The sequence below is a fragment of the Onychomys torridus genome, chromosome 1 (genome assembly GCF_903995425.1).
Source record: "Onychomys torridus chromosome 1, mOncTor1.1, whole genome shotgun sequence".
Lineage (NCBI taxonomy): Eukaryota > Metazoa > Chordata > Mammalia > Rodentia > Cricetidae > Onychomys > Onychomys torridus.
Genome location: NC_050443.1, coordinates 719,362 through 855,338, shown reverse-complemented (window position 1 = coordinate 855,338; position 135,977 = coordinate 719,362). Strand labels below are relative to the sequence as shown.

General features: G+C 48.0%; 11 protein-coding genes and 1 long non-coding RNA gene across 21 annotated transcripts; 6 read left to right on the top strand and 6 right to left on the bottom strand.

Annotated features, from left to right (window-relative positions):
• The first annotated feature begins 25,168 nt into the window (after positions 1-25,168).
• LOC118589795 (leukocyte immunoglobulin-like receptor subfamily B member 3) lies at positions 25,169-34,027 on the top strand. Of its 2 annotated transcripts, none has more exons than XM_036197392.1 (14): positions 25,169-25,273; positions 25,437-25,472; positions 25,649-25,933; positions 26,070-26,375; positions 27,347-27,631; positions 27,758-28,063; positions 28,293-28,592; positions 28,837-29,139; positions 29,515-29,565; positions 31,449-31,565; positions 31,869-31,944; positions 32,023-32,060; positions 32,288-32,340; positions 33,296-34,027. In XM_036197392.1, the coding sequence occupies exons 1-14, from the start codon at positions 25,240-25,242 to the stop codon at positions 33,473-33,475; spliced, it is 2,370 nt and encodes a 789-aa protein (XP_036053285.1). In that variant the 5' UTR covers positions 25,169-25,239; the 3' UTR covers positions 33,476-34,027. The 2 variants fall into 2 exon arrangements, with proteins under 2 accessions (XP_036053285.1, XP_036053275.1); XM_036197382.1 differs by having other exon boundaries at positions 32,023-32,093.
• Positions 31,137-34,000, bottom strand: LOC118589894. Its single transcript, XR_004945693.1, has 3 exons — positions 33,861-34,000; positions 31,463-31,602; positions 31,137-31,301 (listed from the first exon to the last, which is right to left on the bottom strand). It is a non-coding gene; the product is annotated as an uncharacterized LOC118589894 (long non-coding RNA).
• A 4,864-nt stretch (positions 34,028-38,891) lies between the features above and the next one.
• On the bottom strand, positions 38,892-41,938 carry Rps9 (ribosomal protein S9). Of its 2 annotated transcripts, XR_004945692.1 has the most exons (6): positions 41,870-41,938; positions 41,477-41,598; positions 41,190-41,312; positions 39,813-39,999; positions 39,552-39,718; positions 39,080-39,140 (listed from the first exon to the last, which is right to left on the bottom strand). XR_004945692.1 is itself a non-coding variant. In XM_036197541.1 (5 exons), the coding sequence occupies exons 2-5, from the start codon at positions 41,571-41,573 to the stop codon at positions 38,963-38,965; spliced, it is 585 nt and encodes a 194-aa protein (XP_036053434.1). In that variant the 5' UTR covers positions 41,574-41,598; positions 41,870-41,938; the 3' UTR covers positions 38,892-38,962. The 2 variants fall into 2 exon arrangements, 1 of the variants encoding a protein (XP_036053434.1); XM_036197541.1 differs by lacking the exon at positions 39,552-39,718 and having other exon boundaries at positions 38,892-39,140.
• A 3,194-nt stretch (positions 41,939-45,132) lies between these two features.
• On the bottom strand, positions 45,133-51,608 carry Tsen34 (tRNA splicing endonuclease subunit 34). The gene is made up of 5 exons (XM_036197465.1): positions 51,300-51,608; positions 50,893-51,145; positions 50,508-50,765; positions 46,479-46,507; positions 45,133-45,471 (listed from the first exon to the last, which is right to left on the bottom strand). Exons 1-5 carry the CDS (start codon positions 51,540-51,542, stop codon positions 45,313-45,315), a joined length of 942 nt encoding a protein of 313 aa, XP_036053358.1. The 5' UTR covers positions 51,543-51,608; the 3' UTR covers positions 45,133-45,312.
• A 2,262-nt stretch (positions 51,609-53,870) lies between these two features.
• On the top strand, positions 53,871-61,618 carry Mboat7 (membrane bound O-acyltransferase domain containing 7). The gene is made up of 6 exons (XM_036196383.1): positions 53,871-54,189; positions 54,842-54,920; positions 55,025-55,154; positions 55,627-55,875; positions 56,496-56,548; positions 60,379-61,618. Exons 2-6 carry the CDS (start codon positions 54,845-54,847, stop codon positions 60,960-60,962), a joined length of 1,092 nt encoding a protein of 363 aa, XP_036052276.1. The 5' UTR covers positions 53,871-54,189; positions 54,842-54,844; the 3' UTR covers positions 60,963-61,618.
• Positions 61,619-61,744: 126 nt separating this feature from the next.
• On the top strand, positions 61,745-73,359 carry Tmc4 (transmembrane channel like 4). Its single transcript, XM_036197572.1, has 15 exons — positions 61,745-61,944; positions 63,002-63,212; positions 64,212-64,357; positions 64,528-64,760; positions 64,876-64,997; positions 68,224-68,371; positions 68,891-69,058; positions 69,276-69,439; positions 70,034-70,160; positions 70,404-70,501; positions 71,766-71,949; positions 72,246-72,376; positions 72,468-72,623; positions 73,105-73,183; positions 73,283-73,359. Exons 1-15 carry the CDS (start codon positions 61,875-61,877, stop codon positions 73,349-73,351), a joined length of 2,106 nt encoding a protein of 701 aa, XP_036053465.1. The 5' UTR covers positions 61,745-61,874; the 3' UTR covers positions 73,352-73,359.
• A 101-nt stretch (positions 73,360-73,460) lies between these two features.
• On the top strand, positions 73,461-82,206 carry Leng1 (leukocyte receptor cluster member 1). The gene is made up of 4 exons (XM_036197497.1): positions 73,461-73,973; positions 75,303-75,482; positions 76,109-76,359; positions 77,177-82,206. Exons 1-4 carry the CDS (start codon positions 73,842-73,844, stop codon positions 77,394-77,396), a joined length of 783 nt encoding a protein of 260 aa, XP_036053390.1. The 5' UTR covers positions 73,461-73,841; the 3' UTR covers positions 77,397-82,206.
• Positions 77,424-93,108, bottom strand: Cnot3 (CCR4-NOT transcription complex subunit 3). Of its 4 annotated transcripts, none has more exons than XM_036197430.1 (18): positions 92,782-93,108; positions 87,501-87,575; positions 87,334-87,401; positions 87,045-87,119; positions 86,815-86,904; positions 86,465-86,593; positions 86,272-86,367; positions 85,027-85,246; positions 84,802-84,935; positions 84,210-84,266; positions 82,435-82,816; positions 82,220-82,343; positions 81,324-81,522; positions 80,402-80,501; positions 80,105-80,303; positions 79,760-79,892; positions 79,024-79,149; positions 77,424-77,803 (listed from the first exon to the last, which is right to left on the bottom strand). In XM_036197430.1, the coding sequence occupies exons 2-18, from the start codon at positions 87,523-87,525 to the stop codon at positions 77,705-77,707; spliced, it is 2,256 nt and encodes a 751-aa protein (XP_036053323.1). In that variant the 5' UTR covers positions 87,526-87,575; positions 92,782-93,108; the 3' UTR covers positions 77,424-77,704. The 4 variants fall into 4 exon arrangements, with proteins under 4 accessions (XP_036053323.1, XP_036053306.1, XP_036053296.1 ...); XM_036197413.1 differs by having other exon boundaries at positions 85,027-85,249; positions 87,501-87,578; positions 92,782-93,102; XM_036197403.1 differs by having other exon boundaries at positions 85,027-85,249; positions 92,782-93,102.
• A 4,306-nt stretch (positions 93,109-97,414) lies between these two features.
• Positions 97,415-108,914, bottom strand: Prpf31 (pre-mRNA processing factor 31). Of its 2 annotated transcripts, none has more exons than XM_036197444.1 (14): positions 108,834-108,914; positions 108,163-108,347; positions 108,011-108,071; positions 106,115-106,198; positions 105,530-105,627; positions 104,678-104,784; positions 104,262-104,431; positions 102,722-102,879; positions 102,285-102,374; positions 99,979-100,106; positions 99,804-99,876; positions 99,164-99,292; positions 98,983-99,081; positions 97,415-97,792 (listed from the first exon to the last, which is right to left on the bottom strand). In XM_036197444.1, exons 2-14 carry the CDS (start codon positions 108,337-108,339, stop codon positions 97,667-97,669), a joined length of 1,500 nt encoding a protein of 499 aa, XP_036053337.1. In that variant the 5' UTR covers positions 108,340-108,347; positions 108,834-108,914; the 3' UTR covers positions 97,415-97,666. The 2 variants fall into 2 exon arrangements, with proteins under 2 accessions (XP_036053337.1, XP_036053347.1); XM_036197454.1 differs by lacking the exon at positions 108,834-108,914 and adding an exon at positions 108,744-108,811.
• Positions 108,915-108,964: 50 nt separating this feature from the next.
• Tfpt (TCF3 fusion partner) lies at positions 108,965-124,559 on the top strand. Of its 3 annotated transcripts, none has more exons than XM_036197518.1 (6): positions 108,965-109,352; positions 109,852-110,110; positions 113,288-113,358; positions 123,704-123,773; positions 123,854-124,060; positions 124,397-124,559. In XM_036197518.1, the coding sequence occupies exons 1-6, from the start codon at positions 109,330-109,332 to the stop codon at positions 124,514-124,516; spliced, it is 750 nt and encodes a 249-aa protein (XP_036053411.1). In that variant the 5' UTR covers positions 108,965-109,329; the 3' UTR covers positions 124,517-124,559. The 3 variants fall into 3 exon arrangements, with proteins under 3 accessions (XP_036053411.1, XP_036053403.1, XP_036053419.1); XM_036197510.1 differs by having other exon boundaries at positions 123,854-124,090; XM_036197526.1 differs by lacking the exon at positions 123,854-124,060.
• A 180-nt stretch (positions 124,560-124,739) lies between these two features.
• On the bottom strand, positions 124,740-127,180 carry Ndufa3 (NADH:ubiquinone oxidoreductase subunit A3). Its single transcript, XM_036197559.1, has 4 exons — positions 127,098-127,180; positions 126,793-126,867; positions 125,208-125,285; positions 124,740-124,899 (listed from the first exon to the last, which is right to left on the bottom strand). The coding sequence occupies exons 1-4, from the start codon at positions 127,105-127,107 to the stop codon at positions 124,808-124,810; spliced, it is 255 nt and encodes an 84-aa protein (XP_036053452.1). The 5' UTR covers positions 127,108-127,180; the 3' UTR covers positions 124,740-124,807.
• A 416-nt stretch (positions 127,181-127,596) lies between these two features.
• On the top strand, positions 127,597-133,492 carry Oscar (osteoclast associated Ig-like receptor). Of its 2 annotated transcripts, XM_036197475.1 has the most exons (6): positions 127,597-127,963; positions 128,327-128,455; positions 128,974-129,006; positions 131,983-132,282; positions 132,526-132,807; positions 132,980-133,492. In XM_036197475.1, exons 2-6 carry the CDS (start codon positions 128,419-128,421, stop codon positions 133,129-133,131), a joined length of 804 nt encoding a protein of 267 aa, XP_036053368.1. In that variant the 5' UTR covers positions 127,597-127,963; positions 128,327-128,418; the 3' UTR covers positions 133,132-133,492. The 2 variants fall into 2 exon arrangements, with proteins under 2 accessions (XP_036053368.1, XP_036053377.1); XM_036197484.1 differs by lacking the exon at positions 127,597-127,963 and having other exon boundaries at positions 128,085-128,455; positions 132,139-132,282.
• Positions 133,493-135,977: the final 2,485 nt, after the last annotated feature.

Here is a 135,977-nt window from a genome sequence, read left to right as displayed (position 1 = left end):
TACTATAGCTGTATAATAGTTCTTGTTTAAGGTAATATCTCTACATCAACTCTGCCCACATTGAGTGTTGTGTTTAACCATTCTGAGTTTTTTGTGCTTTATATAAATGTCATAATCAGTTTGTCAGTATTTATGCAGTACTACCCTTATATATTCATTGCAATCTGCATACAAGTCATAAAGAACAGGCTTCCTTTTTTTCATTTTTCTTTATTAAGAAAATTTCTACTCACTCTACATACCATGCCCTCCTTCCATCCCCCAGCCCTCTCTCCCAAGCCACCCCACATCTCCACATCCCCCAAATTACGGTCTCCCATGGGGAGTCAACAGAGCCTGGCACATTGAACCTAGGCAAGTCCAAGCCCCTCCCCACTGCACCAAGGCTACACAAGGCATCACACTGCAGTCACAAGGTTCCCAAAATCCTGGCCTTGTACCAGGAATGGATCCTGATCCCCCTGCCTGGGTGCACCCAAGCAGTTTGAGAAAAATAACCATCTTCCATATCCAGAGGGCCTAGTCCAGTCCCATGGGGGCTCCACAGCCACTAGTCTACTGTTCATGGGCTTCCACTAGTGTGGCTGGTCATCTCTGCACATCTTCCCATCATGATCTCCACGTCTCCAGCCTGTAGAATCCCTCCTCTCTCACAATTGGATTCCCAGAGCTAAGGCTGGTGCCTGGCCATGGATCTCTGCATCTGCCTCTATCAGTCACTGGACAAAGGCTTTGTGATAATGGTTAAGGTATTCACTAGACTGGTCGCCAGAGTAGACCAGTTCAGGCACCCTCTAGACCACTGCCAGCACTCTAAGGAGGATCATCATTGTGGATTCCTGAGAGCCTCCCCAGAACCCTGCCTCTTCCTATTCCCATGATGTCCTCATCCGTCATGGTATCTCTCTTCCTGCCCTCCCACTCTGACCCTGTTCCAGTTTGACCCTCCCATTTCCCTAAGTTTTCATCCCCCACTCCTCACCCTCTGCCACCCCCCACACCCAGTCCACTCACGTAGATCTCATATACTTCTCCTTCACATGGTCATCTGTGTGTCCCTCCTAGGGTCTTTCCCTGTTAGCTAGCCTCTCTGGAGCTGTGGGTTGGAGTCTAGCCATCCCTTCCCTCAAATCTAGTATCCACTTATAAGTGAGTACATACTATGTTTGTCCTGAGTCTGGGTTACCTCACTCAGGATGATATTTTCTAGTTTCATCCATTTGCCTGCTAATTTTATGATAACATTGTTTTTTACTGCTGAGCAGTACTCCATTGTGTATATGAGCCATATTTATTTTCTTTATCCATTCTTCAGCTGAGGTGCATCTAGGTTGTTTCCAAGTTCTTGCTATTATTAATAATGCTGATATGAACATAGTTGAGCATGTGTCCTTGTGGTAAGATTGAGCCTTCCTTGGGTATATGCCCAAAAGTGGTATAGCTGGGTTCTGAGGAAGACTTATTCTCAATTTTCTGAGAAACCACCTTACTGATTTCCAGAGTGGCTGTACAAGTTTGCATTCCTACCAACAGTGGAGGAGTGTTTGCCTTGCTCCACATCTTCTCCAACATAAGCTGTCTTCAATGTTTTTTATCTTAGACCTTCTGATAGGTGTAAGATGGTATCTCAGAGTTGTTTTGATTTGCCTTTCCCTGATGACTAAGGATGTTGAGCAATTTCTTAAATGTCTTTCAGCCATTTGAGATTCTTCTGTTGAGAATTCTCTGTTAAGCTCTGTAGCCCGCTCTGTAGCCCATTTTTTTAATTGGATTGTTCAGTACTGTGAAGTCTAGCTTTTTGAGTTCTTTATATATATATTTTGGAGATCAGCCCTCTGTCAGATGTGGGGTTGGTGAAGATCTTTTCCCATTCTGTAGGCTGTCATTTTGTCTTATTGACTGTGTCTTTTGCTCTACAAACGCTTCTCAGTTTCAGAAGGTCCCATTTATTAATTGTTGCTCTTAGTGTCTGTGCTACTGGTGTTATATTTAGGAAGTAGTCTACCATACCAATGAGTTCAAGACTACTTCCTACTTTCTCTTCTATCAAGTTCAGTGTAACTGGATTTATGTTCAGGTCTTTGATGCACTTGGACTTGAGTTTTGTACATGATGACAGATATGGATCTGTTTGCAATCTTCTGCATGTTGACATCCAGTTATGCCAGCACCATTTGTTGAAGCTGCTTTCTTTTTTCCATGGTACTGTTTTGGCTTCTTTGTCAAAAATTATATGTTCATAGGTATGTGGATTAATGTCAGGGTCTTCAATTTGATTCCACTGGTCCACATGTTGGTTTTTATGCCAGTACCAAGCTGTTTTTATTACTATAGCTCTCATGATGCCTCCAGAGGTTGCTTTACTATACAGGATTCTTTTAGCTATCCTAGGTTGTAGCCGAAGTTTTCCTGTGTCCTGGCCTGCCAGCAGTCAAGACAAATCTCTCCCACTAGTGACCCCAAGTAAACACACAGAGACTTATATTACTTATAAACTGTATGGCCATGGCAGGCATCTTGATATCTGTTCTTATGTCAAATTAACCCATTTCTATTAATTTATACCTTGCCATGTGGCTTGTGGCTTACAGGTATCTTACATTATGTTTCTCCTCATGGCAGCTGGCATCATCTCTCTCACTCAGCCTTCTTCTACCCAGCATTCTCCTCTCTCCTTGTCCCACCTACACTATCCTTCCTGCCTGGCTACTGGCCAATTAGCATTTTATTTATCAATCAATCATAGCAACATATATTCACAGCATACAGGACATCCCACAGCACTTCCCCTTTTTTATTTTTTCAAAAAGGAAGATTTTAACTTTAACATAGTAAAATTACATATAACAAAACAATTATGAAGCAAGAATTACAGTTACAATATCTAATCTATTTATAATATCTAGTCTATATGTATTTGGCAGAATTAAAGAAGATATTCTATTGATTCTATATTTATGAGTCTAAGGTTTAATATCTAACTCATCTTTTATCATAACTAAGGAAATTATAACTATCTAGTCTTCAACTACATCAAAGACCTCAGAAGGATATAATATTACCTGAAAAACAGGAGAAGGACGCAAGCAACTTTCAGGAGTCTTGCAAGAGTAGACAGAGACAGCTAGCAGCCTGGACAGTCATCCAAAGTTCTTCTGTAAAGTTTGGGCATCTGTCTTCAGCCCACAGGCCTAAAGTCTCTCAGTCACTTCTCTCTATGTCCTTAGAATGTCTGGCGGTTTCCTCTGTGAAGCAGGAACCTGAAGGACCATTTTGTCAAGCAAAGTTTAGTGGCCGTGATCCTCCTGCCTCTGCCTCCTTCAACAAATCCTACCGGCGTGCGCCTCATTTCCCTATGGGTCCTGTATGTCTAGTTGATCAAGCAGTCTAGGCAAGAACAGTTTCTTGCCCAAATGGCTATTTTTGCCAAGAAGATAAACTCCATTTAGAGTGTCTTCGATGCCCATCCTCCTCTCTAAAGTAAATCAGTGCTGCCAGAAGGAGATATATCTCACTGTCCATAAAGTCTAATTTTTTTAATATTTTAAATGCCATATTCTGTAGGTCTTTGAAGTGTTTGAAGATTACCTACCTAACTTAATCCTATATATGTATACCTAGAAAACTTAACATGACTATAAGTTTGACTATCATAAAAGACTAATTATTAATCTGTATTTCTTAATTATCCATTACAATCTAAATGAGTTACATAAGCATAATACCTTAAACAAGAGTAGAAATATATCTATATATTAGAAAAAAATCAACTCTAAATTTGTGTCATTAAACTAAAATCTATACCAATGTAAAACATTTTAAACAAGTTGTTCTTTAAAAGTAGGTTCAATAATCTACCCCTCTATCCTATCATATCTAAACTATCCCCCCCTTTTTTTAGAAAGAGTTGTATTTATAATCAACCTACTTTTAAATAAAAATGCTGGTTTTGCTCTGTCCCTCACAAGAGGGCTCTTTTGATATGGGACAGAAAAAAAATATCTCAACCTTTTGTTTTAGCAATATGCTTGGGTTTAGAGAAGGAGTGAGCCAATTTTATCTCCAAAGCCAGCTTGTTATATTTGGGAATTTGGACATAGCTTCTCATACTACTTCCTATTGGATGAGGGTGCTGTATTTTATGGGGGCACAAAGAAAATTTTAGGCTGATAGGGTAGTCCATGAGGGTGTATTGTGTGAGCCACTTGCCTTGAAACTGTTCTGGATGTTGAATCACCTGGGCCATAGTGTCATCGGAGACCTTTCAGGAGATCTTGGCTGATCAAACCTGATGTATCTTAATCTGGAACAAATCCATAGCTTCTTGCTTTCTGTGAAAACAAAAGCAGGCCTCCTTTACGAAGCAACATATCTTTAGACCCAAATTTTGAAGTCAAGGTATCTTTAAAATGTACATATTGGTTTAACTCAACAGCTTTTACAATCAAATCTTTCTGCAGTTAAAACGCCCAAAGACAACACAATCTAGATTCTCTGTGTAATATCCATCTCTGTGTAATATCCACATGGCTTATTTTGTATACTATCTTGACTGTCTCCTTAAAGACTTTATTTTTAAAAACTATCTATTTCTTTATATAACAGGATATTTTTTTTCTCTCAAGCCTACATATGTTTTTACATACATTGTAAACTGTTTAGAGGTTTATCCCATCTGAATCTGTCTTATTGTGAATCTATTGCTTTAAACTGCAGCATTCTATTGGCACCTATGGCTGCTGGCTCCACCCTCCTCAGCTTTTCAACATGGTGGTGATACATTTACCAGCAGCTCTGAGAACCATGCTCCCACAGACTCTGAGAGGCAGTGGGTCTATGATTACATCCAGCAGCGTGTAGCTCAGAAACCTCTTTTTTTTTTCTTTAACTAGCAAAAACTATATCCAACACATAGCATAGTGTGTAGCTTGGAGACATCTCTGTGTAACATAGCATAGGTCAAGCCAACAAACCACGAACCCGCCATAGAGTAGTTCAAACCTGCAGGCTGCCACTAACTTGAGAGAGACAACTAGGAAGCTGTTTTTAGCTCCATTTAGAATCCTTTTTTTAGGTTTTAGGTAGAGACTCTTGTCAACCTGTTGGGTGCAATTTGTAGCTGAAGTTTTCCTGTGTCCTGGCCTGCCAACAGTTGGGACAAATCTCTTCCACTCTAGGTTTTTTGTTTTTCCACATAAAGTTAAATATTGTTCTTTCCAAGTCTGTGAAGAATTGTGTTGGGATTTTGATGGGGATTGAATTGAATCTGTAGATTGCTTTTGGTAAGATTGCCATTTTTACTATGTTAATCTTACCTATCCATGAGCATGGGATATCCTTCCATATCTTCTTCAATTTCTTTCTTCAGAAACTTTAAGTTCTTATCATACAGGTCTTTCATTTGCTTAGTTAGCATTTCCCCAAGGTATTTTATATTATTTGTGGCTATTGTAAAGGGTGATGTTTCTCTGATTTCTTTCTCAGCTCATTTATCATTTGTATATTGGAGGGCTACTGATTTTCTTTAGTTAATCTTGTATCCTACCTCTTTACTGAAGGGGTCTATCAGCTGTAGGAGTTCCCTGGTAGAATTTTTGGGGTCACTTATGTGTACTATCATATCATCCACAAATAGTAAAAGTTTGACTTCTTCCTTTCCAATTTGTATCCCCTTGTTCTCCTTTTGTTGTCTTGTTGCTCTAGCTGGGATTTCAAGTACTATTTTAAATAAACATGGGGAGAGTGGACAGCCTTGTCTTGTTCCTGATTTTAGTGGAATCGCTTTGAGTTTCTCTCCATTTAATTTGATGTTGACTGTTGGCTTGTTGTAAATTGCCTTTAATATGTTTAGGTATGTTCCTTGTATTCTTGATCTCTCTAGAATCTTTATCATGAAGGGGTGTTGGATTTTGTCAAAGGATTTTTCTGGATCTAATAAGATGATCATGTGTTTTTTTTTTCTTTCAGTTTGTTTATATGGTGTATTACATTGAAAGATTTTCATATGTTGAACTATCCTTGCATCCCTGGTATGAAGCCTATTTGGTCATGGTGAATAATTTTTTGATGTGTTCCTGGAATCAGTTAGCCAGTATTTTATTGTGTATTTTGCATCAATATTCATTAGGGAGATTTTGATCTGTAATTCTCTTTCTTTGTGGCATCTTTGTGTGTCAGGGTTTGGGTATCAGGGTAACTATAGCCTCCTCATAAAAGGAGTTTTGTAATGTTACTTCTGTTTCTATTGTGTGGTACAATTTAAAGAGTATTGGAATTAGCTCTTCTTTGAAAATCTGGTATAATTCTGCACTGAAACCGTCTGGTCCTGGGATTTTTTTGGTTGGGATACTTTTAATGACTGATTCTATTTCCTTAGGGGTTATTGGACTATTGAAATAGTTTATCTGGTCTTGATTTAATTTAGATATGTGGTACCTATCCAGAAAATCATCCATTTCTTTCAGATTTTTCCAATTTTGTGGAGTAGAGGTTTTTGAAGTATGACCTGATGATTCTCTGGATTTCCTCTTTGTCTGTTGTTATGTCTCACTTTTCATTTCTGATTTTGTTAATTTGGATGTTCTCTCCCTGCTTTTTGGTTAATTTGGATAAGGGCTTGTCTATCTAGTTGATTTTCTCAAAGAACCAACTCTTTGTTTCATTTATTCTTTGTATTGTTCTCTTTATTTTGTTGATTTCAGGCATCAATTTGATTATTTCCTTGCATCTGCTTCTCTTAGGTGAGTTTGCTTCTTTTTGTTCTAGATTTTTCAGGTGTGCTCTTAAATCACTAGTGTGAGATTTCCCAACTCCTTTATGTGGGCATTTAGTGCTATGAATTTTCCTCTTAGCACTGCTTTCATAATGTCCCATAAGTTTGGGTATGTAGTACATTTATTTTCATTGAATTCTAGGAAATGTTTAATTTCTTTATTTCTTCCTTGACCCACTGGTGATTCAGTTGGGCATTACTCAGTTTCCATGAGATTGTAGGCTTTCTGTAATTTTTGTTGTTGTTAAAATCTAACTTAAGCCATAGTACTCCTATAAGATACAGGAGGCCATTCCAATTGTTTTGTATCTGTTGAGATTTGCTTTGTGACTGAGCATGTGGTTGATTTTAGAGAAGGTTCCATGGGGTGCTGAGAGGAAGGTATTTTTTTATGTTGAGTGGAATATTCTGTAGCTATTTATTAAGTCCATTTGAGTCATAACATCTGTTAGTCCCCTTATTTCTCTGTTAAGTTTCTGTCTGACAGACCTGTCCATTGGTGAGAGAGGGGTGTTGGAGTCTCCCAATACTAGTGTATGGGGTTTGATGTGTGATTTAAGCTTCAGTAATTTTTTTTACAAATGTAGGCACCCTTGTATTTGGGGCATAAATATTCAGAATTGAGACTTCATCTTGCTGGATTTTCCCTCTGATAAATATGTAATGTCCTTCTCGATCTCTTTCAATTGATTTTAGTTTGAAGTCTATTTTATTAAATATTAGGATAGCTACACCAGCTTGCTTCTTAAATCCATTTGATTGGAAAGTCATTTCCCAGCCTTTTATTCTGAGGTATTGTCTGTCTTTGAAGTTGAGGTGTGTTTCTTGTATGCAGCAGAAAGATGGGTCTTGTTTTCATATCCATTCTATTAGCCTGTGTCTTTTTATAGGTGAATTGAGGCCATTGATATTAATGGATATTAATGACCAGTGATTGTTAATTCCTGTTATTTTTTGTTGGTAGTGTTGTATGTTTCCTTCTTTGGTATTTGTTGGTGTGGGACCATTGATTGCCTGTGTTTTCATGGGTGTATCTAACTTCCTTAGGTTGGACTTTTTCTTCAAGTGCTTTCTGTAGGGCTGGATTTGTGGAGAGATATTGTTTAAATCTGGTTTTATCATGGAATATTTTGTTTCCTCCATCTATGTTAATTGAGAGTTTTGCTGGGTATAATAGTCTGGGTTGGCATCCATGGTCTCTTAGTGTCTGCATAACGTTTGTCCAGGACCTTCTGGCTTTTAGGGACTCCATTGAGAAGTCAGGTGTTATTCTTATAGGTCTGTCTTTAATTGTTACTTGGCCTTTTTCCTTTGTGGCTCTTAATATTTTATCTTGATTCTGCATGTTTACTGGTTTGATTATTATGTGGTGAGGGAACTTTTTTTAAATCCAGTCTATTTGGTGTTCTGCAACCTTCTTGTATCTTTATAGGCATTTCCTTCTTTAGGTTGGGAAATTTTTCTTCTATGGTTTTGTTGAATATATTTTCTGTGCCTTTGAGTTGTTATTCTTTCCCTTCTTCTATCCTTATCATTCTTAGGTTTGGTCTTTTCATGTTGTCCCAAATTTCCTGGACATTTTGGGTCATGACTGTGTTGACTTTAGTGTTTTCTTTGACTGATGATTCTATTTCCTCTATTGTATCTTCAACACCAGAGATCCACTCTTCCATCTTTTGTATTCTGTTGGTTATGCTTGCATATGTAGTTCCTATTCATTTACTCAGATTTTCCACTTCCAGCATTCCCTCAGTTTGTGACTTCTTTATTGTCTTGATTTCAATTTTGAAATCTTGAACTGTTTCCCTCACTTGTTTAATTGCTTTCTCTTGGCTTTCAAGGGATTTACTGATTTCTTCCTATTTTTTTGTTTGACTTCTCCTCAAATTCTTTAAGGGAACTTTTCGTTTCCTCTTTAAGGATCTCTATCATCTTCTTAAGGTCATTTTTAAGGTCAATTTCTTCTGTGTTGGGATGTTCAGATCTTGCTGATATAGAGTTCTGATGGAGCCATATTGGTTTTTATGTTGTTGACTGTATTTTTGTACTGGCATCTACCCATCTCTTTCTCCACTTGGTGCAAGCAGTGTCTGTGTCTGAGGGAGCCTCTCTTGGTCTGATTGATGCTTTTGGCCCAGTTGGAACTCTTGGTCTAATTGGTGCTGATGGACTGTTTGTCTCAGGGAGCAGCTCTTAGTCCAATTGGAGCTCATGGGCTGGGTCAGGGAGTAGCTCTTAGTTCAATCTGGTGCTGGCAGGCTCTGTCTCAGGGAGCACTTGCAGTCTTGCAGGGTAGGTGCAGTTTGGGTGAGGTGGGGCTTGTGGGTTACAGGGTCTGATGGGAGATGGTGGTAGTTTGACCTGTCTGCAGTAGGCCTTCTATTGGCTTGAGACTAGGACTATAATGGGTGGTGATGTGCCTTGGGCCCCACCTAGACAAAGATTCACCTCTCAGTCCAATCGGGCACTGGTAGGCTCTGTCCCAGGGAACAGTTGCAGTCTCCGGAGGGTGGGTGGGATTTGGGGGAGGTGGGGCTTATGTGTTGCAGGGTCTGTTGGGGGATGGGTGATAGTCTGACCTATCTGCAAGAGGTCTGCCTGCTGACTGGCCTGTAACTGGGACTGCAATGGGTGGTGGTGTGGGGTTGTTTCCCTGGTCCCAAATCCTAGGGGCTGGAGTGTTTGATTATGAGGATAAAGACTTAACTCTTAGTCCAATCGGGTGCTGGTGGGCTCTCCTAAGCTGTCTTTATTACTATGGCTCTATAGTAGAGCTTGATGTCAGGGATGGCAGTGCCTCAGGAGGTTATGTTAGTGTATAGGATTGTTTTGGCTACCCTGGGTTTTTGTTTTTCCATTTTGAGATCTGTGAAGAATTGTGTTGGGATTTTGATGGGGATTGCATTGAATCTGTAGATTGCTTTTGGTAGGATTGTTATTTTTACCATGTTGATCCTGCCTCTCCAAAAGCGTGGGAGATTTTTCCATTTTTTCATATCTTCTTCAATTTCTATCTTCAAAGACTTAATGTTCTTATCATACAAGTCTTTCACTTATTTGGTTAGAGTTACACCAAAATATTTTGTGTTATTTGTGGCTAGTGTAAAGCATGTTTTCCTGATTTCTTTCTCATCCCATGTATTATTTATATATAGAAGGGCTAGTGATTTTTTTTTTAGTTAATCTTATATCTTGCCACATTACTGAAGGTTTTTACAAGCTGTAGAAGTTACCTGGCAAAATTTTGGGGGTCACTTATATATACTATGATATATTTTACAAATAATGAAAGTTTGACTTCTTCCTTTCCAATTTGTATCCCTTTGATCTCCTTTTGTTGTTTTATTGTTCTAGCTAGATCTTCAAGTACCATATTGAATATATATGGGAAAAGTGGACAGCCTTGTCTTGTTCTTCATTTGAGTTTCTCTCCATTTTGTTTGATGTTGGCTATTGGCTTGCTGTAGATTGCCTTTACCATGTTCTTGTATCCCTGATCTCTCCAAGACCTTTATTATAAAGGGGTTTTGTATTTTGACAAAGTCTTTTTCAGCATCTAATGAGATGTTCATGTGGCTTTTTTTGGTTTGTTTTTGTTTTTGTTTTGTCTTTCAGTGTGTTTATATGGTAGATTGCATTGACAGACTTTTGTATGTTGAACTGTCCCTGCATTTCTTTGTTATGTCTTTGCGTGGTTTGGGTATATGGGTGACTAACCTCATAAAAAGACTTTGGCAATGGTCCTTCTGTCTCTATTGTGTGGAACACTTTGAGGAGCATTGGTATTAGTTCTTCTTTGAAAGTCTGGTAGTATTCTATACTGAAACCGTCTGATGCTGTGTTTTCTTTTTTTTTTTTTTTTTTTTTTTTTTTTGATTGGGAGACTTTTAATGACAGCTTCTAGTTATAGGTCTACTTAAATTGTTTATATGGTCTTGAATTAATTTTGGTAGGTGGTACCTATCCAGAAAATTGTCCATTTCTTTTAGATTTTCCAATTTTGTGCAGCACAGGTTTTTGAAGTATGACCTGATGATTCTCTGGATTTTCTCGTCTGTTGCTTCAGAAACACTGATGACAGCTTATGTTTGAGAAGATGTGGAGTAAGAGGAACACTCCTCCAGTGTTGGTAGAGTGAAAACTTGTATAGCAACTTTGGAAATCAGTATGGCAACTTTTCAGAAAATTGTGAATCAATCTACCTCAAGTTTGAGTATGTTGTACATTCATTTTCATTTAATTCTAGGAAGTTTTTAATTTCTTTATTTCTTTCTTGACCCAGTGGTGATGCAGTTGAGCATTATTCAGTTTCTATGAGTTGGTAGGCTTTCTGTAATTTGTTTTGTTATTGAATTCTAACTTTAAGCCATGGTGCTCTGATAAGATACAGGAGTGTATTCCTTTTTTTTTTTTTTTTTAATCTATTGAGATTTTCTTTGTGACCAAGTATGTGGTCAATTTTAGAGAAGGTTCCATGAGGCACTGAGAAGGTATATTCTTTTGTTTTGGGGTGGAATGTTCTATAGATGTCTGTTAAGCTCATTTGAGACATATCATATGTTAGTTCCCTAATTCCCCTGTTAATGTTCTGTCTGGAAGACCTGTCCCTCAGTGAGAGTGGGGCATTGAAGTCTCCCACTATTAGTGTGTGGAGTTTAACGTGGGATTTAAGCTCTAGTAATGTTTATTTTACATATGGGTGTGCCTTTGTATTTGGGGCAGAAATGTTCAGAATTGAGAATTCATCTTGATGGATTTTTCCTGTGATGAATATGAAATGTCCTTCTCCATCTCTTTTGATTTATTTTAGTTTGTAGTCTATTTTGTTAGATACTAAGATAGCTACACCAGCATGCTTCTCAAGTCCATGTTATTGGAAAGTCTTTACCTAACCCCTTACTCTGAGGTACTTGATGTGTGTTTCTTTTATGTAACAGAAGGGTGGATCCTGTTTTCATGTCTATTCTGTTAGCCTGTGTCTTTTTAATAGGCAAATTGAGTTCATTGATATTAAGGGATATTAATGATCAGTCATTCTTAATTCTACTTATTTTTTGTGATGGTAGTGTATGTTTCTCTTTTTTTGGGATTTGCTGGTGTGAGATAATCTATTGCCTATTTTTTTTCGTGGGTGCATCTAACTGCCTTGGGTTGGAGTTTTCCTTTTAGTTCTTTCTGTAGGGCTGGAATTGTAGATAGGTATTGTTTAAATCTAGTTTTGTCATGGAATATTTTATTTGCTCCATCTATGGTGATAAAATTTTTGCTGGGTATGGTAGTCTGGGCTGGGATCCATGGTCATTTAGTGTCTACATAACATCTGTCCAGGACCTTCTGGCTTTCAGAGTCTCCATTGAGAAGTCAAGTATTATTCTGATGGGTCTACCTTTATATGTTACTTGGCCTTTTTCCTTTGCAATTCTTAATATTCTTTCTTTATTCTGTATGTTCAGTGGTTTGATTATTATGTGGCAAGGGGACTTTTGAGAGGATTCCAGTCTATGTAGTGTTCTGTATGCTTCTTGTATCTTCATGGACATTTCCTTCTTTAGGTTGCAAAGTTTTCTTCTATGTATTTTCTGTGCCTTTGAGCTGGTATTCTCCTTCCTCTATTACTATTATTCTTAGGTTTGGTCTTTTCATGATATCTCAAATTTTCTGGATGTTTTATGTTATGACTTTGTTGGCTTTAATATTTTCTTTGACCAACAAGTCCATTTCCTCTATCGTATCTTCAACACCAGAAAGTCTCTCTTCCATCTCTTACATTCTGTTGAATATACTTATATCTGTAGTTCCTGTTTGTTTACCCAGATTTTCCATTTCCAGAACACCCTGGGTTTTTGTTTTCTTTATTACCTCTATTTGAGTTTTCAAAGCTCAAACTGTTTCTTTCATCTGTTTGATTGCTTTATCTTGGTTTTCTTGGCTTTCTTTAAGGGATTTATTGATTTCTTTCAATTTTTGTTTGTCTATTCCATGATTTCTTTAAAAGAATTTTGCATTTCTTCTTTAAAGTCCTCTATCATCTTCATAAAGTTATTTTTAAGGTCATTTTCTTCTGCCTCTCATACATTGGGTTGTTCAGGTCTTGCTCTTGTAGAACTGCTAGGTTCTGATGGCACCATATCGTTCTTTATATTGTTGAATATATTCTTGCACAGGCATCTACCCGTGTCTTCCTCCAATTAGTGTAGGGGGTGCTTCGGCCTCCAGGGGCTGCTCTTCATCCAATTGGTGCAGGCAGTGTCAGTCCCTCTGGGGGTCAGTTTTTGTGTAACTGGTGCGGGCAGTGTCTATGTCTCAGGGAATCCCTCTTGGTCCAATAAGTGCAGGTGACATCTGTGTCTCAGGGGCCCACAGAGGTCACCAGTGAGGGGTGAGACTTGTAGATTTCAGGGTCTGATGTGGGGGTGGATTCGCCTGTCCACAGGAGCCTTGTTGGCTGGCCAGATAGTGGGGCTGCAATGGGTAGGGATGGGGGTGCACAAGGTGTGCCTCAGGGCCTAGAGCCTAGAGACCTGGCTCTCCAGCTGGGAGAACAGTCACTCATCTCTTGGTCCAGTCAGTACTAGCAGTATCTGTGTCTCAAGGAGCCTATGAGTTTGTCGGGTATAGGTGGGTTTGGGGGGCAGAGTGGGACTTGTAGATTACAGGGTCTGATGAGGGGAGGGTAGTGGAAAGGCCCGACCATAGGAGCCTTGCCTGCTGACTGGCTACTGGGCTGAGATGGGTGGAGGTCACAAGTATACTTTGTTGTCACATAACTTCACATCTAACAAACCAAGGTTTTGTTTTATGGGATTTATAAGTCCCTGAGAAGTGTGTGAGCAGCAGTTGAGTTACATTTCAGAGGGCAGATTCCATTTTAGGGCAGATGAGTCTTCACATCTTCCAAGTCATGGTCCTATAGCCAGGGCTACTGACTGTCATCCAAGGACACTAGGATACAAGCACCCACCAATCTCAGGCCCAACACTTTGCAGGTGACCAAGAACCTGAGGCAAGAGAGGTTACAGATTTATACTACTGTTTTTCTAGAGGAATATAGCAATAAAATGACGCCAAACAACATTCTGCTATATCTCACATATCATCATGTAAGAACCAGAGGAGACAAACAAGACTAGAGAAATACTGCTATCCAGATACAACAGACTAGTGATGATATGGACTCCCAGAGACTGTGGCAGCATGCACAGGGCCTGTGCAGGTCAGAGCCAGATGGTCCCAGTGCTGAGAGAAGATGTGGACACCAGCCCACATCATTAGCCCAGGAGCCATCTGCAATTGATAACCACCTGCAAAAGAATAACTGTTTTTCTCCAACAGAGTCTCACTTGACATACAAACCACACTTAGGTGTGGGCTCCATGACCAGCAGTAGATTGCCAACAGAAAAGAAATGCACTCGGTGGCTTATTGTTTTTTTAGAGTTTTTTTTTTTTTTGGTCAGAAATTTTGACTAGACATTTTATTTATCTGTCATGTCTTCTGCTCATATATTATGAATTCCTGTTTTCTTGGGGTTGATATTTCTATGTGTACAACTGTGGGAGTCTCTCTGTGTCTGTATGTATTTCTTATGCTTTGGCACTTATTTCTGTTTATTTTATCCTATTATGGTTTGCCTGTCTTTATTTTCTCTCACCTTGCTTTATTGTATTTACTTTTTATATGACTTTGTTTTCTAATGAGAGAGACAAAAACAAGATAGATTTAAGTGGTTGGTGGGGTATGGAGGAACTGTTGGGAGTTGGAGAAGATGATATCATATCAATTAGAATATACTGTATAAGAAATCTATTTTCAATTTAAAAATATAAAAACAGGATTTAGGGTTGGAGATTTAGCTCAGTGGTAGAGCACTTGTCTAGCAAGCACAAGGCCCTGGGTTCAGTCCTCAGCTCTGAAAAAAAAAAACAGGATTTAGCTCAGTGGTAGAGCGCTTGCCTAGCAAGCGCAAGCCCCTGGGTTCAGTCCTCCACTCCAGAAAAAAAAAAAAGAAAAGAAAAAATATAAAAACAGACAAAAAGAATAAAAGAATATATGATAATTTAAATAAACCATTATCTATACTATCAAAACAAAAGTCACAAACCTCAGCTTTTAATGTGGATCTCCTTAGCTGAACACAATCTATATAGGTTTGCTATGGGATGTTTCTCTGTATGCTGTGAATATATGTTGCTCTCATTGGTTAGTAAATAAAGCAGTTTTGGCTTATGGCAAGGTAGCTTAGAGGCAGGTGGGAAATCCAAGCAGAGATATGGAAAAAAGAAGGGCAGAGGTCAAGGGAGATGCCAGTCGCCACCCAAGGAGAAGCAGGAGGTCATCAGACCAGTAATGCCACAGCCACGTGGCAAAACATAGAGTAATAGAAATGGATTAATTTAAGATGAAAGAGCTAGCTAGCAAGAAGCCTGCCATAGGCCATAGAGTTTGTAAATAATACAAGCCTCTGTGTGTTTACTTGGGACCAAGCAGTTTCGGAACGTAGATAGGAGAGATTCATCCCAACTGCAGAGCCAGGCAGGACTGGAGCAAACTTATGGCTACTTAGGTTTTTTTTTTTTTAACAAGCTCTGCCTTTTAACAGGGAATTCACAGGGTTGCAAGGATTTTGCCCATGTTCCCTGTGAATCTGTCCATGATCACAGCCCCTCTCCACTCATTGACACCACAATCCCTGAGAGCAACCACAGTTTTAGGCAATCATGGGTGAAGCATGTTGCCAAGGTAACCAGGTCCTCATCTTGGTGCAGTAAGGACAGCTCAGACTTCATGGAGAATGAAGAAAAGTTCTGGGAAAAGTGGAAGATGCTGATCCAACCCAATAGTGGATCTGAGGACAGACCATGGTTGAGATCTTCATCAGGAACCCATGCCAATTTCAACCCAGAGCTCTGTTAAATTGTGATCAGTATCATGTTATTCAAGCAAAAGACAAATCTGTTAAAGTAACCTCTTTGGGTTGGAAGTCTTGTGTAGCTTAGCACTGGTTTATTATGGCCAATTGGTTGAGTTTATAAAACCATTCTGTGAAAACTGTTGAAAGTGAAACTGGAGTGTTGGTGGTATAAAGTTAGTTTCATCAATGGAAAAATAAAATTCACCACTTTCATTCCTCAGCAGACAATCTCCAAGACTGATATGGTCGGCACCTTACTCCAACTGATTGCAGTTCCTCCCATGGTATCTTTCACCATGGGGCTTCTCGAATACTCATGTCTAAAAATTTCATCCAGTACTGCTCATTGATTGTCCTTGTCCTTTTTATGTGCATTACCCTGAAAGATTTAATTATAAAAAATTTGTAAAAGAAAACCTCTAATGCAAAAGCTTCCTGAATGAAATTTCACCTTCACACGACACACCAATGACATAAAGATATCTGAATGTTTCATTGTGAGACCCAGGAGTCAGGACAGCTCAACTGTTTCAGGAAGGAGGCTCAGCCCTCTCTGAACCATCATGGACATATGCATGTCTATGTAGAGACTTTTCCTTAGACCCAAGATACAGAAACACCTAGGCTCCTGCCTCCCACATTACAATTAACTCCTAAAGAGAGTGAACATGGAATCACTGCTGGGTATGAACAACTCTATGCCTACATATCATCTCTTGTGATGCCTAGTCTGTGGCTCTTGAAATACATATGTCATATGGGATTAAATACATCACAAGGGCCTTACTTAATTGCAGGGAAATGTACTGTGTGCTTGCTAAATTCACATCATTATACCAATATATTAAGGGCACACTACATCTTCTATTTTCTTGGGTACCTTGTAAAGTTATTTGTCTTGGTTTCAAAAGGAACTCAGGATCCAATATTGGGAGGAGGGCGTGCTCTGGGCTGGACAGCTAGAACTTAGGACAACCAATGTTGTTGGTACAACTTAGAACCGACTCAGTGGGACATGCTGCTGTGACTTCTCCTTAAAATATTTAGTGTTGGGCTGGAGAGATGGCTCAGAGATTAAGAGCACTGCTTGTTCTTCCAGAGGTCCTGAGTTCAATTCCCAGCAACCACATGGTGGCTTACAACCATCTGTAATGAGATCTGGCACCCTCCTCTGTATACATAATAAATAAATGAATAAATAAATAAATAAATGAATAAATAAATAAATATTTAAAAAACAAAACAAAACAAAAATATTTAGTGTTGCCCAATAAAACAGTGAAATTTTTGCCAAAATATTCACTATTTGACTTTCTCCTGTTAAACAAGAGACCTTCAGAGAGAGCTTGCAATGAGGTATAAAAATTCCAAAGTCAAGATTAGAAAATTTTCAGGAGAATACAAAGGCCAGCTGTGGTAACTCATCTTCCCTAATAATTTCACTGGGCCTGGAATCAACTAAGAAGAAACGCAGATGAGCACAACTATAGGGGATTTTTATCAGAATTATTAAATTTAATTTATTTAATATCATGTGTACTGGTGTTTTACCTGTTATCTGTGGGTCAGACGAGGGCATCAAATCCACTGGAACTGTTGCTAAGGATGGTGTGATACATCAAGTGGGTGATGGGAACTGAAACAGTATCCTCTGGAAGAGCAGCCAATGCTTTCAATCACTGAAGCAAGTCTTCAGCCCTTGATCTGGTTTTTTAACTGTGAGAGTATACTATAAGTGTAAATAGCAACCTCACATGGCAGCCAGAAAAGAGGATGGTTATGAGGGAAACTGAGATAGTGAATATAGTTGGAGAATATCCTAGGACCTGGCCACTGATTTCATGAAAAGCAAGGCCCCAAACGAATCATTCAACCTGAGTCACACACTGTGATACCTTTGTGAAGTCCATAATCCTCTGGTGTCTGGGGATTCTGTAAGTCACAGCCATACAAGCCTTAGAGAAGGAAATTCAAGGTTTTGGGCAAGAAAGCTGAACATCAGGACCAAAACCAAATTAATGATCCTTTTTATGAAAGATGATTATGCAGGTCTATATCAGTGTTTCCATCATAGAAGTACTGTCTTGTTAGAGAACAGTGGTACCTGTAGTTCATGATGATGGAGGAAAGGACTCAGAGTTCTCAAGAGAAAAAGAGTCCTTTTCTCAGGAATCTCCATCACAGTCCAGTACTAGCTGATGTTGCCTCCTTCTATAACCCTACAGTACACTGAGCCTGTCAGCCTTGTCCAGCCAATTGGTGACTGTAGTTGGAAGTTTTTCTGTGTCCTGCCCAGTCTACAGCCACTCAGACTCAAGTAAACACACAGAGGCTTATACTAATTAAAACTGCTGGACCATTAGCTTATAGCCTTACTACTGACTAGCTCTTATACTTAAACTCAGCCCATTTCTGTTAATCTATATGTTGGCACATGTTCCGCGGCTTTACCTGTGTGCCATTACATGCTGCTCCCTGGACAACAGGCTGGCATCTCCTGAATCAGCCTTTCTCTTCCCAGAATTCTTATTGTTTGCTTATCCTGCCTATACTTCCTACCTGGCTACTGGCCAATCAGCTTTTTATTCATCAACCAATCAGAGAAACATATTTACAGCGTACAGAGCAACATCACCCATCAATTCCCTTTTTCTTTTTATTTAAAATGAAGGTTTTAATATAACACAGTAAAATTATAAATAATAGAACAGTTATCAAGTGAGAATTACAGTTACAATAGCTGGTCTATTTGTATTTTATAAAATTAAAGAAAATATTTTATCCATCCTATATTTGTGAGTCTAAAGTTTCATATCTAATTTATCTTTTATCATAACCAAAGAAAATTATAACTATCTAGTTTTTAACTACATCAAAGACCTCAGAAAGATATCTTACCTAAGTAAACAGGAAGTGCATTATAAGCAACTTCTAAAAATCTAGAATGACAGAGACAGCTGGCTGCCTGGACAGTCACCTAAAGTTCTTCTGCAATATTGGGGTTTCTATTTTCAGTGCATAGGCCTAGAGTCTCAATCATTATTTTCCCTCTGTGTCCTGTAGAATGTCTGGCAATTTCTTCTGCAAAGCAGGAAACTAAAGGACCATTGCCTTATAAAGTTCAGTGGTCACCTTCCTATGGGTCCTGCATGTCCAGTTGATACAACATTTTGTCAAGCAGTCCAAGAAAAAACAGTTTCTTACCCACATGGCTATTTTTGCCAAGAAGAAGATAAATTCCATATGGAGTATCTTCAACACCCATCATCATCCTTGATGTAATTGGTCCTGCCAGGAGAAGATGTGTCTCATTGTCCAGAAAAGTCTAAGTTTTTAAAACAAGTTAAATGCTATATTCTGTAGGTCTTTGAAGTGTTTGAAGATTATCTACCTACATGAATTATATCTTTGTATACTTAGAAAACTTAACGTGACTATAAGTTTGATTATCATAGAAGACTAATTATTAATCTGTATTTCTTAATTATCCATTACGATTTAAATGACTTACATAAACATAATACCTTAAACGAGAGTAGAAATATACATACAGTATAACAAAATTAACTTTAAATTTGTATCACTAAACTAAAATCTATATCAATGTAAAACATTTTAAACAAGTTGCTCTTTAAAAGTAGGTTCAACAATCTACCCTTTTATCCTATCATATCTATATCCTATATTTCCATATCAGAAGGGACTGTAACCCTCCAGTGTTGGTCACAGTACAGTCTTGGAAGATTCATACTGTCAAAGAGGAGAACACATCGTGAATAGTCTTGCACCCTGAATGAACACCAAGTTCTTGACACACAGCATGTTCATCCTGGGCCAACAAATGCTGACCCACATGAGCTCATGCAGATGTTCCACTTACTACAAGAATAAAACCACAGGTGTGGTCAATGCCCAGCAACACCCTGAAGCTTCTGGTCATAGGTAAAGAAGTCCCAACCCTGTACCCATGATTTCAAGACCTTAAGGTCTTTTCTTTTTTGTGTGTGTGCATTTTTTTCATTATCCTTTTTTATTTAAAAGTTTTCTTTCATTTTACATACCAATCACAGTTCCCCCTCCCACCCTTCTGCTCACCCCACAACTTTCCCCTACTCTACTCCCCCCCCATACAGTCCTCAGAGAGGGTAAGGCCTCCCATGGGGAGTCAACAAAGTCTGGCATATCAAGTTAAGGCAGGACCAAGTCCCTACCCCATGTATCAAGACTAAACAAGGTATCCCTCCATAGGAAATGGACTTCAAAAAGCTAGTTCATGCACTAGGGATAAATCCTGGACCCATTGTCAGTGGCCCCACAAACTGCCCAAGCCACACAACTGTCATGCACACCGAAGTTCTTTTCAATAGCTGTGTAGTGAGGAGAGCCATAGACAGTGTGTTATTGAATGGAGCTGAGTTCTCCTTTGTGGAGTGAGAGATAAGGGGAGACTTGCATCAGAGGATGGGAGGGGGCAAATGTGGGGTAAAAATGAACCCACTGCCCATCTTCCAAAGAAGGGTATCCAAGAATTAACCAATAGTGGCCAAGACAGGCTCTGTTCTGGGCTACTTAAGAGATTTACATCCAGGGTCTCCCTAATGTCCAAAGATAGAGAACTGATATCCATTGTTCTCTGTACAAAAGCTTAGACTGGATCCTCTCAGAATGACTTCCTGCTGGGCTCTGTGAGCAGCTGGGGGGCACACAGCTTGCTCGCTCTCTGCCCCCAGTGAGCTGCTGGACATTCTATCCTAGAAGATGAGTCCAGCTGGTACTGTCAGAAGTCTACATTTGACACAGGGGCCACTGGAGGATTCCAGAAGGTGATAAACATAATAAGGCTTGGATTCCTGAAGAGAGAGAATTTGACGAGCAGAGCAATGGAAGTGGAAAAATGATAACAGACACGGGAGTCCTCAGAAACAGGCCATGGTGAGATAGCTGAGGAAATGTAGGAAGCTATTTGAACACCCTTCTTCTCTCTCACGTAGTTCTCTATAAAGCCTTCTCTGTTGGTGCAGCCAGGCATGATGGTGTCCTTAGAAGACAGGAGCCTGCTCATTCCATCATGATGCTGGGTGGAAAATTTATTCCTGTCTAGGGACAGATTAAAATCCTGACCTAAATATTAGCAGGAAATACAACCCTCGCTTGTGGACAGAATGACAGACATGATCCACATGAGCATACTCCAGAATTCAAGGTTGGGTTAAAAAAGGTAAAACTTCAAACTCATGTGTGTGTGTGTGTGCATATGCATGTGTGGGAGCGTGTAGGGTTTTGTGCTTCATTCACAGAGAATAAATAATGGGAAGTGTTTTCCCTCAAATTGAAGAAAACAAAGAACTTGATCAATAGTCAATAATCAAGATCTGAACCTACTTGGAAAAGTATAGAAAATCACTCACTACAACAAGCAATAAGACACTAGACATGGTGTGGCTGCATCAGGATTCACACAACACAGCCTACATTCAAGATCCAGCCACTTAGTTTTTGCCCAGTAGTGAGGTGGAATCAAGACAGAGACTCTGCTCCATTCCACCATGAGCTGATTGTGAAAAACAACAGGAACTGACCTTAGTTGGGCAAACTCTGATAAACACACAGGCTTAAATTAATAACTCAGTAGAGTCTGTCTGGCTATTGGTCAGTAATTGTGGTCCATGTGGAGTGCTATGGGCAAGGTTCGAGAAGAATCATGACCATACATCCTGGGGAGCTCAAATCCACCAGCAAACATGATGCCTCTGCTAGAATTCTACCTTAAGCCATCTGTGTCAAAGAGGACTGATGAGATGCCATGTGTGGCTATCAGTCATCTGAGGCAAGTTCACCACATGGAGTTCATCTCACCACGTCAAATGTGGATGTTCAGTTTCTCACAGGTCCATGGAAGAAACAGAGTCACACCAGGATGAATTTTGGATTTTGCCACAGCAGGGGGACCTCTCTCTGGTGAACTGACTGGCTTCAGCTTTGCAAAGGCTTTTTTATTGTTATACAACTGACAAGTCAATTTCCCCATACCAAAACCTTTTATCTGAAGCTTCTCAGAGAGGACAAATGCCAAAGCAATTCTCAGGCCCAGGATGTCTCAGTTTTCTGATACCCACTACAACCAAGTCATGTATAGGTTTGAACCTTTCAGGAAGAACTCGGATAAGATTTACATACTTCAACCAGAAGGTAGAGGACACAAAAGATAACAATCACAAATGGCAGATCAAAGCTCAGGTGCTAACACTTCAGAAAACAAGCAGGCTGCAAGTGCTCTGTGGGAACTCCCTCTACACCACCAGGAGAGGGCAGCATGTCTTCTCACTGACAGTGATGCCCGTTGGGAAGTAAGTGGTATGAATGAGCTCACAACACTCAGTGAAACCATGACTACTTCAAATGTCATGCCTCATCACTTATTCACAGGTCAGAAAAAAACAGCTGCCCATGAAAATCAATAGGAAAGAGACATTCTAGCTGTGTAGCATGCTGATCATGACAACTCACAGGGATGCAAAGACACGGAGGCTGGGATAGGAATATCCCCTTAGAAAAGGATGTGATGAAATACTTGGGACATATTCACAGTATGGGAGCTTTATAGTAAATATATTTTCATTATTCCTTTGAAGATAATTACATGCATCAAATGTATTTATCATGTTCACCACATAGGTGATACTTTCTTTCCTTTTATGAGAGAGGATCACTGAATGCAAGTTTCCTTAAACTCCCAATACTCTTAGCTCTGCCTCCTAAATGATTAGTCAAAGACTTTAGCCACAACATCAGATTTATGCAGTAGTGTGAATCAAACCCAGACATCTAAGAATGTCACACAACAAGTACTCTACCAACTGAGCACTTTTCTGGTGTAGTAAAGGACATACACAGACAGACTTACAAGATGGTAATTATTCATATTGACATTGATACGAAGGGGAAATTAAGGATGTTTTGGGGCTCAGCAACAAAAGGGGGAAATCTTCACTGACTTCTGTACTATTCTCCATGTGACAAACAGGAGATGTTTGTGCCATGAACCCATCTTAAAATGATGCTAAGTTAGAGAATTTTCCACATGCGACACATTCCTAGCATGGGATCATTACTGAAGAGGAGGCTGAAAATTTTTACAGCCCACACATGGTGGATGATGACAAACTTTTCTGGACACTGCAGAACAATCGAACATCTGAGATCACAGTGGTTGTGATAACATCTACAAGCCCCATGCAAGCCCAATGCAGAACAAATCCAGTATGGTGATGGGAGATGGGACAAGAGCCCCACCCACAGATAAAGAGCTATTGGCATGTGATACCTACTGGGAGAGGGAGAATCAGTTTTCTTTAATGGTGTGGCCCTGAGTACTATGCCCAAGAATATGGGAAGCACAAATTGAGCTTCATAGAAGAAAATAGAAAGTTAGGTATATAAGGAAAGTCAGTTGGTTATCAACAACTAGCAGGTCACAGAAGGAATCAAAAGGAAAATCAGGCAGTGCAGCGGTGGTGCACACTTTTAATCCCCGCACTTGGGAGATCTCTATGAGTTCGAGGCCAGCCTGGTCTACAGAGCATGATCTAGGACAGGCACCAAAACTACACAGAGAAACCCTGTCTCAAAAAAAAAAAAAAAAAAAAAAAAATCAGGTCAGTGAAAAGGAACCAGCAAGGAGGGCCAGGGAAAATGGAGGTGTGGGAAGGTGGATTCTATCAAAACACAATACATACTGATTGGACATTTTTAACAGTTAAAATATTTGGTGGCTCACACCTTTAATCCAAACACTTGGAAGCAGAAGCAGGAGGATTTATTTCTGTTAGTTCCAGCCCAGCCTGGCCTACATAACCAGTTCCAGGACAGCCAGGGCTCCACAGAGAGAGCCTTTTCAAAATCAACAACAAAAATAATTAAATGCGGGGTTGGGGATTTAGCTCAGTGGTAGAGCGCTTGCCTAGCAAGCACGAGGCCCTGGGTTTGGTCCTCAGCTCTGGGAAAAAAAAAAAGACAAAAAAAATAAATGCATAAGAATAAGAAAATGATAGCAAATGAAAAAAATTTAAAGTAAGATCAGAAATTTACCATTACAGGATAAAGTGAGTGTATCTCAGGGGTTGAGTATGTTCTTAGAATACTGGAGGCCCCACCATCAATCCCTAGCACCAAAAGGAAAAGTAAATAAAATATTTTACTGAGCTCTCTTTCTCTTCAATTAGGTCACCAAACAGACACGAATATACTGATATTTGTCAAAGCCCTGAAGTGTAAGACCATCACCCTCAAGGCTTAGCCCAGTGACTCCATAGAGAATGTCAAGGCTGAGGTCCAAGACAAGGAAGGCGTTCCACCTGACCACCAGCAGCTGGTGTTAGCTGCCAGCAGATAGAACACGGCTGCACCCTGGCCAATAGCAAAGTCCAGAAAGAGTCCCACTCTTCACCTGGTGCTGCACCTGTGTGTTGGCATCATAGAGCCATCCCTTTGCCAATTTCTCCAGAGACACAACTATGACAAAGCCATGTACTGCTCCCCACAAGTGCTGTCCATACCTGCACCCCTGTGTGGTCAAATTCCTCAAGAAGAAGGGTGGCCACACCAAAAACCTGTGCCTCAAGAAAGTCAAATAATGCTGGGACCTTGTTTGGCCCAGGACTCCCGGAACTCAGTGAATATTTTCTTGCCTGAAGGAGAAGGACTAAGGAAAATGATGATGCTAAGATTGGATTAGTAACATGGACCAGTGTGTAAGGGCTGCTGCCAACCTTCAGCCCTGACTCTGATCCACATTATGCAAAAAGAACACTGCCTTCTGTAGGTATCCTCTGACCTCCATGCATGTACTGTGACATATGCAAATATACACGCATGAAGAAAAAAGTAAGTGTAATTTATTATTATTATTATTATTATTATTATTATTATTATTATTAAATAAGTGTAATTTAAAGAAATAAGTGTAAATAAATAAGTGTAATTTAAAGTTGTAATGGAAAGTACACACATCAAAAAAGAACAAACAACCAGAAATAGTGGTGCACAGTTCTAACCCAGTATTTGAGACTATGAGGAAGAGGATTATGATTTTTATTCCATGCAGATGTACACAGCGAGACCCATCACACAAATCTTCAAACATTTTGAATATGAAGCATTTCACACACAAAAATGAAATAAAGCAAACCTACATGTAAATTTATATTTCATATGTGTAATATTCATACATGTATTTTTCATGTGTAATATTTATAGAGGTCCATCCAGATGGAACTGACAAAGATGAGGACAGAATGAGACAGACTCTGATGGGATTATGGAAATGTCCATCAAAGAACTGATTGCAGAGCCTACGACCTGACCTAGACACAGCTTTGGGGAAGTCAGAGCCTGGTGCCAGAGGAGGGCACTTCCCCTTCCTGTGGGGCTGCTCCAGTACAACCATGTCATGGGGAGTGCCCAGCCTCCAGAGGCCACACCCTGTGTCTCCTGTCCCCCCAGGCAGACTCTGTGGCTCTGCACATGAGCACAATTGCAGCCTCCAAGAGGAGATGCCATGACCTTCACCTTCACAGCCCTGCTCTGTCTGGGTGAGATGTGGAGATGGGGAGGGGATACTATGCTCTAGAATTGACCTTCACCTACACATCCCAGCACTTGTCCATCAGGAAACCCCAGGGTCTCAGGAGGGTCTGCAGAGTGGGGACTGCTCAAGCTTCAGGGACAAACCTCTCACAGGGAACTCTCTTCCAGGACTGACTCTGGGCCTGGGGACCCCAGTGCTGGCAGGTGAGTGAGTGTCTGAGATGTCCTGACCTTCACTTCCCGTCATTCCTGCAGCCATGCCTGGGCAGTGAGGATGGAGAACGAACAACACATGTGTGCTGACCCTGGGGATGGCTGGAGGGCTTGGGTTGGGAGCTGCAATTGGCTATTCTGGATCATAGCTGCTCATTTTCTTACAGGGGCCCTCCCTAAGCCTATCCTCAGAGCACAACCAGACTCTGTAGTCTCTCAGCATACTACTGTAATCTTCTTGTGTGAGGGGACCACGGGAGCCAAAGAGTACTGTCTGCATAAAGTTGGACACCAATCTTTAAGCTGCACACAGATTCCACAGAGTCCTAAGGACAAGGCTGAATTCTCAATCTCAAAAATAGACTATTACCATGCAGGGCAATATCACTGTCAATATCGGACCCGTGATGGCTGGTCAGAGTTCAGTGACTCCCTAGAGCTGGTGGTGACAGGTGAGAGAACACACAGGGTCCTCTGCCTCAGGTTTGACTGTCAAGAGGTGGGTCTGTTCACAGGCCTTCCTCCATCTCACAGCCCTGGAGGATAATGAAACCTGATATATTTAAGTGATTCCTGTTTCTCTCCTAGGAGTCTACAGTAAACCCAGCCTGTCAGCCCAGCCCAGCCCTGTGGTGACTGAAGGAGGGAATGTCAGCCTCCAGTGTGTCTCAGGGCAGTCATATGACAGGTTCATTCTGACTAAGGAAGGACCTCAGAAGCGCTCCTGGACACTGGACTCAGAGTATAACTACTATACCAGACAGATCCAGGCCCTGTTCTCTGTGGGCCCTGTGACCTCCAGCCAAAGGTGGACATTCAGATGCTACAGCTTTAATATGAACAGACCACAGTTGTGGTCAGAACCTAGTGACCCCCTGGAGCTCCTGTTCTCAGGTGAGGAACTCTAGTCTTTCCCTAGAATGATGTTGAAATGATACAGGTGCTCAGGGAGGCTTTGGTGTGTGGTGTGTGATATGTGTGAGCAGCCAGGGATCCCGAGCCCATTGACACAGAGCATGGTAGACAGAGTGGGACACACGATACAGAATCCAAGGCAGACAGTGACTGCAAAGTCCAGGAGGTTTAGGACAGAGATGAATCTTTATGGGGCCTTCTGTTACTCTGGATCAGCTCACGTACCATACACAAGAGCTCAGGGAACCCCAGAGAAGAGATGGAGGAAGGTTTGTAGGAGCCAAAATGGTCGAGGACACCAGGAGAATTTGGCTCACAGAATCAACTAAGCAGGGATAATAAGGACTCACAGAGACTAAAGCAGCAACCAGAGAGCCTGCATGGGTCTGCCCTAGGGTCTCTGCACACATGCTGTGGTTGTTTACCTGGGTTCTTTTTGGTTTTGTTTAGTTTAGAGTTTCATGGTGTAGCTCTGTCTGTCCTGTCCTGGAACTCACTCTATAGACCAGGCTGGCCTTGAACTCACAGAGATCTGCCGGCATCTGCCTAAGGAGTATTGGGGTTAAAGACATCCACCACCACTGCCTGGCTATCTCTGGGTTTTTGTTAAGAATCATAACAATGAAGTGGGGGACTCTCTGACTCTTTTGCCCACACATGGGATATTTTTCCTCCTCCTGGGTTCCCTTGTCCAGTCTTAAAATGAGGATGTGTGCCTAGTCTTACTGCATGTTTGTTATGGCATATTCAGTTAATATCACTGGGAAACCTGATCTTTTCTGAAAGGAAACAGAGTAGTGGATCTAGGGGAGAAAGGAGGTGAGGAGGGTGCTATCAGAATGTGTTGTATGAATACATTTTTAAAAGAAAAAAAAGTGCCATCTGCAAGTGTAACTTTATCTGTGCCGCTTTCAGACAGACCCATCTTCTTCTCTGCTACTTCCTTACAGGGACCCTCCACAAACCCACCATCAAGGCTGAGCCAGCCTCTGTGGTCACCTCAGAAAGCCCCATGACCATCTGGTGTGAGGGGACCGTGGCTGCAGAAATATTTGTTCTGCATAAAGAGGGAAGCCAAAAATCCTGGAACACACAGACGCCAGAGAAGCCTGGGAACAAGGCTAAGTTCTTCATCCCTTCTGTAACACAGCAGCATGCAGGGCAATATCGCTGTTACTGTTACAGCTCAGCTGGCTGGTCAGAGCGTAGTGACACCCTGGAGACTGTGGTGAAAGGTGAGGGGACAGTCATGATCTCAGCCGCAGGCTCTACTCTCAAAAGTATTCTGCTCTCACAGCCTAGAACTGGAGAACACGGTGGCTGTGCAAGTCCATGTAACAGTCTGCCTCCTTCTCTCCTAGGAATCCACTACAGTAAACCCAGACTGACAGTCCTGCCCAGCCCTGTGGTGACCTCAGGAGGGAACGTGACTCTCCAGTGTGTCTCCCAGGAGGGATATGACAGGTTCATTCTCACCAAGAATGATCAAAACTTTTTTAGGTCTCTGAACTCACAGTATATATACCATATTAGGCAGTGGCAAGCCTTGTTCTCTATAGATCATGTCAAACCAGACCACAGAGGGACATTCAGATGTTATGGTTACTACAGCCACACTCCACAGTTGTGGTCAGTACCCAGTGAGCCCCTGGAAATACACATCTCAGGTGAGTCAGAACCATCATTGATCAATCAATTTTTGACACACTAAGTCCTTTGCCATGGACCTGTCCCACTGGGTAGCTGTAGGGACAGAGTGGTTGAGGAAGAGCCTGGTGGCTGAGCCAGAGCCCCATTGCTGGGGAGAAGCAGTGAAATGTACAGGACAGGAAGGGAGGGGACAAGTGTTTGGTAAAAACCAGCCCCTCAATCCCTAGCCTGTCACCTTCCCTGTAGGCCTGTCCAAGAAGCCCTCCTTGCTGACTCACCAAGGCCATATCCTGGACCCTGGGAAGAGCCTCACCCTGCAATGTTGCTCTGACATCAACTATGACAGATTTGCTCTGTACAAGGTGGGGGGAGCTGACCTCACCCAGCATAGTGTCCAGTGGACGCAGAGTGGCCTCTCCTTGGCCAACTTCACACTACACCCTGTGAGCAGAACTACTGGAGGCCAATACAGATGCTATGGTTCAAACAACCTCTCCTCCTCCGAGTGGTCAGCCTCCAGTGACCCCCTGGACATCCTGATCACAGGTGAGGAACTAAACAGATTCCCTCAGGTACCTAACCTCTGCTTGGGTTCTCATGGGGTAGTTAAGGAGCTGATGGCTGGGATGAGGAACAGGAATCTTATTCAGAAACAGATGCAGAGGCAGGAGAACAGGACAGGGGCTAAGTCAGAGAAAAGAGACAGATTCCCAGGTGCTCAGGGCAGACACAGGTGAGGTGTCAGCTCAGAACACTGAAGGCAGCCTCTCTTCACCCCTCTTCTCTTTAGGACAGCTTTCCTTCAGCCCTTCCCTCTCAGTGAAGCCTAACTCCACAGTACACTCTGGAGACAACGTGACCATGCTGTGTCAGTCAACATACAAAGTGGACACTTTCATTCTGTCCAAGGAGGGAGCAGACCACCAACCCCAGCGACTAAAATCAAAGTTTCACATTTGGAAGTTCCAGGCAGAATTCTCCATGAGTGCTGTGACCTCTGCCCTCTCGGGCACCTACAGGTGCTATGGTTCTCGGGACTCATCTCCCTATCTGCTGACACAAACCAGTGGCCCTGTGGAGCTCACTGTCTCAGGTGAGATGACCCTGAATTCTCAGGGTGACTTCCAGTCCAAACCCTAGTAGAGTCCTTGACTTGGGTGGGATTAAGGGGACAATAGGAAGGTTAGTGACAGGCACATTCCCTGCTAGAGAAGTGGAGGCCAGCAGCAGTCCTTCTAGTAATGTCCACTCCACCCTCTATTGCAATCTAGGTTTGGGGTAGACAATCTAGGTTTGGGGTAGACAATCTAGGTTTGGGGTAGACATCTACGTTTGGGGTAGACAATCTAGGTTTGGGGTAGACAGCATGAGGATCTTCGGGAGGTTACAGGATACAGGTAAGACAGTGAACAGAGACAGGTTCCTAGATTAGTATCTAAACCTCACCCCTTCTTGTTCTGTGCCCTAGGACCCACTGGAACCTCCAGCCTACCACCCGCAAAGTCCATGCCAACATACGGTGAGTGTCAGGCACCCAGTGCAGGAGTGTGCTCCATCCTCACAGCTCTTACCCACTGAAGTCCTCATTTCTTTGTCACTTTAGCTTGTGAGTGAGGGAGGCAAACAGAGATCCCAAGAGAGACCCCAGAGACCCAGGTCTTAGAGGTTGGGATAAAGAAGTTGGCAGCCCATTTCTTAATTGGTTACTACAGCTAGCACAGTGGAGACCCTGGCAGCCAACATAGCTACCACAATTAATTAATCTTTCATTCTATTGGACATGACAAACTCAAATCAATAGTTATATACATTTCGATTGGCTTTGAAAATTATAAATTTACAAACTCAAGTTCCATTTGCTTTTGGGATACCATCTTACTAGGACTCCAATTTGCAGTAAGGCTCATTAATGAAGGGAATGGCTCAGCTGCCTTTAGCCTACCAGCGGGTGGGTTAAGACTTCTGTTGGTCTTTTCTGTGTCAAACACACAGATTGCAAGCCCAGTGCCACTTAGAGATCTTTGGCAACAGTTAACTCTGCAGCTTTCATACAATTGAGCCTGTATGATAATGAGTATTCAGAGACGGGTAATGCCTGGGGGCGCTCACCAACCTAAGACAGAATGCCTGTGTGGCCTGGACAGGTGTCTCCATGACGGGTAAGGTGACCTGCTGACGTCCAACACAACCTAAGTCAGAAGCTCATTTTTTAGTAAAAGGTGGGACCTGTAGGTCCCTGGCCCTGTTTTGGGTAACTGTTGCCTTGCTTGCTGACCTTGACCTTGATATCCTCTCTATGCTAATTCCCTGTAAGATTCCACCCTCCTGAATGCTTAAGGGAAGTTCCTTGTCTGTGTATCCTGCATTTTGGATATTAACAGCTTAGATGCAAGATTGTAAAACATCCGAAGCGAACTTCTGCCCTCCAGGGTTCTCCCATTGAGCTGTAAGCCTGTATTTAAGACCTCCTCCCTCCTTCAATAAACAGCATATAGCATTCAAAAGAATAAGAAAAAGGAAAAGAAAAGAAAGAAATTGAAGACATCAATGTTCTAAAAAAGGAAGTCATGATGGTGTCATGGGCCTATGAGGATGCTGGACTAAAGTCTATCAAATAGTGCAAACAGGAAAATTGTATAATATGTGAATTATCTGTCAACAAAGATCTTATATATAAAAAATCAAAATCAAATTGAAAAAAAGAAGGTGGCAGCCAGAGAGAGAGAGAGTAAGAGTTGTTCTGACTCAGTCTAGAAGATGGGGCAAGTGGGTGAGGTGGAGAGCAGGGATCTAGGATATTTGCCTCCCCATCCTGCCTCTAAGGCCCTGAGAACAAACCTCTCAACTGCATGGAGTCAGGCCCCAGAGGGCTAATAAGGACTCTGTTGGAAGGTGGGGCCCAGATGGGCAATAGCTAGTTATGGGCTCCATACAGCTGCTTCTGGAGATGCGGACTTGGACCAGACTTTCCCTTTCTGGACTGGCTGAGTGAAAAGGGGAGAAGCCTGGTCTACATGTCTAAATTTTTTTCAGGGCTGGCCTTGGCTATGACCTCTCATGACAGGAGACCTTCAGAAACTGATTCTGAAGTGGGTCTGTCTGTGCAAGGTGGGGCACAGCTCCAGGGCAGGGCATTCAGGCTCCTTCCCTCCAACTCAGGAGGCTCAGCTCAGGCAAAGAGTAAAGAGATGGAAGAGTCCCTGGGTTCGACTCCCAGCTCTGCCACTTCCAGTCATGTGATCTGAGGCAGGTGAACTGTGGGGACAGAAAAAGAGACAAATCCTGTTGCGTGATTGTGAGGATGGGAGATGATAAGTGCAAAGACCCAGCATGCGTCTGTCACACAGTAGGTACTCAGTTAAGCAGCAACATTCCCCACTCATGACATCACTTGTGTCTCAGGACTGGAAGGGTACCTGAAGGCTCTGGTCGGAGTCTCTGTGGCCTTCCTCCTCTTCCTCTTCATCCTCATCTTCCTCCTTCTCCGACGAAGGCATCAGGGAAAATTCAGGAAGGATGGTGAGTACGGTGTGGGTGACCTGGGTCTCAGGTTCCTCTGTGAAGAGCCAAGCAGGGGATCAGGACACCAGCCCCAGGAAACCCTCAGGCTGGTCCTGGGTAGTTCATAAACTCTTGCAGATCTCAGATCAGAAAGATCGTGATCTCAGAACCTGTGCAATGTCAGGGGTTCTGTGAGCTTCACCATGTCCTGGGACATTTGCTCACTCACCCATGGTGTAAAGGTCCCTTCCTTCCTCCTTCTTTCCTTCCCTGTACATGCTTGGGGGAAGGGGGAAGCTGAGACTCTTCTCTCTCTTGCAGCCCAGAAAGTTACAGAATTGCAACTTCCTGCAGGAGCTGCAGGGCCTGTAACCAGAGACAGAGGCTCCCAGAAGAGGTAACTCATGACCAGAGACATAGACCCCCACCTGCCCGACACAACTCGCTGCCAACTGACATCTTCTTGTCTCTCCAGATCCAACCCAGCTGCTGCCAACCAGGAGGAAAACCTTTGTGAGATGAAGAGGGTCCTGGGGAGGGAGATGTGTGAGGACTCAGCATTGCAGGGGTGATGGAGAGGCTTTGGGTCTTTGCTATTTTGGTCTGAACTTCTCACTGTAGACTCTGGATATCACAACACTCCCCAATCCTCTGTCCGCTCCTGGGGCAATACAGAAAACTAAGGGTCAGAGTCATCCCTAGACTCTGCTCAGGAGACATTCTGTTTGTTCTTCTGACAGATGCTTCAGTGGAGGACACACAGCCTGAGGATGGTGCCAACCTGGAGAGTTGGGTGAGGTCCCTGTCCTTATCTGCAGTGCTAAGAACTTAGAGCCCATTTTAGTCCAGGGGGTGCCTTTGTTGTTCTTCCTCTCCTGGCACTCAGAATCAACCACAGCTGACCCTTTCTTCCCTTCTGCAAGTTCAACCTGCCTCACTCTCTCCTGCTTTTCCAGGATCATGTGTCTCTTGCTTCTGGCTCCTTGGCATCTGTCTGGTTGTCTTCTGAGGGGGCAGCCCAGATGGGAAAGCCCATGGAAACATCTAAGGACTAGCAGCTGCAGGCAGGAACCAAAGGGACTTGGGCAGAAACGTGGGGTTTTGTTTTGTGTGTGTGGATGTCTTACATGTATGTCTCTGCACCACATGCCTGCATGGTGCTCCCAGAGGACAGAAGAGAGTGTCAGATAGCACAGAATGAGAGTTACACATCAATATAGGTTGCCATGTGGGTTCTGGGAACCAAACCTGGATCCTCTGCAGTAGTAGGCATTGCTCTTAACCATAGAACCATCTCTCCAGCCCCCAGAAATGTGTTTTCAGGAAGATGGACTGTGTGGGACAGCCAAGACAGTTAGAATGTAAAGATAAGAGGCCAGAACTGTAGGAAGCCCCAGAAGAAACCATCAGGGATGCTGTCATCTAAAGGAGTCACTCTGACCATGACGTAAAAAACTGGCCAGAGCTCCCCGGGGGAACAGGGAGACACTGTCTGTCCCTCACTACTTCCCTGCTGCAGAGACCAGCTGAGCAAGACCCCCAGGGAGAGACATATGCCCAGGGGAAAGGCTCCAGGCTCAGGAGGGCAAGAGCTGCCCTACCTTCTGTCATGTCAGAAGTCCTGGACACCAAAGATGGACAAACAGAAGATGACAGAGAGATGGACAGTCAGGCGGGTCCTGTCCTCCCCAGGACTTCAGCATCCCCCAAGTCAAGCATAACCTTCCTCTCACTCTCTCCCACTCCAGGCTGCTGAATCCAAGGAGCCCCAGGATGTGACCTATGCCCAGCTGTGCACCAGGTCACTCAGACAGGGGAGAGCTGCACCTCCTCCCTCCCAGGCAGGGGACGCCCCAGAGGAGCCCACTGTATATGCTGCTCTGGCAGTCACTCGACAGGGTTCTGTTCCCAGCAACAAGGAGCAATGACCCTCTGCCTGCCAGGAGACCGAACAGAGACCTCCAAGGGGTTCTGTGAACGTTGGGGAACCTGACTGCTTTTTAACTAACATCATACATTTTGAAAATGAAGCAGATTTCTTGATAATCATGTGAAATGAGAAACTAAACAGAAGGGAATGGTTTCACACTGAGTACTAGTTCTAATGACATCACTCATCAAAGCCATGAAATAAGAAACTTACATGCTTGGTTGCACAGATCCATAATCCCAACCCCTGGGAGGCTGAGGCAGGAGAATTGCCTTTGTTTTGTGGTTATCTTGGCATACCTAGTGAATTTCATGCCAGCCTGGGCTACAGAGTGAGACATGTTTCAGACATTAACCACCAAAGGCCAGGGTGGAGGTACACACCTGGAATCCCAGCGCTTTGAAGGTGTGGACAGTAGGATCAAGAAGTGAAGGTCATCTTCACCTACACAGCACAGGAGTAAGAGGCCAGCCTGGAACACATGTGACACTGTTATAAAATAAATAGGCCAAGCATGGTGGTGCATGCCTTCAATCTCAGCACTTAGGAGGTGCAATCAGGCAGGTCTGAGTCTGAGGCCAGCTGGTCTCATAGGAATTTCAGGACAGCCAGGGCTACATAGAGAAACCTTGTCTCAAAGAAAAGGTAGATAAAACAGGGCCAGTGAGATGGCTTGACCAGTGAAGGCACTTGCCACCAAGCCTGATATCCTAAGTTCAATCAGCAGGAATAGGGGAAGGAGAAAACAGACTCCCACAACTTGTTCTCTGACCTCCACCTAAGTCCTTGGTGTTCCCCCACACCCAAGAAATAAAACAATTTAAAATATAAACTAACAATTATGAATGAAAGCTGGGTATGGCATTGTAGGACTGTAAACCCAACAAGGCTGGTCTCAAACCTACTGTCCTTCTGCCTCGGATCCCAGTGTGTACAACAATATATTCACTTTATTTTCTTAAAAGTTTATTGTGTTTTTTTTGTGTGTATGCATATGCGTCTGTGTGTTTTTATGCCGTCTGTACACAGATGCCCATTGGGCCCAGAGTGGACATTGGAGCTGGAGTTACAGGTGTTTGTGAGCTACATGCTGTGGGTGCTGGGAACTGAACTCAGGTCCTCAGCAAGAGCAGTCTGTACAAGCTGTTAATCACAAAGCCACCTTTCCAGCCTCCCTACATTTGTTAAAATTGTAATAACAGCAGAGCACTGTGAACAATTTTATACCAATAAATTAAGAGCTGTACATAAAATAAACAGATCCCTTGATGTCAATAAAAGTTATTTTATTGCTCAATAAATACAAAATCTGAGTGACTTCCCACACATTGAACACACTGTCACTAGAAAGGTTCCCCTTTGGAAATTCACTTTCTGGAAGCTGGTGATTTTTTCCAAGTGTTTGTGTGTTTGAAATAAAGATATTCTGAAACTAGAGAAAGAGGAAATATAGCCCACCATAGTTCATCAGACCAGAAAATTAGTATTAACAAAACCTGACAAAGAAAACTTAGGAAGAAAGTTCTTTCACTAGATGTGATCTTTTAAAAAAATTAATGAACCAACAACCAGGGAACCTGCATGGAACTGACCTAGACCCTCTGCATATATGTTACAGTTGTGTAACTCGGTCTTGATGGACTCCTACCAGTGAGAGCAGGGGCTCTCTTTTTTTGGTGCCTGCTTTTGGGACTCATATTTCCTACTGGATTGCCTCATCTAGCATTAATAGAAAAGGGGGTGCCTAGTCTCACTGCAACTTTATATACAATAACTGGCTGGTATCTATGGTATGCCCTCCATTTTCAGAAGAGAAACAGGAGGAGTGAATGTGGGGCGGGCTGGGGGTGGAGAGGACAGGAGAGAGAAGAAACTTTTGTTGAGAAGTAAAAACAATAGCACTGGAGGGATGACTCAGAGGTTAAGAGCACTGACTGCTCTTCCAGAGGTCCTGAGTTCAATTCCCAGCACCCACATGGTGGCTCACAACCATCTGTAATGAGATCTGGCGCCCTCTTCTGTATACATAAATAAATAGTTGGGTGGTGGTGGCGCACACTTTTAATCCCAGCACTTGGGAGGCAGAGCCAGGTGGACCTTTGTGAGTTCGAGGCCAGCCTGGACTACAGAGTGAGTTCCAGGAAAGGCACAAAGCTACACAGAGAAATGCTGTCTCAAAAAACCCAAACAAATAAATAAACAAACAGTTTGAGTCAGAGAACTGTGAGCTGCCATGCAGGTGCTGACCTCTGGAAGAGCAGCCAGTGCTCCTAACTGCTAAGGCATTCTTTTCCAGTTCCAGGTTTTTTTTTTTTTTTTCTTCCTTTTTTTGGTTTTTCGAGACAGGGTTTCTTTGTGTAGCTTTGTGCCTTTCCTGGAACTCACTCTGTAGCCCAGGCTGGCCTCGAACAAAGATCCACCTGGCTCTGCCTCCCGAGTGCTGGGATTAAAAGTGTGCGCCACCACCGCCCGGCCAGTAATTTATTTTTAAGGACATCACAATCACAGTGGTGGTTTGGTTTTCTCTTTTTTTGTTTTAATATTAGTTTTGCTTTTTTTTTTTAATATTAGTTTTGAAAACAGTGAGTAGCTTAAAGGTTTAAAAATTGCTAGGTCTGGTGGCACAGTCCTGACCTGACATCACAGCTACTTTGGAGGCTGATACAGGGGGATATAAAAAGCAAAATCCACTTTAGTTGCAGAGTGAGTTCAAGGCCATTCTGGACAAATTAGTGAGATTTCCATCCCAAAATAAAAGGTAAAAGAGAGAGCACAGTGGTAGAGCACTTGTTTGGCATTACAAAACTCAAGGACTTATCCTTGGTAGGTTTATTTCTGGGTCCTGTTAGCATCATTCTCTTTTCCTTGTTTGTACTTCAGACATGATGTAGCCCAGCTGGCCTCAAACTTGCTATTTAATTGTTGCTGAACTTGAACTTCTGATCATCCTGCTCCACCCCTTAAATACCTAGCTCACAGGCTTGTACCACTTTGCCCAGCTCTGGATCCTTTGCTCGCTGTCTGTTGTTATGCCTGCCTGTTTTTGTGCCAATAAAGATGCTGGCTGTACCAAGGACAGGTCCCAGTCCCACCTGTCCCTGGTGCACGATCTAGCTTTTTGAAACCTGGAGCCTATGCTGAGACACTTTGCTCAGCCTTGGTGCAGGGAGGGGACTGGTCCTGCCTCAACTGAATCTACCAGGCTGGGCTGACTTCCCCAAGGGAAACCTTCCCTTAGAGGAGGTGGGAATAGGGGGCAGATTTGGGGGAAAGCCTGGGGGTGGGAGGAGGGAGGACAGGGGAATCCAAGGCTGATATATAAACTTAAATTAATTACAAAATAAAGATATTAAAAAAGAAAAAATGCTGGTTGTTAATATGGTTGTAATTTATACTTTGAAGTTAGTTATGTTGATAGCACCACCATCACTGTTTAGAATTGATTTCCATATTGGAGGCATTGGTTTTTTATATTTGGCTTTGTGTTCTGAGTCTCATTGTATAGATCTGACTGACCAGGAATTTCCAATGCCAGGCTGTCCTCAAAGTCATTGGCCGGTGGTGGTGCTCGTCTTTAATCCCAGCACTTGAGAAGCAGAGGCAAGGGGATCTCTTGAGTTCTTGAGGCCAGCCTGGTCTTGAGTTCCAGGACATCCAGGACTACACAAGAGAACCGGCATGTGTGAGTGTGTATGTGTGTGTGTGTGTGTGTGTGTGTGTGTTGTGTGTCACTGGCCTCCTTCAGAATGTTGGGAGGAGAGGCATCCATCATCATATCCACACCATATCCAGTTTTCTAGTTCTGTGAAGAATGTCATCGCAATTTTCATGAGGATTGCTCTCAATCTCTACATTGCTTTGGTTCACATAGCCATTTTCATACTGCTGACTCATGAACAGAGAAAACTTTTCCATTCTAGTGCCTTCAGTTTCATGTGTTGTACATGTGGGCGATGCATATGCATGTGTTTGAACACATGTGCCTATAGTCACAGGCCAATGCTGGACATCTTTATCAATGGTTATCTTTCTGGAGGGAAGAGGCAGGCAAACAAGGTCCAGGATTTCTCACTGATCCCAGAGCCCATGAATTCGGGTAGCAGGCTGGTTGGCCAGTGAGCTCCAGGGTCACTTCCCCAGCACTGTAATTTTTGAGAACATAAAATCACCTCCTTGGTTAGGTTTATTGTGAGGCTTAACCTATTACTTTTAATTTCATACTGAAGCTATTATGGACTCTCCCTGGTTTCTAACCAAGAACTGTTATCTCTTAAATTCTAAGTGGGGATGGGAAATCACCTTTCCAGGGTGGGCAGACTTTCAAATTCCTATAGCATGAGACCAACCCTGTCTCCCACCACTGCTCACACTATTCCACTGCACCCTACATTATAGAGAAGCTGTAAAAGGAGGGACATGCTGAGTGGGAGAATGTAGACAGGCAATGGACGAATATAGATGGTATATGGTTTCTGGTTTAAGGATGGGAAGACTCATACTAAATGGTCTTGGTCAAGACTAGTTGCATTTGGTCTGCAAAAGGATCTTTGTGCCTGGTTGAGCCAGCTTGCTTCTCCACCCTACAAGGGGCCAAACATTCAGTCTCAACAGCCCGTGGCCATGGACTATTAGCTCCAATAAACTCCACGCTGGCTGGAGAAGCTTGTTTTGGAAGGTGACTGCTTCCAGACAATCCCAAATTCCTGCAGAGCTTACTCCAAGTGATCTAACCTATCATGGATGGTATTGCCATCAGCCTTGACCTCTAGATAGGGAAGGCCCTGTCACTTGCATTGCCTTGAGATTCTCTATGCAGGCTTTATGTAAGGTCTTTTCTTGCATTGAAGCTGGCCACTTAACTGACAGTCATCTTCTCAAGAACTCAAATATAGTAGCAAAGTAGCTGTCCTTACTTGACAGTTGCTTTTCAATTTCAAGCCTGTTCTCACTTCCTCAGAGATGAGGCAAACCACATCCTCTCATCTGACCCAAGCTTCCCAGAAAGGCAAAACAGAAAATGAGGAAGCCAGCCTCCCTCCTGACCATGAGTACAAAACAAAACACAGCTAAATATTTAAGCAGCCCTGGGCAACGGGTTCACTAGCTTATTTCCTACTTACCACATCTTGAGACATAACTTAAAAAACAGAAGGCACTTTGCCAGCTTACAACCCAGCCAGCCTCACTGGAGACCTATTTGGCTACAGAAGGCTGGGTTGGAATTTTGTTTTCTGCTAGAGCACACTAAACAAGGACCAACCACACACAGCACAGGTAACACAAAAGCATCTAGTCAAACAACTTTCTCCTCTCCTATGGACATTTTCAAACAAGTTGCATAGTGGCCTGGCCTACACCTAACAGGGCTTCTTCCCAGTACAGAGGCTGTGTTCACAGCAGAGGCACACCAATAAACCAAGTGTTAATTCTGCTTTATTAGTCAACTGGAACACTACACAGTCCTCCAGGCCAGGAGGGGATTAACTTAATCCTCTTCCTCATCATCACCAGCTCCAGCACCACCCTGGCCCTTCTTGGCATTCTTCCTCTTCACTCGGCCTGGGCGGCCACCACCATAAGGAGAGCGGAGGGAGAAATCAATGTGCTTCTGGGAGTCCAGACGGACAATGAAGGATGGAATGTTCACCACCTGCTTGCGGACCCTGAATAGGAAGAACAGGTTAAGGGGACAAGGTGAACAGTGGAACCAGTTGGTCCTGTCCTTGACAGCAGCAGGCTGATGGGCACTCTTGACCTCATATATAGGTAGCCAAAATGGTTTATGAGTGCTAATCCTCAAACCACCTCAGATAACAATACATCTCCGCCCATAGACAAAGCTGGTGAGGGAGAAATCAGTTACAGAAAGGGGTAAAGGTATGCAATTTTCACTCATTTAACTAGTCTTTGTACCAGTCACTTTCAGCCAGGTTGATTATCAACTGGCCAACAAACAGGAATATAGCAATGAGGTCTGGGTTGGAACTCACACAGCAAGCTCCAATGACAGCTTTGCCACCCCACCAACATCAACTCAATCCTCTCTTCTCCAAGAGGGTACCAAGAGCTATTACCTGTCCAGCTGCTTGCATGCCTGGCAGAGAACTTCGCAAGGTGTACGGCTTGAGCCGCAGTGACACTTGCGCTGGGTTATGGGGAGGAAGACAAAGCTGTCCCCAATTCCCCCATAAGCTTTCACTCTGAACCCTCAGGGTAAGCTCAGATTTGTCAGTTCCAAAAGCTACACAGGAGACAGGGACAGCAGCTTAGCAAAGGAAACCAACAGTACAGATAGGGTAAATAAATTAAGGCTTTCAGGCCTACCTTTAGCTTACCTGATATGACGCTGGCGGATGAGCACACGGGCATGGTGAATAGATTTAGCCAGACCCAGCTTAAAGACCTGGGTCTGCAGCCGTCTCTCCAAAAAATCCTCAATCTTCAAGCCCAGGATGTAATCCAGCTTCATCTTGCCCTCATCCAGCACCCCAATGCGAACAAGTCGCCTCAGCAGCGCATTGCCTGGGACAGTGAGGAGTATAATTCAAATCAAGCCTGACTTCAGACTCCCTCACCTCAGAGTCCCCGTAAGGCAGGTTACTACAGCTTTCACCCATTTTTACATTCTGCAAGGAGCACAGGAGAAAATAATGCCAGGGATGTGCCTAACGATAACCTTTCTTCTAAGGCTTGAGACTAGGTCACCCTTTAAACAACAGGCATTGTACCACAGGCTTACAGCTTTTCATTCAACCTTTATCACTAAGGGAGGAGCTTTAACATTCAACTTAAGAAGCCAGATGATGGTGGTGGTGGCTCACGCCTTTAATCCCAGCACTTGGGAAAGCAGAGGCAGACAGATCTCTGTGAATTCAAGGCCAGCTTTGTTTACACAGAGTTACAGGACAGGCTCCAAAGCTACAGAGAAACCCTGTCTCAAAAAACTAAACAAGAAATGGCACTTTCACAACAAGAATCACAGTACTTGGGTGAGCAAGAATCACAGGCCAGGGTGAACAGAGATCAAAAGATTAAACTTAACTACACCATACCAAGCCAACAAGATATATAGAAACCCACATCTATTCCTCAGACTATTCTCCCAGGAGTCTGAAAGAAAGCTAACTGAAGGCCCAGTCACCGAGTAAAGAACCAAATTGAAAAAAAAAAAAAAACAGGCACCATCGATTTTCTTCCAGCATCCTAAAATACAGACTCTGAAGTTTTATAAATACTGGTCAGATACAAATACAAAAATACATCCCCAAAAGGAAAATATCACGCTGTTATGGTTAAACCACCTGAATATAAAACACTCAGTATGAAAACAGAAAACTAACGTGCACACTGAGAAACCTAAGACAAGAGCACATCTTACCAATGAAATGTTCTGTGGCCTCCATCCGACCAATGTTAACTCGAATAGACTCCTTGTAGCACAAGCTGGCATTAAATCGTTCAGTTTCTAATCTGAAATCTGACTGTCAATCAAAACAGACCTTTTCTGGTAGTTTCCACATGGGAAACTTAGACCTGAGTCAAGGCAGTGCTAACTCCAAAAACTCCTGGGCTTTTCTTTCCTAACCGCAGCCAGATGGTTTCACTAGAAAGCGATTCCAGGGAGGCTGCCTTGACGATTTCCACTTCTGCTCCTCAAGAAAACCGAACTTAACTCGGCAACCCCGCACTTTTGAAAATACGCCCACACATACCTTCAAAAAGACGCCGTGGGTCCTTTTCGTCCAGCGTCAGCAGCTCCCGGGCGGCCTTGCGGATCTTAGCTAGGGTAAATTTGACCCTCCAGACCTCACGTTTGTTCCGGAGCCCATACTCTCCTGCACGTGCACGGGAGGGAACGACAGGGCATGAGTTAATAATCTAAACCACAATCCTCTGCGGCGATGGCGCCCGGGACGAGCACGTGGGGGACCGACCTCATGGCTACCTAACCCTCCCCACGCCCTGACCCCCAACCCGAAACCCCACCTTGGCCACTCACCGATCAGCTTCAGTTCCTGGTCGAGACGCGATTTCTCGAAGGGTCTCCGTGGGGTCACATAGGTTTTGCGACACACCCAACTTCTGGCAACCGGCATGTTGGCTTCTCTAGGCCCGCCGCGCCTGCGCAAGGGGTCGTGTTTAAAATTAAAACACCATGGCGCACGCGCAGCAAAACCCCGCTAGCCCACCGCGACCCCACACCAACTCGGCTCTCGCGAGAACCGCCTTAGAAAATTTGGAACCGAGGTTTCTCCAACCACCGTGCTACAATAATGTCCAAGCAGCTTCTTCCCGCCCCTCTCCCTTAGCATGTCCGTAAACTTTTGAATGGCTCCACTACCTTACACCGTCTCCCCCAAAAAGCTAACTACATTACACTCACGAAGCTCACCTACGAACTCACGCGTGTCAAAGAGAGACGCTTCTGCCGGATCGCGGTCTTATAGCAACGTCGCTGGGCCTTGACGTCATCGCGCACCGCTCGCCGCTTCGCCAATCAGAAGCGGGAAAGCCATAGAGTGGAGCGGGTGGGCCAGAGCGGCGCTGCGCTGGGCGGACTTACCCGTGAGGTGGTTAGGCTGCTGGAGAGCGGACGTGACGTCCTTGTTTTAATTTAAGGATTAACGAAGCAGCCGCTTCTAGGGCAAAGGCATAAAGTAACGCACTGCAATTGGCACTTTTTGTTTTAACAAAGGCTCTTAGGAAAGACTCACAGGAGATTCAGGGCAGCAGCCCAGGTTCCCCACCACGGAGTCAGTCTCGAGACAATCTTGGCCATACAAAAGCTAGGATATTAGGTGTGGGCCACCGTGCTGGGCTTATAATACTGAAATATGCATGCTGTGCTGGATCGTTTTTGTCAGCTTGACACAAACCGAGACATAGCTGGAAAGAGGAACTCTTAAATGAAAATTCCCCCATCATCTTGGCCTATAAGTCTCTCCTGTTTTATTTATTGTTTTTGAGTCAGGGTTTCCCAACAAATGACCATGCATTCCTGATCCTCCTTCCTATACTTCCCAAGTGCTGGTATTACAGCCCATTTTCCTACAGATATTTCTTTCGTTTGGTTGGGGTTTGCTGTCGTGTCTCCCCCTCCCCCTCCCCCCACCCCAAGGTCTTTCTGCTTAGTCCTGGTTGTCCTGGAGCTGGCAGTGTAGACCAAGCAGGCCTGGAACTCTGATCCACCTGCCTCTGCCTCCCACGTGCTGGGACTGAAAGTGTGCATCACGCCCGGCCTTTTCTTTGTGAGGAAACAGGGTCTATGTAGCTAGCCCTGGCTATCCTGGAACTATGTAGACAAGCTGGCCTCAAGCTGTTCCTGAGTAGCTAGGCCTGTACCACTAGGTCTAGATCAGGTATTCTTTCCTTTTATTTTAACCTGTTTGACTGGTAGAAATTTACTTTTGCATTTACATACGCAGGCAAGGATCTTGCTCATTTAGTCTGGGAGGACAGAGTGAGGGGAAGGGACAGGTAAGCAGACTATAGTTTACTTTCTGCGTGTCAAATATTTAATATTTTTTATTTTATGTGCATTGGTATTTTGCCTGTATGTCTGTCTGCGTGAGTAACAAATCCCCTGGAATTGGAGTTACAGATAATTGTGAGCTGCCATGTGGGTGCTGGGAATTGAACTTGGGTCCTCTGGAAGAGCAGCTAGTGCTCCTAACTGCTAAGGCATTTTTTTTCCAGTTCCAGTTTTAAATTGTTTTTGTTTTTGTTTTGGGTTTTTGTTTGTTTGTTTTTGTTTTTCGAGACAGGGTTTTTCTGTGTAGCTTTGCGCCTTTCCTGGAACTAGCTTTGTAGGCAGGCTGGCCTTGAACTCACAGAGATCCACCTGGCTCTGCCTCTTGAGTACTGGGATTAAAGGCATGTGCCACCACCGCCCGCCCAGCAGATTTTAATTTTGAAAAATTATTTAGCCAGGCGTTGGTGGCACATGCCTTTAATCCCAGTACTGGAGAGGCAGAGCCAGGTGGATCTCTGTGAGTTCAAGGCCAGGCTGCCTACAAAGCTAGTTCCAGGAAAGGCGCAAAGCTACACAGAGAAACCCTGTCTCGAAAAACAAAAACAAAAACAAAAACAAAACAACAACAAAAAAAATTTAATGTATACAGGTGTCTTGCCTTCAGATATACACGTTCCCATGTGTGAACCTAGTGTCTTCAAGGGCCAGAAAGGGTTGGATGCCCAGAAACTGGAGTTAGGTGTTTGTGAACCCTGTGTATACTGTGAACCAAACCCTGTTCCTTTGCAAGAGCACCAAGTACTCTTAACCATCTCTCCAGCCCTTATTTATCTGTGATAGATCTTGCTGGTCTGGAACTTGCTATTATATAGACGAGGCTGGCCTTGAATTCAAAGATCCTCTGGCTTCTCGTATCTGAGCACTGGGATTCAAATCGTATACCACCACACCCAGCTTTGTTTTGTGGGGTTTTTTTTTTGTTTTGTTTTTGTTTTTTTTTTTTCCGAGGGTTTCTCTATGTAGCTTTGTGCCTGTCCTGGAACTCACTGGGTAGCCCAGGCTGGCCTGCAACTCTCAGAGATCCTCCTGCCTCTGCCTCCTGAGTGCTGGGATTAAAGGCGTGCGCTGCCGCTGCCGCCACCCGGCTCAGCTGTTTTTAACTATGTGTATGTGTGGGTGTATGCACCTGAGTGGAGTTGCCTGTGGAGGACAGAATAGGGTGCCAAATTCCCTGAAGATGGAGTTACAGGCACTTTGTGAGCTGTCCTATGTGGGTGTGTAGAACTGAACGTAGGTCCTTTGGAAAAGCTCAACTACTGAGCTACTGAGCCATCTCTACAGCCCCAAAAGTGTAGCCCAAGAAGGCCTCAAACTCATGATCCTCCTGCCTTTGCCTCTTCAGTCTATCATACTATACTGGTATACATCACCACAACCAGCTCATGCAACATTTTTAGTTATAACCTTTTTTTTTTTTTTTTTTTTTTTTGGTTTTTCAAGACAGGGTTTCTCTGTGTAGCTTTGTGCCTTTCCTGGATCTCGCTCGGTAGACCAGGCTGGCCTCGAACTCAGAGATCCACCTGCCTCTGCCTCCGGAGTGCTGGGATTAAAGGCATGCGCCACCACCGCCCGACAGTTATAACCTTTATATGCATCTGAAATTGTTTATAGCATTCTCAAGGGGACCGTTGAGATGGCTCAGCAGTTAAAGGTGCTTGATGGCAAGCCTGACATGGCAAGCCTAATAACCTGAGTTCAATCCCTGAGACCCATATGGTAAAAAGAACAGAGCAGGCTTTCTCAAATTCTTCTCTGACCTCTGCATATGTTCCATAGCACATTCATGACCACGTACATACACATGTATATACAATAAATAAACGTAATAAAAAAATCTTCAAGGCAAATTTAATGGGATGCAAAGAGGCAGACTGCTGAATCAGAAAGACCAAGCGTAAAGCCCCAGGCCTGGTAGTTATTAGTTTTGTGACCCTGAGCAAGTCATTTTCTCATCTGAATATAGGAATAAAAACTCCACATTTCAAAGATTGTTGTAAGGACTCAAAATACAAACATTTATTCAACAAATTTATTGAGAACTGCCCTGTAGAAAACAGAAAAGCCAAATAAGAGCAGTCTCAATTCTGAACAAGCTCACAGTTTGGAAACAGAAATACAAAACAACACAGCTGCTAAGTGCCTTAAAACAAACAAACAAAAAAAAAACTAGAAGGGATGTAGTGTTCAAAACTCTGGAATCAGAACTAACCAGGCAGGGCACAAGCCTCCATGTGGAGACAAGCTGGAGTGACCATCCAGAAGGGTTCTTATGACCCACAGCCACACCTCCCTCAGTCTCCAGCTCACTGCAGGCTGGCCCACTGCAGGGAGGTGTAGACCACCTTCCCATCAGGCTGAGGGGAGCAGAGAAGCAGGGTCTTTCTGACACTGGTTCCCAGGCGGCCGGCAGAGACCAGGTCCTGAAGTGGGATGGGGTCTTCAGCAGCCCAGCACTGAGCAATTGTTTTCCTTCTTCTGGTTTTTTGTTTTGTTTCTTTGCAATGCAAACACTCAGCCTTTTCCAAACTGCCAGATGTAATCAGTGGACACAGAGATACCATTTCCTGATAAGTAGTTAATGATGGCAGCTTATGAGCTAGATTTCCTTGGGCATTGTAGGAATTATGGTTTAAAGATCCACTCTGAGGGGCTAGAGAGGTGACTCAATGGTTAAGATTGCTTATTGCTCTTGGAGAAGACTTAGTTCAGTTCCCAGCACCCATACCCGGTTTATTGCCACTAGTAATTCCAGCTCCTGGGGATCAAATGCCCTATTCTGGCCTCCATAGACACTGCCCTCGCATGCATATCCCCCACCATACGCACATACACAATTAAAATTAAAAAAAAAAATTCACTCTGAATCAGGCTTGGTAGCACACACTTATAATCTCAGCACCCTGGAGGCTGAGACCGGGAGTTTGACATCCTGGGCAACTTAGTGAAATCACATCTTTAAAGAAACAAAGATGTACTCTGTGCCTGGTGTGCACAAGGCCCTGGATTCCATCTCCAGGATCACCAAAAAAAAAAAAAAAAAAAAAAAAAAAAAAATGAAGAAACAATCTGTCCCGGCCTTGTATTGAGAACGCATAGGGGATGTGGGTAGCGGAGGTAGAATGGGAAGGTGAATGTCAGCCTTTGGGTACCCAGGTGGAGTGATGGAGAGGAGTCCTCAACAGGCCTGACACTGGCTTTGGGAGGAAGAGCTCTCAGCAGGGGCAGAACAGAAGGGGTCCTGCTTCCCAGGCAGTGGATTGTCTGTGGCCCACCGCACAGGAAAGCCTTTCCAGAAAAGGGGGACACCTAGCAGGAGGAATCTGTTAGGACATGGGTGAGAAACAAGACTCGAGTTTCATCTCATTAACCTGAAGCCTCTCAGATGTCACTGGAGAGGTAGATGGTAATGTGATGCTTGCACTCAAGGAAAAGGTGTTAGAAGAGCATGGGAGCCAAGTGAGGTGGCTATGTAGTGAGCGTGGAAACGCAGCGGGTCACCTGGAGGAAAGAGACAGATGCATTAGCAGTTCCCGTCCGCAGGGGCTGGAACACTGACAAGGGATCTTCTGCTTACTGCATTTTTGGATCCTTTGTGTGCTGGGTACGGAAGCCAGGGCCGTGTGTAGGTTAAGAAGTACTCGGCCCCACAGAACTGGGGTTACCGGTGGTTGGGAGCCACCATGTGAGTGCTGGGAAGCAGATCTGTCTGGGTCCTCTCCAAGAGCACCACTGAGCCATCTCTCTAGCACCCATGCTAGTCTTGAACTTGCCCCGTAGCTCACACTCATCCTAACCTTGGCATTCTCATTCCCCGCCATAGCTTTCTGAGTAGCTGGAATGAGGGCTTCCTGGACACTGCAGCACACACCGAACATTCTGAAACACATACTCTTGGACCCATCTACTCTACCTTTGGGGGGCACAGAGTTTCTCTACATATGGCTCTGGCTGTTCTGGCACTCACTATACAGACCAAGCTGGCCTCAAACCAACAGAATTCTGCCTGCCTCTTTCCAAAGTTCTAGGAATAAAGGTGTACACTACTACACCTGGCACACCTCTACTCTTAAGGATCTTCGCTCGCTCGCTCTCTCTCTCTTTTTATATCTACTTTTATTTTCTGTGCATTGGTGTTTTGCCTGAATGTATGTCTGTGTGAAAGTGTCTAGGGAGTTACAGACAGCTGTGAGCTCATATGGGTGCTAGAAACTGAACCCGGGTCCTCTGGAAAAGCAGTCAGTGTTCCTAACTGCTAAGCCATCTCTCCAGCCCTCTTTTTCCTTTTTTGAGACAGCTGTTTTATGTGGCCCAGGTTGGTTTTGATGGTCCAAGATGGCTTCACAATTGCCAAAAAACATAATAGAAAGCACAGAATAACAACTTCTGTGGCACAAGGTACATCTATAAGCCTAAACATTACATAACTATCACGATTAAAGGATATGGCGAGACATTCCCTCAAGCACTTAAGGAGGCTTAGGCTGGGGACTCCTTGAACTTAAGAGTTTAAGGCCAACCTTGGCACCACACAGAAAGACATTTTATCTCCCCCACCCCCAAAAAATTAGAAAAAAAAAGTAATTCAAGATTGAAAAATAAGCCACAAGTGCTGGGGTGTAGCTCATTAGTAGACCACTTATGGAGCACAGGCAAGATCTGATCCCTAATACGGCAACTACAAAACAAAAACAGAACCAGTCTGAGACTCTACTAGGCTAAAGAAGAAAAGATTTTATAACAGGATAGAGCAAAACTTAAAGTCCTTTGCTAATTCCAGCATTTGGGAGGCAGGGGCAGGTGGATCTCTGAGTTCAAGGCCAGCCTGTTCTACAGAGCCAGTTCCTCAGAGAAACCCTGTCTAGGAAAAACAAAACAAACAAACAAAAAATAGTCAATAGGATTTCTAAAAAAAAAAGAGCCAGGCAGGACAGTTTTGCTCTGCCAGCATAGCACAGCAGCCACGGGCTCTGTAAGCAGAGGCCCTCTGATGGCTTTAGTTACTGAACAGCTCACAGTCTGTCCCTGGAATAGGTGAATCCGAATAAGACTGTACAAGAGGGTGAATCACAGGCAATGGAAATTTAAAATGTGGAGCTGACGGGTAGATGGCTCAGCGATTAAGAACGCCTACCACTCTTCCAGCGGACCTGAGTTCAGTTCCTTCCTCCTAGCAGTCATATCAATAACTCACAACTGCCTGTAACTCCAGCTCCAAGAGTACCCATGCCATCTTCTACCTGTGCAGCCACACACATGCACACATACTAACATGTACACACACACAAATAAAAAGGAACAATCTTTAAGAGGGGAGAGGGGATGAGACCCTAAACCATGAGACCGTGTGGCATTCTAAGGGGACTGTTGCTATGTCCCTGCCTGGCAGCTGGGTTCCTGGCAAGAGCCTAGCCAGAAGCTAGAGCCTCTGGCTGTTAAAAGGCTCCTACCAGCTGAGAGGGTACACCAAAATGCTTGAGGAACCAATCCATTAACTGTTTTCCTGGAGGCCTAGCAAATTTGAGCCTCAGGCAAAATTTAAAAATAAACTTAGAAGCATTACAGTGACTGAGGCTTTGGACACTATTTCATAGGAGACAAGGATTCTCTCAGTGTCCTGTACACTGAGTACTGTTAGAAATATTGACATATTAGAACTAATTGGTCTATGCCAGGCCTGAATGCTTATGCATTTTTAAACCACCTCAGCCCTCCCACATTTGAGGCCAGCCAGGGTTACATGTACCACTGGTTAAAAAGAAATAAAAGAGGCAAGAAAAAGAACAAACGGTTTAGCTTATAGTTCAATTTAATGTGCAGAATTAGAGCTGGGTGTGGTGGCACACATTTGCCATCCTAGCACTAAGGAGGCCGAGGCAAGAAGATGCTTCCAACTGTGTCAGGTAGTAAACTGGATACTGGCTTGGGATTTGATAGTGAGATTTTGCATGAAAAGAAAAGAAAAGACCTGGTGTGGTAAGCAGATGCCTTTAATTCCAGCACTCTAGAGACAGACATGTGGATCTCTGTCTGAGGCCAGTCAGGGTCACATCATAGACTTTATCTTAAAAAACTGAGATTGCCAGGCATGGTGGTGCAAGCCTTTAATCTGAGCACTTGGGAGGCAGAGGCAGGCTCTGTGAGTTCGAATCTACCCTGGTCTACACAGCAAATTCTGGGCCAGTCAGAGCTACACAATGAGCCCCTATCCCGACAGATAGATAGATAGATAAAAAAACAAGCAAGGTAAAGGATTAGGTAATTAACTGATTTAAAACTAGTGATTTTAAGCTGCAGGTTCCCAAGTAGTTGAACTTCAGTTGAATACAGGTGAACTTCAATGATCAAGGGTACTTAAACGGCATGCATTCAGCTGCATATCCATATCAACATGCAATCTACCATACATTTTCAACCACCTGTCATTTTCCTTTTGATTGTATTTTTCACATACATGACCCTACTTCCCCCCACCCCCCTGAGACAGGGTTTCTCTATGTAGCTCTGACTGTCCTGGAACTCGTTCTGTAGACCAGGATGGCTTTGAACTCACAAAATCTACCTGCTTCTGCCTCCCGAATGCTGGGGTTAAAGGTGTGTGCCGCCACCACCTGGCAACCCTACATTTTTTTTCCTATTTTCAGACAGGGTCTTGATACCCAGCCCTGGATGGCCTGAACTCACTATGTAGCCTATATAGGTCTCAAACTTGTGGCAATCCTCCTGTCTCAGACTCTCAAGTGCTAAGATTACATGTATGGCCCCATTTTTTTTCTTTGTTGAGATGGGGTATCACGTAGCCAAAGCTAGTCCCAAACTGGCCATGCCTCCACTTACCCTTAGAGACATGCACCACCGTACCCAGCTATAGTCCTACACATCAATTCTTTGATAATTACTCCTATGTCTCTCAGGCAACTGTGTTGTTGTTGTTTTGAGACTGTCTCTACGCCTCCCGGACGGCCTGCAACTCAGATACACGGACCTCTGCCTCCCCAGTGCTGCGGTTAAAGAGACCACCTCTCTGGTGGCTTAATTGCTACGTTTTGTTTCCAACCTATTAGTGACTTTGCTGCCTTTAATCTTCCAGATCTATAAAGAATCCTGTAGCAAATGTGCTCCTATGTTCTGTGAACATTTGTAACCATTTCTAAGCCAATCTCCTAGATCACACATAGTACTTATGAAAAGTTACTAAACCAAGCCAGCTGTTGTGACATAAGCCTGTAATCCCAACACTTGGGAAGTAGAGAAAGGAAGACTTTGCATTCCAAGGCTAGCCTGTGCAGCATAGCAAATTCCAAGCTTGTCTGGAGACATAATGAGACCCTGACTCAACAAAACAAGTCACTAAACTACTCTCCAGGAGCTCAGGAGAGCTCTCACCTTATTCGCTGTACTTTTCTGTGTCCCCAGGGCGTAGAGGTGAGGCAAGAGATAAAAATGCAGAAGAAAGACCATCAGGAAAGGTACAGCCACTAGAGCCCCAACCTAAACTCACCAGGATAGACCAGGAAGTCACCACCAAACTTCCCAGCTGCGCTGAGGAAGAAGCCTCTCTCCCACAGGTCTCGGTAGATGCTGTAGCGCAGCTCGTGGGCAGGACGGCCAGCGTGGGGCCAGTCTTTGGACTGCACACGCCAGTCCAGAGGCTTAGCCTTTACAGGCCGAGGCCTGGCAGTGGCCAGCTGGATGAGCAGGGCTGACCTGGGCAAGGGGGTCACCCCGTTTGAAGGCCCTGGTTGGGGAGATGAAGAGTCTGGGGGAGGTGCAGAGAAGAATTTACTGAATCCACGAGGCAAGGTCTCCTTATCCCCAGAAAAACCCAACTAAAATCCCCCAAAGCTTCCTCCCCTCCTGCCCCAAATCTGAACTCCAAACCCTACCCTCACTTGCTCCCTCCTGCTCCGCAGAAGCCGGGCCATCATCTCTTGTCTCACTCGCTTGGGCAGCTTCGCTTCCACCGGCTTCTTGGCCTTCTTCCGCCCCTGAATCCTGTTCCAGCTTCTGCTTCTTGGCGGCCTGGCCCTCTACGATCTTCTCTTGGAGCTCCTGACGCCGTGTCTCACGGGCCTCGGCTGCCAAAGTGCTCTGCTCCTGGAAACTCTGCTCTTGCTGGCGTTTGAACGACGCTAGGGCCTGAGAAGTAAACTTAGCTGGAACCCCAGGGCACACACAGCCTGCGATCCCTTAGGAAGATAGGAATTCCGACCCTGTTTACAACCTTCCAAGAGCGTCCTTCCAGACCAGGCCCTCCCAGGCATTCCCACCACAAGGGCCTTTCGCTTCTTACCAAGCCATGGCTGCGGGGATCCGGACGCGGGGCGCTGACTAGCGTCACGGCGCCTATCTCGGCCAGGAGCCGGGCCTCTTCGGGCAACAGCAGAAGCGGGAGGCCCAGGCGCGAGTTCTGGCGGGGCCCGCGGGGCAGGGCGCCCACCGTGCGGCCCCCGACTCCCAAGCGCTCCCGCAGCGCCTGCACCGCCTCAGCTCCCCACACCAGCGAGCGGCCATTAGCGACCTCCACCACCAGCATCCTCCTGCAGAGTCGGAGGCGACGCGGTCACCCAAACAGCCCCGCGGACCCGACCGAAGCCGTCCACGCCCCAGTGCAAGCAAGGCCCCGCCCCTGAGCGCGAGGGGGCGGGGCCGGGGCTGCCACCTGCGCCCCAGGCCCAGCCCCACTCGGAAGGACCGTTCCAGACCACGCCTCTCGGGCAGGTCCCACTGTTCCGCTCCCCCTCCGCTCCCGGTGAGCATCGTCTCTGCCAGTGCGAGCCACCGCATCACGTCTCCTCCGGGAGACCTCCCGCCACAGCGGCTGCACCGCCCTTTCCGCAAAAGTGCGCGTCCTCTTTGCCGCGGAAGCGGGCGGTCCTCCGCCCGAGCACGGCAAGTCTGAACTCGTGGATCCCCTGGGCAGAGAGCAGTCGGTTGCTCTCGAGATCCGAGACGCGCTGCTGTCTAACGAAGAGCCTCTGAGCGCGAGCGCACGCCTCCCACATTCCGATATGTTCCGTAGCCTCGACCGTGTGTCCCGGCCTCTAGCTCACTACTGCTTGGGACTCCCTTTCAACGTAACCGCGACGGTCCTCTCTCTGGGAGGGGTTGCGGGGCCTCTGCTCTGCACCTGAGAGTGGCCGGGGCGTGGACGGTCGCCGTCCGCTCAATGCTTGCGAGCATCCTCGCCTCGGGGTCTCTCATCGGCGAGAGCCTGCCTCGTACTGGCCCGGTGCAGACACGAGCGTTCTCAGCTCTGTCCACTGCGCTCGAGTCGCCATTGCGGATGCACTTGCGCCGGTGGGCTGTCGCCGGGTCGACATCCGGCCACCCTAAAGCCCTTCCAAGGCACACGCGGAAGATGTTCGAGCCTAGCCGCGACGTGACGCGCCGGTCGAGAGTCCGCGTGCCAGCGCGTGCAGGCCGGCCTGCTCTCGCGCTCAGCCGCACCCATTTCGGGTGAGTCTGCGGTGCGCCGAGTCGAGCGCAGCGCTCTCAGTCGCAGCTCCGAGGGGTGTGCGCAAGCGCACGTCTCCGGGCTCCCCCCCTGGTCCGGGCCGTGCCGCAGCGTGCGTCCCAACGCTCACCGCGGCTACGCGGCGCACTGAGAGGGCCTTCCAGCTCCGCTTATGGCCTCGCACACTTGCCCGGGGAGAGAGCGGGAGAGCCGCCAGGGCGTCCTTACTGGTAGCCCCGTACGTCACTCTAAAGTCCGCCTGCACGCCGTTCAGTCAACGCCGCCCGCGTTCCCGGGAATCCCCGCAGCCATGGCTTGGTTCAGAAAGCGAAAAGCCCTTGTGGTGGGAATGCCTGGGAGGGCCTGGTCTGGAAGGACGCGTCCGTCACTGTCAGCAATTGCGGAGAAGAGAATCTGCGTGACGAGCGAGCTCTAGCTACCCCGGGTCGCATTCCTATCTTCCCTAAGGGATCGCAGCTGCTCTGTGCCCGCCTCTCTTAAACGCTGGGACCTCCTAGGGTAAGGTCAATCGTCTTGCCTCTTCCTCACACGCCCGTGCCCACGAGCTCTCTACGTCGTAGCGCCCCGCTCTCGTTCCACGGAATGACTCGGCGTCGCCCTCTCCGCCTTTTATATGCCGAAGAGTCAGCTCTAGTAGACTGTCTCGCCTCCCCTCTTCACGGACCGGCCACAAAAGCCTCCTCCCACTTCACTTATTCCCAGTGGATGTTCATCCTGATTCGCACGACGAAGAACTCTCGGCCTACGTGGCATATTGAGACACGTGACCATAAACGATTGCCTCGCTAGTGCCGAATGAAGCCCACACAATGTGGAGGCCCCGCCCACATCTCTGCAATTCGCATTTGGACACGGTCCCAACCCACGCAAGGCGGCTGGCCATGGCCTCGCCCGACTAAGCCAATCCGAGTGAAAGAGCTCCGAAGAATACTGGCGCGATCCGCCTCCAGATCGGTCGGCATGGCCGTTCGTGAGGCACCAGCCAGAAGGTACCTCACACGGATCGGACGTTCATAGACACGAGACGTTATCCTCCGCCGACCAAAAGCCGAAGGCCCGTGTGGCCGCACGGTCTCACATCGCACGGGACCCGAGTTAAGATGAGGAAGCGGCGACCTACATTCGAGCCGTGACTCTTATGATCCTGTGCCGGACGGCTCTACCGCTCGAAAGTAGGGAGGCCAAGCTGAAAAGGCGTATCGCGGGCGTCCACTCTGGAGCCAACGTTCGTATAGAGTTCTGGGACATACCGAAGTGGGGGCCAGGGAAGGAAATCGCGAATTGCTGAGGGTGCAGCTCCCTTTATGTTGGGCGCCGTTATACGTTCTCCCTGGCCGGTGTACCCACACGAGAGAGTCCCCGCCCCTGTTTCCGAGCTCCCTCAACCCGTTTCCTCCGAACTCGAAGGCTTGGCCCCGCCTCTCTAGCCCGAAACCCCGCCCCCTCACGTACTGGCAGCTCTTTGCCCTGGGGCCTCCCTGAAAGAACGCGGCTGGCATCCTGGCGTGCACTGGTGTTCTGGGTTCTTTTCCTACGGTGCTGCATCCTGTACTTCAGCCGCTCTCCGGGCCTGCACCGCGCAGCTCTGCCGGCACCATCTGAAACAGGCCGTGCGGGGGCGTGCTGATCTGGGGAGGCGTGGCCCGAGCAGAGGCGATCGCGAAAGAGGGCTTCTCCGCAGCCTCCTGGCCCGCTGACGGTTCAGGTGGGCCGGGGTGGGTATGTGTGGCGGCGTCGCCCAAGATCGTAGGGTGGCGGGGTGCGGGGACAGCAACCAGAGGGTGGTCCCCGGCTGGGTGGCGTAACCGCCTGTGGATCTGCTGGGGCGGAATCGGATCCACGCTGGGCTGCGCGGGGCTGGGCTACGGAGGGAGCCTGCAGATGAGATAAGAAGGGTCATTGCCTTCTCTCCAGGGTCTGGGTTGGAGAGGAGGCCAGAGCTCTGAAGACAGGTGGATGCTAAATGCAGGGTTCTTCCGGGCTGAGTGGGGGTGGGAGTCCTGGGTTCTGCGGTCCTCTGAGATGTAGGGGAGACTGGGGATCCAGACCGCAGTCTAAAGGGTTCCTGTGTACTCAGAGGAGGGTGGAGGTGATATGGATTCCTGGGCTGTTAGAGAAGGGTCTTGCAAAGGATTGTTTTCCGGGCCGGAAGGTGTCTGGTTGTCTGGGTCTTAAATGAGGGTAGGAGAAGCACTTTTGATTTCTACGTTGGCGGAGGGTTGGGGTGGAGGCTTGACTCCTGGGTCCTGGAAGAGGGAGTGAGCTGGAGGCCTGGGTTCTCAAAAGTAGGGGATTTTACTATGTAAAGAGGAAGGGACTGGAATACTGGTTCTCACTGTGAGCCCTTCCTCCACCAGACCATGACACCCGAAGAATGGACATATCTAATGGTCCTTCTTATCTCCATCCCTATCGGCTTCCTCTTTAAGAAAGCTGGTGAGTCAGGTTCCGTGCCCAGTGGAAAATTAGGGTGTGGGAGCTGAGGTGGGGATCACCCCCTCCTGAAGGTTCTAGGCTTATACTTTACCTTTTCCTTTCAGGACCTGGGCTGAAGAGATGGGGGGCAGCAGCTGTGGGCCTGGGGCTCACCTTATTCACCTGTGGCCCCCACACTTTGCATTCTCTGATCACCATCTTGGGAACGTGGGCCCTCATTCAGGCCCAGCCCTGGTGAGAACGAGGTGGTGAGAACGAAAAGAGGATGCAGAGAAACAGCAACCTGTTTCCTCTTTGGGTCTTCCAGTTTCTTCTCTTTCAGTGTCTGGTTCATCTCACGTGTCTGTGTCTTGGCCGTTTTTCTTCCTCTCCCACCTTGTTCTGGACCTTCTTGTCTCTGCACATTTGCCCCAGTCCTCAGTATCCACATGACAGTCATTCGTAACCCAGTCTTGAGCTCTGGATCTGACAGAGGGCTGAGATATCTTCTTCACCCACAAAGCGCCCCTCTTAACTCCTCTCCTTCTTTGCTTTTCTCTGGCTGTGCTCTTCTGCCCCTGCCTGCCATCCGCCGGTCCTCCATCTCTCTCTTCTTTCTGTCTGAATGGAGGAGGGCTGGGGGGTATGAAGCCACACTCAGGAGAAGGAAGCAGAGGCTAAGATCCTTGTACCCAACACTATAACTTCCCACCTCTGTCTGTCCTAGCTCCTGTCATGCCCTGGCTCTCGCCTGGACCTTCTCCTATCTCCTCTTCTTCCGAGCCCTCAGCCTGCTGGGCCTGCCCACCCCCACGCCCTTCACCAATGCTGTCCAGCTGCTGTTGACACTGAAGGTGAGACTTGGGAAACACTTCTGTCTTTTTTTTTCTACCTGGGAGCCAGGTATCGTCTTGTTCTCTCCTCCCAGACTTTCTCATAGTGGGGAACGGGCTATGGATTTTTTTTTTATTTTTCTGTAAATCTTTCACAAACCCTAAGCTTGGAACTTCACCTCTCTCTGGGGACAGAATTCACCTCTCACATACTCCAGAGAAGTCTTCACCTCTCCACTCATTCCAGCATCAGGAGATATCCCAAGTGCTCTATCACAGGCCACTTGGCTCACCTGGAATGTGCCAGCCCAGCATGCTTTGCCAACATGCTCTTCTTCAGTCTGTAGCAGACTATCCTCCAAGGAGGAAATACCACTGTGGAGAAAAGGTATCTGGCCCAAGGGCACACAGCTGGGACTACCAGCTCTCATTTTGTTGTTTTGGTCTTGAGACAGAACCTCTTGTAGCACCCTACGTTGGCCTCAAAGAAAAGATGACTTTGGACTTTTTTTTTCTTCCCGAGACAAGGTTACACTGTGTAGGCCTGGCTGTCCTGGAACTCACTATGTAGACTAGACTGGCCCCGAACTCACAGAGATCCGCCTGCCTCAGCCTCCCAAGTGCCAGGATTGTAGGCATGCACCACTGTGCCTGGTTTATGTGGTACTAGGGAATCAAACCAAGGGCCTCAAGCACACTAGGCAAGCACACAACCAACTATACTACATTCATTCTTAGCCCTGGGTCTGACTTAACCCCCTAGGAAGAGGGTGAAAAGAGATTGGTCCTCAGTTCCTAGCCCAGACCACAACAATGGTGAGCTCTTGCTACATTCTCGGTTCCAGCAACATAGGCCTGAACAGTCCTGCCAGGCTGAGAACTGGTTCCTCCAGAGTTCTTCGTTCTTACGACAAACTCAACAGTAGGCAGGGATGGGTCAGCTATGAGTTGGAAGAAGAACTTTCAGGGTCTGTATGGACCTGCACACGTGGATGTGAACGGGCTGGATGCTGCAGACTATGTTTGTGGTCCACTTTCTGAATAGCATGCAGTTGAATGGGCAGCAGAAGCCAGGCCGCAAAGGGCTTTGCTGGCCACGATAAGTACGAAACTCCTATAGAGGGCTGAGATCCCCTGGGAAGGAATTTTTTCACTTTGTTTCTCTTTGTTTTCGTTTGCTGGCCAGGAGTTAGGATACAACAAATCCGCCTCTTCGGTCATAATTTGCCGTGGGTGCTGAGAGAATTGAAGTAGTAGGATGGGTGAGATGAGACAGGGTCCTTTCGTCAAAGTCAGGCGTGATGGTTCGTGGATGCAATACCAGCATTTAAAAAAAAATCCAAACTGGGCATGGCGGCACACACCTTTAATCCCAGGGAGGCAGAGACAGGTGGATCTCTATGAGTTGAGGCCAGCTTGGTGTACATAGAGAGTTCCAGGACACCCAGGGCTATTTAGAGAGAACCTGTCTCCAAAAACAAAAACACCCTCCCTTCAAAAAGACCCCAGAACCAACAAAAACACCCCACCAGAAAAACTGAACAGGAGAGAGGTCTCCATGGTTGAGAGTGCTGCTCTTCCAGAGGACCTGAGTTCGGATCCTGGCACCCAGACTGAGGGGCTCCCAAAGAACAGTAACACTAGCTCCAGGGGATATGACACCCTCTTCTGGCCTCTGGCCTCTGCACACACACAGTCCATACACACAGAGACACAAAAATGAAAATATGTATTAAAGACAAAAAAGCTAGTGTGGTTTGTGCCCACCCAGCACTCAGGTGAAGGCAGGATCATCCTTAACCACATAGTGAGTTTGAAAATAGTTTGGATTATATAAGACTCTGAAAAAAAAAACAAAAAACAAGTCTAGATGACTATGAAAGCAGCTTGATGATACACTGTGAGCTGTAAGCAGGTGATTCAGAGCCACCTTGGGACATGCTGCTTTGAGGATGATTTGAGGGTTTTGATATTTGTTGTTTTGTTTTGTTTTCAACAGTGGCTTGGTGAAGGGAGACAGAGTTGTTAAAAAAACAAAACCAACAAAAAAAAAACCTGGCCCAGTAGCTAGGTTAGGGGAAGAATTATATGTTGTGGAGCCAAGAAGGGAAAAGTGTTTTTTAGAGCCCCTTCCTACCTCTTGAAACCATCTTGTAGGGGAGCCCTGCTTCCCTCTCTTGCCTCCCTCTATCTGCTCGGGCTCTGTCCACTGAGCCAAGCAGAGTGGGGAAAGGCAGGAGATTATGAGTCCCAAGTCAGCCTGGATAACAAAGGGAGACACCGTCTGAAAACAGCAACAATAAAAAGGGCCGGTGAGGTGGCTTAACTGGTGAAGGTGCCTGGCCACCCAGGCTTCTTCTCCAGGTCCCACATGGTGGGAGGAGAGAACCGACTCCAGCAAGTGGTCCTCTGAACACTACACACTGCTTCATGGCACACGAGCGTGTGCACACATAGGCCAATAAATCAATGTTAACGGGGTGTGGGCTGAGGATGGGGTTGAGCTGGTAGGGTTTGCAGGTACATAGGTAACGACAGCATTTGGAAAATGGAGCAGGAGGGTCAGGAGTTTGAGGCAAGCCTAGGCTGCATGAAGTGCTGACTTTTAAAGAGTCTTACCAGTTATAGAGGATACAGTTAAAACCCTGGGGGTCAGGTCAAAGCCCAGGGCACCCTAGTATTTATCACTTACTCCCAATTAGGGGTAATTGTGCTATGCCATCAAGGGACATATGGCAATGTCTAGAGACTTTTTTAGTTTCCAGGGCCCCAAGCGTACCAGGCAAGTGCTCCACCACTGTCTTAGTTCCGGTTTCTATTGCTGTGATAAAACACCATGACCAAAAGCAGCTTCGGGATGAAATGGTTTACTTCACCTTATGGTTGTCCATTGTGGAGGGAAGTCAAAGCGGGAGCTGAAGCAGAAACCTTGGAGGAGTGCTCCTTACTGGCTTGCTCCGTGTCTACCCTCAGGACCACCTACCCATAGTGGGCTAGGTGCTTCCACATCAATTGTCAGTCAAGAAAATGCTCCACAGATTTGCATAGGCTGATTTGATGGGGTTATTTTCTCAATTGAGATCCTGTCTTCTCAGATGACTCTAGTGTGTGTCAAATTGACAAAATTAAATTTAATTTAATTAAAGGGGGAAAAAAACAACCAGGACAACCACTAAACTGTACCCCACTTGAGGAGACATTTTTGCTATGGCTGAGAGATTTCCTCGGCATCTTCAGGTGGAGATACAAGATGCACGTCTGGTTTCCCCCCTGCCTCTCATCATACAGTACAGTCAGCGTTAGTCTGTCATGGTAGTCTGCTGTGTGTCGGAGACAAGTCCCTAAGCAGGAAAAGACCCCAGGAGCTCCTGCTCCTGCAAGAAGCCCTGGTCATTGCTCAGTTGGAGAAGGAAGTAGAAAATACTTCATTTTGTGGACTGAAGAGTCAGGGAAGTAAGGTTTGGAAAGATGGCTCAATCATTAAGAGCACTTGCTCTTGCCGAGGATCTGAATTTGGTTTCCCAGTACCCACATGACGCTCGCAACAGTCTGGAACTTCAGTTCCAAGGGAGCCCTCTTCAGGACTCAAAGGATATCAGTCATGCACATGGTACACAGACGTACACACAGGCAAAAAAACACCCATACACATAATACAAATCAATTTTTTTTTTAATTTATTATGTATACAGTGTTCTGCTTGCATGTATGCCTGCAGGCCTGAAGAGGGCGCCAGGTCTCATTACAGATGGTTGTGAGCCACCATGTGGTTGCTGGGAATTGAACTCAGGGCCTCTGGAAGAGCAGTCAGTGCTCTTACCCTCTAAGCCATCTCTCCAGCACCATAAAAATAAATTTAAAAAAATAGTTAGGGAATTAAATCTCTTAGTAAGAGAGTGAACCAGCCAGGCATGGTGGTGCACACCTTTTATCCCAGCTCTTAGAAGGCAGAGGCAAGCAGATCTCTATATGAGTTCAAGGCTACATAGTGAGACCCTGGCTCAAGAAAACAAAATATGAGAGAGAAAGAATCAAACTTTAGGGCCCACCAAGGCGGTGGACCATTCCTGGGGATTTTCTATTTTCTAGAGTTTATTTATTTTAATATTTTATGTGTGTTTTTGCATGAGTATATGTATGTGTACCACACACTTGCATGGTGCTTAGGAAGGTAAGAAAGAGAACGTTGGATGTCCCGAGACTGCAGTTACAGACTGTTGTGAGCCACCATGTGGATGCCAGGGATCAAACCTGAGTGTTCTGCAAGAGCAAGAAATGCTCTTACCAGCTAAGCCAACTCTCCAGCTCCTCCTGCAGAGTTAGAAACTCCTAAAGAGTTTCTAATGCAGATGAGAGGGTCCTACGAACTCATATTTCTTCCATCCAGATACTTTAAACAAACCTCTGTTTAGCTTAAGATCAGATAGTTTCTTGTTTTTAAGATTTACTTTTTGTACCCAAGCAGTGGGGGAACACACTTTTAATTCGAGCACTCGGGAGGCAGAAGCAGGAGGATCTCTTGAGTTTGAGGCCAGCCTGGTCTACAGAGTGAGTTCCAGGGCAGCCAGGACTACACAGAGAAACCCTTCCAAGAAAAAGAAGAAGCTGTCTCAGAATGCTGGTGATTGATGCAGCTTAGTAGTTAGTACATTATCGCCTGGTGTATGCAAGGCATTGGGTTCAATCCCCAGTAACAAACAAAACCCTCAAAGCCTCCTTGACTTTCCAGCATTCAAGAAGGATGGGTGGTCCTGAACTCCTCAGTCTGAGGGAGGAAGGCATAAGACAGTGGGGACTGAAGCCTGGACTTCTGTGTCCTGACTCAATCTCTTTCTCCAGGAGTGCCTGGACCATGCTGCTGAGCGCCTATTGGCATGGCCTCCACCCTGGCTACTACCTAAGTTTCATGACCATCCCGCTGTGCCTGGCCGCTGAGGGCTATTTGGAGTCAGCCTTGCGGAGTCATCTAAGCCCCAGGGGCCAGCAAGCCTGGGACTGGGTCCACTGGTTCCTGAAGATGCGTGCCTACGACTACATGTGCATGGGCTTCGTGCTCCTTTCCATGGGTGACACACTCCGGTACTGGGCCTCCATCTACTTCTGGATCCACTTCCTAGCCCTGGCCTGCCTGGGGCTGGGGCTAGTTTTGGGTGGGGGCAGCCCCACCAAGAGGAAGGCAGCCTCCCCGGCCACCACCAGCCAAGCCAGGGAAAAGCTCCGGGAAGAGTGAGCTGTGCTGTGCTGTGCTGTGCTGTGCTGGCCTGCCAGCCAGCTCAAGCTTTGCTTGGGGATTCCGTGAACCGGGCTATATTCTCCTTTACCCAGCAAGAATCCTTTGTTTGATTCCGAGCCTGGAGAGGATTCCTTCTTCCCAGCTAATCCCCTGCCTCTGACGTAAACAAAGCTAGGGGTACCCTTCTCCTGGGTACTCACCGCATCCTGACTTTTCCAAACCTCCCTCTGCTGACATCAGGGTATTACTGTCCACTCCTGTCCCTGTCTCTGCAACAATCTTCAGGTATTCAAAATGCCACACTCCCCAAAATGCAAGGGCACGGACCAGTGGTCATGTGTCATCTTGGACAAAGTCCCTGTGGGTCCCCAGTATTGGGACAGGAGCTTCAGGGCCAGGTTTTGGGAAAGAGGAGGAACATCCTTCCTGTTTTCTTGGTTTTTATCGTCAGACCAGTATTTCAGAGACCATGACCTTACAGATCCTGGAGGAGAAGCCGAGGTGCCAGTAAGCAGCCCCAGGGGGACACGCTCTTACAGTAGCCCCTGTCTGAGCTTCTTTTGGGCCCCCAAACAACCTGCCACCCAGTGTCAACCTTGGCCTGGGACAGGTCAGAATGTATAAATCTCTCCCAATAAAGTGTTACACATGCATCCGTTTGTGAGTGTATCTGTGGGCAACAGACCGCCAAGATTGCCAGTGTGGCATACCTAGGCCCCCATTGCCAGGAAGTTTTGCAGGCTCAGAGATGGTCAGGACTTCAATTCCCAGGAGACCTTTCAAAGCAGAGGCCTGGCTTTGTAGGAAGTGTACCATAGTCTCCCCAGGCCACTCCCTTACCTGGGGCAGTCCCCGCCCTGGAGGCCTCTAGAGACGGAAACAACAGGTGCAAAGCGTCCATCCACAGACATGGAAGGACGTCCCAGGGAAGCCTGGGGCCAGTCCAGGGACTGGTTTAGCTCCGGGAAGGCGAGAACAGGTAGGAGAGAGTCTTGGGAAAGTCAGAGCCGTCCATCAAAGGAAAGAAGAGGCTGGGTTCCTGAGCCTGAGAGCAAAGGGGGGTTTCATTTCCTGGGTTTCCTAAGATGGAAACTCAGAACCCCTGAAGAGGAATCCTGCCTAGTTGCAGTGTTGGAGGAGAGAGTCGGGTTGGATCCCTAATACCAGGCACGGGAGGGGCCAGAGTTCCAAGCTCCTCAGTATGGGAACAGGAAGTTGAGGTTCAGGTTCACACTTAGGGTAGGAGGGTCCTGAGGGGTTCACATCTAGAAACTTTAGGAAGGGAGTCTAGGAGTATGGATGTCTGAGCCTGGGGTTTTGAAACACTACGAGGAAGGCCAGGGCCTGGACTTCTGGGTCAGAGGGATAAGAGCTAAAGCCTTGAGTCCCTGATTTGAGGGAGAAATAATAGCATCTGTAGCCCTAAGGGAGGAGATCCCGAGGCTAGACTGCTGGGTCTGAGGGAGGTGGACTGAGGCCTGGGCTCCTAGGCCTGAGAGAAGAGGACTAGGTCTGAGAGCTGAGACTTGGACCCCTGTATCTGAGGGAGGAGGCTGGGCCCTGGGCTCTTGTGTCTGAGGGAGGAGGTCTGGGCTGTGGGCTCCTGTATTTGATGGAGAAGGGCAGAGGCCTGGACTCCTCAGTCTGAGGGAGGAGGTCTGGGGCCTGGACCCCTCAGTTTGAGGGAGGAGGCTGGGCCCTGGGCTCCTGTATCTGAGGGAGGAGGCTGGGGCCTGGACTCCTCAGTCTGAGGGAGGAGGCTGGGCCCTGGGCTCTTGTGTCTGAGGGAGAAGGCTTGACCCTGGGCTCCTCAGTTTGAGGGAGGAGGGCTGGGGCCTGGACTCCTCAGTCTGAGGGAGGAGGGCTGGGCCCTGAGCTCTTGGACCTCAGGGAAGAAGACTAGGTCTGAGGGAGGTGGGCTGAGGCCTGTATCCCTGGGTCTGAGGGTCCAGGGCTGAATCCTGGATTCTGGGTCTGAGAGGAGAGGATTGTAGCCTAGACCCACAGTTTTCTAATCCTTCCTTTCTCCTGGCCAGGCCCATCACTGTCCTCTGTGCTGAACGACCTCCCAAGTGCCGCTACTCTTCGATACCGTGGCCCTGGTGTGCTCCCTTGGGGGACACTGGATGAGGATGAGGACGATGATGGAGGAGGAAAGGGTCTTCAGGCCTTTGTAGAAACTGCCCACATGGAATCTCACCCTCCCCGGGAACTTCCCTGGCCTATGCAGGCAAGGCGGGAACACAGGTGAGCCTCTCTCCTCTGATACCTCCGTCTGCCGAGTAACTTCCTGATTTCCTGAGGTTATGTTCTTTATTGCTTTGCCTGGCCTTGTTCTGAACTCTGTGCTAGAGAATCAGGAAGACTTTTGTGTTGTTTTTCGAGACAGGGTTTCTCTGTGTAGCCTTGGCTGTCCTGGAACTTGCTTTGTAGCCCAGGCTGGCCTGGAACTCACAGAGATCCACCTGCCCCTGCCTCCCGAGTGCTGGGATGAAAGGCATGCGCCTCCACCACAGGCTGAGAATCCAGAAGACTTAATCATTTTTCATTTCTGTTCCTTCCCCTTTTCCCAACCTTCCTTCTTTCCATCTTGGTGATTTGTTTGGTTCTTTCTTTTTTACATGTTGGTGTGTGTGCGCCCCTGATAGCATGCGTGCATGTGCCATGGCTTTTGGTGGAGCTCAAAGGCAGCATGCAGCAGTCAGTTCTGGGGATGTCAGGGACCAGACACAAGTTTTGAGTTAGTCACAATGGCCCTCGCGTGCTGAGCCATCGCAACAGCCATTTTGTTTTGTTTTGTTGAGACACGGTCTCGACTCTACAACCCAGACTGACCTGAAACCACTGTTTATCCCAAGCTGGCCTTGAATTCACACTATTCTCCAACTTGAGGGAACTACAGGGATGAATGGGGCGCGGCACCCGACTCCCTCATTTTCTTTCAAAAGCATGTCACTAATCTGACCAGCCTGTCCCGGGACTCTCAATCCCCCTGCCTCAGCCTGACCACTGGTGCGATTACAAGTGTACACCACCATGCATGGCGCTATTGTCTTTTTGTGCCCGGCTTCTTATACATAAAGTAGAGTTGTTTCCCTTTTAATTGCTAAAGAGTATCCCACTTTGTGGCTACAGTTTAACACAATAGCCACCTCATTGTATTGAGCTGTTTATGTCTTTGGGTGGTTCCCAGTTTGTAGTTTGCAAGCCCTTCATTTTCCGACTCCGACTCTCCTTCCTTTCCAGGAAGAGCCGGGCTAGAGAGCAGGTGGCCTCTGGCTCTGAATCCAGGGCTGCCTACTGGACCCGACAGCTTTCCAGGACCAAGGGGAAAGTGAAAGAAGGCTTTCAGACTATACAACCCTGGGCATGGACGCTGAAGAAGATTGGGGGTGTGGTTGGCTTTAGAGGAAGGGGGCTGAGACCTGGACCCCAGGGTCTGAGGGGGAGGCAGCGTTGTGTTCTAGACTCTTGAGTCTGAGGGAGGAGGGCTGGGGCTTGATTGGCCTCCCTCTGAACTATACTGGTGAGGGACCTGAGGCTTCTCTGCTGCCCCCTGCAGGCCAGTTTGGAGCAGGCACTGAGTCCTACTTCACCCTGCTGCGCTTCCTGCTCTTTCTCAACCTGGTGGCATCTGTGATTGAAGTCTGCATGAAGCTGGTCCCCACCTGGTTGGAAGGCGCTCCTCCAGGTCCCCCTAGCCCTAACATCTCCTCACCCTGTGGTTCCTATACCCCCCACACTCAGGGCCTGGTCAGCTTCCCCACTCAGCTCTTCAACTTGCTCTCTGGAGAGGTAGGTGCTGTGGTCTCTGGTTTCCTCAGTGACCTGTGGTCCAGATCCCCCGGCTCCCTGATCCTTGCCTCCGCCGAGCTCCGCAATGACCCTTACTCTGCCTCTTCCTCCCCAGGGTTACCTAGAATGGTCCCCTCTGTTCTATGGGTTCTACCCACCCCGATCGAACCTGGCCATCACCTACCTGTGCTCCGTCTTCCTCATCGGCCTCATCTACTTGCTGTTCATCCTACACCGGTTAGTGACACCCACGTCCTGACTGACAGGAAGGGGGGACTGGGGGTGGTATAGAAGCCCCCTCCCCCAGGAGCCATTTCTTCAGCCTTGAAATCTATTTTAAAGCCAGGTAGGGAGTCCCCAGCTAGTCATCACTTGGGAGACTGGGGCAGCATGGTTATTTTGAGTTCAAGGTCAGCCTGGCCTATAGAGTAAGTTGAAGGCCACCCTGCGATACACGGAAGATCCTGTCTAGCTCAGCATGTTAACCCCAGCACTAGGGAGGCAGAGGCAGGCAGACCTCTGAGGCCAATGTGGTCTACAGATTGAGTTCCAGGACAGCCAGGGCTACATAGAGAGATCCTGTCTCTAAAAGAGAGAGACAGACAGAAAGAAGAGAGCACAAAGTGGGAAGTCCCCACCCTCAGCGTATCTGGTGGAACCTAAGGTGAAGCTTTAAATAAGCACATGAAAGCCTGTTTTAAAGATGCATAATTATAATAATCCCAGTGCTTGGGGAGATGAGGCAGGAAGGTTACCTTGAGCTCCGGGCTCCATCTCAAATTCCCCAACGATATCAAAAAATGGAGTACTAAGCTGGCAATGATTTTGATGTGGGTGGGGACACTTTCTGACAACCTGACTTCCTTTCCCAGAACCTGCATAGTACAGAGAGGAAGCCAGCTCCTCCACAGGCTGCCTTCTGACCACCATACACATTGGGCCATGGCACACTGATGCCATCACATAAACAAAAGTGCACACTGAATAAATAAATACAAAAAGAGAAAAAAGAATTAGAACACTAAGCCTTCCGGGATGGCTCCTGCCTATAATCCCATTCAGGCTGGCCTCAAATTTGTTATGTAGCCTGGACAGGTCTTGAACTCCTAGGGATCGTCCTGCCTTAGTCTCCTGAGGATTACAGATATATACCAGTGTGTGTGTGTGTGTGTGTGTGTGTGTGTGTGTGTGTGTGTGTGTATGAGTGTGTGTGTGTGTGTGTGTGTGTGTGTGTGTGTGTGTGTTGCTAGGATGGACTCTAGGGGCCTCGTGTATGCTAGGCAAGTGCTCTACCCTGAACTGCTCCCACACTCCCAGGCTCTGAGGTTAACTTTTAGATGTACAAATGAAGTGCTGGGCAGGTATTTATTTGGATATGTGGGTGCTGAAAAGGGTAAGCACTGGAGATACATGTGTGGTTTTGTCTCCCTCATCCCCTCCCAGATGGCGAGGGAACTCAGGGTTTCACACTTGCTAGGCATGAGCTCTGCTACTGAGCTAATTCCATAACATTGACATAGGTATTTGAACCTCTCATTTCAGATGAGACTGGGAGATCCTCAAGGAGGGAAACCAAGTATTTTAATCCAGGCTAGGGGTGAGGGCTATGAATGTAAAACTGGGTGGCGGCCAGGCTCTCAAACTAAGAAAGCTTAAAAAAAAAAAGCGTTAGTGTCTCCTTTCCAGCTTGTAGTCCTGAAGATGGGCACAAGTTGTAAGACAGACTGTTTAATTATTAACAAATATAGTTAAACATGAGTAAACGAGGCCAGGTGGCAGTGGTGGCGCACGCCTTTAATCCCAGCACTCAGGAAGGAGGCAGAGGCAGGCGGATCTCTGTGGGTTCAAGGCCAGCCTGGTCTACAGAGCGAGATCCAGGACAGGCACCAAAACTACGCAGAGAAACCCTGTCTCGAAACAACAAACAAACAAACAAAAAGCATGAGTAATGGATGGGGGAGCCCGGGTCTGCACTGGGGAGGAGAAGGCAGTAGGGTCTGAGGCCAGCCTTACCCTCACTCATAGTGAGACCTTGTCTCCAAAAACAAGCAAAACATCCTGGAGATGGTAGCACACGCTTTTAATCCCAGCACTCTGGAGGCAGAAGGCAGGCAGAGCTCTGTGAGTTAGAGACCAGCCTGGTCTACATATCAAGTTCCAGGACAGCTGGGGCTACACAGGGAAACCTTGTCTTGAAAAAGCAAACAAACAAACAAAAAAAAATACAAAGGCTGAGGAGATGGCTTGGTGGATAAAGCGCTTGCAGGAGAAGCCAAAAAACTTAGGTTTGGATCCCCAAAACCCACAGAAGAGAGGGTGTCAGCAGCACACATCTGTAGCCCTAGCGCTAGGGGTAGAGGAGGGCAGCACAGACAAATGGATCCAGGGGCTCACTGGCCAGCCAGTCTGTCCTCAACAGTGAGATCCAGGTTCGTGAGAGACTCCATCTGAAAAAAACAAAATGCCAAGTGATAGACACTTGGCATACACCTCTGGCCTCCAAGCACACACATATGCACATATATTCATGCATATATCACATGCACACACATATTCTCAAGTTTACCCATACACTCATGCATACACACACACACACACACACACACACACACACACACACACACACACACATATTCCCTAGTGCACCTATACAGGTGCACTTAAATACTCATACATACAACACACACACACACACACACACACACACACACACACACACACCTTCCTGGTTGGTTTGCCAGGAAGATGCCCAAATCTTGGAAGCTCTATGGTAGTTTTCTTTAAATATAGGAACTCCTTCTGAGTTTCAAGAAAAGGATATTCCCACAGGTTCAAATACAGAGATCATGTGGGAACACTCCCTAGTTGTTCCGGGGAGGGAGGAGGGGAGTGAAGGGAGACATGGTCTCTTTGGCCAGTTCTATTTTTCTCTTCTTTTTGTTCTCATCCTTTCTTCTTACTCGTCTCTCTGGTCTTTGCCCCCCTCCCCACAACACTTGTCTTGCTGGGCAAGTTGAGACAGTGACCTTGTTACCCTGCATACCTCTGGCTGGTCTGGAACTCACTATGTAGCAGGGCTGGCCCTTGAACTTGCAGAAATCCTCCTGACTCGGCTTCCTTTGTGCTGATATTAGAAGCGCAGGCCACCAGGCCAGCTTGCCTCCTTTCTAGAATGTCTTTTTTTGTGCTCTCTTCTCTTGTTCCCGTCGTCTTCTCAGGTCTCCCCCTCCTTCCTCTGGAGATCTGCCAGTGTCTCTCTCCTAGGTCCTTCTGTCGTTTTAGAGTGTCTGCTTGCCAGATCTCTCTCTGAGCCTTTGGTTCCAAAGACCAACGTTGCTTGTGTATCTCTCTGACTGCAGCAGATGGCACCTGATCACAGGTCTTCGAGTTCGTGTTCCGTAAGTAGGGTGCCTCCACCGACAGACACTCTTACACGCCCTATTCCCGTGGTTTCTTCTCTCAGTTCAGTGTCCGGGTTGAAGGAGACGCTGTTGGCCGAGTCCGAGGTTCTGACCAGTTACAGCCACCGGGTGTTCTCAGCTTGGAATTTTGGCCTCTGCGGAGAAGTGCACGTGCGGCTGCGCCAGCGCGTCATTTTGTATGAACTGCAGGTGCGCTCGGGGAGGCGGGGCTGCCACTAGTTGTGGACCACACAAGACCCGGTTGAGATAAGGAGCAAGGCATTCCCAGAGACAGGGAGAGAGAACTAGGAGAAGCTACACAGGAATGCCTGGCATGGAGGGGCCTGGGAACAGGGAGGAGGCGAGAGGGACTCGCTTAGGGAAGGGGCGGAGCCCAAGACTGGTCCAAAGTAAAATAGGGGCGTGGCTTGAAAAAACGTGAAGTGGCTCGGAGTCTCAGGGGAATGGATCTTGGGAGTCTGGGTTGGACAGGGGAAGGATTGGCCTTGGACAGAAGACGGAGCCTCAAAGGGGCGGGGTTCTGGCTTAGGCTAGGTGAATCTTGGGTGCAAGTCCAGGCTGCGGAGGGTCAGTGCCCCCAAGAACTAAGTGGTCCCACGGACAGCCTGGAGGGTATGAAACAAGGAGAGGGCTATAGCGGTTCAATCTGAGGAAGAGCCAGGCCTGGAGGGATGGATCCCCAGCAGCAGTCGTCCCTCTTGGCCTCAGGTGGAGCTGGAGGAAGCCGTGGTCAGGCGCCGTGCTGCGGAGCAGACGCTGGGCCAGCGAGCCAGGATGTGGTCGCTGAGGGCTCTGCTCAACCTGCTGATCCTTGCGCTCCTGGGGGCGGCCTTCTACGGCATCTACTGGGCCACGGAGTGCACCGTGACGCTGCAGGTGCAGAGGGTCTTGGAGGAGGAGGGTCCTCGGGGCCTAGAACTCACATTTCCAAGGGTGAAGCCCTGTGGGTGAGGACTGAAGTCTAGAATTCCCGGGATCTTAGGCTTGGGGAAGGGGTGGTGTTGGGCCTGGGATTTTAAGGTCCTTCATGGTAAATAGAGGCTAAGGACGGATTTTCAGCTTGCTTCTTTCCTTGTTCCGCACTCCCTCTCAGGAGACACTCCTTGTCCAACAAACCCCCCTCCTCAAACTTCTGGTGGATTATCTTCCATCCATTTTCATCTCCGTGTTCAACTTCGTGCTGCCTCTTGTGTTCAAGTTCATTGCCTCGCTGGAGGGCTACACTCACAGCCGCCAGATCGTCTTGATCCTGCTTCGGTCCTGGATTCGTGGGATGGGATGGGATCTCTGGGAGAAGGGACAAAGGGACAGGAAGAGAGAGGGTCTCAGGTTTTACAAATAAGAGAATTCTGGGCCAGTGAGATGGCTCAGAGGATAAAGGGGTTTGCTGTGCAAGTCTGGCGATCTGAGTTTATCCCCAAAACAAATGTAAAGGTGGAAGGAGAGAACCGACTGCACAAAGTTGTCCACTGACCTAAACACACACACACACACACAATTTTTTTTTAAGACAAAGGAGCTGGAGGTGGGACAGGCAACGACTCCCAGCAACCACATCAGGGAGCTCACTCAGGACTGCCTGAACATCCAGGTTCAGGGGATCAGACTCCCTCTTCTGTCCTCTGCAGGCACTAGTGTGCTTGTAGTGCATACACATATAAAATTACATATGTAAATACATAAGACAGAGGAGTCCCATGCATATGAGATCCAGGGACTTCTAGACCCAAATCCTGACGCTGAAACTCAGTTCCTTCTTCTGTAGAAAAGGGGTGGGGGCGGGACCCAGGAGGGAACAGCATGGTCTGCAGTACATCAGTGTGAGTGCTTTTCTCCACCTTCATCTTGCAGGACCGTGTTTTTGCGTCTGGCCTCCCTGGCGTTCCTCCTGTTCTCTCTGTGGAATCAGATCACATGTGGGGGAAACAAGGAGGCAGAAGGATGCAAGGCCTGTGGCTACAACTACAAAGAAATTCCGGTGAGAATGTTGTGGGTACCTGTGTGGCATTCTTGGGCTTAGAGGTAGGGCAGGGATAGTTGGAATTGGGCGCATCCTCCCTTGGTTTGGGGGGAAGCCGAACATAGCACGAATGCTTACAAACACTGAAGCCCCTACCCCACAATTCATGAGTGGGGTTTCTGATGCTTGCTGGCAATTTGGAGCCTCGGAACTGCGCCTCCACGTCAGAGGGTCTGGTCTACCAATTTTTCACTTCTTCAGTGCTGGGAGACTCGACTGGGCCAGGAGATGTACAAACTTGTGCTTTTTGATCTGCTGATGGGCCTGTTGGTCATGCTGTTGGTCCAGTTTCCTAGGAAGTAAGTGTTCTGCCCCTCCTTGTAGCCCTGCCCCTATTGGAGCAGCCCCCCCCCCCCCCACAGTTCTCACCTTTTCTTTGTTTGGTTTTGTTTTTGGAGACAGGGTTTCTCTGTGTAGCTTTGGAGCCTGTCCTGGACTAGCTCGGTAGCCCAGACTGGCCTCGAACTCACAGAGATCCACCTGCCTCTGCCTCCCAAGTACTGGGATTAAAGGCGTGCGCCGCCACCCAGCTCCATTCTCAACTTTGTTCCTACCCATTTTCTTTTCTTTCTAACTGGGGTCTTCACACAAGCAAGGTAGCTACCCCAGCCCTCTTCATTATTTTGTTCATTGCGTTTATCTATTGCGGTGCATGTGTGTCTGTTTGTGTGAGCATGTGCTGTGCGCTTGAGTGGGGGGTGGTCAGAGAGGGCTTTGTATCTTCCTCGGTCACTCTCTGCCTACTCCTTTGTGTGAGGCAGGGTCTCTCTCCCTGAACCTAGGACTCACAGTTTCTTAGCTAGTCAGGAAATAGGCAAGCCTCAGCAATTCTGCTGTCTCTGGCCCTCTTGGTGCTGGGGTTACAGACATGCCAAGATGCCTGACTTGTTATGTGAGTTCTGGGATCTTAACTCTTGGTTCTCATGATTGTCCAGCAAATGCTTTTAACTGCTGAGCCATCTCTTCTGACATACATATCCCCCTCACCCCAGGGTCTCAACACAGCCCTGGCTGTCCTGGAACTCTCTATGTATACCAGACTGGCCTTGAACTCACAGAGCTCTACCTGCCTCTGCCTTGAAAGTGCCAGGAATAAAAGCATGCACCACCATGCCTAGCCCAGTACAGGCCCTTAACCACTGAGTCGTCTCGCTCACCTCTTTTTCTATTTTTCTCAGACACTGTCTGACTGTAGCTTAGGCTGGCCTGGAACGGGTGGTGATCCAGCTTCCCGAGGGCTCCAATGACCAGTCTAAGCCACCACATCCAGCATCCTACCCACTTTCTAAATCCAGTTTTGATTTCCTTTTCCTCACCCAAACTCCCAACCCCCTCTTATTTATTTGTTTGTTTGTTTTGTTTTGTTTTGTTTTGTTACTTTTCTCTGACCTCACTCCTACTTGCTTAGCATTTTAGATCAGGAACTACTAAATCAGGTTCTGGAACACAGATCACAGATCTTAGAAAGCCAGCTCTTCAAAATCCTTTACAAATTAATGGGCTGGATGGTAAGGTTGGGAAGACCAAAGTGGAGGTCTATGACTGCCCTCCCTTGCCTTTCAGGATACTCTGTGGCCTCTGTCCTGGAGCATTGGGTCGTCTGGCCGGGACTCTGGAGTTCCAGGTGCCCGATGAGGTGCTGGGGCTCATCTACGCTCAGACTGTGGTCTGGGTGGGAAGTTTTTTCTGCCCTCTACTACCTTTGATCAACACTGCCAAACTCCTGATACTTTTCTGTCTGAAGAAGGTGAGGCTGAGGATGATCCTGGGGTCTGAGCTGACAGGTGTTGTGGACTGTACTCCTGGGCTAGGGAAAGGAGAATGCCAGGTCCTCCGAAGGAGGGAGGGGGCACTGGAAGTCAGAGTCCTAGGTCCAGAGAAGGAGGAATCTGAGACACTCTGCCTTCTAGGCCTGAACAACAGGTGGCTCAGATATCTGGGTCCTGCCTTAAAAGAGGCCAAAACTCCAAGATGGGAAAAAGGGGGAAACAAAGGCTTGGCTCTTAGGTCTCAAATCTCCATTTCCTCACCCCTCCCTGCCAGATAACTCTCTTCTCCATCTACTCACCGGCCTCTGGCACCTTCCGAGCCTCCATAGCAAATTTCTTTTTCCCCTTGGTGCTTCTTGTGGGTCTGGCAATCTCTGCTGTCCCTGTGCTCTACAGTATCTTCCTGTAAGTATGAGAGGTTCCGTTCCCCTTTGCGTTCATCAAGGGGCCTCACTCTGGCCCTTCTCGATTGAACCCAATGTGTCTCTGCCTCCAGGATCCCACCTTCTAAGCTGTGTGGCCCATTCCAAGGGAAGTCATCCATTTGGGTCCAGATCCCTGAGTCCATTGAAAGCCTCCCGCAGACTGCTCAGAACTTTCTCTACTTTCTGGGGACTCAGGCTTTTGCTGTACCCCTTCTGATCGTCTCTAGGTGAGTGGTTCTAGACTTCAGGGTCAGAGTTTGGACATAAATCATATGTGTGATTTAGTGTTTGAAAAAAAAAGGAGGTCAAGGCTGGGCACCTGTGTATTAGAGAGGAGGGCTGCAGCCTGGATACCTATATAGAAGGGAAGGGAACTAAGGTCTACCTAGTTCTGAAGCAAGAGAGTTGGAGTCTGGACTCCTGGGTCTAAGAAAAGAAGTCTGGGTTTGGAACCCTGGGTCTAAAGGAGGTCTGCAGCCTAGACTCCTGGTCTGAAGGAGGAGGGCAGAGGTATGGACTCCTTGGTCTGAGACAGAAGAGAATGGAAGACTGTTCCTTAGGAGTCTCAAGGGGGTTTTGAGGGTCCTGATCCTGGTTTCTAAGGAGCCATATGATGAAGACACACACACACACACACACACACACACACACACACACACACACACTTTTTTTTTTTTCCGGAGTGACTTTCATTGCTGTCTTCCTTAGCATCCTGATGGCGTATACAGTAGCCCTGGCTAACTCTTACGGACGCCTCATTTCTGAGCTCAAACGCCAGCTAGAGACGGTGAGCCAGGCTGGTTCCCCGGGAAGGGCTCCCTGAGAATATGGGAAGAAGGACATGGGTGAAGAGGTGTGTCTCACTTCCGCCCCTCTTTGCCTTTAGGAAGCGCAGAATAAAATCTTCCTAGCCCAGAGAGCTGTGGCTCTGAGCTCAGGTAATGGAGCTATCTGACCAGTCTGGCTGGAGACCCTCAGACCCATTGTACGCCTGCTTCAGTGACTTCATATATCAAGCGATCATCTCTGGAATCGAATCCCACGCCCTCTGCCACCAAGTGCCACTGTCTCAGCTGAACCATATTAATAAACAACAGTCCAGGCCGCTATGCCTTTTGAAACCCAGTTCTGAAGCCCTGGACAGGGTTTGGGGAGGGGCCTGGTCCGAATCCTGGGCTGTGTCTGCGTGAAGGGCTAGATAGGCAGGGCACCATCAGCCTCACACAGCAGCGTCCGGGTTGGAGCAACTCAGGTTGCAAGCGTTTATGATTTGCTGTGATGGAGGGCCCCTTAGCCAATCACCTCTAAACAAAGCCATGAGGGGGCGTGGCAACTGGCCCAGAACCAATGCACAGGCAAGGGTGGGACCATAGGGCGGTGACATCCTCGCGCCAATCGGAAGTGCTGGAGAGTGGGCCTGATGGTCGGAGGTCGGCTACGGAGCCATGAATATCTTGCCCAAGAAGAGCTGGCATGTCCGAAACAAGGACAATGTCGCCCGCGTGCGGCGCGATGAGGCCCGGGCCCGGGAGGAGGAGAAGGAGCGTGAGCGGAGGGTGCTACTCGCTCAGCAAGAGGTAAGCCTGGGGCTGGCCCGGAAGCACAGTGGGCCTGCCCTGCCTGTCAGGCGCGGGTCGGTGTTTGGCGATGTTCCTTTGCTAACTTTCATGAAACCTGCCTAGATTCCCCACTGGTGTAGTTGAAGTGACCAGGAACTAGCACATTAAAAGGGTTGTACAGATATTCTGATTACTTTATAGATCGTCCGCACAAGTTAATTACTGAGCACCCACTTATGTATGCTCCCCTCCTACGGAGCGGGAGACTTGAGAAAACCCTCTTAGAACAACTTGAGTGCAACGGCTTCAGTGAGAAGGGTAAAGGGCGGACAGGCTGGAGTCCACTCCGCTGGACGTGTTCGTTCTCCATCATCGCTCCCCCAAACACACCCAGAGGCTTTCTTTGAAACGGTCTTTGTAGCCTTGGCTATCTTGGAACTGGCTATGTAGACCAGGCTGGTCTCGAGCTCTGAGATCCGCCTGAATACTGGGCTTGAAGACCACACACATGCACAGGCTTTAATAATTACTCGATCATTCTGGCTTACACTTAAGTCCCTTAGTCAATCTGATCATGAAGTAGTGTGGATTTTTAAACTTTCAAAAGTGGTCGCGCGGTGTTGGCTCACGCCTTTAATCCCAGCACTCTGGAGGCAGAGGCAGGTGGATCTCTGTGAGTTCGATGGTCTACAGAGCGAGTTCCAGGACAGGAGCTTTGCGCCTTTCCTGGAACTCACTTGGTAGCCCAGGCCGGCCTCGAACTCAGAGATCCACCTGCCTCTGCCTTCCGAGTGCTGGGATTAAAGGTGTGCGCCACCACCGCCCTGCTGAGCTGTGTTTTTTTGATAGCTTGTTTTCTTTACATCACTCCAGGCTGGGAAGCCTTGTTTTAGGCTGGGGGGTTTCCCAGCTATCCCTGACAGTCCAGTTTACACTCTGCACTCTAAATTACAAATGGTGTCTTTTCTGGCTGCCGGACCTCCACGCCCCCGCCCCTTTTAAGGTTTTTTCGAGGTAGGGTTTCTCTGTGTAGCCCTGACTGACCTGGAACAGAGGTCCTCCTTCCTCTACCTCCTGAATGCTGGGATTTGAGGCATACACCACCACTAGTCAGCCCATGCGCCCCCCCCCCCCTCTTTCTTTGGTTTTTCGAGACAGGGTTTCTCTGTGTAGCTTTGCACCTTTCCTGGAACTCACTCTGTAGACTAGGCTGGCCTAGAACTCACAAAAAAGACCCACCTGGCTCTGCCTCCCGAGTGCTGGGATTAAAGACGTGCGCCCCATGGCCCTTTCTTGTAACCCCCAGCATTCTAGGTTCTGAATGTCCTGCCTATAACTTCTTCACAGGCCCGCACAGAATTCCTACGGAAGAAAGCCAGGCACCACAACTCACTGCCTGAGCTGGAAGCAGCAGATGCAGGAGCTTCAAGTTCTGGGCCTGTGGACCTGTTTAGGGAGTTGCTAGAAGAAGGGAAAGGAGTACCCAGAGGCAATAAAGAACACGAGGAAGAGAAGCGACAGGAGAAGGTAGGCTGGCCTCCTCTGGTGGTGGAATTGGAGGTGTGTGTGTGTGGGGGGGGATGACACAACTAGCTGCGACTACACTGTTGGGCTAGATGGTGACAAATGCGCACACAGAAAGCTTTGAATGTGACTGAAAGGTAGCACCTAACAATTTGGTTACTGCTGCAGAACACTTACGCTGTGTCTGATGCTAACCTTATGAGACTTTTTAGTCTTAAGCTATTTTGAGGTGAGGCCCCCACTCACTACACAGACCAGGGTGCCCTCTAGCTCCTCCCCCTCCCCCCCTCCTGAGTGCTGGGTCAAAGGCATGCACCTCCAGGTCTCCCAGGCAACTCTGAAGTGCCGTATCCCACTGAAATCACTCCTCTGCTTTGCTTTTCTGCAGGCTTTTCCTTAGTCTTCTCCCAAAGGTGCCCAATTTTGAACTCATGGAGCTTCTCCCATCCCCCATTACTGCAGATTAGCCCTTGCACTTTGCATAGCTGCTCCCTGGTCTGTGATTTCCCTTGTTGAATGACTACCTACCGCCCCGCCTCTCCGGGGACTCAGACCCTGGCTTTCCCTACTGCTACATCTAGGGCTCCCAGAGGGATGGAAAAGACTATTCTGTTTTCTTGCCCCAACAGGAGAGGCAAGAGAAAGCACTAGGCATCCTGACGTACTTGGGCCAGAGTGCAGCAGAGGCCCAAACTCAACCTCCTTGGTACCAGCTCCCCCCAGGGCAGGGGGGCTGCCCTCCAGGCCCAAGCCCAGACGAAAAGATCAAGAACCGGTTGGACCCCTTAAGAGAGATGCAGAAGCACCTGGGAAAGAAAAGGCACAGCAGTGAAAGCCATCCTTCTAGAGAGGAGCGGCCTCAGAAACAACGGCCCAGAGAGTAAGAGCCGGGTATCACAAAAAGGCTCAGCAGGAGTGGGATGAAATGGTTCTTAGTACGTGGTGTGGAGACAGACTGACTTTAGGATTTTAAGAACAGTATCTCCTCTAGACATGCCCTACGGCTAAGGGTATGTTTTTCTTTTGTAATGGCAAGAGTGTCTTGCCATGCTTGTCTATGCACAAGCACCTATGTACTGGTGCCCTTAGAGACTAGAAGGCATTGGATCCCCGAAACAGGAGCAACTGTGTGTCACTATAGTGCTGGGGATCAAACCCTGGTCTTCTGAGGAGCCAGTGCAGTTAGCCACCGAACTCCCTCTCCAGCCTTTGGTTTCCTTTTCTTCAAGACAGGGTCTCACTGTGTAGTTCTGGTTGGCTTCTGCCTCCCAGCTGCTAGGATCAAAGGTGTGTGCCACCACACCCAGCTCAGTTATCTTTTCTAATTCAGTACAGATAGACAGATACAACCTGCCTACCACCTGGTGCCTTTAATCCCAGCACTTGGGAAGCAGACAGGTAGACCTGAGTTCAAGGCCAGCCTGGTCTACAAGCCAGGGCTACACAGAGAAACCCTGTCTCAAAAGATCTTTAAAAGTCACTGGGTTAGAGAATAAAAGCAGGTTTCTGTCTGTAAGATGCTAGGTTCTGTCAGCTGGAGAAGGGGTAGTCAAGGGTAACCTCTTTTTATTTGGAAATGGTACAGGGGGCCCAGGATACTGCTCAGTGTGTTTTCTTGATCTTAGAATCATAAGGAGGCACAGCCCCTGAACCAGGTGGCTCTTCTCAAGCTTTCTGCTCTTTTGCTCTCCGTGCAGGCCACCTTCCCTACAACAGCTCCGCACTGAGCGTCTTCAGCGGGAGGCAGCTGAGAGGGCTCGAGCAGAGGCCCTGCTGGCCCGGGTACAAGGCCGAGTGTCCCAGCAAGGCCAGGCAGAAGTGGAAGAGACAGATGAAAGGAGGCGGCGGTACAACTCCCAGTTCAACCCCCAGCTGGCTCGGCGCCCCCGCCAGCAGAACCCCACTCCTGCCCACTGACTCCTGGGGGACAGGAGAGGCTGCAGCTGCCAGCAGTCATATAAAACTATTTATTCATAAATATTTTCCAAAATGAAAATAGGTTTACCAAAAAATGTCCCTCACTGGGGAGGGGAGGAAGGGGCAGCCCTCGCCCCCAGGCCCCCAGGGGAGGGCAGAGAGGAGGAGAAAGCCTCCCTGCCCTTTCCCTGCTTCCTGGGGGGGAGGGTGCCTCATGGCCTTGGGCCTCCCCCAGTCTTCCAGGGCAGGGCCCTCACCTGGGCAGGGGGATCAGCATGCGGGGGAGGGGTCAGGTAGAGGGGCCGGTGTCACTGGAGGTCCCGGTCCTCCAGGTAGCGGTACTCAAAGGTGAAGCCTTCCTTCTTCCGCTGGCCCCACTTCTCGTAGTCAAAGTAGATGTAGGTGCCCTGGCCGGGGAAGAAGGTGGTCAGTGAGTGGATGAGGAGGGAGGCTGAGATCTGGGCCAGGCAGACGGACACAGAGGCAGTTGTCAGGGACATGGAGGTGCCAGGCTGATTTGTCCTACATGCTTCCACACTGTCACACTCCAACCTCGGTGACTTTAGAGTGGAAAAGGGAGACACAGAGAGGACCTCAGCTAAGTACAAACAGCCATGAGGCCTAGGCTTATGTTCAGACAGTGGGGAATGTTGACCGACAGGTGGCCTACAATGCAACAGATGCTGCATCTATATCCAAGTGCTCTGCAGGGACACACACTTCATTGTAACTGAGATTCTGAGTGACTTCAGTGCCCTGAGATGCATTAACGTCGAGAACCAAACCAAGGTGAGACAGGAAGTCTGAAGTCAAAGTTGGAGAGGATACAGAAAGAAAGAAGCTGGGTCAAGTGTCTGAAATGCTTCAAAGTGGTCTGGCAAAGTGGAGGGGATGGGCAGAGTTCTGTGAGAATGGGACCAATGAGGACCAGTTTGGCACCTGGAAGTGTAGGTAGGGAAAATGTGTGCAGGGAAAGCCACTGTGGAGCACACCAACTGAAAGCAATTAAACAAGAACAAAAACCTGTGACGCTCACTGTATGGCAGGCACCATTAGTACTTACATGTTAACTCATTTAATCCTTGTAACAACTGCTTGAGATGGGTGCTGTTAACTCCCATTTTTACAGATAGACAAACGAAGAGAGGTTCTATTGACTTGCCCAATATCATTCAGCAAGAGCTAGGCTTAAACCCTTATCAGCCAGCTTTGGGGTATTTAGGGAGAGTGGAGTTTCAACTGGCTGCCTAAACAGACTTTCTTCCAAGTACGCTCAAGTCCCTCCCTGCTCTGCTGGTTGCCAGGAAATGAAGACGGGGCCACTGAGGTCAGGTTTGGGAGATGCCAACTAGAAACCCCACACTCCTAACTAAAGTACCCAGGCTGCATGGTGGAGGCCGATTAGCAGCTCTAGGACAGTTTCTCTCTGGAAGACGTAACAATGGCTCAGCCCTAAAGCACTAAAACTCGGATAAATGGAGAGGGATAGCATCCCAGGCCAGGTGAACAGTGTGGGAGGCCAGTTTGGTCAGTCAACAGGACTGTTCTTGAAGGTCAAAGGCCAGTAGGACTGGGCTTGGGGACACTAGCCATACCCCAGTGGGACCAGGGTGGGCGGGGCCCTCACCTGCTCAAACTCATCTGTGATGGTCTTGGGCTCCTCGTGCCTCTGGAACCACATCATGTACTTGGTGTGGAATCGCCAGGACTGCTTCTTTAGGGCCTTGGCTGCCAAATACTGTGCCTTGGTTCCCTGGGAGAGAAAACGCAGAGGAAGATCAGGGGGTATCCAGATTGGGTAGGGAACAGGGGAACAGGGCAAGGCATCAGGGCTGGACCGGCCCCCACAACAGACCAGCTGGGGTGGAGTCCACTTGGAGACAGTGCTGGGAGCACAGAACATACCATGGCCAGAAGAAAAATGAAACAGGTGAGGTAAGAATTGCTTTCAGAAAAGCTCCGAGACAGAAGAAACTAATGCACAATGAAAGCTGAGAGGAGACTATGTAGAAAACTGCAGGGAGATGGGGAGGGCTGGCTCACTGCAATCAGAGGTCTCTAGGGAGGCCTTCGGAGCGCCTACTGCACTTCAGAGGCTATCCTAAACTAAAGGGCTTACCAGGAGCTGAGAGCTCTTGGCAGTGGAGTGGATAGGGCCTAGGCCTTGCAGCCTCTCCCTGAGACTGAGCAATTGTAATGCCTTGGGACTGGACAGGTTTGATTTGAGGGGGCCAGGGATGGGGAGGGGTGCGGTCCCAGTGGCCGCAGTGGGACACCCACCTCGCCCCTCCAGCCCGAGGGGGGATGGCAGCGGTGGCGGCGGAGCTGGGGGGCCCGAGGCTGCCCCGGGGGCCCTGCTGTACCTCCAGATAGTAGAAGATGAAGAAGAGTGTCTCAGTTGACAGGCGCTGGTAGAACTCCACTGTGTCCGAGTGTGGGGGTGGCATCTGGTGGTGGTAGGGGGGCGTCGGGCAAGGGTTCCGGGGGAGGTACTGCCTGTGAACCAGAGGATTTAGCGCCAGGTGACTTCCAGTTCCTGCCCTGTCCTCAGGAAGGTGTTCAGAAGCACACTTCAACCTGCTATATAGGGAGCCCCAGCCAAGTCCTCTACACTTTGAGTACTCTACCTAGTCTCTCAGGACCCAGGAACCAGCTCCTCCCTCAGACTGTGGAGTCCCGGTCCCCAGCCCCTTTCTGCAGCCCCTCACCGAATGCGCTCAGAGTCAGAGGGGTGGGGCATGTGGTGCCAGGCGGCCTCTTCCATGGCCTGCTGGTAGAGCTGCTCCTTGGTGAGGGACACCGGCCCCAGGGGACATACGCCCAGTGACAATGGTATGTTCACCTCTGACAACTGCAGGGGTGGCTGGGCTGAGGTGGGGGGTGCTGATGTGCTGCTCAGGATGATGTCTGTAGGGAGGGATGGGGCACCAGGCCCCTCAATGATGAGGATGGGATCAGTTCCTCCTTCTTGGCTTTTGCCCTCCCCACCATTCCATGACTGTCACCTCGCTCTGTTAAGTGTAACGTTGGCACAGGGTCCTCAATACCAGAGCTGATAGCTGCCCGTTCCGCCATGGATTTCAGAGAGCTCAGAGGTTCAGGGGCCTGGAAAGAGAAAGGGAAAAGCCTCAGGACCTGGAGCAGAGACTGGGCTACATAAAAATGCAAAGCCTGATGGGACCTGTACACCCTGCCTACTCTTCTGTTGCCAGTTCCCTATTTGCAAGATCTACCCATATTGTGCTAAAACACCATGGCTGTAAGGAAGCTGCAAATCTGAAGTCACCATCAGAACATGGTCCACTGACTCTCCAGTGTGTAATTCTGTTCAGCGTCCATGACACATTCCAGAGGAAAGAATACCCTACAAAACATGGTGGACAGGCCATAGCACATACTTCCACAAAGACACCACATGCTGGGGAAATGCCCACTGGACTGCCCACAGTAATATGGCATCTTGAGGGAGGTAGCTGGCAGGGTTGCAGGCTCTGCTGTTGCCTTAAGGAAGTCGGCCATCCCTTGGGCATTCAGTCTCCTTGGGAACATCAGTGGGTTGGGTCTGCAGCCCCCACACTGCTTTCCCTGGTGAAGCAGCTTAGGGCTGGCTCCTCTTCTACCCACTCCGTACAACCCTTCCATTACCAAAGCCCACCCACAGACCTGCATCCCAGATCTCTTGGAGGGACTCATTCTGTACTAGTCACAGATAATAAGGTCTAGTCCTTCATTCTCCCCCACCCCACCACAGCTCACAGGAGCCTCTCTCCACAAGGGGCCACTTTGTTTCTTCTCCCCTAAAAACCATGCTAAAGCCCTATCACCCACTCAGGAGAACATCTAAGATGCTTTTTCTTCCCTAGAAAGGTAGACACACTGGATTTCCTGTCCCAGGATGGGCTCAGGGTCCACATCTGAGGAGCTCACCTTTATTTCCGGGGTGGTGCTGAACTGTGGAGGACCATTGAGCAGAGTGCCAGCTGCCTTGGCCTCACTGAAGCTGGGTGTTGGAGAACTGGGAGGATTCACAGGCAGTGGCACCAAGAGGCTGGGTCCTCCTGAGTTGTTCCCTGAGCCTGAAGCCACATTCCCAGCCCCTGCTGGGGCTGCCGTACTGGATTCCTTCCTGGGTAAAGAACGGAGGAGACTCAGATTAAGGTCCCTGAAGGAGGATGGGCACAGAAAATGGGCTCCAAAGGGGGAAGCTGAAGGGAAGACAGCTGGGGCGGGCAGAAGAGACAGCAATCTCTGGAACCCTCTTCAGTACAACAGAGTTGGGAATACAGGTTTTTAGGATCCCCTAACAGCTTAAAAGATGGGGGACAGGGTAGTTCTAGAGCAGACACTGGGGTAGATTCAGAGTGAATGAAGTTCCTATCATGGAACAAGTAACCTTGCTCAGATGCATATGGTGCAATCTCACTAGGGCTGGTAATGTCGGGGGCAAGGGGACAAATCTTTCATTCAGCATGTGTTTGGAAACAGCGGGAGTAATCTGACGTCACGTTGGAGAAACAGAGGACTAGGACATTTCACTTAGAAAAGGGAAAAGCTCCCACACCCATGGAAGTCAGGTTGCCTTAGAGCACAGAACAGAAATGGGGAGAGAGCAGTCTGAAACCTAGAGTGAAAACACAAGTAACCGAGGACAGAGCTGGGAACGCATGTACACAGGCCCCAGGTGTAAGCAGCAGGGACAGGAGCCTTGCTGAGGTGAAGGCAGTGCGCACTGGACACTCGCTGCCCGAGAAGGGCAGGACTCAGAGCTCTGCAGCAAGGGTGGCATGAGAGCCTGTGCCCACACCCGCCACTCCAGAACTCACGAGGTGCTGGGAGCTGGGTTGTGAGGGCCTGCAGTGGGCCCCAGGGCTTGGCTGCTGGCACTGCTACCCCCACTGCTGCTCAGAGCCACCTCCGCAGGGCTGTCTGCGACAACCGAACTGTAGCCTGGGGAGGAGAAGGGCGCGTGTGAACAGGCCGCAGTCACTGCCCACCTCGCCTGCCCCCCCCCCCCCCCCCCCCCCCGGCCCCCACTTACTGGTGGCGCCGTTCTGCTTGCCAGCCCCCGCGCCCGTGCCACTGTTACTACTGCTGCTGCTCCCTCCGCTGCCACCACTACTTCCCCCGCTCGGCTGGGCACTGGGAGGCCGGGGCTGGGCAGTGCTGGGCCCGCCGGCATTGGGTGGGGCCACAGCCTGGGCATAGGGGGCAGGAGGACCCGAGTTGTGGCTGGGAGCTGGACTGGCCTTGGGGCCCAGGGCACTTGGAGGTGCTGCTGGGGTAGAGGCCCCATTGTTGCCAGGGGCGGAGCTCAAGGCAGAAGTGGCAGGTGGGGGGCCAGGAGGGTAGGTGGGCGGCACAGCTGGGGACTGGGGATGCTGGTTGCTGTGGACAGGCTTGGAGCCGTTTTTGGCTGGAGACTGCAGAGAAAAAGAACAGAGGGTCAGGTACTAGGCCAGCCTGTCCACTACCTACCACCCTCTTATTGTCTCTGACCTGCTATCAACTGTCCACACCCTCTGGGGCACCTAGGAGAGAACTCAACTGTCCTCATGTTTAAGATCTAGTTATTTTCAGCCTGTTCAGCTGTCCCAAGTCCTTGCTGGACATTGCCCCCTGTAGTCCACATGAATCTGATAGAGGTTAAGTCGTTAAGACAAGAGACCAGTGGGAACTCTTAAGTACCCTCAATTTGAGACCTGGAGCGGTGGTGCATGCCACCTTTGATACTAGCTAGCACTTGAGAGGCAGAGAGAAGCAGATCTCTGAGTTTGAGATTAGCCTGGTCTATTAGGCAAGTTCAAGCCAGTGAAGGTTACATAGTGAGATGTTTTCACAAAACAAAAATTACCGCCCCCCCACCTCAATTTGGGGTTAGTTAGATCAGCCTAAATATTTAAAAGTAAGGAAACTGGGACAGCCAGGATACTTCTGAGTGTCAGCTAAAGGTCCATTATAGCCAGTCATATAGAACTGTAAAATACAGTGGTCCAGAGTGTAATGAGGGAATCCCTACCTCAGTCAAGTTCCAAAAACCAGGCTGCCATGACAAACTGCCTCCCAGATTTCTGACTATCACAAGAACCTCACTTACCAAGTACCAGAGGGAACTGGCCATTCTCTTTTTTTCCTGGGATTATGTTGACAGTCTGGGGGCCTGGTAAGGTGGCAGAGCTGGGCCCACTCCCAGGAGTCCCTGTCCCAGTGTCTCTCTCTCTACTACCCTTGCTGTTTCTCAACTCTTGTGCCCAATGAGGTGCCCCCACCTAGGACTATCCCTTCTATCATTGCAGAAGGACTCTGGGATCCTTCTGCTCCGACAACATTTCTGTTTCCTAAGGTATGTTCCTATCTTAGAAGTTGACAGAGCTAAGAGACATCCTCTAGGAGCCAGAGGAATTGGAGAAGTGCTGCATAGTCCTTCCTCTCTCAGGGACTGCTTCCTTCCTGCAGTCGGCACAACACAGGCATTCTGACTTTCCAATCACTCCCCAGGCTTGTTTGGTTCCTTCAGAGATGGTCTACAAAGACCAGGTCCTCAGTCCAACAGGCCCACCTCCCATACCTCCGAGCTTTCTGCTACAGCTCCTGTGTGATCTGCTGCTGCCACAGTACCATTCAGTCTTCTTCTGCAGGCCAAGACACAGGCCACCTCACCCACAGCACCAGTCATCAGCCTGCCCTCAGGGTGGCACTGTTTCTGGCATGCTACTGTCCCAAGACCCCAGCATTGTGGCCAGCACTCCAGCTTCAATATTGTAAGGACCACTGAATGAACAAGTGACAAGCCATCAGATTCAAACTTAGACCCACCTGGCTGACTTCACTATCCGTCGAGCGGCCTCTCTTCTTATCATCTTCAGAGTTTTCCTGAGGTAAGGGGTAGTAAGAGTCAGAACTGTGTGACTTCCAGGGTCCCAACACAAAAGACAATCCTTTAAGGACCCAGGAGGGCCCTTACTGCTCTTAATTTCTCACAGGCCCATCTGACTCATCTTGTGACCCAGAGCTGTTCCAACATCCAACCCGAACCTTTGGGAAAACAGCTAAACCAGAGCTCATTAGTACTGTCTTCTGAGAGCCAGCACTCACTCAACGCGTGAAGTACTCAGGAACCTTCTTTTATAGACTTTAGCCCTGGATCCCTGTCAGAGAGGAAATACCCAGCTGCTCAGGTCCTCAAGGACCCCACACTGTAGTACACCCCCACCCCCTAAAACCCACATGAATGCTAAACCTGAGTGGGAACCCAGGGTCAATCTTTTGGCTTTTTATATCCATTCCATACCAGGAAGGACCTTGGAGCACAAAAAGCCTAGCCCTCGATTCCTTAGCTGCTCTCTCTACAGCAAGACTGGGCTTTTGACTCCTCCATTCCCACCCTCTTGGGAACCCAGACCCTCACCGTAGTGCAGTTAGCGGGGCTGGGTGGGATGGGAGAGCTGGAAGTTGTTGAGGTGGGCGTGCTGCTGGACTGGTTGAAGATCTCATCCTCCATGTGGCTGTGGCTGGGGGGGGAGGTGGCGACCAGCGCCTGTGCTGTGGGGGCAGGGGAGCAGCATGCTTAGCTGGCTCAGCCACGCCTCCTGCCCTCACCCTCTGTGCCATGAAGGTCAGCCCAGGGCCTCACGAATGTCCTCGAGGTCCAGGTCGTCATAGAGGAATTCGTTCTCTTCAAAGTCGGGGTCCTGGGATGAGTCAACGTAGTACTCCACGTCATCCTTGATCTTTCGGATGGCGTCGACCAGGATGGAGTCATTGTCCAGCATGCGCAGGATGGTCTCCAGCATGCGCACATGGTAGCGGTGCTTCTCGATGTGCCGCTTCAAGCCCTCGATCCGGTCCTGCTTCTGCTGGCGAGCCCAGGGCCAGGCTCAGGGGCTGCAGAGCACCTGCCCAGCCCTCCTGCCCCCACAGAACCTGTCCTCAGTCCCCTGTCCCCAGGGTACCCCAAAACTCCACTACAGCCCCTCCTAGCATGGGGCAGTGAGGAGTACCAGTCTGAGGTTTCTGATGATATCTCAGGGACCCACTTCTCCCTCCTCAACCCCTTTGGGCTCTGGAGATCCTAGAAACCTGTGATGCCTGTGCTAACACTACAAGCAAGTCTCCCCCAGTGCCGCCCCCCCCCCCCCGGAATAGACATCCCATCTCACTGCAACAGTAATGACAGTACTAAGGACAGAGCTGTGAGAAGGAAACCTGCGTCTGTTTACTGCCAGCAACCACAGGGAGCCCCTGCTCCTCTCCAAAGCCGCAATTCCCTTTTCATCTGACACCTTCCTTCCTTTGTTCCACATCCTTCCTTTGTCAAAGACCCACTCTTTCCCTCCCAATCCCTGGTTTCCAAATCTCTTGCCAATCATGACATACCTCTCACTTTCCATCCGACCCCAGCTTCCTTCTCTGGTGACACCACTAAGCAGACATCCCTTTGAATTCATACCCTACAATCCTAAAGGTGTAGAATCCAGGACCCTAACATATGGCTTTGGTTCAAACCATCCTTCTCCGAGTATCCACAGCCATTGGTTTCTCAGGGACACACACCACCCCCCCCGCTGCTCCTGAGAACCTGGTATCTTTGGGGTGCTGTGTATCTTCCCAATCTGGTTGTCAATTCATGTCTCACTTACTTTGAGTCCCAGCTCTAAGTCTATCTTCCCCCAAACTCCCCCTAGCAAATGTCCCAGGATCTTATCTTACCTCTCCCCTGTACCACTCAGCCAGCTAGGCTGCCTCATCCTGCTTCTCCATCTCTACACCAGGTGTATTTTAGACACCCAGAACTAGACTCCCATAAGCCTCCAGAGGCTCCCTGTGCACAAGCCACATCCACCCCTACCCCGTGGGGGATGGTTCTCCCCCCACTCACATCCTTGTCGCCCTTCTTCTTGCGTGTCTGTACAGATAGTGACTCCACCTCACTCTCAAACTGGTCCACCTGCATATTTAGGGTGTCAATGGTGTTCTGGGGGAAGAGAAGGGAAGAGGGGTTTGTCCTCAAGTCCCTGATATATACTTAAGTCTGGGCCCATGTGCTCACTTCTTTCTTTGTCCCAACTCACCGTGAGCCACTGGCCAACCTCTTCCTTCTCCTTCTGGGCAGGGTCCACCTTCTGAGCCAGACCCAGGCCCTCCTTGCTATAAGCTTTGGTTTTGGTCTCTCGCTCCACAACTTTGAACCGTTCCATTTGCTGTGGAGAGTACAGTGGGTGGAGAGCTCACAAAGGGGGACAGGAGCTGAGGTCTAGCAAGGCTACAGACAGCCTGGAGACCTCGCCTCTGCCCTTCCCTGGTTGTAGAGACATTACTCTCCTCAGGAGTCTGGAGTTGCTGCTCCACTTCTGCCTTCTAGGGTCCCTCCCAGGAACCCAATCATGTCACCACCCCAGAGCCCCAGGCTCTGGTGTCCTACCGTTTCAATGAGCTTTCGGTTTTCGATAAGCTGCCTTTTGTCCTTGATCTCATTGGATGCCACCCATGTCTTGATCTGGTCCCTCAGCCGCTGAAGAAGATCCAGCAAGAAAATCAGGCTGCAGGCCTAGGAACTGGGCCCTTAGTGACCTCTTCTCCCTGGGACCCAGCAGTCCACTCTCCCCTACCCTCCTCCCACAGGACAAGAGAGTCCAGCCCCAGCCCCCTCACTTGTAGCTTCTTAATCTCCTTCTTTAGGTCAGCCTCATACTTTTCTTTCTGGTTCGCGTTGGCTGCATTGTGGAGCTGAGGGATGAAGAATTCAGCAGTCAATGGGAGAGTGGCTGCCCAGAGCTCGCCACAGCAGAAAAGGTCCAGTCTTTCTTCCTCGGCGGGGAAATCTAGGACCCCCTCCCCACAGTCGATCTTAGAGATGATTCCCTGGTCAACACCCTGAGACTCTGAATTTCTTGATTCTTCTCCCCACAGACCCAGATTTTGAGGTTCCTAGGCCATGTACCTTTTGCCAAATATCTTCAAACTGCTCCACGCCTTCGGACACCTTCTTGAGGCAGCGATCAATCTCACCTGGCCAGGGAGGAAGACTATCAGGATCCTGCCAAGGCAGCAAATATCCAAAGACAAGTTCCCGAAAGAGAGGGCATGTGGCCACACTCAGTCTATTACCTTGGAGTTTGCGCTTGTCCGCCATCTTCCCTGCCCTACAGACGAACTCTCTTCATACTCTCTTGGAAATGGACGCTGCTGGGAAAAATTGGGAAGGACTTAACATCTATTCCTTGGCTAGTCCAAACCCAGAGACGTGGTGGGAATCACGGGGTAGGTAGGATGGTAGAGGGAAGAAACAGTTACCTGCCCTCTTCCCTACCTGATGATACAACTCAGGGCCTTGCACATGCAAGCATTCTTTCATCTAGCTATATCCCCAGCTGCATTTCCTATCTGATAAGGGAGATCTGACCCGTTTTTAAATTCCTTCAGTTGCCCAGCACAGGGATGGGCAGACTGGATTCTGGGAAACTGTTGAAACAAAGACTGTTGTATCTTTATTTGTGGGCCTCTTAATTTGGAAGCAAAAAATTTCTAGAGTACAGAGTATCTGTTCTCTAGATGACACTACAGCACATGCAGCACAGAGTGGACTGCTGGGATGGAGGCATGAGCCCTAGAAATGAGGATTCTAAACAGGGGTTGGGAGCAGAGGTGACTGGGAGAGGCCACTCCAGACAAGTCAGGAAATACAAGAGGCTGGCGGCTCCTGGAAAGATGAGATGCTGTGTATACAGGTGTGAACTGAAGGGCAAGAGTGAAAAGGGACTTCTGTAGCTATGAAGACCTGGACCCACTCATACAGGACAGGGCAGGATGTCAAACAAGAGGGTCTTACATTTCCAAGAAATGTATTTCACAGCAGAATCCTGGAGCCCACACAGATAATGCTCCTGACCAGAAGAGCTTGAAACTAAAAACGATTATAGAAATTTGGGAGCAGGAAGCAGAGCCTCAAGAGGGCTGGGAGAAGATAGAAATCTTGCAAAGATAAGAGAGTAAAAGGTATCTTAGCTGTGAGAGAGCAGATCCGCACACATGGAGGAATTCCGTATCAGATAGACTGGCAATTTAGACTCAGAAACATGAACCCATGGGGCAGAAACCAAAATGAACAGAGGGGCACCTACTTTTATTCTGAAGAAAGGCGAACTTAACTCAGAGGGGCCTGAGGACAAAGGACTGGGTGGGGGGGTTATAGGCAAAGAAGTCCACACAACAAAACTTGACTCTGAAACGGGGCAACCTGGAGAGGGTGGGTCATGGGAAGAGGATTTCTGAGCTGCCGGCAGCAGCTGTCTCCCTAGGGGTATCCCAAAAAGCAAGGCTCTGAGAACTATACAGGACAGGGGTGCCCCAAAGTAGCTCTTAGCAGAAACCGCCCTACTCCAGGACTAAGAGTTTCAACCTGGAAGTCAGCTATAATGAGGGTCCTTACTACCAAGGAAAGGGATACCCAGAAGAGTTTTAACAGAAGGTGCAATGTGGGAAATGTTTCAAAGTGCACTGTCAGCCTAAAGTACTACAACCAGTGCAACAGAAAAACAGAATCGTACCCTTTCCAAGAACAGGATCTTAGAAGACAGCTCAGGCTGGCTTTGAACCCACATTCCTGCCTCAGTTTTTTCATTTCTACCAATCACAGGTGACTAGCAACCACTGCATGGGACACTGAATTTTGGAGGATTTAGAAAAAGAGGCCCAGAGAGGATGGAGTTGGCACCTCTTCTGAAAGGAATTTTCAAAATTAACTCTATGGAGTCCCACACTGTGGGGGGAGGTAGTATGGGTGGCACCCGAGGCTCTAGGCACTTAAACCTTTTCAATAAAGGACCTATTTAAAAAAAAAAAAAAAAAAAAAAGGCAGCACTATCATCTGAGGATTGGCTGACACACCACACACCAGGAATCTTCAGGAAGATGGAGCAACCAGCAAAAGGACTCAGCAAAGAGCCCCACTGAGGAGACTGAAGTACAGGTGCCTCTCTCTGATCCAGGGACCTTGCCTGGAATCAGCAAGGTGTTCAGGATCTTGACAAGAATGAGTCTTGGCTCTACCACCCCATCAGCACAGAAGAGCCCCTTTTTACACTAGGGAAGGAAGGAATGTTAAACAAGCGCTCACACTACCCACTCTGTCCCAAGAGCCTACAGGAGGGTTCTGGACAGGTGCTGCAACCCAGACAAGGCACTCCAACCTTCAGGAGGTGAGTCCCTACCCTAATTCCACAGTGAAGTGGTTGGGACTACAGCACAGGGGAGGAGGTGATAAGCCTCACAGTGAAAATACAGTACTGTGGCACCAAAAAAATGACAGAAATCATAAAGGAGCCAGAAACAAGATGTCAAAAAAACAGGGGCAACAAGGGCCAGTGAGTAGGATCAGCATAAACAAAGTCTAACAACCTACGTTCAATCTCCAGGATTCACATAGCAGAAAGAGCCCCAACTCTCAAAAGGTGTCCTCGATCTTACACATGTGTGCTGGCATGTATACATCCCAAAGAGCACATACACACACCAGACGAACAAACGAAATGCTAGGCCAGGACTTGCCTTTTAATCCCAACCTTGGGAGACAGAGGCAGACAGATCTTAAGGTCAGCCTGGTCTACACAGTGAGTTGCAGGCCATCCCAGACTACATAGAGAGAAAGTGTCTCAAAAAAATCAACCAAATAAAGTAATAAAAAAGTAATTAAGGGCCTGTGAGATGGCTGAGTAGACAAAGGTACTCGCTATGATAAAGGTACTGGTGATCTGGATTCAACCCCTAAGTTCCAAATAGTGAAAGCAAAGAATCAACTTCTCAAAGGTTTTTTCCTGAACTCCACGTTTGTCTTGCCATGCATGCACATACAGAAAATCAACTTCAAAAATATGTAAAATAAGAAAAAAATTTAAATGTCTCAGATGGAGCTGTCTGTCACTTGTCGCTTTCTTAGCCCAGGTTCAGTTCCCAGCACCCGCACAGCCTCTCCAATTGCCTGTAACTCCAGTTCCAGGGGAACCAACAGCCTTCTCAGGTACAGCACACACACAGTGCACTTACGTGCAGGGAGGCAAAATACACATAGAATAAAAATAATTTTAAAAAGTAATGAAAAAAAAAAAAAAAACAGGTGTAATACTTCAGCCATCAAGATGGGCGGGCACAGCTGTGGTAAGTGAAGACCGTATCTGACTGGCAAAAGGCTGCTGCTCTGTAGAGCAGGACAAGGCCCACACACCCAGGAATTTCTGCTCTAGAGGCTGGAGCCTCAGCTAGAGTGGAGGCAGTGCCTTCTCTCCACAAACAACAAACCAACCAACAAACAACAACAACAAAAACCGCTGCACACCAGGAGGGTGCACACCCCCCGAGAAGCCAGAAAGGAAGCTAGCACTGGAGTCTCAAACCAGAGGTGCCACCACAAAGGACTGCCTACCCATTTTTCAAGACCCTCTCTAGGGGGCCATCAGCACAGGGCCCTCTTGAGGCAGGCAAGCACCTTCACACAGAACATATACATGTACACAAATGGGATGGGGGTTTGGACAGCATGGAGGAAGCTGGGCCTCTTGGCCCACGACGGAGGCTTCTCTCTGTCCAAGGTTGTGTGGGTACATCCTCAAATCAGTACTCACAACAGGAAACATCAACGAAGCAATCTCCAGAACTTTTCACCACAGGTTCCAAGATCATCATACAGAGACCTGATGAGGGGCACAACCTTAATCCTGAAGGCTGGTGCTGTTGAGTGGCCACACAAGCATCCTGGAGCATAGCACAAGGCACCTTGCAGATAAGAGGGCTCACACTAAAGCCAGGAGTGGTGGCAAGCAGCACTGGAGGTGGAACCTGAACCTGGCACCACCACATGGGGGTCCTATTGGGTGAATAAAGTAGCCCCCGGAGAGGCCCAACACCAATGGCAGGGGATGAGGAACCTATACCATGAAGTCATCCCTAAGAATCTTTAGTCCCAAGCAAAGTGACCACAGTGGTCTCTCTCCCAAGTCCCAGACACCACCCAAGGAACCTTCACTTTAGACCCACAGAAAAACCACAGAGGAGTAAATCACACTAGCCAGGGGTACTCACACCCAAGAGCACCTAGCCTCACAGTGAGTGCACGAGGGGGTAGTCATCTCACATGCAGGAGAGAGGGTGATGCCGATACCAAAGAAGGAAGGAACTTTACCTTGCAGGTGACACTAGCTCACAAGGAACACAAATGCAGGGAGAGAGGCCACCCCTTGCACACACAGCAGGAGACTCGGGCGAGGGACGCTGGCCTACGGGGTGCCAGCTGGATGAGAAGGTCCACTGCAGCCGGGACACGGCTCTCACACAGAGGATTGCAATCACGGGAGATTACACACAGGTGGGTGATGAGAATGGAAGTGCAGGGGGATAACAACCCATGTGATGGAGGATGGAGAAGGTGAAGACAGTGAGGCAACCCTTGCCAAACAGGCAGAGACCGAATCCTGAGATGACAGTCACAGAACGGAGATGCAGCTGTTCAGAAGAGGTGCTTTACCTGTCCCCCAACAGCAGCACACCAACAACTGAGAGCCTGGGAGCTCACAGTCCACCGACACAGACCCAGGAGAGCTAAACAGCTCCCGCCATACACAGCATTACCAGTAGACTTGACATCACTAGGAAGCCACAGCCAGGGAGGCAGACAGCTTGCACCTCAGTGGAGCTTGCATCCCCAAAGCTAGAGGCCGCTGGTACCCCACCTCAAAGATGTAAAAGACCTGAAGCCAGGAAGTGAGCAATACGGTGGACAGTCCTGAATCCAAGGTCTGGGGAGGGAGTGTTAAAAAATAAAGAAAAAAGCCATGCTTCCTTAAAAGAAGGCTGGTGGAATGGGACGTCTAGGAGACTTTACTGCCAGAGCTGTGAGGACAAGGTGGAAACTTTGGCTTAGGCTCCAACTCACAACGGGAGCTGCACCCTCGGGTCGTGGGGACTTTTCCTCCACCAGATCCATCTCTTCCAAAGAGGCGTCCCCCTATCAAGACACCAACAAGCTGGAGCTTTCGGGTGCAGGGCCGCGCTCCCCAAGGGAGCTCCCGGGGAGGGCACGGCTGCAGGAGTGCCCCCCACGCCCACAGCAAAGCCCCCTCCCCGGCCCGCCGCGCGCGAGGGCGGGCACCTCGCACCCGGGGCCGGAGCGCTGCCGCCACGCGGGAATCGGGGCGCGGGAGGGCTGAGAGCGGAGGGTCCCCGCCCGCCCGAGCCCAAGCCAGGCCTGAGCGCGCGGCCAGGGCAGGGCCGGGGCCGGGGCCCGGCGGGCGCGGAGGCCGGGTCGCCACAGGCGGAGGGGTCGCGGAGCGGGAAGGCAGCCGACGACGCTGAGGGAAGAGGGGAAGGGGTCCGGCCCAGTCGAGCCTGACGCTCTCACCGCAGGAGCTGGCGCCGCCGCTGCGGAGCGTATCGCGACAGGCGAGGAGGGGGAGACTGAGGCGAGCGCCCGCCAGCCGCCTTTTTTTTTTTTTTTTTTTTTTTTTTTCCTCTTTCCTCGCGCCCCAAGCCCGGGCGCTATCGCGACAAGAGGGCGCAAAAGCCGGAAGTGGGGTTGGGTTGTTGATAGAGGAAGTGGGCCCGGGGTTGTTCTAGACGACCGAGTAGGGGATTCGGGGCTCAAGGGAAGGCCCGGCGGCGGCTGCCGACGGCTCCACGGAAGCTGAACGGGCCCGGTCCAAGATGGCGGCGACGGAGGAGGCCTCCCCTCCTCTCTTCTCGTCTCTGGCGCCGGCCCGCCCCCGAGCCCCGAATATAGGTCCGTCATTGCTCCCACAGCACGTCGCTCTGCGCCGTCAGGCGCGTCCCATTGGTTCCTAGGGAGGATAAGGCCGGCCCCCTCCCTAGGATTGGCTGGTCTCTGCAGGGCGCGGCGTTCGATTGGCCTCCCGCTCAGCTTACTTGGATTGGCTCAGGTTTTTCTTCCCGGCTCCTCCTCCTCCTCCCCGCCTCAGAGCACAACACGCCAGCGCGAGGGCCTGGATGTCAATCAGGAGGCCTGTGTCGTGCTGATTGGATGTGTCCGCCCCCTTCTCCTAAATCAATTGGCTGCGGGGAGGAGTCAGGATGAGGGGCGGGAAGTCGTCCGTCAAGTTTGAAAGCAGCTGTAATTGGTTGCAAGGTATATTCCGCCCCGAACTCATTGGCTGGTCATGGAAGTGGGTAGGGAGAACGACGGAAGGCACGGAGAGTGGGTGTTAAAGGCAGCTTACCTAGTGGGAGACAGACAGGTGACTGGGGGTGGGGTGTGAGGTGTGGCATTAGGCCCAAGTTCTCTGCCAATCAAAAGAGCCACCAGGCCTAAGGGGAGGAGCTGGACAAGAAGGCCCCTCCCATTTCCCTGGGCCGGCTCATCAGTTTGGCCAATGGAGTAGCTGTGAGCGGAGGGTGCTGCGTGAGCTGTCGACAGGTGTGGTTCTCTGAGCATCCCTCCCTATTCCTGCAGTCCAGGTTGTTTCCTGATCCTCATACTCGTTCTCCAAGTGCCTCTGCTTGGCATATCTCTAAAAGTCAGTGCTTTCTGGATGGAAGAAGGAAAGGCGGAATCAGAGACAATTCACTAGCACCATGCATAGCAGAAGTGACTGAGCATGGGACTGTCCTGCCTCCGGAAAAGCAGACTGTGGGGCACTCTGCTCTACCTCCGTTTCTTTGGTGTTGCAAGGATTCTGTAGCCGTAGAAGCTGCAGAAGAAACTGCGCTTTACCCTACCTCATTTACATCTGTAGTAGCTACTCATTAGAGCTCTGTTATGCTTCTTAAGGAGTAAACTTCCCTGCCCCCCCCCCCCCCCCCGCGCGCCGCAGAATGCTTAGGTGAGCCTCTTTTTGTTCAGATCCTGCCCTTTTGTTTTAAGAATACTTACTTGGGTCTCCCTCTTTGGATTTCTCAGTGTTTAGCACTCATAAAGCACTCCGTAGCCTTTTGCTGAATTAGTAGATGAATAGTCCCAGCAATGACTTGCGTTGAAAACTTGAGCACCACGTTTTCGTGAATTGGGAAGCCAGATCTATCTCTGCCTGCCTAGGTGAAGGAAATTAAGATAAATCCAAACTTGAAGAGAACATGGATGTGCATTGCATCCCAACAGGATGGCATGAAGCAAGACAGGAAGAAATGGCTTATAAAAAGGCATATTCTGCTGGAGAGATGGCTTGGCAGTTAAGATACACTTTCCTGCAGAGGACTTGGGATTCTGTTCCCAGCAGCCACATGGTAGCTCACATGCCTGTTAACACCACTTCCAGGGTATCTGACTCCCTCATCTGGCTGATGCTGGTGCACTTATACTAACACATTCACATACATTCTTTTTTTAAGTGCATATTTCTAGGGTCACATAGACTTAAGAAAGTGAAACCTGGGAAGTTGCATTTGTCCAGATTTTTCCTAATATCCCCATACTCTTTTGAGTTTGTTATTCATGCACAGCTTTGCTATTCCACGTGGGCCCTGAATGTAGACCAACTTCTAGCCTTATCAGGAATCTGTTTGTTAAGATGCAGCTCATCTAATTGGTCCCCAATTCTACTTCTTCTAACAAGCTCCCAGGGCATGCTGACGGCCCCAAGAACACAGAGTGATGACTCTCAGGTTTAGCTGCACTTTAGAATCACCTGGGAAGCTGGGGTGAAGGGTAGGGGATTCAAATACTCAGGCTCATGCTAGAACAATTCCATCAACCTCTGAAGGCAGGAACCGGCTACCATTCTTTCCCTGAGATAATTCCAATGTGCAGCTAATGTAAAGACCACTCACCCAAAACTCCTCAAAGCATGGTCCTTTAACTAGCACCAAAAATAACACACGGAAATGCACTTTTCTTTTTAATCACAGGGAGATTTGAACCCAGGGCTTCACATGACAGGAAAATACCCTACTATTGAGCTATTCCTGCAATTGCCTCTCACCTCTTTTTTGGCAGGGTTTCATATAGGACAGGCTGGACTTGAACTAGCTTTGTAGCAGAGGACGACCTTGAACTCCTGGCCTTCCTGCTTCTATTTCCCAAATGCTGGGATTACAGGTATGTACCATCATGTCCCAGCTTCTGCCCTTTTTAAAGGATCTTATTATGTAGGCTTTGGAACTCACTATGTAGACTAGGCTGACCTCCAACTCACATAAATCTGGTCTCTGCCTAGGAGTCTTGGGATTAAAGGTGTATACCACCACATGTTGTGGCAGTCCCACCTCCCTTTTTAAAGATTTATTATGTATACAGCATGTTTTGACTGCAGGCCAGAAGAGGGCACTAGATCTCATTACAGATGGTTGTGAGCCACCATGTAGTTGCTGGGAATTGAACTCAGGACCTCTGGAAGAGCAGTCAGTGCTCCAGTTGTTTTTTGTTTTGTTTTGTTTTGTTTCTGAAACAGGATTTCTGTGTTGCTTTGGAGCCTGTCCTGCAAGGCAGCCCTATTAAAACTGTTTTGAGGCAGGCCCTTGACACAGCTAGGAAAGTACCCTGAGGTGAACTGCTGCCTTCCGGGCCCTTTAGAAACATGTTTTTGTGTATGTATGGGTGTTTAGCCTATACCTGTGCAAAACATGTGTGCCTGGTACCCAGGGAGACTAGGGAAGGATGTCATATCTTCTGGGACTGGAGTTATAGACCATTGTGGGCTGCCATACAGGTGCTGAGAATCAAACCCAGGTCCTCTGGAGGAACAGCCAGTATTCTTAACCACTGAGGAATTCTCCAGCCAACTCTCTTTCCTGAAATTGTGTGTGTACGTATTAATGTATTGTGTGTAGCAGCACAGATGTGCTTGTGAAGGCCAAATCCACCTCAGTAGCTTTTTATTTTTTATTCAGATAGGCCACTCATCAGGACCTGGGACTCATTGATGGCTGGTAGCATGCCCTAGTGATCCATCCACTTGTCTCCACCTACTCAGCATTGGGATGGCAAACACATGCTGCCATTCTTATATGGGGTGCTGAGTATTGAACTCAGGTTCTTATGCTGCTTTTGTTACTTTTTTTCAAGACAGAGTTTCTCTGTGTAGCTCTGGCTGTCCTGTAATTTGCTCTTAGCAAAACTGAATCAAACTCTAGAATTAGCAACCATGTCTTAGCCCTCAAGGCATTCTGCAGCATCTTGAATTCCAAGACTCACCACTGGCCATGTCAGATGCAAGTCAGGCAGGGATGGAGCAAGGATTCTAAAGGAGGTGATGTACAAAGTGCTTTCCGTGCAGACCCACAGGGACTGGGGTCAACATAGAGAGTGGGGAGATAGGGGAAGAAGGCCCAGAGGGAGGAATGGACCAGGAAGCCCAAGAGGGACCTGCCAAAATTATGAGTAAGAGAAATCCTGACTTCTCCAGCTGGGTCCATGTTCAAACCCTCAGAGTTAAGCTCAACCTGAGAAAATGGAGCCTAGCAATGACTCTTACTTATCTTCTGCAAAATCACAGATTCATAACACACCAAAGATGGTCCAGCCTGTTCTACTTTTTCCCTTGGCAGAGCATTGGTTCTCAAGTCAGACTGGGTAGTGCATGTGTCTTTTGCTTACCTGGCATTGGTGCCTCCCACAGCAGGGTACCCATCTGCCTCACCCTTATTGAGGGCTCAAGCGTGGCCCCCTCAGCAAACATGGATTAAAACAACTGGCTCCCCAATAAGCCCAGTGCTGGGTGCTTTCTGCAGACACTTCCCAGGCTTCTGAGGTGCCTCACAGTGCAGATGTGGATCTTGGACCAAGGAGGCTTCTAGCCTGAGGGACAACAGTAAGCCTTTGTTGGGCTCTGGAGCTTTGTTGTGGCCATACTGTTCAGCCATGATGCTGAGGTTCTCAGGGGGTGTGTGGTGATGCCGGAAATGGAAAGGGCTTTTCTCCTTTTCGATTCCAGGACAAGAGCTGGGTCAATGCTACCTTGACTAGAAACCCACAGCTCTGACTCCTCTGGGTCTTTCACAAATAATCACACCCTCTGGTCAGAGCCTGACACTGTGCATTTAATTGTACTCTTTCTAAAAAAAAAAAAAAAAAAAAAAAAAGCACTTCCTTTCCCCATGTAAGTAAAAAAGATGAGTGTGAGGAAGACCTTCTCTGCCCATTTGGGGCAGTAGCAGTCTGGGTGATGGGGTAGGGAGGCCAAGACCCTTCACCATTTTCCTTAGATGCTATGTGGCCTTAGACCAAGGACAGAGCGGGGCAGGCTGCCACCACAACTTCCTGGGTAGATGTCCATCATTTCAGAAGTTCTAGTCCTCCATGTCCTTCCAGTGGGTGGCCACCTGGGGTGTGGGCCTCTTCAGGTGGACATGGTGCCACTTTTCTCACCCTTGACCTTGAGGAATTCAGCCATGCTGGAGAAATACTTCTGGTTGGCCTCTGCCACCTTCTTCTCAGCTGCTTGTGGGTTCACAATCTCCAGACCCTGGGTTGGGAAGGGAGAGGGTGACACGTAAGGTGGGGAGGCTCAGGCCTCCCTACTGTGTGACAACCAGACATGTCAGCCCCCAAACACTCTAGTGGACACGGGACTGTTTACAGTCCCTGGAGTCTCCCCCAGTTTGGGAGATTTTGTCCCAATGGGTCTAGGCGTAGGGCCTGGATATCAGGATTGTTAACTTCCTCAGATGATGCTAAAAACACCACTCCTGCCAGGTGGTGGTGGCACACGCCTTTAATCCCAGCACTTCGGAGGCAGAGCCAGGTAGATCTCTGTGAGTTCAAGGCCAGCCTGGGCTACAGAGTGAGATTCAGGACAGGCACCAAAAATGACACAGAGAAACCCTGTCTTGAAAAACAAAACAAAAAACCACCACTCCTGTCTGGTTCTGGATGAGGAAACTGAGCCCCAAAGGGATATGACCAGCCAGTTTCCTGCAAATCCCACATCAACACAATGATAATGTGATGCTGAATGTTTCCACTCTTCTTGCTGGGCCTTCTCTGGCCCCACCACCTTTCACTCCTGCTTCTCTGTGGCACCCTTCTAATGCAGTGTACTTGATTCACTCATCTGTCCTCTCCCACCCATGAACCCCCCCCCCAAAAGCAAGCCTTCTCTGTCTCTCTCTCTCTGTCTCTCTCTGTCTCTGTCTCTCTCTTTTCCCCTTGGTTTTTTGAGACAAGGTTTATAGACCAGGCTGGCTTTGAACTCAGAGATCCGCCTGTCTTTGCCTCCTGAGTGTTGGGATTAAAGGTGTGTGCTACCACACCTGGCTAAGCCTTGTCTCTCTTGTCACTATGCCTGAAGCCGGGAAGATGGTAGGCTGGTGATCAGTAGGCACTCTACTTCTGACATTATGGGACACATTTGCCTACCTCTGTCATGAGTAACCTGAAGCCATTCTGCTTCACACTGTTCACTGCCACTGGGCTGGGGTGATACTCAAGCCCGCCTTCAGGTTACCCTGACTAGCAAAGACTAGGATGCTCACGGTATCTGGATTACACGAACAGAGTCCTAGACCAGTTCAAAGTTGGTCCGAGCTTGTCACAGCTGTCACTCCCAACCATTTGCCTTACTGTGTGGCCCTGGGCTCCTAAGCCCTTCATGTGTTAGGTCAACAAACCTCCACAACAACCCTACCTCACGCCTGGTAGGGGAGGGTGTGGTACCTGGAGTGGAGTGAAAGCCACGCTGGAGGCAGTCCCCGAGGACCGGTCACGGATGGTAGACTTCCCGCCATACACCACACTCTGTTTCTGTAAGGTTCGCTGTAGGGAAGGGGGAGGTTGATCCAGGCTCACTGACCTCCATGTCCTACGTGCCCCCCATTTCCACGGGCCCAGTCCATACCTGCAGTGTCTTGGAGATTCTGGCCTTGGTGGCCTCATTCACCTGTGTTTGCCGCACACGCCCACTGCCTGACTTGCCCAAGTGGCCCAGGCTAAAGCCCAGATCTTCTTGATAGGCATCCTCCTCAATCTGGTGAGATGAGAGTGGCCTGCTGTTAAGAAGCTGGCTACATTCAGCCAGTCCCCCAGGGAGTCTCCAATCAGCCAGTCTCACGGGTGCCCACTCAGCTGGCAGGACTGAGAAAGAGCCTACTCTGCTTGGGTATGGCTGGGAACCCTGTGAAGAACTGGTTCCTGAGCTGAATACAGAGTGGCCACTTCACCCTAAATTCAGATTACATCACCAGGAACTGGGATGGGCTGCACCACTGCGGTGGCACCTGAGTGGACGGACTCTCTCAGGACCACCTGGGTGATGGTCAGGTGTAGGTGCAGCATATGGGGCCGGGTGGGTGAGCAGCCAGCTCAGAGCTGCAAAGGTCATGACGGGGAAGCACGTTTTGAGGGAAAGACGAGGCAGGAGGGAGGAGGTTGGGGCAGTCCCAGGTCTGCTCTGGGACTACAGGGTGGAAAGAAAGGATGGCAGCAGGATCTGCAGAGAGAGACATCAAGGTCCCACTGCTACTGTGGAGCCAGCTGACCTCTCCAAAGCTCATGCGGTTGGCCTGCTTCCGGATCTCTGTCAGTCCTAGCCGCTCCTTCATCTTGCGGTACCTGGGGAAGGTGGGTGCCAACAGGATATAGGGAGTTGGCTAGGAAGGTGCTAGCCTCATCCTCACCCCCTTCCCAGCTTCTAGCCCCTCCAGAGCCCCTTACCTTCGGCCCCCTCGCTTCTTCCGCTGCCCATCAAGGGGTGCAGGCAGGGGCTTCACCTGCTTCACTGGTGGTGGCTCCTGCCACTTGTCAAACTTGCGCTCAATCTCATCCTTTAGCTCGTAGCCCACCTGGGCAGGGAGTTGGGGAGAAGCTGTGGCCAGCTATGTTGACTGTCCCTCAGGCAGTATGTCCGTACATCATCAACCCATCTATTGTGCACCTGTCCATCTGACAGTGTACCCTCCCCAAGACAAAACATGTTCGTACTTCTTGGGTCAGGGAGGGTGTCCTGTGGGGTTCTCAGTGCCTGGCGCCCCTTGAAGTTGTAGCTCATGTTCAACCCTTACAACCAAGCTCTGCAGCCTTTGGGTAACTGCTTCCACCCAAGTCCTTCACACATAAACGGGCCAAGCAGAAACCCTGTGTTCTCCAGTCAGCAGAAAGCATGTCACCTCTGCTGTATCTCTCACACCACAGATCTCCCGGCCTCTTAGAACAGACCCCATCTGGGTTGCACACTATCTGGCCCTGGGTGCAGCAGGCTCCTGTCCCTGCGGGATTCACCAAGCTCTAGCCTTAGGTTCTCTGTGCTCACTATTCCCTCTGCTTGGAACATTCTTTCAAGTGGGTAGCCCAAGTATCCACACAATTGACTCTAACTTCACTCAGGCCCATATTACAACATCCTCAAAGCTCTTCCTCACATCCTAGCTGAGTCAGAATCTAAGCTTCCTCACCCCACAATTCCCCTTATCATCCCTGGTATTCACACAGCACTACTGGACCCATTACAGATTTTTCAGGCCTACTGCCTAGGTGTTTTGGTCCCAGCTAGATTAGAACATAAGTGCTATGTGACTTCCAATCCCAGTTACCAGGGAAGCTGAGGCAGAAGGATCAAAATTCTTCAAGGCTTTCCTGGACTAGAGATGAGAAGAGACCTTATCTCAAAAAACAATAACAACAAAACCCACAAAAGTTTGTGTGTGTGTGTGTGTGTGTGTGTGTGTGTGTGTGTGTGAGAGAGAGAGAGAGAGAGAGAGAGAGAGAGAGAGAGAGAGAGAGCGCGAGAGAGAGAGACTGACTGAGGATGGAGCTAAGTGATAGAGCACTTGTCTAGGGTGTGTAAAATCCTAGGGACCATCCCAGTACTGCCCCCCACACACAAAGAGCCATGGAGGCAGACATCTGACATCTATGTGATTCCCTGCTGTACTGCCTTGTCTAGACAGTGGCAAAGGCAGAGACTGAACCCTGACTTAGGGGTTTCTAGCAGGGTCACACACACAGCAGAGACTCCATACTTTCTGAGCCCACCCAGGAAAACAGAAAGTACCACTGGTGTTATGTCCCTACCAATGGAGGGCGGTCCTAGTGTGGTGGGCAACACTGGTCCTTCCAACACAGAGATCTGCCTTGGTGTCAGGTGTCCTGGTCTCCAGAATCTGTCACTACAGTTCACGTAGCAGAGGATCTTTGCAGATGTGACTCAGTTCAGGACTGAGATGTGACAATACCTTGCATTGTCATTGAGTGTGAGCTCAATATCCTACAAGGGGCCCCAACCTAGCAGCATCAGAAAGACTGGAGATGCTGCCTTGGCTGGTGGCCTCTGGTGTTGACAGGGGCAGGAACATTTCCTCCCTCAAGGCTACAAATGCGAACAGCCCAACTAATACCCTGATGTTTGTCCAGTGAGACTGTGTGTATGTGTGTGCACATCGGAGACCAGAGATAGCATCACGAGGCTTCTACACTTCACTCCACACCTTATTTCTTGAGACAGGGTCTCTCATTAAACCTGGAACTTCATGATTTAGTTGACTGGCCCACAAGCCCCAGATACCCTCCTGTCTCCACCTCTCCAGCACTGGGGTTACAGGCATGTACTACTGTACCTGTTCCCCCCCCAACACACACACATTTTTGTCCCCACACTTGCATGAAAGAATTTAACTGACTGAGCCACATCTCTAGCCCTGGGCTTTTTTTCAAAGTTAGGATCTCACCATGTAGAGATTCATCTGGCCTGAAACTCATTATACAGCCCAGGGTACCTCAAACTAGTGATCTTCCTACCTCTTCCTCTCAAGTACTGGGGCTAAAGATATAAGCTACCAGGCCCGGCAAACTTCTCTATGAAGCCACTCCATCAACAGTGATTTGGTATAGCTGCCCTATGCAACTGATGCCCAGAGGTGAAGGCTGCAGACACATACATTCGTCTGCTAGTCTGGAGGGCTCTCTGAAGTAGCTTCTCATGAAAAGACCCCGAGCCCAGGGACAGACGCCTGTCCTCTCCTCACCTTCCCCTCTGTGCTCTCGTGGAAACTGTCCACACGGGCTGCCAGAGTGCATTTGGCAGCCACCAGCCGGGCTGCCTTCCGCCGGAGATCCTGGAGCAATGGAAAGGGGAGAGGAAACCATGACTCTCTAGAGGCAAGGGAACAGCCACCACAACAGTCGCTTCTCATCTAGGTCCAGCTGTACCCCATGTTCTAGGAGGTAGGCTTCATACCTGTGGGCTTATCTACTAACAGCCTCTTGAGGGGTGTACTCTAGCTACCTAATCGCAGGGTTCCCAGCTTCCACCCACCCCACCATCCTAATTGTCAAGTGGTGGCCCCAGCATTGTGTCCTACTCCAACACATGCTGTCCTATCCTCCAGGCTCCTGAGTGCGACTGTCAGCCAAACCAGATAAGGCATGGGGCTGGGAGCAGGGGACAAGGTAAAGGGCTTACTGGGGGCAGCGACTGTACGATGTCACTGTGGTAGATGTAGCCGGTGTGGGGCAGCACTGAGGTAGAGGAGAAACCAGACAGTGTCTTGCGCTGGGCTCCCAGCAGCATAATGTTGCAGGCAGGCATCTTGGAGAGGTTGGTCAGGCCTCCGGCCACACCTGCAACAAGAGGTAAGGTCGGAAGAACACAGGGTTCACATCTGGGGGCTCATGTGCACCTTGGTGATTTGAACTAGAATTTCCTCCATAGGCTTATTTATATATTTGAATGCTTAGTGACTAGGGAGTGAAACTCTGAGAGATTAAAGGATTGGGAGGTGTGGCCTTGTTGGAAGAAGTGTGTCACTGGTGGTGGACTTACAAAAGCCCAGGCCAGGTCCAGTCTCTTTGCAGATCAGAGTGCAGCTCTCAGTTACTACTCCAGCACCACAGCTGCTTGCTGCCTGCCCCCTGCTCCCAAGCCACAGGATCAGGAGGATAACAGCTCCAGCCTGTAAGCGTCGCCTTGACCACAGCGTCTCTTCACAGCACCACAACAGTGACCAAGACAGCTTGGCTCCTTCACTGATGGTTCGAGACAGTATTTTACTGTAGCCCAGGCCGGCCTCGAACTCAAAGCAGTCCTCCTGCCTAAGCCTTCCAAATACTGGAGTTACTGGTCTAAGCCCCTGCATTTGGAAGGATATAGGATCATTTGTGTGTGTGTATGTGTGTGTGTGTGTGGGGGGGGGGGGTTATTTTTACTTTTATGTGTGTGTAGGGAGGATGCATGGAAATCAGAGGACACTTATAGGACTCAGCTCTCTCCACCTTGATGTGGGTTTACAGGATCACACTCAAGTTGTCAGGCTTGGGTGGAAGGTACTTTTACCTGCTAAGCCATCTTTCTGGCCCAGGACAGGGAATCTTTAGGGAGATGGCTAAGATAAAATGAGGTCATATGGATCCGGATTCTATCTGACTGGGATCCTTGTGAGAAAGGGAGATAAGGATACAGATACAGCAGCATGGCTGCATGAAGACACAGAAGTATATGCTTGAGCCCAGCAGAGGCCGCGGGAGACACCAGCCCCCACAGCACCTTGGTCTCAGACCTGTCATCTCTGAAATAGCAGCCTCAAGAGTACTGGCCGGCCTGTAGGGTCAAGACCAAAGCTAAGTGAGCAAAGATGGTGGCTTTCCCTTTGCAAGCACCCCTGCAAGGAAGGGAGGATTCTGGGTACAGGAGCTTCTGGGAGGAGGAACTTGGCACATGGCGGGATTGATTTGCTGTCCCATCCAGTAGGAAAGCCAAGGGTTGGGGAGCTGACTTTACCACTCTGTGGCTGCCACAGAGTCCAAAATGGACCTGCTGGCAGGAGGCTGTCCTGCCATCTGCGCAACCTGCTTGAGCCAGCTGAACCTAGAAGGGGTTTCTATGCTTTACTATGTGCTGTGCCAAGCTGGCTGACCGCCAGATAACAACATATTAGAGTTCCTAATGCCAAACCCTCCCTCCTCAAGGCAGCCTAACCTATCAGCAGAGCCAGCTGGGAACTTACCCATGATCTTAGCAGCTGTGGATGCTCCAATGATGATGGACAAGTTGGGTGCAATGAAGGACATCCGGGATTCCACATATTCATAGATGCGGTGCTTGGAGGCATTCAGCTCCAGTGCCATGTCGCAGGCCTCCTCCAGTCGCTCTAGCTCCTCATCGGACAGCTGCTGCCTGCATTGGGGATCAGGTTAAGGGTTCTGCTGGGCACATGTCTAACTGGGGTTCAGCCCCACCCATCCTCTCGGCTTTCGCATACATGTGTTTGTATACCTCGGGGCTGTTCCAAGTTCTAACAGTCCAGGGCTGTAGTTCTCAGCCAGCACCACCCTGACCACGCACCCCATTCTGCCCTTTCTGCTCTCTGCTGCTAGCTGGCCTATGGCAGGCTTGCAGCCCCTTACCATGTGGTATACGTACCCCTGGGTGGTGGAGGCAGTGACACTGACAACCATGATGGTGGCATTGGTCAGGATCTGCTGCAGGTTCTCATTGTTCTTGCATTTGTCCAGGCTGTTGCCCAGCTCCTGGGGTGGCAATGGGAGAAAGAGAGAAATCATAGTAGCCCCCAAAGATGCTAGAAGCTCTTCTGCTCCAACACTAACACAGGTCTCCCCTTGAGGAACCTGGGAAAGCTAAGGTCTGTATATTGGAGACCTCGCTGGCTTTTTACAGGTTATAACTTTGCTGCTTAAAGCATCAGCACTGCCTGCTCTTCTGCTGACCCAGAAGTGGAAGCTGGGCAAAGTGGCCTCCAAGGAGGCATGCAGCTAAAGAAGCCTGCAGGAGCTCATGACTACAAACAGACCACCCCTGCTACCATTCTGGTCACGTGGACAGAGGCAGGACCCCTGATTTACCCCCACCTGCTCCCGTCACTTCTCCCAGAGGCGCCCAAACCTTCCATGTCTGATGTGCTCTGACCTTTCTGACCTGTCCCAGCTGCCCTCACTGGCTCTTCTCACTTCCTCCTTATTTGTTCCCACTCAGGATCTTAGCTCTGATCTGGCTGCAGCCTCTGCCTACGTCAGCCTTCAGATGCCAGTTCAAAGGACACCTGCTCCGACGGCAGCCAGACGCAAGGGCCAGGTCAATGGGGATCTTCCCACAAGACCAAGGGGAGGAGAGAAGCAGAGACGTGTGTGAGACATCCTCTCCAGTATCTGTCCTTTCCCACTGAGCCCCCATCCATGCCTCATCATCACTTCTAGACCCTGAGGCGTCATGGTCTAGAGCCCCAGTTCTTCTGGAGCCAGACTCCTCTCCACTCACCTTGACTGTGCGGATGTAATCCAGAGCGTTGGGGACCAAGGATTCTAGCTCAGGGAACCTCTTCGAGTACTTATCCCGGATGAACTTATGGATAATGTCTAAAGTGGACAGGGAGGGCAGGTGTCCACTGAGGGGGAGGCCGACTCTGCTGCTATCCCCAGTACCCCTTCCGCCTCTCTGGTAAACAGCCCCAAATCATGGGTTGGAGCATGAAGTCTCCCTTTCCTAGCTGTCCCCAGTGCTATGTGCAGGCGGGAGTTTGTTCTAATGTCTACAAAATCAACTTTCAGACCATGGCCTTAAGAAAACAACCATGCCCTCTCTTCCTTCCCTGACCCTGGAGCATGAAACAGGTGGCAGAGTCTGGCCGGTGGATGGGGTCAAAGAATGACCTGCTCTGTTTACTCGGAATGCACTTTCTCTTTATGTAAATTAGTCTGTTACAGAAGGTGAACCTAGTCAGCGCAGCAGTCTAAGAAAGGCAAACAGAAGAGGCCCAGGTTCATGCCTGTTCTTCCCTTTGGGTTAGAGAAAGACTGAAGGGCACAGGACGGGGCTGTCTCCATGGCCCTTCCCATCACTCACTCAGCTCGTTTTCTATCTCCACAGTCAGGTTGTTGGCATCCACAATGACTCGGTACTCCGGGGCTGCCTCCACTGGTCCCATCACTATAAAGGAGGAGGAGGTGGATGAGGGAGGGACACCCACCCCTCTTAAGTCACATGGCTGGGGAAGACTGGAGGTGAAGCTGGCTGGGTCAGGAAGGAGAGGCTGAAGGGCTAAGTAAGGGGCTAAAGCATATACTGGGTGGTTGGAAACCTCTCCAGGATCCTTATTCCTACCTCTCATCTCTCTCCTGCAGTCCATCCTCTGGACTAATCCAGCTTTGACCTCATCTTGCTCCAAAACAAAACCCTGCGGTGGCTCTCCAAAGCCCTGAGGCTAACGAGCAAGATCCTCAGACTGGCCCTCAAGGTCTCCCACAGAGATGGAGGCCCCACAAGGAAAAGTATTAGGTACATGTGCCCCACACCTGCAGCCCTGGTGCACACAGCACAGGAGTCACTCCAGGGAGATCCACTGACTCATCAGCTCCACACAGCCTTTCTGCCTTCCCGCCTTATCCTCCCAGACACTGGGCATTCAGGGCTATTTCACTACTCCTGGCCTTCATGAGCACTGTTCCATCTCCCTTCCTTCCCTGAGTCTGTTTCTAGAAACTTCAATTGATGCATAATTATATTGGTATCAAATAATATGTGCATCTAATGTCTTTTTTCTTTTTTTAAATTTTTTGAGACAGGGTTTCTCTTTAACAGTTCCAGCTGTCCTGGAACTCACTTTGTAGACCAGGCTGGCCTTGAACTCATAGAGATCCGCCTGCCTCTGCCTCTCAAGTGCTGGATTAAAGGTGTGCACCAGCAGCACCAGCACCAGCACCAGCACCACCATCCAGCCAAATGTCTCTTTAAGCCATTAAAACTCAGAGGGCGGGAAGACTATTCCCTCCCCTTTTAGAAGAGTGAGATTTCTTCTCTCCATACCTCGACCTGGGACATCTCTGCTAGACATGCTCTGCATCTACTTCCACTAGATAGATAACTATATGAGCAGGTCTGATCATCAGACCTGACATCAGGAAATGCCACTTTCTGTGACTTTCCTTGGCTCTATGTAGCTTCTCAGCCTGACACATGAGATCCTGTAGAAGCTGTTATCTGAGTCTTCTGGCACTAACAATGACTCAGGGCTAAGGACAGACCATGCTCTTTTTCCAGGGTTAGCACAAGTATTCAAACTCCAACTGAGGTGGCACTTGTGACTCAATGCAGGGCCAGTCAGTCCCACTGTGGGGACTACAGGCTGGGTGTGGGAGCTCATGCCTGTAACCCTAACAGGAGACTGAAAAAGGATGGTTTCTCAGAGTTCAAGGCCACTGTAGACTACCTAGTGACATCCAGGTCACCCTGGGCTACAGAGTGAGGCCTTATTTCCACATTTAAATTTATCTATTCCATACTTAAATATAAATAGAAAGTTTAAATGTAAATTTATTCCATAGAAAACACATGGGGTTTAAGTATTCGGTTTTATAGTGCAATGTATATATGTGCATAATATATGTATAATGCCTATGGGAACCAGAAGAAGGTGTCAGATCTCTAAGAACTAGAGTTACAGACAGTTATGAGCCATATATGTCTATATTTTTGAGACAGGGTTTTACCCAGGTTGACCCTCACCTAACTATGTAGCCGAGGCTGGACTTTAACTCCCCCACCTCCTGTCTCAGCCTCCCACGTGGTGAGATTATAAGCACCCATCAACATGCCTGGGTACAATGCAACATGTTTTCAGAGGGTTGGTGACTGGGATGAAAAGAAGTGTGCTATAAGGGAAGGTCAAGGAGGGAGAGACATTCAGTTTCCAAAACCACAAGGAGCAAAGAGCCATGGGGCCAGGAGAATGGAGACACACACCTTCTGAAGCTTTGGCTTGCTTGCTGATGTACTCCTCAATCTTCATCATGATCTCAGCAAACTGATGGGAAAGGAGAACACAGTCAGAAACCAGGACTCACAGAAAGAAGAACTGCTGTTCCTACCTCTCCTCCTCCCAGGAACCATCTCACCATCTTGCTATCCCATAGCTTGGCAATGCTCTTGACTGAATCCCCCGAAAGGTCCAGCTGTGTCTCTTCTTGTACATCCTCGATTGCTGGCTCCTCTTCTTCTTCTCCATAGCTTCCTCCTTCCTCCTCTTCCGCTGCCTCCTCAAGGTCAGCCAAGAGCTCATCTGCCAGAGACATCCCAAGGCCTATAGGAAAGTGAGAATGGGGTTCCCTAATACTGCACCCTGACTCTGTCCCTTCATATTATTAGGAGCACCTCCTCCCCAAAGCCCTGAAGTCTCTTCCTCATCAGCTCCAACAGCATGCAGGCTCCACAGCTTGCTTTGTTCCGGGAGGAAGCCTCCAGGTCCTACCCACACACCCTCCAGGTGCTACCCGACCTGGCAACTTTTCTCCACATCTCTGGGTCTTTGAACAATCATTGCCCTTTGCCAAACCTGGCTCTTTCCCTCACCCTGCCTTTAGCTCTCACATTCCACCTGTCTGGTCCACATGCCCCATTCCAGCCTAAACTAAGTTATGTTATGATTTACACACGTCCTGTACATCGGTTCTAAGGCGCTTCACGCGTTTAGAATTACTTGGTCTATGATTTAAGTCGGCCTCTACCCTTTCTCCTCCAGACCCAGTAGCTTGGCTTCCCACGCTCCCTTCGTCTCCACCACACTCACCGATTCGGTCCTCTCACGACCGTTTCTAAGAAATCCGCTTTCCGCAGAGCTGTCGGCACTCTTTGATGACGTCCTATCCGGCGCCGGTAACCTGTGTTCTGATTGGCCGCTTCCCGCGGTGTTTCCGGCAGCGTTTGGACAACAACTTTATTAGCAGCTGCCTCGCTGGACGGCAAGCCGAGGAGTGGAGCTCGGCGAGTTCGTGCGACGTTGTGGGTCGAGCCTGGTAAGTGGGAAATCGCTTTGGCTCTATGACCCGGCGACGAGACAGGAATAAAGACGGTGACGACGAAGACAAGACGATCGGTGGAGGCGCTAGAGGATACACCAAGCACTTCAAGCCGCAATTCGGAGTCGGGTGCAAACGAAGGTGGGGGTAGGAAACTATAATTCCCAGAAGACACGAAGCTTTCCTGTGTCGCAAGGCCTAATGGGACAGGTAGTTTTGTGCACGGCTCCACCTATTTGAGGCTTGAGGTATCTCCTGATCCAAGAAATGGAGCTGGAACAGAGAGAGGGGTGAGTAGCTGAGCTTTGCGTAAACGAGAAATCCGAAAACAGTGCTGCGTGATGTGCAGCAGTCGACCGTAGTGATCTTAAGGCGGGTGGGGATTGTAGTTTGTGAAGTTGTTTTCTTTTAGAATCTTTTTGGGATGCTGGTAGCTGTACTGGAGCATCCTATGGAAGAAGACCAGGAGTTTGTGTGCCCTCATGGATCTGAGAGCAAGAAAAGCGTGGTCACTAAGATCTAGGGAGGAGGCTAGGGTCTTATTCCTAGGTGTGAGGGAGGAGGGTTGTTGGGGCCTGGACCCCGGGATGTGAGGGAGGAGGGGTAGAGCCTGGACTCCTGGGGGTGAGGACGGAGGCTAGGGTCTGATTCTTGGGTGTTAGGGAGGAGAGTTCGGGCCTGGACCCCAGGGTGTGAGGGAGGAAGGCTGGGGCTGGACCCGGACCCGAGTGTCTGAGGAGGGACTGGAGAGCCCGAATGCACGGTTCCTGAAACCTCTCGGCCCTACAGGACCATGGCAGCCGTGGGCTTTGAAGAGTTCTCAGCGCCTCCAGGCTCAGAGCTGGCTCTGCCTCCCCTGTTTGGTGGCCACATCCTGGAGAGTGAGCTAGAGACAGAAGTGGAGTTTGTGTCCGGCGGTCTGGGTGGTTCAGGACTCCGGGAGCGGGATGAAGAGGAAGAGGCAGCTCGGGGTCGCAGGCGTCGCCAACGGGAACTCAACAGAAGAAAGTACCAGGCTCTCGGTCGGCGCTGCCGGGAGATCGAGCAGGTAGGTGAGTGTGGATTCCCATTTTGGGGGTCCTCTGGCCTAAACTGCCGCTGCCGCCGCCGCCTCCTCCTCCCCCTCCTCCTCCTCCTCCTCCTCCTCCTCCTCCTCCTCCTCCTCCTCCTCCTCCTCCCAGTTTCCTTCTCTTCTTCTCGTGTCCTCTTGTACTAGAACAAATGAACAGATCTATGTGGGTCGAACTCTGTGCCAGGCACCCGGAGTGCTCTCTTCCAGAACATATTCATTATTTTTCTTGTTGTCATGACAAAATACCCACCAAAGCAACTTCAGGAAGGGCTTACTTTGGCTTAGAGTTTGAGGATACATCATAGCGGGGAAGTCATGGTGGCAAGAGCCTGAAACAGCTGGTCATGTTGCATCCATAGTCAGAAAGCAAAGGAGGGGGGGATGAATACTGGTGCTCAGCTTCACTTTTCCTTTTTATTAAGTTACAGGTTTCCAGTCCATGGAAATGGTGCTGCCCACATTCAGAGTGGATCTTCCTACTCTGTGTGCTCGTGTGTGTGTGTGTGTGTGTGTGTGTGTGTGTGTGTGTGTGTGTGTGTGTGTGTGTGTGTGTGTGTGTGTGTGTGTGTGTGTATACATGCATGAGCGCACACGTACACACATATAATGTTTATGAGTACTTTGCCTGCATGTGTGTTATGCCTGCATGCAAGTATGTCTGTGCATCATGTTGTGCATGCTTAATACCACAAAGGCTGGACTAGGGCATTGGATCCCTTGGAATTAGAGTTGCAAATGGTTGTAAGCCACTCTGTGGGTGCTGGGAATTGAATCTGCGTCTTCTGGAAGAATAGCTAGTGCTCTTAACCAACAAGCCATCTCGCCAGTCCTTCCCCTCCCCCAAGTAAGCACTTTTACCTGCCAGGTTGTTGCTCCATCCCCTAAACCTCCATTCTTTTTGTTTGTTTGTTTGTTTGTTTTATTTATTATGTACACAGAAGAGGGTGCCAGGTCTCATTACAGGTGGTTGTGAGCCACCATGTGGTTGCTGGGAATTGAACTCAGGACCTCTGGAAGAGCAGTCAGTGCTCTTAACCTCTGAGCCATCTCTCCAGCCCAAGCCTCCATTCTTAATCTACCCCACTAAGAACAGATTCCACATTCAGAAACCCAAGTTCAAGTTGAGTAATTTGTAAGAATCCACACAGCTGATGAGTGGCAGAGCAGGAAATTGGGGGTCTTTCTGATCAGAAGGAACATATTGGACATTCAGCCCATGTCCTAGGCTCTGTTTGTCTGAGTCACATCCCTTTCCTTCCATGCCTGGGCTGGGGCCTCCCGAAACTTCAGGGGCTGTTCCTTGCCAACGTGTTTTCTTTCTGACTTGTTGCTCATTTGTCTCCTATTTATCATTCACGTATTGGCTTAATGGACTTCCGATGGCCCTTATTACGGTGGCCATCTTTGGGTCTAATACCTGACATGCAGACTGTTGGTATCTGCCAAACACTTTGGTGCTTGTATTAATGACTTTTACATTTCTATGACCCCAGCACCCAACAGAAGCAACTTAAAGGAAGAAAGATTTATTTTGACTCATGACTCCAGTGCATCATGGTGAGGATGCTCAGTGGGCGACTCAGTTTGTGTAGACAGGAGCATGTGTAAGAGGCTTTTCACATCATTGTGTACCAGGAAGCAGAGAGGAAGACAGGAAGCACAGAAACCACATTCAGAGGCCCAGCCCTAATAATTGATTTCTGCTAGACAGATGCACTTCTCAAACTTTCCCAAGCCTCCTACCAACAACTGAGAGCCATGCATTGAAAGCTTGAGCCCGGGAGGGTGTGGTGGGTGAATGAGAATAGCCTCATAGGCTCATATGTTGGCATGCTTGTTCCCCAGTTAGCCAACTATTTGGGAAGGATTATGAGGTGTGACCTTATAAGAGGAGGTGTGTCTCTGGGGGTGGGCTTTGAGGTTTCAAAAGGCCGTGCCAGGCCCAGTCTCTTTCTATGCCTGCTGCCTGCAAATCAGGATGTAAGTCTCTCAGCTACTGGTCCAGAGCCATGCCTGTCTGCTTCCCACCATGATGGTAATGGACTAAGCCTCTAAAACTATAAGCAAGCCCAAGCAAATGCTCTCTTCTGTAAGATCTACCTTGGTCATGGTGCCTCTTCACAGCCATAGAACAGTAACTAGGAAAAGGAGGTATTCCAGATTCGAAGTGGAAAGTTCCCTAATCATTCGTTCAGCAAGGTTCAACTGAGGCTCTACCAGGCAGGCTCTGTTAAGCCTGGGGGACTCAGGCACATTGCTGTCACTAGGGAGCTTATGTTGTGGGTGGATAGACAGACAGTAAGCAAACCAAGTACAGAAGATGTGTGTGTTAAGAAAAAGTAGAGGAGCCAGGCAGTGATGGTGCATGCCCTTAATCCCAGCACTCAGGAGGCAGAGGCAAGTGGGTCTTTTGAGTTCAAGACCAGCCTGGTCTACTGAGTGAGTTCCAGGACAGTCGGGGCTACACAGAGAAACCCTGTCTAGACCCCTCCCCCCCCAAAAAAATAAAAGAAAAGATAAAGGGGAGGCAGAGCTCTGCAAGTTCTAGGCCAGCCATGACTAATAGTGAGATGCTGCCTCAAAATAAATAGAGAAATAGGACAAGAGAACAATGTGGAAAGACCATCTCTAGACCAGGAGTGTGTTCTGGGGAGTCTAATAGAGGATCAGCTCACAATGGGCCAGAGAAAGGAGTGAGTGAAGTAGGGCCTTGGGCCCTGAGATGTCTCCATAGAGCCAGGTACACGGAAGGCATGGCATTAGAAACACTGAATAAGTGGATAGGAGAATAGATGAAGTCCAGCTGACCTGGGCTTCTGTATTAGTTACTTCTCTGTTACTGTGATAAAATGCCATGGCCAAGGCAACTTGAAGAAGAGTTTATTTTAGCTTAGGGTTCCAGAGGGTTCAAATCCCAAATAGTGGAGCAGAGGCATCAGGAAGCTGGGAGCTCACATCTTGAACAGCAAGCATGAAGCAGAGAAACAGTCCTGGGAATGGTGTGAGGCTCTTGAAACCTCAGAGCCTGGTCTGACGGATGTACTTCCGCCAGTACGGCCACACCTCCTAGACCTCCCCAAATAGTGCCAACAGCTGGGAACCAAGCATTCAGATGCCAGAGCCTCTGAGGATGTTTCTTCTGCCTTCCTGCAGGTGAATGAGCGAGTCTTGCACAGGCTCCACCAGGTGCAAAGGATAACTCGGAGACTGCAGCAGGAGCGCAGGTACCATGCTGCATGCTCTGTGTGCCCAGCACCTCTGCTCCCACGTGTTCCCACCACCTTTCACCCTGTGTGCCATCGCTCATCTTCCTGGCCTTCACAGGGCACAGGGACAGAGCTGAAGACATGGGCCCAGAATGCGATAAATGGAGAAGTGGAATTGGGTCTTGGAGAGAAGAGCTGGCCCAGGGGCTGGAGTAAGGGGTAGGACAGAGCGTTTGCTCCGTGTAAGCAGAGAGGACCGCAGGAAGGAAGCAGCACAGGGCTTACCTGCTGTGTCTCTGAGCTGCATCTTCCAATTAAGGGTAGCAAGCAGTAGCATCTAGAGTCTGCATCGAGGCTTGAGCTAGAGTTCACAGTGGCAAGCTCAGGTCAGTACTCCTGCCGGGCACTGGTATCCCCATGGTCAGGTAGGGTGTGAGCCCTACCGTCAGATGCCCACTTGCTGTATCCCACTGACACAGGAATAAGCTTACGATTCAGAGCACTTTGAGGCCAAGTCCACCCAGCTCTTCTCAGTTCCACAGCTTGGCACATTTAACTCTATGGGCCCTCCTTAAGAACACTTTCCCAGTGTCTGGGTCCTCCTAGGCAGTTCCTTCTGAACCATCCCTGCTGATCTATCTTCACACTCCCAGATCCTCACCCTGTAGGTGGAGTTTTCCTGTCCCAACCACCTGCTCCCAAATAACCACTCACAGTCTTAATATGAATTATAAATGCTCGGTCAATAACTCAGGCTTATTACTAACTAGCTCTTAACATTTTAAATTAACCCATATTCCTTATTTACACTCTGCCACATGGTGGTACCTATATTAGCATGGCACGTTCATCTCCTGCTCCCTCTCCATCTGTCTGTCAACTCCTATGAATTCCCATGACTCCACCCTTCTTCCTCCCAGCATCCTCTTAGTCTGGCTCTCCTGCCTAACCTCCTGCCCAGCTATAGGCCAGTCAGCTCTTTATTAGCCAGTGGGAGTGATACATATTCGGAGTGTGCAAAAAGATTGTTCTACAGCATCGCCCGGTAGTCAGTTCCCAGGATACATTGTCAGGTATGGTAGCTGCTAGCTACAGATGGCTATTTTTGCTTATATTTGATAAATTACAATTTAATTGCATGTGGCCTAGCCATAGAACATTTGCCTAGCGTGTGCAGGGCCCTGAGTTCAATCTCTCTGTCATTTTTAAAAATTAATTAATTAATTAATTAATTAATTTGTTTATTTATTTTTTGGTGGAGCTGAGGATCGAACCCAGGGCCTTGTGCTTGCTAGGCAAACGTTCTACCACTGAGCTAAATCCCCAACCCCTAAAATTTTATTTTGAATTTACTTATTTATTTTATACCCTGACCACAGTTTCCCTTTCCTCCTCTCCTCCCAGTCCCTCCCCATTACCTCTCCTCCATCCCCCACCCCATCTACTCCTGTTCAAGAAAGGACAGGTCTCCCATGAGTATCAACAAAACAAGACATAATCAACTTGCAGTAAGATTAAGCACCTCCCTTTGTGTTAAGGCTGGGCAAGGCAACCCGGTGTGAGAAATAATATTTCAGAAGCCAGCAAAAGGGTCAGAGACAGTCAAAGCATTAGGGACAGCCCCTGCTCCCTCTGTTAGGAGTCCCACAAGAAGACCAAGCTACACAACTGTCACACGTATGTAGAGGGCTTAGATTGTCCCTCCCTGGTTGTTGATTCATAGTGAGTTCCTATGAACCAGGTCAGCTGATTCTGTGGGTTTTCCTGTGATGTCCTTGGCCCCTCTGGCTCCTACAATCCTTCTGTCCTTTCTCTTCAGCAGGATTCCCCGAGCTCTGCCTGATGTTTGTTAGGCTGTGGTCTCTGCCTCTGTTTCCATCCGTTGCTGCAGGAAGCCTCTCTGATGGCAATAGGGCTAGGCACCAATCTATGAGTATGGCAGAATATCTTTAGGGAATATTACATTGACATTTTTTTTTTCTCCAGTCATTTTGATTCTATCCTAGGTCTCTGGGTCACCCAGCCTCTGGGTCCTGGCACTCCAGGCAGTGTCAGGAATGGGCTTACTCTGCTGGCATGGGTCTCCGGCTGGACCAGGCAGTGGTTGGTCACTCCCTCTATGCCACTGTTACCCCAGCACATCCCATAGGCAGGACAGACTGTAGATCGAGGGTTATGTGGCTGGGTTGGTGTCCCAGTCCCTCCACTGGAAGTCTTGCTGGCCACAGGAATGGCCAGTTCAGGCTATGTATCCATTATTGCTGGGAGTCTTAGCTGGAATCATCCTTGAAGATTCCTGGGAGTTACCCTTATCCCAGGTTTCTGCCTGACCCCAGATTACCCCTCCTTTCCACTTGTCTCTTTCAGCACTCTCCCCATCCATTCCCCAACCTTATCCTTCATGTTTCCATCCCCATCCTCCCTCAGTCCACCCAAGAAATATCTTCTGTTTCCCACTCCCAGGGAGATCCAAGCATGCTCCCTTGGGCCCTCCTTGTTACCTAGCCTCTCAGGGTCTGTGGTTTGTAGCATGGTTATCCTTTACTTTACAGCTAATATCCAATTATAAGAGAGTACATGCCATGTTTGTCTTTCTGGGTCTGTGTTACGTCACTCAGAATGATATTTTTTAGTTCTATCTATTTGCCTTCAAATTTCCTGATGTCATTGTTCTTAACAGCTGAGTAGTACTCCATTGTGTGAATGTACCACATTTTCTTTATCCGTTCTTCAGTTGAGGGCATCTAGGTTGTTTCCAGGTTCTGACTATTATGATTAATGCTGCTATGAACATAGATGAGCATGTGTCCTTGTGGTATGATTGAGCATTCCTTAGGTATATGCCCAAGAGTGGTATGGCTGGGTCTTGAGGTAAATTGATTCCTAATTTTCTGAGAAGTCATCATAATGTCAATTTCCAAAGTGGCTGTACAAGCTTACACTCCCACCAGCAATGGAGGCATGTTCCTCTTGCTCCAAATCCTCTCCAGCATAAGCTGTCATTTGTGTTTTTGATCTTAGCCACTCTGACAGGTGTAATCTCAGATCTGTTTTGATTTGCATTTCCTTGAGGGCTAAGGATGATGAATGTTTCTTTAAGTGTTTCTCTACTGTTTGAGATTCTTCTGTTGAGAAGTCTCTATTTAGTTCAGTATCCCGTTTTTTAATTGGATTATTTGGTTTTTTGATTTCTAGTTTCTTGAGTTTTTTATATATTTTAAATGTTGGATGTGGGTTTGGTTTCCCATTCTGTAGGATACCATTTTGTCCTATTGATGTTATCTTTTGCCGTACAGAAGCTTTTTGGTTTCAGGAGGTCCATTTATTAATTGTTGATCTTAGTGTCTGTGCTACTGGTGTTCTATTCAGGAAGTTGTCTCCTGTGTTAATGCGTTCAAGGCTATTCCCCACTTTTTTTTCTATCAGGTTCAAAGTAACTGGATTTATGTTGAGGTCTTTGATCCACTTGGACTTGAGTTTTGTGCATGGTGACAGATATGGATCTATTTGCAGCCTTCTACATGTTGACATCCAGTTATGCCAGCACCATTTGTTGAAGAAGCTTTCTTTTCTCCATTGTATATTTTTAACTTATTTGCCAAAAATCAACTGTCCATAGGTGTGTAGATTTATGTCTGTGTCTTCCATTCAATTCCATTATCAATGTGTCTTTTTTATGCCAACACTGTGTGTTTTTTATTACTATAACCCTATAGTAGATCTTGAGATAAGGGTTGGTGATATCTCTGGCAGTTCTTTTATTGTATGGGATTATTTGGCTATCCTGTGTTTTTATTTTTATATATGAATTGAGTATTGTACTTTCAAGGTCTGTAAAGAATTATATTGGAATTTTGATGGGGATTGCATTTGGCCATTTTTACTATGTTAATCCTGCTGATCCATGAACATGGGAGATCTTTCCATTTTCTGATATTGTCCCCAATTTCTTTTTTCAAAGACTATAAGTTCTTGTCAATACAGATTTTTTACTTGCTTGGTTAGGGTTACCCTAATATGTTTTATATTGTTTGTGACTATTGTGAAGGGTGTTGTTTCCATGATTTCTTCTCAGCCCTTTTATTTTTTGTATATGAGAGGGCTACTGATTTTTTTGATTTAATCTTGTGTCCATCTGGCTACTTCGATAAAGATGTTTATCAGCTGTAGGAGTCCCCTAGTAGAGTTGGGGTCGCTTATGTATACTATCATGTCATCTGCAAATAGCAATACTTTAACTTATTATTTTCCAATTTATTAAATTGAATTTCCAATTTTTCTTTTCCAATTCTCCTTTTGTTTTCTTATTGCTCTAGCTAGAACTTTGAGTACTATATTGAGTAGATATGGAGAGAGTGGACAGCCTTGTCTTGTTCCCGATTTTAGTGGAATTGGATTTAGTGGAATGGAAATTTAATTTGATGTTGGCTGTCAGCTTCCTGTAAATTGCCTTTATTATGTTTAGGAATGTTCCTTGTATTCCTGATCTCTGTAGGACCTTTATCATGAAGGGGTGTTGGATTTTGTCAAAGGCCTTTTCAATATCTAATGGGATGATCATGTGTTTTTTTCTTTCAGTTTGTTTATATATTGTTTTACATTGACAGATTTTTGTATGTTAAACCATCCTTGCATTCCTGGGATGAAGCCCACTCGATCTTTGTGGATGATCTTCTCCTTGTGTTTTTGGATTTGGTTTGCTAGTATTTTATTCAGTATTTTTTGCATCAATGTTCATGAGGGAAATTGGTCTGTAATTTTCTTTGTTCAATCTTGGTGTGGTTTGGGTATCAGGGTAACTGTGTCCTCATAGAAAGAATCTGACAGTGTTCCTTCTGTTTCTGTTTTGGGGAATAATTTGAGGAGTACTGGTATTAGCTCTTATTTGAAAGTCTGGTAAAATTCTGCACTGAAACCTTCTTGCCCTGAGCTTTTCTTGGTTGGGACTGCTTCTATTTCCTTGGGGGTTATAGGTCTATTTAAATTATTTATCTGATCTTGATTTAATTTTGATAAGTGGTATCTATCAAGAAATTTGTCCATTTCTTTTAGATTTTCCAGTTTTGTAAACTACCTGTTTTTGAAGTATGACCTGTTGATTCTTTGGATTTCCTCATTGTCTGTTGTTATGTTTCCCTTTTTATTTTCGATTTTTGTTAATTTGCATATTCTTTCTCTGCCTTTTAGTTAGTTTGGAGAAGCGTTTGTCTATGTTGTTGATTCTCTCAAAGTACCAACTCTGTTTCATTGATTCCTTGTATTGTTCTCTTTGTTTTTATTTTATTGATTTCAGCCCTAAGTTTGATGATCTCCTGCCTTCTGCTCCTCTTGGGAGTGTTTGCTTCTTTTTGTTCTATATCTTTCAGATGTACTGTTAAGTCACTAGTGTGAGCTCTCTCAAATTCTTCATGAAGGGAGTTAGTGCTATGAACCTTTCTTTTATCATGGCTTTCATTGTATCCCATAAGTTTGGGTATGATGTGCATTCATTTTCATTAAGTTCTAGGAAGTCTTTAATTTCTTTCTTTGTTTCTTCCTTGACCCACTGTTAATTCAGTAGAGAGTTGTTTAGTTTCCATGAGTTTGTAGGCTTCCTGTAGTTTCTGTTGTTGTTGAAGTCCAGCTTTATTCCATGGTGGTCTGATAAGATACAAGGGGTTATTTCAATTTTCTTGTATCTGTTGAGGCTTGCTTTGTGGCTGAGAATATGGTCAGTTTTGGAGAAGGTTCCATGAGGTGCCAAGAAGTTAGATTCTTTTGTGTTTGGGTGAAATGTTTTGTAGATATGTTAGGTCCATTTGAGTCATAACATCTGTTAGTTCTGTTATTTCTCTGTTTTCTTTCTGTCTGGATGACCATTTGATAGTGAGGTGTTGAAATCTCCCACTCTTATTGTGTGGGGTTTATTGTGTGATTTAAGCTTAGTAATGTTTCTTTTACAAATGTGGGTTCCCTTGCATTTGGGGCATAGATGTTCAGAATTGAGACATTATCTTGGTGGATTTTTTCCTTTGATGAATATGAAATGTCCTTCTCCATCTTTTTTGTTTAATTTTGGTTTGAAGTCTATTTTATTAGATGTTAGGATAGCTACACTAGCTTACTTCTTAGGTCCAACCCTTTATTCTGAGGTAATGTCTATCTTTGATGTTGAGATGTTTCTTGTATGCAGCAGGATGCATCCTGTTTCCATATCCATTATGTTAGCCTGTGTCTTTTTATTGGCGAGTTGAGTTCATTGATATTGAGAGATATTAATGACTACTGATTGTTAATTCCTGTTCTTTTGTTGTTGGTGGTGATGGTGGTAGTGGTTGTGGTTGGTGTGTGTGTGTTGGCAGGGGGGGGATCCCTTCTTTGGGTTTTGCTGGTGTGAGATTATCTATTGCCCATGTTTTCATGGGTGTAGTTAACTTCCTTGGGTTGTAGTTTTTCTTCTAGTGTCTTCTGTAGGGCTGAATTTGTGGATAGATATGTTTTAAATTTGACTTTGTCATAAAATATCTTGTTTTCTCCATCTATGGTGACTGTAAGTTTTGCTAGGTATATTAGTCTGGGTTGGCATCCATGGTCTCTTAGAGTCTGCACTCCAGGCTCTTCTGGCTTTTAGGGTCTGATTTGAGAAGTCAGGCGTGATTCTAACAGTTCTGCCTTTATATATTACTTAGCCTTTTTCCTTTGCAGCTTTTAATAGTCTTCCTTTGTTCTATATGTTTAGTGTTTTGATTATTACGTGGCACAGGGATTTCCTTTTCTGATCCAGTCTATTTGGTGTTCTGTCAGTTTCTTGTACCTTTATAGGTATGTCCTTCTTCATGTTTGGACATTTTTGTTCTATGATTTTGTTAAATATATTCTCTGAGGTTTTGAGCTGGGATTCTTCTTCTATTTCTCTTATTCTTAGGTTTGGTCTTTTCATGGTGTCCCAGATTTTCTAGATGTTTGTGTTATAAGTTTTTTTTTTTTTTATTTAACATTTTCTTTGATTGGTGAATCTATTCTTCTATTGTATCTTCAATGTCTGAGATTCTGTCTTTTATCTTTTCCATCCTGTAGGTGATGCTTGCGTCTGTAGTTCCTGTTCACTTCAGATTTTCCATTTCTAGCATTCCCTCAGTTTGTGTTTTCTGTTTCTTTTTCTTTTCTTTTCTCTCTTTCCCTCCCTCCCTCCCTCTCCTTCCTTCCTTCCTCCCTTCCTTCCTTTCTTTCTTTTTTTCTGAGACAGGGTTTCCCTGTGTAGCTTTGCGCCTTTCCTGGATCTCGCTCAGTAGACCAGGCTGGCCTGGAACTCACAGAGATCCGCCTGCCTCTGCCTCCCGAGTGCTGGGATTACAGGCGTGCGCCACCCCTGCCCAGCATTTTCTTTATTGTTTCTATTTCAGTTTTCATGTGTTGAATAGTTCCCTTCACCTATTCGTTTGTTTTTTCTTGGTTTTCTTGGCATTCTTTAAAGGATTTATTTCCTCCAATTTTTTAATTGTCTTTCCTTGATTTCTGAGAGTTTTTCATTTCCTCTTTAGTCACCTCTGTCATCTTCATATAGTTGTTTTTAGGGCCATTTTCTTGTGTTTCAGTTGCCTTGGATATTCAGGTTTTACTGTGTTTGGGTGGCTGGGGTCTTGTAGTGCCATAGTGCCCTGGCTGTTGTTGATTACATTCTTAAACTGGCATTTAGGCATCTGGTTTGGGGATGACTACAGTTCCTGGTCCTGATTTATAAGCTTGTCTTTGTTGGATGGATGTTTTGTTCCTTGGTTTCTGTTTCCTTTTAGTCTTCTAGTCTTTGTGGCCTGGATTTCTGGTGGCTAGCACTGACTACTGATCTAGTAATGAGTCTCCATCCAAGTTGGGAGATGGCCTTCTGGAGGTTAGCTTGGCCTTTGGTGCACAGGGGATCTCTGTTCTTTTGACATTGTGTTGCCCTGTTCTTCTGACAGCTGTAGCCTGTGCCTGTTCTTCCAAATGTTGTGGTCTGCACCTGAGAGTCTGAAGTCTGCTACTTAGACTGGTGTGGTCTGCACCTGAGCAGTGGGATTCTGGCAGAGTTGGCGGCAGGGCCCAGCAGCAGTGCTGGTGATGAGGTGGAGGGGGAGGGCTGCAGAATGGGTACAGGGGAACAGAATCTGGGAAGCAGTACAACTGGACAGGCGAGAAGGTTCTTCCGACTAGTGGATTATTACCTGAGCTGATGAAGTCTGCCAGGGTTCTTCTCTGTCCTTTTTAGTTTTTTTTTTTTTTTTTTAAGATTTATTTGGGGCTGGAGAGATGGCTCAGAGTTTTAAAGATTATTTATTATGTATACAGAAGAGGGTGCCAGATCTCATTACAGATGGTTGTGAGCCACCATGTGGGTGCTGGGAATTGAACTCAGGACCTCTGGAAGAGCAGAAAGTGCTCTTTAACCTCTGAGCCATCTCTCCAGACCTGAAGTTTTTATTTTATTTTATTTGTATGAGTGTGTGGCCTGCACGTGTGCCAGTGCACCACGTGTGTGAAGTGGACAAGAAGAGGGCATTGGATCCTCTGGTTACAGAAGGTTGTGAGCTGCCGTGTGGGTACTAGGATCCAAACCTGGGTCCTCTGGAAGAGCATTCAGTACTCTTGCTGAACTCTCTCTCTCTCTCTCTCTCTCTCTCTCTTTCTCTTTTTCTTTTTTTTTTTTTTTTGAGCTGAGGATCGACCCCAGGGCCTTGCGCTAGCTAGGCAAGTGCTCTACCACTGAGCTAAATCCCCATCCCTGAACCATCTCTCTAAGCCCTTGGATTCAACCTCTAGTACTGTAAAAGAAAAAAAGTGTGAGAATGGAGCTGGAATTATAGGTAGTTGTGAGCTACCCAATTCGAGTGCTGGGAACTGAACTCAGGTCCTCAGGAAGCGCAGCATGCTCCCACCCCTCCGGCCCTTGTTTGTTTTCTTCTTTGTTTTGTTTCAGGGCAGGATTTTTTTGTGTGTGTGTGGCCCTGACTGTCCTAGAACTCTCTGTGTAGGCCAGTGTGGCCTTGAACTTGGAGATCCACCTGCCTCTGCCTCCCAAGTGCTGGGATTAAAGGCTTGTGCCACCATGCCCAGGTGTTTGTTTGTTTTTAATTAGTTTATTTTTGAAAATCTTTTGTGTCTCTGTGTGTGATTGTTTATATGCACATATGTAGGTCACCTGTGGAGACCATAAGAGAGCCTGGGAGCCGGAGTTCGAGGGATTTGTGAACCCTCTGGTGTGGCTAGTGGGGTCCTCATGATGGGGCAGCAAGTACTCCTAACAGCTGAGCCATCTCGCCAGCCTTTTTGTTTTGAGAGAAAGGCTCTCCCTGTATATTGCAGGCTCTTTTGTTTGTTTCCTCCTGGATGCTGGAATTTTATCGACACTCACTCCTTGGCTAGTCAAGATTTTACTTTACAGTAGGACCAGGGGACTTGATGATAGGGGTTGTTGGCCTCTGTAGGTAAAACATGAAGTTGAGAAATTAGCCACCCAAGCTGAATGAATGAACTCCCCTTAACAATCCAGTATGTCTGATGAAGTCTCTAAACTCTCTACCTGGATCACAGCCACATTCCCAGAGGGTCTCTGGACCACTTGTCATACCCTGCCACTAGGGGTCTTGTTACAAAATCAAGTTCCCAGCCTCACCCCAGACCTGTTGTATCAACATCTAGTGACTGGGCACACAATCTTCAAATATAAGACAAGCCAGGTGGTGGCACCCACCTTTAATCCCAGCACTTGGAAGGCAGAGGCATGTGTATCTCTGTAACTTCAAGGCCAGCCTGTTCTTCATAGAAAGTTCAAGGCCAGCCAGGGCTAGATCATGAGACCCTGTCACAAAAAACAAACAACAACAACAAAAAAAGAAGTTTGGAGCCAGGTGTAGTGGCACACACCTTTAATCCCAGCACTCGTAGGACATAAGTAGGTGAATCTCACTTTCATAGAAAGTTCGAGGCCAGCCTGGTCTACAAAGCAAAGACAGCCAAGGCTATTACAGAGAAAGCCTATCTCAAAAAACAAATAAATGAATAAATAAGTAAGAAGTTTGGGACTCCTAGCTCAGCAGTTCAATACTTGTGAAGCATGTGCAAGGCCCTGGATTCAGTCTTCATTACCAACAACAAAACTGGAATTCAATTGAATGATCGCCAGATGCTGACAATCACATCGTGTAGTTTAGAGACCGGGAACGTATGTCACCTGTCATTCAGACTTTGGGTCAGACAGGTTCCCAGGCTATGCTCTCAGGCTGCAGAGCTCCAAACCTTTCTAATTTGGGACAACTTTAGATTAAAGTAAAGGGAGATCTGGACTTTATGATGTTACTTCCCTTCCCAGAAGATACGATGCCCCAGAACTGCATCTCTGTCCACACAGGTTCCTCATGAGGGTGCTGGACTCGTATGGGGATGATTACCGGGCTAGCCAGTTCACCATCGTGTTGGAGGTAAGCTCTGGTCTTCAGGCAGGTAGGGGAGTGGGGAGTCCAATTAAGTCTTTAACTGCCTCCAATGTGCATCTTACCAGGATGATGGCAGCCAAGGCACAGATGTCCCCACCCCAGGCAATGCTGAGAACGAGCCTCCAGAGAAAGAGGGGCTTTCCCCACCCCAAAGGACACCTGCACCCCTAGACCCCAGCAGTCCAGCCCCTGGCGAGGGGCCCAGTGGGCGGAAGAGGCGGAGGGCACCACGGGTGGGGGCTTCGTTGACCCCAGAACTGGCCCCAGTACAGGTGGGAGCCGAGGGCTGGGGCCAAGGCGTGGTGAGAATCTTGGGCTGGGTTTTGAGGGGTCTGGGGGCTGGGGGAGGGCTGGGCAGAGTGGCAACAGGGTTAACGTCAGGTAGGACAGGGAAGAGGAGTTGGAAATTTTAGGCTAGAGTTTGAAGAAGAAAATGACTAGATGTGGGAACAGAGGAAGTCAGCTGAGGGATACTTGTTAGGCAGGGCTGCTGGAAAGTGAATGGCCCTGGGAACCGGTGCCCACAGGCTGATTGGGGTGCATGTGTTGGACAGGTTATGTCTCCTAGGTCTCCATATCCACTCACATCTTGTTGCTTATCTTTCCAGATTAAGGTTGAGGAAGACTTTGGCTTTGAAGCAGATGAGGCCTTGGATTCAAGTTGGGTTTCTAGAGGGCCGGACAAGCTGCTGCCCTACCCTACACTAGCAAGCCCACCCTTTGACTAACCCTGTCTCCCCAATAAACAGACTCCCCGTGTACACTTGTCTAGGCCACTGTCCACTGCTCCCATCCCTGAAACACTCAGGTCTTGGACTGGAGGCCGAGGCAGAAGACTGCCATATGTGTGAGGCCACCCTGGCTACACATTTGAGTTCTAGGTCGGCCTAGCCTACATAAACAGTGAGATTTCCTTCTCTCAAAACAACAAACTCACCAGGGAAAAGACTGTACAGCTGTTTCTCACATTTTTATTGGGGGGCAACATGGAAGGAGGCCTCTTCCATCAGCAGGAGTATTCACAGGTTCTTAAGCCATTCCAGACTTGGGCCCTGAGGGTCCTGGGGGTGGCTGGGCACATCCGGCATGTTCCCATTATCTCGAACAGGCACTGTGAAATAGAAGGATGAGCGACTGAGATCGCAGATCTCCAGGGTCCTGGAGAGAAGAGCTAGTCTGTCTCTATATTCACAGACAGTATTGGACGCCAGGTGAGAAAGAGGAGAGTAGGGCCAGAGATTCAGCAGAGGTAGCCAAATGAGGGAGATCTCTCTAACAGGACAGAGCAACAGAGACCAGAAATCTGGAGCGAGAAACTCAAAGCACGTTAAGTTAAAAGTACAAAGAACATCCAAAATGCCGCAGGGACTCTCCCACACAGCTGTTCCTACCCCGCCCCCAGCACAGGTCTCTGCTCACCTGGGTAGATGTAGGGTGTGGCCTTGTTGATCATGCCAGAATACTTGGTATAGGGGCTGATTATGGGCATAATTATAGCTGTGGAGAAAGGCATACATGTGAGATCCAAGGATGAAGTGGCTCTCGAGGGGTGGGGAAAGGGTAGAAACAGCCCTGGCAAAGGGGAGCAGGAAGAGCCAGCACAACCAGGAGGACCCTTCATGGGTCCTTCAGCACTCCACCATCCCCACTTATCACAGATCAGTGTAAATCTTGAGAGTGGGGAGTAGCAGAGAGGTTGGAGCCTAGTACTCAAGAACACATGAGGCCCAAAGGCTGGTCACAAGTTGACAGCTTTTGGATTAGCCCATGTGGGCTGTAGCCAGGAGTCTTCGGGAGTGGAGATGGGTATATAACAGGACTTTTTTTTTTCGAGACAGGGTTTCTCTGTGTAGTTTTGGTGCCTGTCCTGGGTCTCGCTCTGTAGACCAGGCAAGCCTCAAACTCACAGAGATCCGCTTGGCTCTGCCTCCTGAGTGCTGGGATTAAAGTGCACCACCACTGCCTGGCAACAGAAATGTTAATAGACCAGGGTTGCTGACACAAACTCATGTAGCTTCTGTGGGCATTCCCACACATGTGGCATACAGAAACACATATATACATAAATCTATCTTTAAAATGTGGAGAAATGGCTCATCAGTTAAGAGCACTTGCTGATCTTCCAGAGGACTTGAGTTCAATTCCCAGCAGCCATGTTCACTAGCTCACAACTGCCCTCTGCCCTCTCTGGCCTCCACAGGCACACACACACTTTTAAACAAAGATTTGCTTGTGCCTGTAATAAAACTTGACAAGCCAAGGCAGACTGCTGTGAGTTTGAGGCCAGCTTGGGCTAAATGGTGTGTCACTTATATTTAAAAACAAACAAACTGAAAAGGTAAAAATAAAATCAGTTCTAGAAAGTATTTAACCTTGGAGTTGTGAGAGAGCTCAGCAAGTCAAAGGACCTACTGCCAAGGCTGACAACCTGAGTTCAACCCCTGAGACTCCCAGAGTGGGGGAACTGACTCCAGCAAGTTGGCCTCTGACCTCCACAACCGACTGGTGATAGTCACACACACAAATGTAATCAGCGTGCCTCAAATAACTATCTTAACACTTTCTACATTAAATCTATTCTAGGTCTTTGAAGTCGGGCTGGTGGGGGGTTCTAGAACTTCATTATCACACTCCGGGGCAGCGACACTGACAATAACTATGGGACTGTGATAACTACCAAACCACAGGTCTCACCCCAGCCCTTCGTTATCAGAATTTGCTTAACAGGTCACCTCCCAGGGCTTTCAGTGCATCTGAACTGTGAACAGCCCTGTCCCGAGGCAGGTTCTTCAGCAGAGAGGCTTGCTGGGAGATCTGCCTACGACGGACCTCGGCACCTCGAAGTCAAAGTACAAGCGAGGCTGTCTTGCGTTGGTGTGTAGGGTGGTGAGGAAAGGAGGCTACGGTAATGTCGGCACAGAACGGGCAAGGGGGATGCAGGATGAGCTGTGGAAGGCTGATGTCCTCAGGGTGGAGGATGCACATTTGCTCCTGCAGCACTCACCGAGACCCCAGACGGAGAAGGACACCACCAGTACCGGCTCGTTCGCCCAGGCGTTCTTGAGGAAGGCGGAGATTCCTAGAGAGGTGGGAGAAGAGTCACCCTTGGGGGCTGCTGCGGTGACCTCTAGCCCTCTCCTGCCACTCCTACTCTGCAAGAGCACCCTCGTGACCGCCGCGCCCCTCTTCTGGGACGGATCCCACCGCGCCCCCAGAGCTCTGCTGAGCCTCAGTCACGCGTCAGCCCACGGCTCCCTGGGACCTATCTGAGCCCCCAGCACCTCTCCCGGTAAGCAAGCCGGTACTTACTCCCGGCCATCTTGGTCTTGGAGGCGACCAGGGCGCGGAGCTCACTGGGAGTTGTGGTCCCTTCCTTTGCGCAAAGCTCCGCCCCCTGGGCTGCGTCTTTCCGAGTAGAAGTAGCGGAGTAGGAAGGTGAGGGCGATGGGAGTTGTAGTTCCCGAGCGAGGCTTAGCCGACGCTTTAAACTTTGCGGAGACCCTTGGCCGCAAAGATTTAAACCACAAGGACTTTGCACACCTGCTGGTCTCAACTTTTTCTTTTAGCTTAAAAAAAAAAAAAAAAGCATCAAAATAACCTGGAGTTCTGCAAGAAAGTCCACTTCACAATGAGGTCACATCTAGACAGCCCCTCATTCTGGAAGTTCTAAATTGATACCAAATAGATTAAGGACTTGTTTTGTTTGTTTTTCGAGACAGGGTTTCTCTGTGTGTAGCTCTGGCTATCCTGGAACTCACTCAGCAGACCAGGCTGGTTTTGAACTCACAGAGCTCCACCTGCCTCTGTGTTGGGATTAAGGGTGTGCACCACCACCACCACCCGGCAGATTAAGGATTTTCTGTGCTTTAAATTGCGAGCGTGCAGCTCACAGCATTTTTTTCCCCGCCCCTCAGTCTCGCTGGAGATTGAAACCAGAACAGGCTAGACTACCCATCTCCCACTGAACCTCGTCCCTAGGCTGTAGCTGGTGGATTTTAGGCAAGTCCTTTACCGTTGACTGTCACATTTTCGCGCCGTCTTTAATTTTTATTTTGAGCCACCGTTTCCTTAACCGTGCACATCACTGAAAAAAAAAAAAGTTATCGGCTTGAGTCAGCGAGACCCGGGACTGTGAGGCACTGATGGAATCTGAGCCTTCTCTTTTCACCAGCATAGTATGTATTGTGCACCAAGGATCTCTCTCCCTTTCCTCCTTTTTGTTTTGTTTTGTTTTTCCCTCCTTCTCTCTCTCTCTCTCTCTCTCTCTCTCTCTCTCTCTCTCTCTCTCTCTCTCTCTCTCCTCTCCTCTCCTCTCCTCTCCTCTCCTCTCCTCTCCTCTCACCACTGGGGCTAGAACACACTGGGCAAGCAGTCTACAACACCCTTAGCTACAACATCCCCAGCTCTCCTCCCCTACATTAATGGAATTAATGAGTACTGGAGGCTGTGACTATTCCTCCTGCAACTTTTTCCAAGACAACGCGGCAATGACACGGTTACCCAGTGGCCTCCACCTGACTCCTCTCTTCCCTAAACAGGGCTCTCGCATGGCTTTCTGGTGCTGCTTCATTTCCTCAGAGGATAGGAGGCAGGGCCAGCCTTTTCCCCAGCTCCACGGAGAGTGCCGGCCATGGTCCTGTCGCTGATCCTCCAGCTGTTGACTCTCTGTGAGCTGTCCCTCCCCTGTGTGTGGGTGGGTCCTTGGCTGGGCTGAGAGCTGTATCTCATTATCTGGAATTCAACATCCAGTTTAGAAAAAAGAGTCAGGACTGGTACCCAGATACTGGAGTCCTAAATGGGGGAAGACAGACTGCTGGGTCTGGGGTGAGCATAGATTTCTCTGGATCTCCAGGCAGGAGGAAAGTAAGTGATATCTAGGGTCAAGGAATATACTCAGTTCTCGTGACAGTTGGGCAGGACTCCTGCACTGGAAAGAGGAGGGCATCCAGACTTCCAAACCCCAAGAGGGAAAGCAGAGGCCCGTCCTCTTAGGTCAGACCACTGGCTTCTTAAGTACCTGGGGAATGGAAGTCTAGAGTTTTGCTGGATCCTAAAGAAGACAGGGATAGGACTCTTATTTCCCAGAGGAAAAAGAAACTGTGTAATCAGATTCCAGGGCTTCCAGTGAGGGAAGACTGGTAGTCACAAAGGGCTTTGGAAAGAGCTGGCTCCTAACCTTCTGCAGGGCCTGTGTGTCATGGGGACTTCACACCAACAGGTGAGTGGCGGACTCCAAGTGCTCTCCTTGATGCTACTCACAACCCCATCTCCACCAAATCATTTTCTTTGGATGCCCAGCTTCACCCCAGATTTCCTCATTCCCCTTTCCTCCTCCTCCTCCTCCTCCTCCTCCTCCTCCTCCTCTTCCTCCTCCTCCTCCTCTTCTCTCCCTTCTCCCTCTTTCCATCCTTTCATTTCCCCTAACTCCCTTGTTCCTTTTCTTTCTTCTTTTTCTCCTGTCTCCTTCCCCCACCTCCCTCCTTCTCCCCTCCCTCTCCTCCCTCTTCCATTCCTTTCCTCCTTGGCCTCTTCCCTTCCCTCTCTTCTCCCTTCTCTTCCCTCCATCCCTTTAGTGACCATTAGAGGTGAGTATTTTGTCTGTATGCATGTATGTGCACCACATCCATGTCTGGTGCTGGCAGAGTTAGCTGAGGATCCTGTGGAACTGGAGTTACAGGAGGTTATGAGCCACCATGTGGTGCAGAGAATCAAGCCCCGGCCTTTTGCAAAAGCAGCAAGTACTCTTAACTGCTGAGTCATCTGTCCCCTGATTTTAATTATTATTATTTATTATTATTATTATTATTATTATTATTATTATTTTCTTTTTTTCTTTCTGGTCTTTTTGAGACAGGATTTCTTTGTGTAGCCCTGGCTGTCCTGGAACTCACTCTGTAGACCAGGCTGGCCTTGAACTTACAGAGAGCTGCCTGCCTCTGCCTCCTAAATGCTGGGACTAAAGGTGTGCGCAGCCGCCGCTGCTGCCACCACCTCCACCACTGGCTGTTACTTTAAATGATACAGCTAATGGGTACTCATTGTTATAAAGACTCTGTTATTACCAAAAGATATAACAATCTTCCTCTTCCCCTTCCTATGTTCCTGAAACAAGCTTCAGATCCCACAAAAAGCTTTCCATGCATTCATACACATCACGCATTTACACACTTCCCCCTTTTCTTGCCAGATCAAAATTGGTATTTCATGACCCTTTCTGCTCTGGGTATTAAATGCTAAACTTAACAATTTGTCTTGGAGATATTTCCCAATCATTACAGTTATTTTTACATTTTAAATTTATTTATGAAATTTAAATTTATTATGAAATAAATATTTATTTATTTATGCCTGTGTATGGTGAGGCAGTGGAATTATTGGATCATTAACCATGTTACGTTTTTGTTGTTTGGATATGTACTAGGGATGGTTTGAAACTATGGTCTTGTACGTAGTGGGCTAGTACTTTGTCACCGGGCAACATTCCCAGTCCCCCAACGAGCATTCTAGAGAGATGTTCTACCACTGAGCCACACCCCCTAGCCCTCACTGAGGAATGGTTACATGTACCCCACTGTTTTATCACCTATTTAAGAAAGAGATTTACTTTTTTTTTAAAATTATGTGTATGTGTTTGTGTCTGTGTGAGAGTATATGTACATGAGTGCAGGTGCCTGCAGAGGCCAGAGATGTCAAGATCCCCCTGGAGCTAGAGTTACAAGGAGTAATAAGTTGCCTAGTGTAGGTTCTAGAAGCCAAACCCTTGTCCTCTGCAAGAGCAGTAAGCACTCTTAACTGTTGGGTCATCTCTTCAGCTCGCTATTCTATGACCTGTTGAAGACCCACCTGTCAACATTGTTATAGCAAAGATTAAGCTGGGGAACATGTTCAAACCGTAGCTACCTGTAGTGAGGTGTGGTGGTGCAGGGCTGTCAGCCTAGCCCTTGGAAACTGAGGCAGGATTACAAGTTTGAAGCCTGCCTGTACCACTAGTGAACTCTAGAACAAACTGGGCTACACAGTGAGACTTTGTCTCAAAACAAACAAATGAACAACAACAACAACAAAACCCCACAGTATAGTAAGACCAAAAAAAAAACCAAAGTAACCATTTCTGGTATTCTCTTTTGCAACCATGCTTTAAAATTGCAGAGAAGGGCTTGGGAATTTAGTTTGATTGGTAGATTGCTTGCCCACCCGGCCCCAGTACTGCATAGATGGGGAGGGGAGGTGGTGGTCCTGATGGTGGCTCATGCTTATAACCCAGAAGAAGCAGAAGTTCAAGGTCATTCTTCTCTACATAGCAAGTTCAAGGCTTGCCAAGGTTACACAAGATCTGTCTCAAAAAAATATATATATATGGAGGAGGTTTGAGGCTATATCTTAGTGGTAGAGTGAGTGATTACCCACAATGCATAAGGCCCTGGGTTCACTTCTGGGCACAAACAAATAACTACAGGGAAAAGCTATAGTCAAACTTTCCTTTGGGCCACCAGCTCACAAATAAGGACACAGACACTTATTATTAATTATAAAAGCTTGGCCACTAGCTTAGGCTTGTCCCACTTGCTCTTATGACTTAAATTAACCCGTATTTTCTATTAATCTATGTTCTACCATGTGGCTTTTACCTTTCTCCCATTTTCTGTGTCCTACTCTTCCATGTCTTAATGGTGCCCCACTTTTCTTCTTCCCAGAGTCCTCTCTGTCCCCAGAAGTCCCATCTACCCTCTTTCTGCCTAGCCATTGGCCATGCAGCTCTTTATTAAACCAATCGGAAGGTGCCTTGGCAAAGACACATCTTCACAGTGTAAACAAATATTCCACAACAGAAAACTCAAAATTAGAAGTGGGCATGGTGGTGCAGACCTTTAATCCCAGCACTCAGAAGGCAGAGGCAGAGGATCTCTGTGAATTCTAGGCCAGCCTTGTCTACAGAGCAAGTTCCAGTACATCTAGGGCTGCTGCACAGAGAAACCCTTCTTCAAAAACAAAACAAACAAAAAAAAGCTCAAAGTTAGAGTTTACTCCTGTGATTTTCAGCTAGTTTGGGCCAGTTGTAATTGTACTCCAAGCCCTCCTCTCCTTTATAGTGATCTAAGATCAATAGAGATCGGTGTCTGTCCAACTTCTTCTAAGTCTCCTGGGGCTGCTGGGATGGAGGGTCCGGAGGACCCAAGCACTTTTCTTTATTAAGCTCCCCCAGCCTCAAACCCCAAGCCCTGGCTGGGGGCTCATCCTGCTGCAGTTGTGACTCCAGGAGTCAACGTGACTTTGAGGTGCCGTGCACCCCAACCTGCCTGGCGGTTTGCACTCTTCAGAACTGGTGATGTTACCCCCCTGTTCTTCCGAGATATGTCCACCGAGTTGGCTGAATTCTTCCTGGAGGAAGTGTCTCTGGCCCAGGGAGGCAGTTATTACTGCCGCTATCGCAGGACAGACTGGCGACCGGGTGTCTGGTCCCAGTCCAGCAATGTCTTAGAACTGCTGGTGACAGGTGAGATCCGGGAGGAATGGGAGAAGGGCACAGGAATGAGCTTAAGGTGGAGGATGGATGTGGCGGGGAAGCGGGACACACGGAGAGAGATGATAGGGAGGTAGATTAAGAGATTCTTGAACATATGGGAAGAGGGGGGTGAGATTGGGGGATGGGAAGAGAGGCAGAACAGAAGGGAGGAGGAAGAGGGGGACGGAGAGACAGATAAGCCTGCCTACTTAAAACCTTGCCTGTGTTCCACAGATCAGCTGCCCAGACCAACACTGGTTGCATTGCCTGGGCCTGTGGTAGCTCCGGGAGCCAACATAAGCCTGCGCTGTGCAGGCCGCATGCCAGGCATGAGTTTTGCGCTGTACCGCGTGGGAGTGGCGACCCCTCTGCAGTACATCGACTCCGTGTATCCCTGGGCTGACTTCCCTCTGATGGGCGCCCATGCTCCGGGCACCTACAGTTGTTATTACCACACACCATCTGCTCCCTATGTGCTGTCACAGCGCAGCCCGCCACTGGTCATCAGTTCCGAAGGTGAGGTGCTCTGGGCCTTCTTCAGACCCAAGGGTCCAGGGACATCAACCCCATTCAATTTAGAGACTTGGGAGTTGAGTCTACAACTCCATCTGTGTGTCAGATATGCAGAAGAGGATCATGGCTCTGGGATATGGGACCAACACCCTGTCTCCCTCTCTTTGGCCCATAGGTTCTGGCTCCTCGGACTATACTCAGGGAAACCTCATTCGTTTGGGAGTGGCCGGGCTGGTCCTCATCTGCTTGGGCATCTTAGTTACTTTTGACTGGCATAGCAGCAACTCTGCTTTTGGTGGCCTCCTGCCTCAGCAAAACTGGGTGTAGGCATGTGGGATGAGAAGATACTGTCTGGAGATGGACAGAGAAGCCGGGATCATTGGTGATTAGCAGCCGGGGAACACTCCAGGCGTCCAGACTCCACTAGATTAACCACCTTCACCCTTTTGCACGATAGCTTCCTGCTGGGTCCTCTCCTAGACCTCTCAGGGGAGTGGACAACACTACCATATTTTCTTTGATTGTAAAATGGTTTAATACCACATTATTAGGGTTGTTGAAGGATTAAAAGTCGTGACTGGCCTGTGGTAAATGATGTTCAGTTAATGTTAGTGACTTTATCCTATCTTGAAAACCCCTTCCCTTTTGATTCCCCAGGGTCCAGGGGAGCTTTGCTACACAGGAAAAAAAAAAATCTATGTACACTATATTCTTATGTCTATTAACTTTATTCCTCAAAGACAAAATTCTATCAATTCAGCAATAGGTCCACCAGGCATTCAAGGTAGGAATAATTCTAGACATACCAACCTCTATATCCATCTACTTGATGTCTCTGGGAAGTAAAGTAAAATCCTGTCTCCATAACTACAGTTCTGTCCAGTTCCCCAGCTCATAGTCCTGCTAACAACTAACTCCTATGCTTCCAGCCTCATCTTCGTCCTCTGTACCCTCTTTCTCCATCTCTGCTGCTCTCTACTCCTGGCACTCAGAAAACTCTGCTCAAGATCTGTTTACCCTCTATAGAACCTCTGTCATCCTCTCTTCTCTCTTGCCACACTGTTCTGTATCTGTCTACAGAAAATGCCTGCCTTTTCTTTCCCTGGGCAAGTGGTTCCCTGCCTCCTCAGGAATGTTGTTTTACCTCTTACCTTGATATGCAAAAACCTCTTTTGTTCTCAGTCAAAATGCTCTGGGGAACCACTAGGCCTCCTCAAGGCAGGGGATGGTCTGAGCTTCATTAGCACAGGAAACAAAGCTAGGCATCTCCCTCCAGCTTGTCTCCTAAGCTCAAGGGGGCAGTTAGTAACTTAGGTTCAGCAGGTCTGGGGAGCAGAACTGTTTACCAATTGGTCTGTGCACGTAAGGATTTCATAGTAGAAGACAGCTGGAATATTAAAGGCTGGGTAACACCAAATATTCATAAGTGGCTTTGCCTTTTGACAGACCCTTGGCTGGTCAAAGTTCAGTTTTAATACACAGCTGAATCTCTGTGATATATTCTTGCGGCCCACAAGACTTCACCTTTCATGTCTCCTCCCTCCCATACCCCTTTACCCCCTCCCCTTCTTTTTCTTTTTTCTGGCTTTGCTGTGAGCATAGATTCAGTCTACCACACTTTGAAAACAATTATATATATATACATACATAGTCAGAACTTTTCCTGTGTCCTACCTGGTCCCACAGCCACTCTGTCCCAAGTAAACACACAGAGGTTTATGTTAATTACAAACTGTCTGGCCATGGCCTATGGCTCAGGCAGCCTATTCCTATAAATCTACGTGTTGCTACATGGCCGTGGCTTTACTGGTCTGCTGGCCACTCTTCCCCAGACTCTGTCTTTCTCTTTCCTGTCTCTCTCCTTGGATTTCCTGCCTGCCTCTAAGCTGCATTGCCATAGGCCAAAGCAACTTATTTATTAACCAATGGGAACAACATATATTCACAGTGTACAGAAAGACATCCCATAGCTTACATACATTATATATTGGTTTTTCCAGCCAAGGTTTCTCTGTGTAACTTTGGCTGTCCTTTGTTGACCAGGCTGGCCTCGAACTCAGAGATTCACCTGCCTCTGCCTCCTGAGTGGCATGTGCCACCACCACTTGGCTGCTATAATTATATATATTATATTATATATTTTCTATATTTATATGTTATCTATTTTAAGGGGTGACACACATGTGTGGAGATGAGAAGATAACTTTCAGGAGCTGATTTTCTCTGTCCACCCCTTGGGTCCCAGGGTTTGAACTCAGGCTGTCAGGCTTAGCGGCAAGCATGTTACCAATTGAACCATCAGGCTGGCCCCTGGCAATTTATTTATTTATTTTTTTACGTGTATAAATGTTTTAACGGCATGTATGTTTGTGTATCACTTGTAGGCATAGCTCCCCAAAGAGGTCAGAAGAGGGCATATGATGATCCCCTGGAACTGGAACTACAGATTGGTGTGAGCCACGATGTGGGTGCTGGGAGCTAAACCAAGGTCATCTAGAAGAGAAGCCAGCACTATTAACTGCTAAGCCATCTCTCCAGGCTCCCAAATTTGAAGGATTAAAATCCTAATTTTTCTCCCAATGTTTTGGTTTTTTGCTCTTTAGCACAGGGCACTGAACCCATGCCCTTGTACATGCTTAGCAAGTACTTTACCCCTGAGGTACAATCCCAGGCCCCTGGCAAACTTAAGTAAAAATCAAGAGTTAAGTTTTGGTGTTTTAGAAACAGTCTCATTCTATAAAAATAGCCTGAACTTGCAGAAATGATCCTGCCTCAGCCTCTTGAGTGCCAGAATAACAGGTATGAGCCACCTTACCCAGCTGGAAAACTCTTTTTGAAGGGTGTTTACTGTATTGGAATTTAAAATAAGGTTGGTTTTTTTTTTTCCCCATGCAGTAGACCCCTTTGTCCATATATTTTTATGTGCAGGCATTCATTGCAAAGAATCTTTGGTCTGGTTTGAGGCTCCTGGTCTCTGCTACACCATTGATGCTGGGCCCTCACTGAGACTCTTCCTGGACATTCTGTTGCTGCCCTGTGTCCTGGAGATCCTGTAGCCCTGGGTCCACAAGACCACCCCCACGCCCATGCTCCAGCAGATCACAGATGGCGTGGGTGTGGGGGTGAGCTAACACATAACCCTGGTTCTGGGCCTGGGTAGTTGCAGGGTTGGT

What these genes read in the sequence shown, in the direction of transcription:
- Cnot3 (XM_036197413.1), bottom strand. Translation starts at nt 87,525, where the DNA reads ATGGCGGACAAGCGCAAACTCCAAG. An exon ending in GGACAAGCGCAAACTCCAAG is followed by an intron (nt 87,402 to 87,500) that starts GTAATAGACTGA and finishes CTCCCTGGCCAG; the next exon opens with GTGAGATTGATCGCTGCCTC. An exon ending in GTTACACTTAACAGAGCGAG is followed by an intron (nt 80,304 to 80,401) that starts GTGACAGTCATG and finishes CCCTCCCTACAG; the next exon opens with ACATCATCCTGAGCAGCACA.
- Ndufa3 (XM_036197559.1), bottom strand. An exon ending in CTTCTCCGTCTGGGGTCTCG is followed by an intron (nt 125,286 to 126,792) that starts GTGAGTGCTGCA and finishes CTTTCTCCACAG; the next exon opens with CTATAATTATGCCCATAATC. An exon ending in CACACCCTACATCTACCCAG is followed by an intron (nt 124,900 to 125,207) that starts GTGAGCAGAGAC and finishes TCTATTTCACAG; the next exon opens with TGCCTGTTCGAGATAATGGG.
- Mboat7 (XM_036196383.1), top strand. Translation starts at nt 54,845, where the DNA reads ATGACACCCGAAGAATGGACATATCTAATGGTCCTTCTTATCTCCATC. An exon ending in CTCATTCAGGCCCAGCCCTG is followed by an intron (nt 55,155 to 55,626) that starts GTGAGAACGAGG and finishes TGTCTGTCCTAG; the next exon opens with CTCCTGTCATGCCCTGGCTC. An exon ending in GATTTTTTTTTTATTTTTCT is followed by an intron (nt 55,876 to 56,495) that starts GTAAATCTTTCA and finishes TTAACCCCCTAG; the next exon opens with GAAGAGGGTGAAAAGAGATT.
- Leng1 (XM_036197497.1), top strand. Translation starts at nt 73,842, where the DNA reads ATGAATATCTTGCCCAAGAAGAGCTGGCATGTCCGAAACAAGGACAAT. An exon ending in TGCTACTCGCTCAGCAAGAG is followed by an intron (nt 73,974 to 75,302) that starts GTAAGCCTGGGG and finishes ACTTCTTCACAG; the next exon opens with GCCCGCACAGAATTCCTACG. An exon ending in CAGAAACAACGGCCCAGAGA is followed by an intron (nt 76,360 to 77,176) that starts GTAAGAGCCGGG and finishes CTCTCCGTGCAG; the next exon opens with GCCACCTTCCCTACAACAGC.
- Rps9 (XM_036197541.1), bottom strand. Translation starts at nt 41,573, where the DNA reads ATGCCGGTTGCCAGAAGTTGGGTGTGTCGCAAAACCTATGTGACCCCA. An exon ending in CCAGGAACTGAAGCTGATCG is followed by an intron (nt 41,313 to 41,476) that starts GTGAGTGGCCAA and finishes GTGCACGTGCAG; the next exon opens with GAGAGTATGGGCTCCGGAAC. An exon ending in CCCACGGCGTCTTTTTGAAG is followed by an intron (nt 40,000 to 41,189) that starts GTATGTGTGGGC and finishes TCACTGTCCCAG; the next exon opens with GCAATGCGCTGCTGAGGCGA.
- Prpf31 (XM_036197444.1), bottom strand. Translation starts at nt 108,339, where the DNA reads ATGTCTCTGGCAGATGAGCTCTTGGCTGACCTTGAGGAGGCAGCGGAA. An exon ending in AAGAAGCGAGGGGGCCGAAG is followed by an intron (nt 99,877 to 99,978) that starts GTAAGGGGCTCT and finishes CACCTTCCCCAG; the next exon opens with GTACCGCAAGATGAAGGAGC. An exon ending in TGGCTTTCACTCCACTCCAG is followed by an intron (nt 97,793 to 98,982) that starts GTACCACACCCT and finishes TTCCCAACCCAG; the next exon opens with GGTCTGGAGATTGTGAACCC.
- Tfpt (XM_036197510.1), top strand. Translation starts at nt 109,330, where the DNA reads ATGGAGCTGGAACAGAGAGAGGG. An exon ending in GCTGCCGGGAGATCGAGCAG is followed by an intron (nt 110,111 to 113,287) that starts GTAGGTGAGTGT and finishes GCCTTCCTGCAG; the next exon opens with GTGAATGAGCGAGTCTTGCA. An exon ending in AGACTGCAGCAGGAGCGCAG is followed by an intron (nt 113,359 to 123,703) that starts GTACCATGCTGC and finishes CTGTCCACACAG; the next exon opens with GTTCCTCATGAGGGTGCTGG.
- LOC118589795 (XM_036197382.1), top strand. Translation starts at nt 25,240, where the DNA reads ATGACCTTCACCTTCACAGCCCTGCTCTGTCTGG. An exon ending in CCTGGACATCCTGATCACAG is followed by an intron (nt 28,593 to 28,836) that starts GTGAGGAACTAA and finishes TCTTCTCTTTAG; the next exon opens with GACAGCTTTCCTTCAGCCCT. An exon ending in GGGAAAATTCAGGAAGGATG is followed by an intron (nt 31,566 to 31,868) that starts GTGAGTACGGTG and finishes TCTCTCTTGCAG; the next exon opens with CCCAGAAAGTTACAGAATTG.
- Tmc4 (XM_036197572.1), top strand. Translation starts at nt 61,875, where the DNA reads ATGGAAGGACGTCCCAGGGAAGCCTGGGGCCAGTCCAGGGACTGGTTT. An exon ending in TTGGTCCAGTTTCCTAGGAA is followed by an intron (nt 70,502 to 71,765) that starts GTAAGTGTTCTG and finishes CTTGCCTTTCAG; the next exon opens with GATACTCTGTGGCCTCTGTC. An exon ending in CCCCTTCTGATCGTCTCTAG is followed by an intron (nt 72,624 to 73,104) that starts GTGAGTGGTTCT and finishes TGTCTTCCTTAG; the next exon opens with CATCCTGATGGCGTATACAG.
- Tsen34 (XM_036197465.1), bottom strand. Translation starts at nt 51,542, where the DNA reads ATGCTGGTGGTGGAGGTCGCTAATGGCCGCTCGCTGGTGTGGGGAGCT. An exon ending in ATCCCCGCAGCCATGGCTTG is followed by an intron (nt 51,146 to 51,299) that starts GTAAGAAGCGAA and finishes TTTACTTCTCAG; the next exon opens with GCCCTAGCGTCGTTCAAACG. An exon ending in TGACTTCCTGGTCTATCCTG is followed by an intron (nt 46,508 to 50,507) that starts GTGAGTTTAGGT and finishes TCTTTCCTCCAG; the next exon opens with GTGACCCGCTGCGTTTCCAC.
- Oscar (XM_036197475.1), top strand. Translation starts at nt 128,419, where the DNA reads ATGGTCCTGTCGCTGATCCTCCAGCTGTTGACTCTCT. An exon ending in TGGGGACTTCACACCAACAG is followed by an intron (nt 129,007 to 131,982) that starts GTGAGTGGCGGA and finishes TTCTTTATTAAG; the next exon opens with CTCCCCCAGCCTCAAACCCC. An exon ending in CTTAGAACTGCTGGTGACAG is followed by an intron (nt 132,283 to 132,525) that starts GTGAGATCCGGG and finishes TGTGTTCCACAG; the next exon opens with ATCAGCTGCCCAGACCAACA.